The 144,179-nt window shown below is 35.9% G+C and overlaps 3 protein-coding genes across 9 annotated transcripts; 2 read left to right on the plus strand and 1 right to left on the minus strand.

The window, feature by feature from the left end:
- Positions 1-11,811: 11,811 nt before the first annotated feature.
- GNPDA2 (glucosamine-6-phosphate deaminase 2) lies at positions 11,812-42,358 on the plus strand. Of its 3 annotated transcripts, none has more exons than XM_007075918.3 (7): positions 11,812-11,935; positions 15,018-15,179; positions 21,636-21,737; positions 23,459-23,641; positions 29,690-29,874; positions 35,762-35,936; positions 41,398-42,358. In XM_007075918.3, the coding sequence occupies exons 2-7, from the start codon at positions 15,056-15,058 to the stop codon at positions 41,457-41,459; spliced, it is 831 nt and encodes a 276-aa protein (XP_007075980.1). In that variant the 5' UTR covers positions 11,812-11,935; positions 15,018-15,055; the 3' UTR covers positions 41,460-42,358. The 3 variants fall into 3 exon arrangements, with proteins under 3 accessions (XP_007075980.1, XP_042840538.1, XP_042840537.1); XM_042984604.1 differs by lacking the exon at positions 11,812-11,935 and adding an exon at positions 12,181-12,261; XM_042984603.1 differs by lacking the exon at positions 11,812-11,935 and adding an exon at positions 13,363-13,417.
- A 2,768-nt stretch (positions 42,359-45,126) lies between these two features.
- GUF1 (GTP binding elongation factor GUF1) lies at positions 45,127-66,956 on the minus strand. Of its 3 annotated transcripts, none has more exons than XM_007075920.3 (17): positions 66,636-66,956; positions 65,074-65,185; positions 64,590-64,738; positions 64,252-64,332; positions 63,305-63,382; positions 62,177-62,260; positions 60,251-60,315; positions 59,045-59,248; positions 57,081-57,220; positions 55,456-55,579; positions 54,971-55,103; positions 54,012-54,155; positions 52,980-53,113; positions 49,646-49,747; positions 48,080-48,199; positions 46,450-46,486; positions 45,127-45,470 (listed from the first exon to the last, which is right to left on the minus strand). In XM_007075920.3, exons 1-17 carry the CDS (start codon positions 66,798-66,800, stop codon positions 45,333-45,335), a joined length of 2,010 nt encoding a protein of 669 aa, XP_007075982.2. In that variant the 5' UTR covers positions 66,801-66,956; the 3' UTR covers positions 45,127-45,332. The 3 variants fall into 3 exon arrangements, with proteins under 3 accessions (XP_007075982.2, XP_015390251.2, XP_042840539.1); XM_015534765.2 differs by having other exon boundaries at positions 66,494-66,714; XM_042984605.1 differs by lacking the exon at positions 63,305-63,382.
- Positions 66,957-67,108: 152 nt separating this feature from the next.
- Positions 67,109-113,357, plus strand: YIPF7 (Yip1 domain family member 7). Of its 3 annotated transcripts, XM_042984606.1 has the most exons (8): positions 78,296-78,371; positions 79,523-79,663; positions 82,542-82,645; positions 88,580-88,696; positions 97,452-97,612; positions 105,162-105,307; positions 109,648-109,829; positions 112,960-113,357. In XM_042984606.1, the coding sequence occupies exons 3-8, from the start codon at positions 82,551-82,553 to the stop codon at positions 113,120-113,122; spliced, it is 864 nt and encodes a 287-aa protein (XP_042840540.1). In that variant the 5' UTR covers positions 78,296-78,371; positions 79,523-79,663; positions 82,542-82,550; the 3' UTR covers positions 113,123-113,357. The 3 variants fall into 3 exon arrangements, with proteins under 3 accessions (XP_042840541.1, XP_042840540.1, XP_007075983.1); XM_042984607.1 differs by lacking the exons at positions 78,296-78,371; positions 79,523-79,663; positions 82,542-82,645 and adding an exon at positions 67,109-67,401; XM_007075921.3 differs by lacking the exons at positions 78,296-78,371; positions 79,523-79,663; positions 82,542-82,645 and adding an exon at positions 87,022-87,095.
- Positions 113,358-144,179: the final 30,822 nt, after the last annotated feature.

The raw sequence follows: 144,179 nt of genomic DNA on the forward strand, positions 1-144,179 counted from the left end.
ATTTATTTATTAACGTTAATTTTCTTACACTAATTTCCTTCAGTTCACTACTCCCAAAAATGGAGAAAAATGAAATTTAAGGAATATGCTAACCAAATAAAAGCACAATTCCTGTGGCAGTGATCTGAGACAGAGTCCCAGCTCATGTGGAAGAGTTGCTATTCACAAAACAAGATCCTAAAATTTTATATCACTCTATTTTACGTTTTTCTTTTTCTGTTCTCTGGTAAATCTTTAAAATATTATACATGAAAGTAGATACTAAGTTTTATATTATAGTAAATTTCAGTTTAATGGACTTTTTTATAGTCTCTATTTTCTGTTATGGCTATGCTTTAGAAGGTCAGCCAGAATGAGCTGCTATCTATAAAGAACAGCTGGAAAAAAACAAAACCCACACTATAAGAAAATGCTATCAGTACAGCCTATTGGATATCAGGTTCAATCATGCCCTCTTGCGTATAAGTGGAGCATAGCAGCTCCCATTTTAAATTGAAAAATGATGAAAACTAACACCCACTACGTTGCAGGTTCTATGCTGGGTCCTATGCTGAGGATACACCTGTGGATAAGACCTACAAAGTCCTTATTTTCAAGGAGATTATTTAGGACTTATTTTAATTATTACAGAAGTGTAAATTCTATATGAAAATCTGTGTATGAAGGTTAAACATTTCATTATATGGTACAAATAGTTGTACCAGTTACAAAAGAAATATTGTCAATAATTTCTTAAGCCTACAATGTTAAATTATTGATTCAGTTTGGCCCTAAACTTTTCTCCTTAACTTCTAGTGATAAAAATTTCATAACACACTGACTTAGCATTATATCTATTATTTACAAAGATATAATCTTCAATAAAGTACGTTGTGATGTTTAATTCTAAAGCTGTTATTTAATCTCAGCGTTAGTTGTCATTGAGAAGTCTCTCAGGCTATAATTTCACAGTTTATAATCCCAGGAAGACTTTCTTTATTATATTACCAACAAGAGACAATGCTTTAGTCTGTTATTAAAACTAAAATTCCCTAAATCTCATTATATGTTCTTACCATCTGCATTTTTATGAATCTTATCTAAAAAAATAAGAAAAATCTCAGTGCTGATATAAATTCCTCAAATCTTATTACCTGGTTTTTGTGGCTTTAAAAAACAAAAGTCCTTGCTTTTATTAAAAGAATGGCCAATCAATTGTGATGGCTACATATTGATGACATATTATGTAGCCCAGAATTAACCCTCCTGTAATGAATACAAATATAAGATACAAACCATGGCAGGCATATTTGGGAGAATTTGACTTTAATGAAACATTTAAATCAATACTCATCCATTCTAGCTTTTGATTACACAAAGACTATTTTTTCACCCTTAGCAGTTAAATCAGGAGATTGTGCTGTCATTCCTAAGTGGGAAGACCCACCGGGCATTTCTCATTTAATCAATTGCTCAATTCCTCTTACTCTTACTGTAAGAGTGTTGTCTTATTCTACTGCAATGTTTTGGGGGAGTATCTAGTTAAGGCTAGTCCTATGAGTGGTGACTTTAATGCTTCTTCGTGTATCAAAGCCCAAATGACCCCACATAAACTTACATTCTAATTTAAAACAATGAGCCTGCTATGGAAACATAGCTTTAAATCAAGTTCCCCAGTCTCTCTTTACAACTAAATGACTGACTAAAACTCCCATTTACATTAAAATATCTAAATGCCCCCACTGCCCTCTCAGACCTTGTAAATTTTCTTTAAGAAATGAATGATATGAACATTTTCCATTTTCTCTTAGGAATGCTTTTGCCCATCTTACTGTTTATATTTAAATATCTGGCTAAAATAATGAATGAAATCTTGTCAACTTTTAATGCTCCTGCAATGCCTGCTTTCTCTTTGGAGGTCTAAGTCTTGAACCAAGGAACTTAATTTGTGGAACATTTACTCCTGTGTGATGCAAAAGGGAAGACAACATCTCTGCTTGGAAGTCATGAAACCCACTTCAGCAGGTATTTCCAACAACTGTACAAGTTTTGTCATCATGTTTGAGTGTGGAGGGATCCATACATGATCACATTCTTTCTCCAATGCATTGCAACAGATGTATATCAGTTACCAATTGCTATAACAATGATGTGAAATAAGCCACCACCATGCCCAATCATATTAGAAAAGGTGCAGATATAAGGGAAGATAGAGAATTGAAGCCATTTCTGCAATCAGTATGCCACAAGATATCCAGTAATAATGACCATAAAATTATCTCCTTTATGAATCAAATCAGACCTTACTTTTGCTTTAATTATAAACTCTAAAATTAAAACACACATGCATGCACACATAAACTTTCTGGGTGTCCCCACCAACACTCATGAGCTCAATCATGCTAATTCCTATCTCTCCAGTTGCTACTTACAGCAAAAGATCATTCAAGATTTAGACTCACTTTCCATGTAAGAGCTTACAAATGTTTTCATGTAATAGGACACATTAAAAAAGATCATACACATACAGCACACTGAAGTAAACTAGAGGAGTTTTGAGGACATTTATGTCAAACTACTGGAAAATTGTATTAACTTCTTTATATTACATAATTCAGAAAAGAAAAATGACATATATATAGCATTAAAAAAGATACTAAATTTTAATTTTGTATAAAACTTTCAAATAAAATCTTTTTTATTTTTATTGAGGAATTTGAACTTGATTCCATGAACATAACATGTTTTTTATTGATTTTTATGTTTAGCTATAAATAATCCCTGATAATGACTTTTTAATGAAGGCGTCTCTGAAAGTTTAATAGTCACTTCTATAGGAAACAAATAGGTCGTAACACTGACAGAAGAAAATATATTACTTTTCCACTAGCCACAGCAACTCACTTCTCAGCATTAGACAGAATTGGAGTAATAAAATTTCATTAAATGGTATTTCAAGGATCCAACCATTCTTTAGAACTAGCTGAGATGGATTCAGAGAGATCTGATTCACCTTTCTCATTTACACAAAAAAAAATGGACAAAATATATGAAATAACAGCTCTCAAAACACTGCACATTAGGCAATGAAGGACAGTAATCCTGGAGTAATGGGAAACAAAAAGTGAGCCCTGAGATTGTCCCAGCTTAATGCCTGGAGAAAATCCCCACAATGTAACACAAGGAAACAGAACTCAGGCGGAGACTCATGGTCTCTTTGTGTTCAGGAGAGAGAGTTGGGAGTCCAAGAAAGCCATTGTAGCCACCGTTGGTAAGGCAGAGTACCAAAGAACAGCAAAATTCACAGAGAACTCAAAAGATCTCTGGAATGTTCCCAGAATATTTAGTTCAGTACCAATCAGTACAAACTTGTGAGGAAACTACCTGAGGCTGAGAACCACCTGAAAGGATTAGAGGGAACCAGGTCTGAAGCACACATAGGAACAGACATAGTTCCTGTTTCCACAACTAGAATAGAAATATCATAATTCATGAGGTAAGGTTATAATACTAATAAGGTTCTTGCTTTACAAGTAGGGGAAATTAACTTTAGTAAAACCCCTGCTCTATCCCTACCTTAGAAAGCTTAAAAGCAAGACCCAAAGGGAGCAAACTATTTCTAAGTAGCTTAGCCATGTCCCAGAACAAATCTCAAAGATAGTTTTAGACAATAGTAATAACCAGCACACAAGAAGGTAAAATTCATGATGTGAAAGTCAAATAAAAATTACCAAGAATGCAAATAAACAGGAAAATAGGAACCATAATAAGGAGAAAAATCAATCAATTGAAAGAGAACCAGATATAACACAAGTGATAAACTTAGATAAGGAAATTAAAGCAGTTATTAGACTTATATTCCACATGTTCAAGAAACTAAAGATTGAAGATGTTAAGTAGAAACATGGACAATATAAAAAAACCCTCAAACCAAATGTTTAGATATAAAATCTACAATGTCCAAATTGGAAAATACCCTGCATTTTGTTAGTTCACAATACATGTCATAACAGACTTAAGAAGTTGAAAACATACCAAGTATCTTCTCCAACCATAATGGACTAAAACTAGAAATCATAACAGAAGGAAAATTCACAAATATTTGGACATTAAACAATACCTTCCTGAATAATAAAGAGACCAAAGAAGAAATAAAAAGAGAAGTCAAAAAATATCTTGAGACAAATGAAAATGAAAACACAACATACCAAAATACATGGGATGCAACACAAGGAGTTCTAAGAAGGATGTATATAGTCAAAAATGCCTATATTAGAAAAGAAAAAAGTTCTCAAATTTACAACCTAACTTTACACCCCAAAAGAACTGGAAAAAGAAGAATTAATCGAGCACAAAGTTAGCAGAAGGAATGAAATAATAAGTTCAGGTATTTACCTGAACATAATAAAGGCCATATACGATAAACCACATGCTCACATCATATTCAATGGTAAAAAACTGAAAGCTTTTTTTCTAAGATCAGAAACAACACAAGGATGCCTACTCTCACTACTTCTAAACATAATACTGGAAGTCCTAGCAAGAGCAATTAGGCAAGAAAAAGAAATAAAAGGCTTCCAAATTTTAAAGGAAAAAGGAAATTATCTCTGTTTGCAGATGACCTCATTTTATATGCAGAAAACTCTAAAGATACCACAAACTGTCAAAACTAATAAATGAATTCAGTAAAGTTATAGGATATAACACCAATATATAAAAATTAGTTGCAGATCTTTACATTAATAAAGAACTATCCAAAAAGGGAAATTAACAATCCCATCCTCAATATTATCAAAAAGAATAAAATAATTAGGAATAAATTTAACCAAGTAGGTGAAAGACATACATTTTAAACTACAATAGACTGATGAAAGAAGACAAAAACAAATGGAAAGACATCTCATGTTAATGGACTGGAAGACTTAGTATTGTTAAAATGTCCAGACAACCTGGGGTACCTGGGTGGCTCAGTTGGTTAAGTGGCTGAATTTGGCTCAGGTCATGATCTCATGGTTCCTGAGTTCCAGCCCCACTTTGGAGATGACCATGTGGAGCCTGCTTGGGATTCTCCTTCTCTTCTTTCTCTGCCCCACCACCATTTACGCTTTCTCTCTTTCTCAAAATAAACTTTAAAAAAAATCCATACAACCCAAAGCAATGTATAGATTCAATGCTATACTCATCAAAATCCCAATGGCATTTTTTATAGAAATAGAAAAAAAAACAATCCTGGGGTGCCTGGGTGGCTCAGTCAGTTGAGTGTTGGACCACACTCAAGTCATGATCTTACAGTTTGTGAGTTCCAGCCCCACTCGGAGCTGAGAGCTCAGAGTTTGGAGCCTGCATCAGTTTCTGTGTTTCCCTCTTTCTTTTCTCCGCCCCCTCTCAAAAATAAATAAACATTAAAAAAATAAAAATAAAGCAAAACAAACAAAAACAATCCTAAAATTCATATTAGACCACAATGTCTCCAAATAGCCAGAGCAATAAGAAAAAGAACAATCCTGGAGGCATCACACCTCCCAATTTCAAATTGTAATACAAAATTATAGTAATTAAAATAGTTTGGAACTGGTATAAGATGGTTATATAGGCAAATGAAACAGAATAGAGAGCCAGGAAAAAAGACTATGCATACATCACACAGTCAACTGATCTTTAATAAAGGAACCAAGAATCAACAATGGGGAAAGAATAGTCTTTTCAACAAATGATGCTGGGAAAGCTGGATATCCACATGCAAAATCGAAATTTGACACAAAAATCAACTCCAAATGGATTCAAGACTTAAATTTAAAATTTAAAATTGTAAAACTCCTGTAAGAAAACACATAGGAAAAGCTTCTTGACGTTGGTTTGGCGATGATTTCTTGGGTATACCAAAAACACAGGCAAAAAAAACAAAACAAAACAAGCAGGACTCTATCAACCCCAGAATTTCTAGACAGAAAAGGAAATAATCAACAGAATAAAAAGACAGTCTAAAGAATGGGGGGAAATATCTGCAAACCAATTATCTGATAAGAGGCTAATATGCAAAATATATAAGGAACTCCAACAACTCTATAATAAGATAACAGATAACTCACTTAAATAATGAGCAATAGATTTTCATAGACATTTCTCCAAAGAAGACACAGAAACGGGCAATGTGAAAATGTGCTCAATATCACTAATCATGAGGAAAATGCATATCAAAACCATAATGTGATATCATGTTATACCAGTTAGGATGGCTTTATCCACAAACAAACAATATAACAAATGTTAGTAAGAGTGTAGAGAAATTGGAACTTTTGGACACTGTTGGTGTGAAGTAAAATAGTCCAGCCACTATGGAAATGGTATGCAGATTCTTCAAAAACTTGAAATATAACTACCATCTGATCCAACGATCTCACTTCTGGATATATATCCAAAAGAACAGAGATCAGAATCTCAAAGAGATAGCTGCAGTCCCAAGTTCATTGCAGCACTATTCAGAATACCTCAAATAAAAAACTAACCTAAAGGTTCATCAACTGATGAATGGATTAAAAATGTGATATATACACACAATGGAATAGCACTGAGTCTTGCAATGAAGGAAATTCTGCCTATGCAATGACATGAATGAACCTGAGGCACATAATGCTAAAAAAGTTAAGCCAGTAACAGAAGGGCAAATACTGCCTGGCTCTACTTTATATGAGGTGTCTAAAATAGCCAAACTCATAGAAGCTGCCTACCAAAGGCTGGGGACAGGAGGAAATGGCAATTTTTTTTTGTTTAATGTTGAGATTTCAGTTATACAAGATAAATAGGTTCTAGAGATGCACTGTGTAATATAATGTCTATAATATTAAAAAAATTATTAAGAGGGTAGAATTCACATTAACTGTTCTAACCACACAAAAAACTAGGGAGCAGGGAAGAAAATTTTTAAAGGTGATGGAATGTTTATTTCCTTGATGGTGATGATGGTTTCATGGGTGTATGCATATACCCAGACGTATCAAATTGTATACATTAGATATGTGCAGTTTTTGTATATCACTCATACCTCAATCAATGTAGTTCTTTTTTAAAGAAACAAAACATAAATACATGGATAGGTTAAAAGTAAAAGAATGGAAAATACTTACCATTTGAACACTAATGAAAAGAAAGTTAGAATGGTGATATTAATGTCAAAGAGATAGGAGAGCAAAGACTACCACTGTGGATAAAGAAGATCCTTTCATAATGATAAAGTGGTCTATTCACACATTTTAGGTAGTTTCACTATAAGCATTTTCACCACATAACTAATTGGCCATAAGGCAATTTTGCTGTAAAAGATAAAATCATAAAAAAATAAAAAGTCATTCATTAAAAAAGACATAATGAAACACAAAAAGTAACAAAATTAAAAAGACTTGTGAAATATGAAATATTTGAATATACCTAAATGTGTGTAGATTCATGTCAATGTTGTGCAAATAAGCACCGATTTTATTTTGGTGCATTGTAACTAAGCACTTTTCTTTAAAGTCTTTCATTCATAGTACTATACATTTTTTTTTTTTTGCTTGTTAATTTGTCTTCTTTTTCAGCATCACATCTTTTTTCTTTTTTTAGCTCAAATTTCTTCCTTCATTAAGAGAGGTATCAGTTTCCAGATACTAGGATGCATATTTGTAACTTGAGTGTTGTATTGTGCTGTGAAAGTCTTCAATGCTATTGTTTGCTCTTGGCATATTGTCATATGTCCATTAATGGGTGTTCCAAAGGTCTATGGAAAATGTAAGTTCACAGGGTGCCTGGGTGATGTGGTCAGTTCAGCATCTAACTCTTGATTTTGCCTCAGGTCATTATCTCACGATTTGTGAATTCGAGCCCCATTTCAGGCTCTCTCTCTCTCTCAAAAATAAATAAACAGTAAAAAAAAAAAAAAAAGTGAGATCGACACTCTGTACTACTATACAGATCATTATAAGGGTTCAGATTTTTATCATACAAAAATGGGAGTAGTGTGCTAATAGAGAAATGAAATGAAACCAAACTTCAACCAGTTGATGAAACCAAACTGTCAACCAGTTCTTTTTTTTTTTTTTAATCTTTTATGGAAAAATTTCCTTATGGCCAATTCACTGCAATTATTAGTTATGCAGTGAAAATGTGTGGGCATGCCTATGGAAAAGATGCTTACTGTGGAAATACTGGACATGCCTTGAAAAAAGCCACTGAAAGTCCTGTCTGTATCTTGTCAAACTCAGAATTCTCCTCTAGGGCTACAGCTAGTCCTGGGGGGGAAAGAGCATTTGTCAAAAACTTCACAGCCAAGTGTTTAGTAGCTTCTGGTTGAAAGACCATGACCAAGAAAAATCATGCCCAAGCCAGGTTTGTCTCAGCAATGCAAGGTATATTTAACATTCAAAAATCAATCACTATGATTCATCAACAGACTAAAATGGAAAACCACACCATTGTTTCAATAGATACAAGGAGTATTTGGTAAAAACCTAATGTCCATTCTTGATTTAAAAAAAATAATAAAAACCATCAGCCTTAGTGAAATGCCTGATACTAGAGCTGGGGCAGGTAAAATACAAAATGAGCCTAATCTTTCTATGTCTGGATCTTTGTTTCTACAATACAATCCTTGCCCATTCTACCTCTTCCTAAAACCCAATCTGTTAGTCTCTTACCACATTCATAAAGTTTACATGGCTCCCCACTGACTACAGTATAAAGTCTAAGTCCTATGCATAGTCTACGAGGTACTTCATTTCATCTCCATCTCTCTCTCGAGATTCAATTTCTGCTAGTTAATGAAGTCGTTCAGAATTCCCTATGCATCCTTTTTCCTTTTCTGTATGCATACCTTGTGCAAGCTATTTCCTGGGCTTAAAAAGTCCTCCTCTGTATTCTCTTTCTGAAAAAATCCAGCTTACTCTGATCTACTCCTGACCCAACTTCAACCTATATTTTACAGGCATATAGGACAATTTTTGTTTTACATACAAATTTGATCATGATATACCCTACTAAAACATCCTGTAGCATACAGAAATCTCATAAGCTGTAAATCCCAATATGCCAGTCTGACTTTTAATATATCTATGTAACCTACGTCTTTAATAAAACTTTTACTTAAAGCTTTCCCTCAAGCTCCATTCTCATGACAACAGGAAACTTAATTATTTTCAGGTTCACTAAATTGTCTTAGTATTTACTTAGTCATTTCAAATATAAATGTTGTCCTTTCTGAGTATCCCTCTTCCCTACCTTTGATACAGGATGGCATCTAAGGTAGAGAGACCACTGGTGTTTACATTCATGGAGGCATCTGTAACTGGTGTCATTTTCTCTTCTCTGCTATCCACTAAAATGATAGTCATCTCTACCTGTGTATTTTTAGTCTCTTAGTATATATCCCAATTGATACCTGCTGACACATTTTTTGTCCGTTGGTCTCCATTGGCATGATCCATGTTAACTAAAATACCACTTCAGGCTCTATGTCAGCTAACCTCAGATATACATCAGTTACTCAGGATTACAGGTATGACTGTTGCCTGATGCTTTTCTCAGTGCCCTGTAGTAGACCAGTGTTGTCATCAGGCACATTTTCCTGTCACTTACATAGCCACCTCTACTATAATGCTCCTATACTACTGTAAATCTGTCACTTTCCTTGGGTGACAGCCTATTAAAATTTTTCTTCTAAACTCTTCATCCAAAGCCGTGGTTCAGGGGACCTTTCTGTTAATCCTGCCATCCCTTGGGGGCTTTATTTGGAGAAGACACAGATCCTTTCTATGCCCAGGTCATCCCCAAACATAAAGGAATACCTTAATTATAGTCTCATGACCGAGAATACTTGGCCTTTTTAGGATTTACTGGGTGATTTCTATATTCCCACAAGACTTAGTTTACAGCAAGGACTGTGGTCTGTTTTACTCATGTTGGTGTCTGGCACATAATAGGGGGTTGGCAAGTATTTATTGAATGAACAAACAAATAATTCAAATGTCCCTGCCCTTGTCATAAGTAACTTTTCCATTTAGTATTAGGTACTTTTCTTTTAATGGAAGTAACTTCTTGCTTTGATCTTGGTACAAAGAGAATGGCATATGGGTTGCAAGAGGTAAGAAACACCAACTTGAGAGAAAAGGAAGACAGGATATGATATAGGACAAATAAAGCACATTATTCATAGTACTTAGAGACAGAACTTATTTTTCTAGTGTCAGAAACACATAAAGAAGTAAAACCATTGGGAAAGAATACATTACACAAATATCTTTCTATGTTCCAATAATATTCCCTGAAAAGCTCTTTTTTTATTAATTGAAGGTCTTTTTGACCACAATAGATGTACAATAGATTTTGTTAGATGACAAGTAGAGTACTGGGAAGGTGTTAAAATTTGCTTCTGTAAAACAAACTCAAGGCTCTAGTACTAAGAAATCTTGTCTTCTGATCAGTTCAGGAAAATCAGTTTCCTGATACCATTGAGAATGCAACACCCACTCTCACCTAAAGAATTTAAGCAAGAGGGCATCATTTGACTCTGAGAAACAGGCTGGATTAACAACCCATGTGCAGAACTTCAGATAAGTAGTTTAGAGACAATTCATTTATCCTAATTTTGTCATGTCCAAGGAAACAGTACCTTGAGTCTACCTGTCACCCCATGATTGTAGTCAGATTGTATTATTCCTAACAGAACCCTAAACAGTGTTTCCAACGGGACATTAATAAGGCCACCCAAACTTCTTTTGAGTCATTGCTGTCTTAACAACAACTTCCCTATCCGTGCTTCCATCATTCCCCATCCTGAACAAAGATCTATGATACCTAGTTCATAGCTGATTCCACTTCCTCTACCCCTCTTAGAATGATTCAGCACAAGTCCATATCCTATTACAGTCTTGTAGGAGCCCAGGACAAGCCGCCTGGAAATGTACCACAATGGTATATTAATTATTTTTAATTGAAGCTACTTGGGGAAAAATCTAGTGCAAGGATACTGAGACCCTCGTGTATCACCCCCAAAGCAGGAAACCACTCTGCCATACTCCTCCCTGTACTAAATAAAAAGACACCTTTATCCCCAAAGATAGGGACTTCAAAGTAGAGAAAGCTGCAGAAATAATCCTTGTTACATTTTGACCAATCTACTACCTCAGCCCCTTAGTAAGCTCCCAAACACCTGTTTTCCTTATTCTGTAAATTCCTGACAATTTTATTGTGTTTGTCTAAAATGTATAAAAACTGCCTGACTTGGTCATTTCTTTGGGTCCCAATTTCTGTGCATGGGTAATACAACTTTTATTTTTCCTCCTGTTATTCTTTGTCACAAAAATTGAATTCTTAAGCCAGCTAGCTGAAAGACTGTGAAGGGTAGAGGAAGAATTCTGCCCTACAGTGTCCTACAGCTTATTCCCATTGAGCCACTCCAAGGCTTCCCAAGGTATACGCTTCGCTTTTCTGCAACATGTAACAAACATAACTTTGATGAGCTTATTGATAAAAGGCTCTTAGCTGTGCGTGCACAGTAAACATTCAATAGCTTAGAGATGAATTCATATTGCCATTATAAGCGACAATTTAAGTAATGCTTATGTATGAGCACTGCAGCCCTACATACTAAGTTTCATAAACCCAAAGAATCTACCTCAATTCAACCTCTGAGAGTTGATAAAAAGAATAGCGTCAAGGTGATGGCCCAGGAACCGGAGAGTCCCAAGTAGGATGGGGCTCCTGCCTCACGGAATTCGTCAGGACCTTAGCACAGCTCATCCCTAGAGAACTAGAGGCACGCGCATGCGCAGCACCCTCAAGCTGCGCTGCCGTTCCTTCAGCGCCTTGGGTTACATCCGGGTCTTTGGGCTTCGCGCTACTCTAGCCGGCTGGGGTCGCTCAGGGTTGCTGGGTGTTGGTTGTTTCCGCTGTTCCAACGTCGGAAGTGCGGGTGGGTGGCAGACAGGTGAGTCGGGGCGGGGGGGGGGGGGGCAAGAAGGGGAGTCGGGGCGGGGGAGGGGGGACCGGATGGGTCGTTGCTCCCCCGAGTGGGATTTGTGCCGAGACAGGGACGCGCGGCCCGGCTGATTGGGGTCCCGGGAGCGTTGAGGCGGGGCGGAGGGTGGGCCGAGGCTGTTGGTGCTCTCCGAAATTGGGCCTCCGGGAGGGGCTTCCTATCTTTGTTTCTCTGGCGGCTTTCTCCCGACACTTGTTAAAAATCAGTAACAGCCATCCTCATTTGTATTCCTTATAGTTGGCGGACAGATAGGGCCCAGCAGCCATGCAGTTGAGGTGGGTTTGCAGCCCTGGCCTTCCGGGCAGGGACCTCAGCCTTCTCTGCTGCTTCTCCCCCATCAGGGATGCGGCTTCCGCGTCCTGCACTTCAGCGACCTTTTCAGGTCAGGTTGTAGGAAACAAGCACAGAGCAGGGATTTTGTTAATCTAGATGCAAGTGTAGATTCTAGACTAACTGTGCAGCCTAAGTCGTGTGGAAGTTCCCATCCAGCTCTGAAGTTCTGAGATTTGTATTCAGCTGCCCAGTCTCCAAGTTAATGCACATTCAGAATGAATCAGCACCAGAGGAAAATGAGGGAATGAAGGGGGGTGCCTTGTCATTTTTTGCGTGTTATCTGGATTTGATGTCGGAGAATTGCCCAGAGCCACAGCAGTTTGGATTGATGAGGATTGTCAAAAACTGGCAGAAACACATTTTTTAATCTGCATTAATGTGGCAAAAACATTCTGATTTCCTCTGCTTGGGAGGTTTTATTTGAGACTTTTGTAATGAACTCGGAGCTGTCTGAGGAGTTTAAAACAAACAAAACTTGCCTGTACCCGATCTAAGAGACTTAAGAACTTCTTTTAATGAGGTCGATTCCTGTGGTGTTATTTTTGAAATTTAGCCTGATTTTAATAATCAACCTGTGAGATTTCTAAAAGTGCAGATTCCCTTGATCTCATTTCACATCTGTTGAAACACTGTGTCCAGGGAGAGGAGCCTGGGAAATCTAGATCTTTAAGGAGCATCCTAAGTGATTCTTACATAGCACATCTGGAGCATGGATCTTTCCATCAGAAAGACCCTCTACCATTAATAGCTTTATAACTTACGCAATAAATTTCTGAGTTGCAGTTTTCTGTATCTGAGAAAAGAGGATGATAATTTCTATCTCAGAGACTATTCAGTGATCCAAGCCCTTTAATAATAGGGCCCATATCTTAATCATTTTTGTGACTGCAGAACTTGGTGGTTGGCGTTTAATAGGCCCTCACAAGTATGTTGAACTGAGAAAAAGAGATCGTATTCCCAGAACACAGAAAACACTTGGAAAGCTCTAATGCCCTCCTTCCGTACCTTACAGTTTTTTTTTTTTCCTTTTTATGAATGAGTATGCTGAATATTCTTATTAGAAGTAAGTGTATCTCTTGATGGTCATACTTGTTAGAAGTAAGTATACCTCTTTATGACCAGAAAATATTTCTGATTCTTGGTGTAACTTTGAAATTGTTTCTAGCATTAGATCATTAATGAATTTAAATACAGGCGGAGTCCATTTGTTGAAGTGAATTTATGACTTACTGTGTACATTATTGTCTGTAAATGCTATTTGTCTCTTGTTACTATGCCAGAATTCTATACCATAGTGATAATTTCTTGTTACTATTCCAGAATTCTGAATCATTTTGTTCTTAAGAATTTCATTCAGATTTCATATATTCACTGTATATGAGTTGTATATTCATATGAATTGTATTTTCATATGAATTGTATATTGTATATTCACCTACTATTCCCATTAATTTCAGGAATTTGATTTATTATCGTATGGAAAGTGTATGGGAACTCAGGATTGCTGAAGCCATTTGTAAAAGGATTGGTGTGGGTGACAGATCCATTTAAATATGAAACTAAGAATTAAATTCTGGAAACTATGGTTATAGAACACAGTGTAAATATTACAAATCTTGTCAATGTAAAAATAATACATTTTACAGAAATCAGGGGTTGTGAGGAAGTGTAAGAGTACAATTATCATCTCTCATGGTAGTAGGTCAGTCTACATTGTCTGAAGTGGAATCATAGTTTTTAAATGACTCTGATCTTTAATATTTGTGCAGTATTTTGTCTTAACCTTAGAGTACTCTCTAAGGAACTAAAATTGCTTTTTTGTTTTTAAGGAACTAAAATTGCTTTTTATGAAGAATTTCTTTTTTCTTCAGAGATCAGCAGTTTTAGTTCACTTTTTCTTTTGTTTAAATTCAGAAAGAATGAAATGTTATGCTTTTTATTAAAAATGGCATGTCTATTATGATCTCATTATTAAAAATTATTTCTATACATTCTATTTATATGTGTGCATTAAATAGACATCTGGAATGTTATATACGTAATAATACGTAATAATAATAGTTTTTTATTTCTGAGTTAGGATTTGGGTTGATTTTTTTCTTCCTCTTGTACCTTTCTATATTGAAAGAAATTTTTAAGAAGTGCAGGCATAATTTTTATAAAAACATTTAACACAGAGAGGTTTGGTTATTATGGTATTTACAGAGAAAGTTCTGGATTTTAGTAAGTAACCTAAAGGTTGCTGAGTAATCATTATTAACATTAACTTGCCTTTAAAAAACGAGAACTGCTTTGTTTGCCTTTAGGTTTGTTTCATGTTGCTTTATATAATATCTGTCAGGACAGTGTACTATGCTATCTTACAAAGACTTAAATTTGCCTTGATATGAATTCTTTGTCATTTAGTAACTATGTGACCTCAGTTAAATTGTGTGAGCCCTTCTTCTCATCTAAAACTGGGTGTTGTAAATATTTACTTTAGAAGATTGTTGTATGCATTTAAATTACCTAGCCCACTGCCCAGAACCAATGTCTGTTCAAAAGAGAGCAGCTATTATTGGTATTTTAAAAGTACATATTGTATTTATGTATATATGCATGTTTTTCTTAAGTAATGTTCTTAAAGTCATTAGTATATTACATTTCTGTTTGAATATCTGCAAATTACTTAAAGTGTTCTACAATGGAATTTTCTCAGGTTAGAACTACTTGTCCTGGAAACTGTTCATCACCATAATGAGGCTCGTAATTCTTGATAACTATGACTTGGCTAGTGAATGGGCAGCCAAATACATCTGTAATCGCATCATTCAGTTCAAACCTGGACAGGACAGATATTTTACACTGGGTTTACCAACAGGTAATACACCATTTTTTCCATTTTAGATACTGAAGGTCATGGAATTGAAGGGTTTCCTTTAGTAAAATATGTTTCCCCTTTATTTCTAGCCATATCACTGATTGAACATGTTAGTGTATACAGCCAGAAATGTGTATATCTATCTAGTATCTATGTTTCATTATTGTTTCTTGTATGAAAATTGTATATCACTTACCACTCTAAAATGCAAAAGGAAATTTCTTGTATTAAAATTATACATCACTTGCATCTCCAAAATGCAAAAGGAAATATCCTAACTTAAGTGATGGTCATAGTATTTTTTGTACCTTTTTCTAGTAGTCTTTTGTTTTTAGGGATTTTTTTTTAATTCTCAAGTTAGTTAACATACGTACATACATGTAGTCTTGGCTTCAGGTAGTGATTGATCTCTTGAATATGACACCCAGTACTCATCCTGAAGAGTGTCCTCCTTAATGCCCGTTACCCATCAAACCTCAGTTTGTTCTCTGTTTTCAGGGGTCTCTTATGGTTTGCTTCCCTCTCTGTTTTTATCTTGTTTTCCCTTCCGTTCCCCTATGTTCATCTCTGAAGTTTCTCAAATTTCACATATGAGTGAAAACATATTAGTGTTTCTCTGACCGACTTATTTCATTTAGCATAATACCCTCCTGACCCATTCACATTGTTGCATATGGCAAGATTTCATTTGTTTTCATCGCCAAGTAGTATTCCATTCATCAGTTGATGGATATTTGTCCATCAGTGTATCCATTCATCACTTGATGGATATTTGGGCTCTTTCCATAATTTGGCTGTAGTTGATAGCACCGCTATAAACATGGAGGAGTATATGCCCCTTCCAGTCAGCATTTTTGTATCCTCTGGATAAATTCCTAGTAGTGCAATTGCTGGGTCTTAGGGTAGTTCTAGTTTTAATTTTTTAAGGAACCTCTACACTATTTTCCACCGTGGTTGCACCAGTGTGCGTTCCCACCAACAACAGTGCGAGAGGGTTCCCCTTTCTGCACTTCCTTGCCAACATCTGTTGTTTCCTGCGTTGTTAATTTTAGACATTCTGACAGGTATGAAATTATTTCTCACTGTGGTTTTGATTTGTATTTCCCTGATGGTAAGTAATGTTGAGCATCTTTTCATGTGTCTGTTTGCCATCTGGATGTTTTTAGCAAAGTGTCAACTCATGTCTTCTGCCCATTTCTTGACTGGATTATTTGTTTTTTTGGGTGTTGAGTTTGGTAAGTTCTTTATAGATTTTGGATACTAATCCTTTATGCAATATGTCATTTGCAAATGTCTTCTCCCTCTCTGTCAGTTGCCTTTTGGTTTTGCTGATTGTTTCCTTTGTTGTGCAGAAGCTTTTTGTCTTAATGAGGTCCCAGTAGTTCATTTTTGCTTGTATTCCCCTTGGTCTGGAGACATGTCTAGTAAGAAGTTGCTGTGGCCGATGTTGAATGAGATTTTTGCCTGTTTTCTCCTCTAGGAGTTTGATGGTTTCCTGTCTCACAGGTCTATCATCCATTTTGATTTATTTTTGTGTATGGTGTAAGAAAGTGGTCCAGCTTCATTCTTCTGCATGTCGCTGTCCAGTTCTCCCAGCACCTTTTGCTAAAGAGACTGTTTTTTTCCATTGGATACTCTTTCCTGCTTTGTCAAAAATTAGTTGGCCGTATATTTGTGGGTCAATTTCTGGTCTCTATTCTATTCCATTTATCTGTGTCTGTATTTGTGCCAGCACCATACTGTCTTAATGATTACAGCTTTGTAATACAGGTTAAAGTCTGGGATTGTGATGCTTCCTGCTTTGGTTTTCTTTTTCAAAATTACTTTGGCTATTCAGGGTCTTTTGTAGTTCCATACAAATTTTAGGATTGTTTGTTGTAGCTCTGTGAAGAATGCTGTTTTTACTTTGATAGGGATTGCATTGAATGTGTAGATTGCTTTGGGTAGTTTTGACATTTTAACAATATTCTTGTGATCCAAGAGCATGGAATGTTTTTCAATTTCTTTGTGTCCTTTTCAGTTTCTTTTATAAGCTTTCTATAGTTTTCAATGTACAGATCTTTTACCACTTTGGTTAGGTTTATTCCTAGGTATTGTATGGTTTTTGAGGGATATTGCTTTTCCTATTCATATAATTAGTAGAATTAGTCTTTTCAATAATCATTAAGAGGTACCAAAAGTATGTACTATTGTCTCTTCATTTCATCTTCTCTGCCTCATATACTCTTACTATCTTATTAGCCCTTTACTATTTCTGTGTGTATTTTCTTTTTATTATAGAAGTATTAAGAGTGAAAAGTTGAAGACTGATATGTTTTCATGATAATAAACATTAAGTATTAATTTCATGTTTTATTGTATTTAGTTCACTATTAAGGTTTTTCTTAAAAATTAACCAAGTAGTGTTATTGATCTCATGATCTCACTTAATTTGATATTGTTGACTTCCACAGCAAAGGGTATTGGACCTGGAATCAGAGCTGCTACTTTCTTGGTGACTGCAAGGCATATATTCCTCACCCCTGATCTTTGGTTTCCTTACCTTTAAGAAAGATGAGGCTATTAATAGCTGATAATGCTGTTTGAGGCACAGATAAGGTGGTGCTCGTTCCACTCCTTTGTGTACTTTAATACTGTGTGAATTTAAGGTTCCCATAAGTGTGTCTTATTTAAAACAGTATTTTTTTCCTTCTGCTCCTTCCCCCATATGTGCTAACTACATAAAAGCTATAATCATAATTTTTTCCATTTGTGTAATTTTCATGAAAGGTATTGTTTAGCTCATTCATTTGTTATTTTGCTTTTTGTCTTTGGTCCAGGCAAAGGAGGGTTTGTAAAAATTGTACACACCAGCCTGGCCCCCTCAGCACCCACGTTTTTGATACATGACCCCAGTGGTTGAATATGGCCTCTTATCTGTTTGCTTACTGCAAACCAGGGCTACACTCAGGCTAGTTGCTTTGATTATTCTGTTTTAAATACGATGTATAACTAAACAGTAATTTTAGCTTGGGGGCAGGAAATCTTCAAAGTCATAAATGCAAGCAGTCCTAAACATGCTTTTGTGTGTTTAGATCTACAACTTTTGCTTTAGTTTTAGATAGTCTAACTGCCTAGTAGTGCACTTGCCAAGGAGTATTTTGGAAAACCTTTGTGGATGTTTTTCACTTTCCTCCTTCATTGACCATTGTCAATGTTAATCATGCTCTCTTCTCCTCCTTGCTTTTGAAGTTTGAATATACATTTCTTTTTTTCTTTTCTTTTTTTTTTTTTTTTGAAAGAGAGGGTATGAGTGGGGTAGGGGCAGAGAGAGACTGGAGAGAGAGAATCCAAAGCAGGCTCTGCATTGTTAGAATAGACACTGATGCAGGGCTCAAACTCACAAACCGTGAGATCCTGACCCGAGCTGAAGTCAGACGCTTGACCAGCTGAGCCACCTGGGTGCCCCTGAGTATACATTTCTGTAATTGCAGACAGCAAGCTGTATTGTAATTCTCCCTCCACAAAGCACAGTTTCTGGGGAATATCTACTTGGTATTTATTGATGTGATCTTAACAAGCTTCACATGTAAGGGCCTGCATGCTTCCTGCCTCTCAAACTTATTCCCTGATTCTCTTACTCTGAATCATGATAGGATAATTAGACTGCTTATAGTTCAAAGAATAGACCTGAACTTGCTGGCTTTACTTTCACTCATGTTGCTAGTATATTAAGTAATGAAAACTATGTGAGCCTTGGAACCAGACAGAATCTCTTGAACCTGTGGCTTCACTGCCATGTGATATTTGGCAAATTCCTTAATCTTTTTGACCCAATTCTTCAGTCCTCAAAATGGGAAAGATCATGCCAATTTCCCAAGGTTGTGTGATTTACATGAGCTGATGTGTAAAAATACCAGTATAGCTAAGGGGTGTTTGGGTGGCTTAGTCAGTTAAACGTTCAACTTAGGTTCAAGTCATGATCTCATGGTTAGTGAGTTTGAGCCCCGCATCAGGCTCTGTGCTGACAGCTCAGAACCTGGAGCTTGCTTCAGATTCTGTATCTTTCTCTCTCTCTGCCCTTCTCCCACTTATGCTCTGTGCCCCTCTCTCAAAAAAATGAATAAACACTAAAAGAAACTTTAAAAAAAATACTAGTATAGCTATCATAAGGTAAGCATACAAATGTTATCTCTGAACCTCCTCCCTCTTTTTTCTGTTCTCAATTACAACTCAACCCTATCTTTGACTATTTGAATTCTACCCCTTCTTCAAGACTGATGAAATGTCATCTTGTTTGATCCTTCCTCTGACAAACAAAACTGTAATCTTTTCTTCTTCGATTTACAACAGTTCTGCAAACTTCTTATAGGTTATTTACAACATTTTTATTTGTTATGGTTATTTGTATTTGCCTAATCTTATCTTGTGAGTTTTTTTTAGGATAGAAACAGTTTTAATCTTTGTTTTATCTGAATCATAGTAAACACTTGATAATAATTATGTTAGTAAATTTTGCAAAGTGGACACTAAAATGAAGTTTCTTTAACCAGTTCACTATGTACCATATATTTCATTATTTTTTTCTTCAGCCACTTTGATTAAAAACTAGAAAGTGAACGTGTTATTTTTTGTCATCACCATTGTGACTTTTTTTTTTTAGTTTTTTTTAACATTTATTTATTATTGAGAGACAGAGACAGAGAGTGAGCAGGGGAGGAGCAGAGAGAGAGGGAGACACAGAATCTGAAGCAGGTTCCAGGCTCTGAGCTCTCAGCACAGAGCCCAACACAGTACTCGAACTCACAAACCACGACGAGATCATGACCTGAGCCGAAGTTGGAGGCTTAGCTGACTGAGCCACCCAGGCGCTCCTCTTTTTTTTTTTTTTTATTAAAAATTTTTTTAATGTTTGTTTATTTTTGAGAGAGAGGAAGAGTTGAGTGAGAGAGGGACAGAGAGAGAGAGGGAGACACAGAATCCGAAGCAGGCTCCAGGCTCTGAGCTGTCAGCACAGAGCCCCACGTGGGGCTTAAATGGAAAACCGTGAGATCATGACCTAAACAGAAGTCGGACACTCAACTGACTGAGCCATCCAGGTGCCCCAACTTCTTACTTTTTTTATTCATATATTCTTAAGTTAAGGAAGGAATCCTATAATTATTCTCCTGACACTGAAACAAACACAGATATGTTTATGCTTCTAGAAAGGAAGAAAAAAAAGCAATTTATCCATCCGTTAGATAAGTTTTATATTAGAGGGCCATAGTTCTTAGAGATGGAATTATAAAATTTGACCATTAAATTATTATTTAGAGTTGAAAACAGTATGTTTTCTTTAGTTTTAAGAAATTCTTTTCGACTTCTGTTCTCTGAACCTATATGATGTATTATTTGCAGCCACTTGTATTATTCTTTCATCTCAAGTGAAAGGCAGTCTTTTTACTACTCTAGAATTCGCTTTGTATTTTTTTTTTGTTGAAGACTGATTACTTCTGTCATATTCTGTCTGCCACTTTAGCAGAAATTTTGTGTGCATGCTGGTTTTTGTTTTGTTTTGTTTTTTGTATAATTTGTTTTATGATGATGAATAGATTAGGAATTAATCAATACTCCAGCTAGGATTGGGAGGGCCAGGTCACTTGTTACGGATGAAGTCAATCTACCCTTCCAATTTGTAGTTAAAATGAAAAAATACAGCAATTTCAAAAACAGAGGCTGTCTTCAAGTGGCTTAATTTATTTTTCTTTATTGTCCATGTCATGTAGCACTATCAAACTGATTTCAATTTTATAAAACCTGTAAAAGAATCACATTTATAAAACAATAAAATCAAGACTCAGATGAAGTATCCAAAGCCAAGATCCCATTTCCCAGAAGTCATTTTACTTTATACATTTTAGCTAATACATGCTGAAGATAACACAAAATAAGACACAGAACCTCCAGTTAAAATCATAAAGGCTAAGGTTCCTCAATGAGTCCTTGCCAAGTTCTGAGTCTATTTTGAAAGTGGAGGCAATACTTAAATTTAGCTCTGGTTTCCCTTTTGATTTCATTAAATGGTCAACTTGACCTATTTATATATCATTCATGCTACAGATCCTTCTCTAAAAAAGCTTTTTCTCAAAAGGTGGGGTGTTTATTTTTCTTTTAATTCACATATGCTTCCTAGAAGTTTCTAATCTTGGAGTATCCATTATTTCCAAATATTCAACAACTCTAGAATCATTTTCCAAACTATGATTTCTTTTGACAGATTTCTAGTTTTCTTTAGCAAATTCTACTTTACTAAGCCTTAAGGTACTTTGCAAATGTGTGTATAATTCAAAAAATATTTGTTAATTGAATATGTATTTAAATGAATAATGGCTTCCCTAGTAAATTAGAAATCATTAACAGAATAAAGTTAATATAAATATTTAAAAAATATATTTTTCATGTTAAGTTAGAAAATGGAATCTTTATCTGTTTTAGGGAGTACACCATTAGGATGTTATAAAAAACTAATAGAATATCACAAGAATGGAGACCTTTCTTTTAAATATGTGAAGACCTTTAACATGGATGAATATGTAGGTAAGCTGTGTTGTTTGAATATATTATTTGAATATGTTAAAAAATATAGTTTCAGAATTAATACATTATTTGAATTTATGTTTTGAATGTAATATGACTATTTCTAGAAGATAACGTACTGCCTTTTGGTGAGGTTGGGGGTTTATATTAAAAACATCTATATTTTTGGGGGAGGCGCCTGGGTGGCCCATTCGGTTAAGCATCCAGCTTCGGCTCAGGTCATGATCTCACGGTTCGTGAGTATGAGCCTGTAGTCAGGCTCTGTGCTGACAGCTCAGAGCCTGGAACCTGCTTCTGATTCTGTGTCTCCCTCTCTCTCGGCCCCTCCCTTGCTTGTGCTCAGTCAGTCTCTCTCTCAAAAATAAATAAAAACGTTAAAAAAATCTGTATTTTTGTGATGCCAGCATGATATAGCAGAAGGAATATGGGACTAGAAATCAGAAGATCTGTATTCATCTTGGGCTCTGCCACTTATCAGCCATGCAGCTTTGAGCCAGTCCCTTCACAGTTCTTACTCTTTTTTTTTTCTTTTTCATATTTTATTATTTATTTATGAGAGAGAGTACAAGCAGGGGAGGTGCGGAGAGAGGGGGACAGAGGATCCAAAGCGGACTCCGTGCTGACAGCAGAGATCCCAGTGCAGGGGATCTCTGAAACTCATGAGAAACTCATGAACCATGAGATCATGACCTGAGCTGAAGGAACCTAAGCTGAGGAACCTTAGCCTTTATGATTTTAACTGGAGGTTCTGTGTCTTATTTTGTGTTATCTTCAGCATGTATTAGCTAAAATGTATAAAGTAAAATGACTTCTGGGAAATGGGATCTTGGCTTTGGATACTTCATCTGAGTCTTGATTTTATTGTTTTATAAATGTGATTCTTTTACAGGTTTTATAAAATTGAAATCAGTTTGATAGTGCTACATGACATGGACAATAAAGAAAAATAAGACCTCAGCTTAACCCACTGAGCCACCCAGGGTTGCCTCCCCCCGCCCCTTTGTTTTTTCCTTAAGGCAGAGTTAAAACTGGTTTTGTGGAGATGGATTGAGTACCATGTATGTAAAAATAATTAGTAAAATAAAGATTTTTCAGACATAAATGTATTTATATTTATGGCTGTGAAGATTTTATGATTCATTGTTAACTTGCTTAACAGGAAACACAAGAATACATTTTTAATGGTAGCCCAAGTGATAGTCAAAGAACTGTTAGGATTCAGTATACTTTGCATGCATGCAGGAAGAATAGATTAGAAACATAGACCAACATTTCAGAGGTATGGCAGATTAATTTCTGTGGAGCTTAACACAAATCAGTTCCATTGGTAAAATTTTCTGTGTTTGAGAAGTGAAGTACGGTGATTAAATGCATGTGAACTAGACTTCTGTGTTTGAATTCCAGCCTCTCTGTGAGCTGTGTGACCTTGGGAAAGTTTACTTAATTTTTCTGTGCTTTTGATGTTCATCTATAAAATAGGAATGATAACAGTATTTCCATAGATGTTGTACAAATTATTTGAACTGATACATACGTGTAAGGTGGTTAATACAATGTCTGGAATATAATGAGCATATATTCCACATAAAAATGCCTTTAAATTGAATATGGTTGTAGAAAAGTTATATATTTTAAATAGCATCTGTGGCTTAATCAGAAAAGCAAACTTTGGATTTATTCCTAGAAATACTTACATTTTTATATATTAACTTTTAATTTAGGACTTCCCAGAAATCATCCTGAAAGTTACCACTCTTATATGTGGAATAACTTTTTTAAGCATATTGATATAGATCCTAATAATGCTCATATCCTTGATGGGAATGCTGCAGATTTACAAGCAGAATGTGATGCTTTTGAAAAAAAAATAAAAGAAGCTGGAGGAATTGACCTTTTTGTTGGAGGTATGTAAAACATTTTGTCATTACTCTTACCTTTGTGTGATGCGGGCAACACCTGTAACTGTCTATAATATCCGTACTGATTTTTATTTTTTATTTTCATCAACAGTAATCTTAAGGTTCTAAGTTAGAATTGTTTAAATTATGTCTTGAGAAATAAGTCCCAATGCCTGCTAAACTTTTCTATTATCTGTGTAGAATTCACAATTAATCACATCTTACAAAATGCATGCTGTTTCTTTAACTAAATACTATTCTTACCTTTTTACAATTTCTTTACAATTCCAGCTCAGCTTTCTTACCAAATTACAGGGTTGAGTCTCTAAAAGTTTGCATGTGGAACAGATAGATTTTAGCATTTCTGTACTGATCACTTAAATGGCTTCATCTCACTTAAAAAGTCAGTTAAGAATGATACAAGACTTTATCATCACCCTTTAGTTAATATGAACTAAGCTGTATAATTATCTTTATAAACTCCAAATAAATAAATGTTTAATTGGCTAAACTCCACTTAAAATATGTATATATGTATGTATACATATATGTGTATATACATATATATACACACAAACATACATATATAATATATACACATGTGCACGCGTGCACATGTGTGTGCATGACGTACCATTGAAAATAGGAGGAATGTTTTTTCTTTAATGTTTATTTATTTTGAGAGAGAGAAAGTGTGCCCACTCGCGTGCATGCAAGTAGGGAAGGGAGAGGGGCAGAGAGAGGGTGAGCGAGAATTCCAAGTGGTGGAGCCTGATGTGGGCCTGGATCTCATGACTGCAAGATAATGACCTGAGCCAAGCCAATATCAAGTGTTGGACGCTCAGCCAACTGAGCCACCAAGGTGCTCCAGAAGTGTCTTTCTTTGTAATGACAACATGGTTTTCTGTAATTATTATGAAGCCTCTGGGACAGCTAATTAATTACCATAAGAATAACATCAACTAAACTGGAGCTAAAATTGATTTTTGCCAGAGTTTTTATTATGCAATTAAACATGCCAAAGCTCTAAGCTAACATTAAGTTCTCTGGATATATCTTATATTTAATTTACTAGAAGATTGCTTAAAAGTACATGAATTAGACCTTTAGTAGAGCTGTACATTGACGTTAATTTATGGGTGAGGTGGGCAAGTATGGTTGAGGTGGTTGATTGCCCTTGGGGAAAATTTGGGTATTACAGTCAGGCATAAATTTGCATTCTGTTTTGGCCACTTATTATCTGTATGACTTTGAGAAATTTATTGAAGTTCAGTATAATTAAGTCATTTGTAAAACAGGAATTAATATTAACCATTCCAAAACTTGTGAGAACTAACTATGTTATAACATGTAAAACATCTTGCATAGTGGTTGGTACATCAGTCTTCTCTTTCTGAACTGTAGATACTGAAATAATTGTTCTGTAGTTTATTGAATTTCCTGCTTTTTTACTGGGTTACTTCTAAGCGTATTGAGTGAGATTGAAATTTTCTCTTTGAGGAAATTTTTATCTCCACATAGCAGAGCCAGTGTCATTTACTTTCTGTTATAGATGGGATGGTTGTTCTCTGAGCAAGAATCCAAGCTAGGCTGTTTTTCTTTTCAAAATTGAAAGTTATCTATGTTTTAATAAAATTTGCTAATATTTCAGTATTCCTGGAAAGCATTTGCATTCCAGTTTTGTCCATATGGCTTAATTCTGAGATAATTACCATTTGTACTTGTCAGTATCAAGACTAAGGCAGTTTGTATTGGGGAATGTTGAAGGAATGCATTACCCATGCATTCTTCATATTTTCTAAACTACATACCAAAATCAAGTAGAATTACTATAATGTATACCTAATTACTGTAATATAATTATACATAATGTGTCTATATTTTAGTTATATCAAGACATATTTGCACTCATTTACCATCATACAAAAAGGCATGGTAGTTACTAGAGGTTCATTATTAAACATGGCTTAATGAAAAATATCTTGTTTGCTTTTTCATTTGAATATCTTTTTTCCTGTTAATTTATTTGCCTTACATAAGGATCCATGTGACAAATCCCTTGGGGATTCAATGCTAGGAAATAGAATTTACTGGGGTTGGGGGGAGAAAATAAGAACTAAACTCCATTTTCTTTTTCTGTCCGCTTCTCAGAAAGCATTTATAACTTAAAGTGATGTGTAAGGTTGAATGTCCCTTGTCAAAGATTTTTATTTTTTTAGGTTTATTTATTTATTTTGAGAGAGAGAGAGAGAGTGGGGGAGGGGCAGAGAGAGAGGGAGAGAGAATCCCATGCAGGCTCTGTGCTGTCAGCTCAGAGTCCAATGTGGGGTTCGATCCCACGACCCATGAGATCATGACCTGAGCTGAAACCAGGAGCAGATGCTTAACTGACTGAGCCACCCACGTGCTCGTATCAAAGATTTCCAGTAAGACTTTCTTCTTTCCCCATAGCTTTAAGTCATTTCTCATTTCTTTTTAGATTTTGGTATATTACCTTACTATAAGTCACCTTAGTTTTCCATTTGGAACAGATAGAGTATAAATTATAGTTATTTATGTTTATGACTGACTCTTACTTCTAGAAAGAACCTGTATTCTAACCAATTTTTGTTCTTAAGCTTCCTGTAGTCATTCTCCCCTGACATAGACACACACACACACACACACACACACACACACACACACACACACATATATATAAAAAGATGATTTCCTTCCTCTTACATTAACATCTTCACTGTAGTCATGTCATGGTCCATTCAAAGGACATAATTACTCTGTGTATACAGGGAGGAGGGTTAGCTTATTGCATTTTCTTTGAACTTTTTCCTATTGGGGGTACCCTATTATTGGATGTATACTCATGAAAGAATCTCATTTGATTCTTTGCTTTTGTTGATCTAGGTTTGTTATTGGATTTTCAAGATGAGGCTTGGTATCTGGGTCTTATCACTTACCCTTCTTTTGTTCCAGGGTTTGTTGGTTAATAAAAACACTAAGAACTGAGCCAAATGGGATCAAAATAACAGCCTTAATAAAGGTAAAGTTGGATTAGAGATTTCAGGTTGGGCTTGAGGCCAAAATGGGTTTTCCTATTCCTTACACCTGAATTTGAAATAGTAGGATAAGAAGAGCTTAAGACTATCAACACATCATTTCTTACTCCTGGTAAATAGAATAGGAATTCCCTTTCCTCAGTAGAAAGGAAAAAAGGAAAATGTATAATCTCTGAAGTTCTCATTCTTTCTGTGACGACAGATTTGTTAAGAGAAAGAGCAAAGTGTGTCGTGCAATCCCTTACCTACCCCCAGCAATAAAATATACAAATATGAAATTTTATAAATAAACTAAAGGTATTACTAACTTTAAAATTATTTTAAGGTACTGTTTTTAAAAAAATAAAAATAAGACAGTGGGGAAAACTTTAACCTTCTTCTTTGGTTACATGATTAGATTCTTTGGTTTGAAAGTAACTGTGACTTATTTTGGGACCAAAAGTGAATTCATTGGAATGATTCTAGGCTAACTCACAGAATTTGGAGACGGGTTGAAACAGCCAAGTCTTTGGAAGAACAAGAATGAAGGAGCCTGAGATCTTCAAAGTAGGAACTCATGGACCCTCTCCTGCAGTGCTATCATCAAATACCTCAGCTCTAGATACCTTTTTTCTTTTCTGCATCCTTGCTCAATCTTCAGAATTTCCTGAGCGAAATTCTGATTGTTTCAGCTGGGGACAAGTATTTATCACTAGACCACAATCATCCTCCCTCAGAGAGATATAGAGTAGATTAAGGTCCCCTCCATTGTGAGGGAAGCAGAGCAGTGTAGGAGGAGGAGGGAGAAAGTATACTGAGCATACCAAAGAATAGCAACCATCTGTTCATCTCTTCAGCCATTATTTATTGAGGGCCTCCTATGTGTCCTGTATTGTTCTAAGAGGTAAGGATACAGTAATTAAGTAAGTAAGTAAGGTTATAGAGAGAGTCCTTACTCCAGTGAAATTTACATTCTACCCCACAGAACTTTAGGGACATAGGAAAGGCATGTAATCTAGATCCTGAGGTTTTAGAGATATTTCATAAAGGTGCTAATGTATTAGGTTGACTTAAATACTGAGAATTTGCCATGGTTGTTACATTTCATGATTATTTTAAAGAAAGTTTTATAAAGCTTTATGAAACATTCTGAACACTTTTAAAATATATCAGGAAGCTCAATTTCTGATAGTTACTGTTGGTTAGTAAGGGGCTGTATTGACACTACTGATAATTTCAGCCGTACTGTACACTTTTGTATGACCCACATCACCACTGACAACACTGGTGTTGATCCTTGAGGACTTCCTATTTTTTCTGGAACTTTTATTTTCATGGTTCTATCCTTTCTTCTTTATACATAAATAGAAAAATGTAAATATTTGCACCGATGTACACTTAAGAGGAGAAACAGAACAATTTTACCAATCTAGAGAGAAATTCATATTTTTAATTTAAAAATTTTATTAACAAGCAGATATACACTAATGGAAAAAGTCCATACATATTAACCACATGTAGGTCACTACATGTAGGTCACTGACATGTAGGTCAGACTTTAGGTCACCACATTAAAAATTTCTAGAACGTAGTGCTTTGGTAGCTTATATCTGCTCCCTTAGATTTCATTTCTTCCATCAAAACCAGGTTATTTGTTGTCATTTTTGCTTTGTTGTAATCTGGGAGAAATTGGTTAGACTTGTAGGTTAAGAGTCAGTAAAATACACATATCTATCATTAAAGTTAATATGAAGAATATAAATGTAACAGATATTTTGACTCAGAACGTATGAGTTTATTTTTTCATTGAGGTTGTCAGAAATCTATTAGAGTACCCATGTGTAAAACTTGATTTATTCATGCTATAGAGATTCTTCATTTTACAAAAAGATTTACTTCCAGTTTCATTCAAATAAAGAATGTCATGTTCCCATCTATTATTTAGAGGCGATCCTAGAATATTAGAACTGTCAGTATGTCTGTTTAAAGCAGTGTTTTCAAGTTGTAGTTGTCACCCATTATTAAGTCATGAAATCAATATAGTCATTCACATTTAGCATTTCCCTTTTGTGTGTTTTGCTAATGAAATAGAATTAAATAGAATGGCTCCTAGCAGGGGTAAGTATTGTTTCATGCGTTCTTGTTTTTAATTACCTTGGTTTGTGTTTATGTGTTTACATGTGTACTACTAGATTGCAGTGTCATATATATTTCTAGTCAAAAAAGTCTGAAGCAAACTACTGCCCAGTATTATCCGTTCTAGACATTTTTGTAAGTGAGGAAACTGCTACAGGGAGGTCCAGTAGTTAATTGCCCCATCTAGACTAGAACCAAGCCAAGTTAAAGTATTAAACACCACTGTGTTAGGCATCAGAAGATTTAGATTTCAGTTTTGTCTCAGTATTTACTAAATTGTTATCTTGAATAAGTCATGTATTACCCTTGAATGCCAGAGTTTCTTTGTTTTTTTTTGAGAGAGTGCAAGCGGGAGAAGGGCAGAGATAGAGACAAAGCATCCTAAGCGGGCTCTGTGCTGACAGCAGCGAGCCTCTGATGTGGGGCCCGAACTCTCGAACAGTGAGATCATGACTTGAGTTGAAGTCAGACCCTCAAAACAACTGAGCCACCCAGGCACCCCCAGAATTTTCTTTTGAGCTCAAAAATAGGTTGGGGAGATGAGGCAAATAAATAGGCCTAGTAAGACTATCTTAAAGATTTTTAAATATGTGTTGTTGAGATGCAAAAATGCTTTATAAACTGTGAAGTGTTATGCTGATATAAGGTAATACTTAATTTTACTGCTATTACAATCATTCTTGCTCAGTGCTAAGCATGTGGAAAACATTGAAATACTTGTTGAATCAAATACAGGAACAAATATTTTCATGCAGCATTAGATATTCGGCTATCAAATAAAACAAGGTGAGCGTGTTTATGACTTTGCTCTTTAAAACAACTTGAACTTTGGGAAACCTTATTTACTTTATGTGTATATGTGTATGTATACTTCTTTTAAAAGGAATTGGTCCAGATGGCCATATCGCTTTCAATGAGCCAGGATCCAGTTTAGTGTCAAGGACAAGATTAAAGACTCTAGCGATGGACACCATTTTGGCAAATGCTAAATATTTTGATGGAGATTTATCGAAGGTGCCAACTATGGCTCTAACAGTTGGCGTGGGGACAGTGATGGATGCAAGAGAAGTAAGAATTAAATATTCTTTGATGTCTATAGATTTTGTAGGAAATAACAGCACCAAATAAGTGATATTTTGGTTACATCCTATTCACAATGTAAATTGTTATCTAGCTTTCAGTAGCTTCTGTAAGTCTCATTGCAGTGTTTAAAATTTAACTAAATTAAGTTTTTGTAGCTTATGTAAACTAAGAATTAGGTACCATCCCTTTTGGAGTACTGCTTCATGTGCCTATTCCTTGCGTTACAGTTTGAGTTTCTAAAATTATACTGATCAAATGGTCTGTTTCTAAGTGAAATAATCTGGTGAAAGGACTATGAGGCTAGTTACAGCCCTAGGCTGTAGATAATTTTGGAGGCTTGGGATAATTCAGTGTAAAGTACATCTTGACTGTAGGAGGATAGCCAGTTAGTTTCCAACAGAAAAAGAACCCGTCTAAGGCTGGATCTGTTCTAAATTTGGTATACTTAAAAAGACAAGAACTCTGCACAGACCTTCCCTCCTTTGTAATTTTTTTTTAAAAGAACCATCATGTTTTTTAAAGTGTATTTATTTTGAGAGAGAGAATCCTAAGCAGTCTCTGTACTGTCTACACAGAGCCTGACATGGGCTTGCACCCACAAACTGCAAGATCATGACCTGAGCCAAAATCAAGAGTCAGACACTTAACCAACTGAGCCACCAGGCGCCCCCTAATTTTTTAATTTTTAATTGGGCTTTCATTTCCTTCCCTGAGAATAACAGAAAAAATTATAGTCAGCTCATGATTCTAAGTGGCTACATTATATGGAAATTCCTTTCTTTTGTGGCAACAAGATGGGATAGGTTTTGAGTAAAGTGTACAGAAAAGTTATGATGAGTAAGTAAATGATCTTAATGTAAATATGTCTAGACTTTAACGTACACCTAGGAACTGTCATTCAAAATGTAGTTTTTCATGTGGAAGTTATCACTTCCACTATATGAAGAAAGGCCTTTTAAGGATTGAAATTTTATAAGTTGAAAAAAGATTTTAGAGCAATTGTATTTCTAAAATATGAAAGTTATACAAATAGATTTCTTCCATTTAATAAGATGAAAGTTATAACGTACTTACATTAATTCTTAGAATGACCAGAGGGTTGTTCAAGTATTGATTTTCTTTTGGTCAGTTTTTCCAACAAGATTTTATGATGCCACTCACTCACCTCACAATTTTCACTCCCAGCATGATTATAAATCATTATGGCAGAACTATTGTAGGACTCTATTATTTTCTCAGGAGCCTTAGTACTTTGATTTTTATAGCATTCTTTTGAAATAAATATCATGTCATGGTACTTAATGATTTTCTTACGTTTAATTTTAAGGAGCTTAATGTGTACAGATTTTCATTTGCCAGTGGTATTAGCTGTGATGTAAGCTGCTCCTCAATTTCAGTTTCATTAAGAACAAATACATTTAAGGAGTGCCTGACTGGCTTGGTCAGTAGAGCATGCGACTCTAGTCTCAGGGTTGTGAGTGCAAGCCCCACGTTGGGTGTAGAGATTACTTAAAAATAAAATATTTAAAAAAATACACTTAAGGGCGCCTGGGTGGCTCAATCGATTAAGCGTCCGACTTCGGCTCGGGTCACGATCTCGCAGTTTGTGAGTTCGAGCCCTGTGTCAGGCTCTGTGCTGACAGCTCAGAGCCTGGAGCCTGCTTCTAATTCTGTGTCTCCTTCTCTCTGCCCATCTCCTGCTTTGTGCTCTTTCTCTGTCTCTCAAAAATAAATAAATAAATGTAAAAAAAAATTAAAAAAAATTTAAAAATACACTTAGTAGAACTTTGAATCAATGTATGGGGCAGATGCTACTGTTAAATGCAAAGTACATTTGAATAGGAAAGTAAATTCCTTAGTGGTTAATTAGTTCATCACTAAGCAGCCTCATTTTGGCAACTCGGTTAATGAAGACCTCTGTACACACCCTGGAGGTGACACCCTGGAAGTTATTACAGGTTTCTTTAAGATTGGGAATTGTCAACTAGATAAGGAACCACACCCTTCACTACTTTATCACTCTTTCCTTGGCTTGAGGCCTTCACACTAATGGTGTATGTGAAATGCTCTACTTCTCTGGACTTTGCTTAGCTGAAATGGCACCTTGCAGTTTTCAACATTCAGAAACCCCTTTCTTAACCATAATCCTCATAATCAGAGTTACTTTTTTCTATTTTCTCTCAGACCATTGTTCTTTTCCTTTATTTGCACTTTTCACAATTTCTGATTGTTCTTGTATGTTTACTGGTTTAATATCTTTTTTCTTACTAACTTACAATCCTGTGAGTTTATAGGTCATATATATCTAGTACCTTACAGTGCCCGCAATATAATAAGTATTTAATAACTTTGGGAAATAGTTTTAATGCATTATGTTCATGATTCATGTTAGACAAGGTTAGTTCTATCCACAGCTTGGTTATTTACTTGAACCATCAGATCTGATTTTTATTGACTTTTGGCTCTTTGTCAAAAGCTAAATCTGCCTTCAAAGGATTCAAATTTGTTTTTACTGAGGTATATTTAAAGATATTGTCATATGTTCTAAAGGTAATTTCAAAAGAAAAGATAAATTTTTTTCACCGTTGTAACATTTATATTTGTTATATATTATTGTAATGCTTTAGATATTTATTCTTAAGATGACATAAGAAAAACTAATAAAACTTAAGAATCTGCTTTTGATTTTGTTGCTTTACTAGAAATCACTGACGTCACCAATGATTTCTTCATTGCTAAAACTGGCATCTTCTCTGCAGTTCTGGTCCAACTGAGTGTCTTTTCATCATCTATGACTGTTGACCATTCCTTCCATCATAAAACTCTAGCATTCTTCTTTCTTTCTGAGCATTCCTTCTCAGTCTGCTTCCCAGGCCGTTCTTCCTTCATCTGCGTCTTGAATATTGTTGTTCCCTAGGGTTTCATCTTGGAACTGTATATCCACTCTGCATGCTTTAGAGCAAGACTTTTTTTTTTTTTTTTTTAATAAGTCAACAGCAGTAACTCTTTGTAACATTCTTTCTGTAGTTTTATTACTATTCCAAAAAGATAAAGTACTCTCAGTACAGTAATAATAATACATATCTTTATCTTAACTTTCTGAAGGTTCAAGTTTCATATTTCCAACTTCTAGCTGACATCGAGATGTTTAAAGACTCCTTATATACTTACACTGTCCAAAATTTAAATTTATCTTTCTACCAAATTTGCCTTTCCCTTCTGAATATTCCCTCTCTTGGTGAATAACAGCACTCACCATGAAGATTATCTGAGCTTGAAACGTGGGTCATTCTCAGCATCTTCTCTACATCTAATGAGTCACCAAATTCCAACTATTTAATAAACTACTTAAAGGTAAATAAGGATCCTGCCCTCCCTCCATCACCACTGCCTATTAAGCCTATATCAGTTTTTTCAAGAATTATTGCAAACCCATTCTAAATCATGGCTATATCCATTCTTTATCACGTTCTGTGTGTTACACTCTGAATTATTTTTTTCAAAACCATAGTTCAGTTTATTACTTACCTATGTAATTAAGAGTCTCTGATGCCCTATTATTCTATCAAAAAATGAAGCCTAGCCTCTCTGCCATAAAAAGATTCTGTATTATCAGATCTCCACCAGTGTTCAAGCATTTCCTTTCATTTTCCTATACTCCAGCCTTATCAAATTTCTAGCTTTTTACTGACCACCCCATAACTGTCTGACATGCCCCCTGTGTGGAGCTTTCCTGCTTATCTTTAAAGACTTGGTTTCAGATAGGAGCTACTCTAAAGCTTTTTCATGTGAGAAATACTTTCCTTGAGAATACTGGAGTGCGTAGAGTAAAACTAATCACATACCACCATCAAATTACATTCCGAGAGCAATATTTTTTTCATTTCTTCTAGATATTTCTTAATTCTCAGTTAAAGGTTATGTATGTCTTAGGCTTGCACACACACTAATGAGTAATTCTTCATCCCACACCGGACGTTCAGCAGCTTCCTTTCATTTCACTCTTTTCATAATGTGTATTTACCCTTACTCATTGGTAAATGTTTGTCTTTGTTTTTTCACAGTATACATTCAACATAGAAATTTGTTGCCACTTCTCCCATTACTATTTTACATTATTTGCTTCAGTAATGACAGTTAGCTCATATTGTCTAATTGGCAGACCTTTTAACAGTTTCCTTATTTCTCAAGAGACAATCTAATGTAGTTAAGGATATAGACCCTGGAATAAGACTTGTTTATATCTTAGTCTTACAGGAATATTGGGCAAGTTACAGAATATCTGTGCTTCTATTTCATTTTCTGTAAAATGTGAATAAGAACAGTATCTCATGCTGTTGTTTTGAGGAGATAAATGAGGTAATTCAAGGAAAGTGCTAAGTTCAGTGTTTGAACTTTGTAACCACCAAATCATATTTTGACGGTGTCTTAAAATAAAACTTGAGAAAGTATGCTTTATGCTGTAATCACTAGATTTAAGAAAGCATGAAAGAAACTTGGTAGAGACTTCTCAGCTGTTAGTCTAAGGACTTCTGCCAGATTGCTTAATAATCACTTAGGGGACCCTGGTTCCTGGGTCCTAACTCCAAAGATTATAAATTGAAAGACAGGATGAAACAAAGAACCTGTATTTTTTTTTTTAATGCCTCTATAACACATATATTACTCTTAAGAAACAAAACAATACAAAACACTGGTTAATATCCAGCAGGGAAAACTAATTAACAAATCTGTTAATCTGTGTTATGCTTACCTTGTTATATCAAATACAGTTTTTGTTTAAAAAAACAAAAGCTTTTATGTGATGAATTTTCCACTAGCCTAGATCTTTATACTTAAGAACAAGAAATCTCAGTAAGAACATTTGTAGAAATTCATACATATCTCTCAGTTCATGGGCTCTAATAGTAATGAGTATGTATAGCTTCAAGATGAAAAGTATTAAATCTTGATAAAATAAGTAGAGTATCTGTTTCATTAATCTTTAATTTCTTCCTAGTTTAGAAGTGTGGTTTTAAAATAGGCAAAGCAGAATTTTTATGTTGTTACAATATTTTTGAATTAAAACCACCTTAATATTCATTTTTTAGTTAACCATTCCAGTGAGAAAAAGTCATGTTTAAAAGATTACATATATTGTTTAGATTAACTTACAAAATAGGATTGATTTAGTGCTAAAAATGGTAGGGATTCATTCTGATGCATAGCCACTTTCATTTGCACATGTTCTTTGAATTATAGGTTGTAGGAATTGGGGACCAAGAGCTTGGATTTTCTATAGTTCATAAGGGTATTCTCAGTCATGTGTGCCTGAAGGGCAGTTCTTGCATTTCAGTAGATCCCTAATCCTTTTTTTAAATCTAGTTTTTGTTTCAAGACAACTTTAGATAGCACATGTTCAATGAAATAGTCTTTAGGCTTCTTTCTCTTACTTTCAAAGTAATATCTACTGTATTGCTTGTCTGGACTAGAGCAATTGGTATATCATTCTTGGTTATATAAATTCTTTGCTGACTTGTAATTCTGCTTTTGCAAAACAGCCCTTTCCTTTCTTCTTCATTCTCCCAGGTCTCTTCTGCACGTCAGTATTTAATATATTAATAACTATGCATTATGGTATATTCAGCAATACTCTATAATAAGATACTATTTTACTTTCATAAACCAGAAGAGAGATACAGTTTATGCTTTCCTTTTATCTTGAACAGAAATAAAACTCTTGAACTGTGAAGAAATATGTAGCTATTTATTTTTGTTTTGCCTTCAGAAGAATATTGGTGCTAGCATCTTTGTTTCTTAAAAAAAAAAAAAAGCTTTTTCGTCATTTGAAACATGTTTTAAGAATTAATATGTAATGGTCATGATTTTCCAGGTAATGATCCTCATAACAGGTGCACACAAGGCATTTGCTCTCTACAAAGCAATAGAAGAAGGAGTAAATCACATGTGGACTGTTTCCGCTTTCCAGCAGCATCCCCGAACTATTTTTGTGTGTGATGAAGATGCTACTTTAGAATTAAGAGTTAAAACTGTGAAATACTTTAAAGGTGAGCATTGAAATTTCAGAAGCAGATTGTGAGAACGTTCCATTATAGATGACAGTTAAAACCTAATGAGACTGTGGAGTTACATCCTGCACTGTGCCTATTGAAAACTGGCTTTTTACCAACACACTAGCCAGTTTTTTTTTGTTTTTTTTTTTAAGGAAAATAGAAAAGTCTCACTGCAGATAATAGTTGCTTTCAGAATATTTTCCTATTTTTTTCATGAAGAGAATCTCTTCAATCTGTATTTTCAGTGAACAATATTTTTCTTGAATCCAAATTTAATAAAATATTTACTTTCATAATTGTATATGCAAAATTAAATAACCCAAAAGGAAATGTATATATGTTCTGATTTTTCCATTGTTTCCCTGTTCCATCTCCCTCGCCAAGCTATGTTTAAAATAGAACCTAATCAGCAGATAGGTTGGGTCACCCACTATCTCATCTAATCTTCACAAATTCAAATTATTCCCATGTAGTTATAATGGTTCTGTGTCAACAGTATGGAATAAACTCTGCAAGTAAGCAGGGTTTGACTGCCCAGACTTCTGCATGTAGATTTTCCTTTTGACTCTTCCTGCAGTCTAGTTCAGTAATTCTTAAACCTTGCTGTACCAGGTTTTATACATGAAACCACAAGTGCTTGATGTAATGGGTGATTTAACAGGTTTTCAAGGACTATACTGTTTAGAACCCGTTCTCTGCTTAAGAGTGAATTCCACATATACACATGAAAAGCTGTATAAATAGGTGCTCTTTATAAAGTACCTGTAGCTGATACGAAAATATAACTGGTCATATATATAGAGACACACACATGTCAGTAATTCACAAAGTATGTAGTTATGTGTAATACTGTTATTACATGAATGAATATGTATTTTTAATTTTCTTACGCTAGTAACTAGGTATTTATTTAACATGTATTAGGAAAAATATACTGAACCAATCAAACCTATATTTCATGAATATAATTGCTTTGACAGGGCTAAAGAAGTTACCATATTTTATTGCCTCTAAGACATCTTTTTTCATCTGTTTTGTCTGAAACTGGGATGTGTTTAAAATTCGTGTCACTGTCAGTTACTGGTAGCATTTTTTTCTTAATGGTGCATAAAATAATGTGTGTCTTGTAGTCTTCAGTGTCTCATTCATGAAATATAGTATGTAACTTATGTCAATTTAAAGGAAATTTTTAAATTAACTCTATAGTTCATGTAAATGTGTGAATGTGGCAGAAATCTTGAAGGTGATGCACAAATGATGGAAGTTGGATGAACAGTAAACAAACACAATTTTGATGTTTATATGGTTTCTATTTGTACTTAACTGTTGTGAGCATTTTCCTATTTTACTAAATAATCTTCAAAAGTAAATTTAATGACTATATAATAGTCAAGTAGATGTATCATAATTCACTTAAACATTTCCTTATTATTGCTAGTATTTATATTTTCATCAAAATTACTTTTTTTTGGCCAAGCCACACAGATATCAAATTAAACTGAAAAATTTCTGTTTAATAAGTTAGCAGGTAAAAGCAGAAATATCTGTCATGAGTTGTGAATATGACAGAGCTCTTGGATGGAGTTTTACCCATGTATGTAGTCTTTTGGATTTCATTACAAATACTAGACTCCTTGAAAAAATTAACAGGAGGAATCCCCATTATCCACATATTTTATTTAATGCCGGTTTTAAGGAGATTCTTTTTAACATTCTCATATTTTAATATACCAGCAATCCTCAAACCCCTGTGCTTATCAGACTTTCTCCATTTGTTTTTTATAGAAAAAGTTTACATTTTATGTGAAGCAAATATTTAATGAAATACTCAATAGCCTATAATAATTAAATGACCAGTCACTATTCTAAATGGATTATACTTGATTTACTTAATTTGCACAATTCTATGAAGTGGATACTCTTATATAATCCCATTTATAGATGAGTTCACAGGCTTAATAGAGATATTGTCACCCAAAGTCAGTTTGTATGTGGGTAGAGCGGGTTAAGTGATACCACACTTATCTGGAGTCTAGGCTTTTGTCCACTCTTACGCTGCCTCATAGAATAGGTATAAATTGGCTATCTAAACCATATTTCTGTTTGTTTGGGTTGTTTTCATACTATAACAACTGCTTCCAAAAGCAATTTTAGTTTTCATACTAAAATAATTGCTTCCGACCTATTTTAAAGGTAATTTAAAACAGACAGGAGGTAGGTGATTATATATATTTTGTTCTTTTAATTCATCTATCAGATTGTTAAGTTCTTCTGAAACATCTTGAAGTGTAGACTATGAGAGAATCACTGCACTGCTCTTTTGAAGACACTGTATTTTGTACCTCAGGGGAGCTGCGTATATTTCTGAAGAGGTTCAGGGTATCAGCCTCAGTCAGTGTGCCTCCAATATGGAGAAAAATGGAATTGAGATCTTGTTCAGGCTATATCAGACCTCATTTCATAGTACGGTATTTTAATACAGGGTAGAACTGAATATTCATAGATTTATGCATATTCAAATGTAGTTTTATATACATTCCATATCTTCATTGAGTTATTCTATCACTTCAAGATGTACTGGAGAATATGAATCTTGTGGTTACCGTCTATAATTCTTCGTATTGTGTTCACATCACTACTCTTTCTTCTGCCATCACTAAAAAGTGCCTAAAAGGGTTCTAATTATTTAGCTCTCTATGAAAATCTAGGTTAACTGCATCTAAAATAAAAATCATTAGTTAATGGAAGTTTATTTCAGTATACAGGTATACCTTTTAAAAGATAGCAGTAAATCACAGGAAAATATAGTTTAATATTGAATGTTTTCTGATTTGTTTTTGCTAATTTTATATAAAACTTATTTTATGTTAAGAGAATATATTTTCAAGACATCATCATCATAGTGAACATTTTTTTTGGCTTCATCCTTTGTAGGCCCTGCTCCAATAGATTGACAGAGGTTTAATGAGTTCAGATTGAGCCAAAACCATAAAACTGACATTTAGAATCTATGACATTTCACTTCTTCTGGCGACATGTCAGGAAGTCTATACGTTTTAGTATTCAATTTATTTTTGTCTGTTAGTGATTTAAATAGCAATGGTTTGTTTCTATCAAATTCTTGTATTGAAAGTTGTCAGTTTAACCTTAGGTCATAGTAAATTCTTTGTGTCCTCCAAAATGCAAGTAATAAAATTTTCAAAATAATTTCTAGTTTGGAAACAGCCTTAAGTTTAAAAGTTACAGCCAATATATAGTTAAATCTTATAGAGTTGAACTTTTGTTTATTTTGTTTTGTGTTTTAAGTCTCTAATGTATTATCTCCATGATCAAAGCTGTAAGTAAATGATAGATGAATTGTATCAAGTAGAATGAACCTTATTATAGCTACTTCTCCATAAGAGAATACATCTTCTGAACAAAGTGGCTAAAATTACCTTTGTCTTTATTGTTCCCTCTCCTCCTGGCTTTCTCTAGTCCCCATTTTACTGCTCTTTACATATTGGTTGCTGAATTAAACTTTTCAGTTAAATCCTATTTTAAATAGGAGATATCATCTGATAGTTTTTATTAGCAAATATTTCTTCTGCACTATACACATTACCTTTTAGTGTATATTTTTGGTAAACATAAAAGTATATTTACCAATTAGTGTCATCAGCCAAGGGGCTTAAGTGCCTTCAAATACATAGTCTCCCATAGTGTTAACAAAAAGAAATGTAACAAGTATCCCTATCTGCAAGTAGGTGACTCAGTATCATAAAAAGTTGGCTCATTAAGTGATTTGAGAAAATAAAATGTATTTCATTAAAATAAAAGCTCCATAGAGGTGGGGACTTAAGTTTTTTTCACTGCATGATTTCACTGTCTAGAAGTTTGCTTGGTATACTGGAGGCATTTGATAAATGGTGGATAGTCGGATAGGTAGATAGATGGGAGAACACAAGACTATGAAACCATCTAAGCAGTGAATTCTATAAATAACCCCATGAAGTCCAAAGGTTATTAAATAAGGAGAAAGAGTTAAATAGCATAGTTTAACTTCTAACTTGGTAGGATTCAAAGCCCCAGAAAATGGATAGTAGCATTTAGATTGGGAGGAAATGGCAAAAGCAACAGCACAAATGTAAGGAAGAGCTAACAAAGCAGCAGAAAAAGTTCCTGTTAATAGAACAGAGAACCATTAAAGTGTATTGATAAAACAGGGCTAGATTATACTTTTTTTTTTTTTTTTTAATCTCTACACCCAACGTATGGCTTGAACTAAACCCTGAAATCAATACTCACCTGCTCTTCCCAACTGAGCCAGCCAGGCAGATTATACTCCAAAAATTTTAAAGCAAAATGGAAGGTAGGGGTTAAGAGCAAAAAGAAAAACCAGGGTTCATGTCATGGCTCTTCACTTTCTGGGTCATGGGCCACTTTGAAAATCTGGTGAAGAGACTGTCCTCAGAAAAAAATGCACACATGCTCACACACATTCGTATATTAATGTGGGAGATTCAAAGACTCCTTGAACCGTCTCTAGCTCTGTTACATCCTAAGAGTTGGGGCTGTACTTGATTTCTGCCAGGTGGGCAGCTTCCAATTCTCAGCACTTGGGAGTCAGCGATGGCTCAGTACTGACTGCTCTATTTTTTCTTGTATTCTAAGTTTAACTCTTTTGTTAACGTTTAAATATGGATTGTCCAACTTTTTTTTTTAAATGTTTATTTATTTTTGAGACAGAGACAGAGTGCAAGTGGGGAAGGGGCAGAAAGAGAGGGAGACACAGAATCTGAAACAGGCTCCAGGCTCTGAGCTGTCAGCACAGAGCCCAACGCGGGGCTCAAACCCACGAACCGTGAGATCATGACCTGAGCCAAAGTCGGACGCTTAACCGACCGAGCCACCTAGGCGCCCCTGGATTGTCCAACTTTTTAATAGTACCTTGGATTTTTTTTCACTAACTTCCTTCAGTGTGGCTTATTACTGTAAACACACACGCCAAAATAATGGAAAATAATTTGCCAGATGAATGAATAGGGTAATACTATCCTAGTGTAACAACAGTTCTGTCCCTAGCTGGAGTCTGGTAGAGGAAATGCCAGAGGATCAAATTCAACACACTTACAGATACAATTAAAGTGTATTCATCAAGTCAGTATTCACATTTGTGATTTTTGTCATACTGAAGCTCTGAAGACAAGAACTGCTTCTACTTCCGGTTACTCCCAAAGAATCTGTACACCTCCTAGATCTACAGCTCCATAAATACTGTAAATTGCTGTTTGCTAGGTAGTTACAACTAACCATTATAGAACATTTCTATTTTCATTTTTCAATAAAACTTTATTCTGTATCAGACAGGAAATGATATACTTATTGTGTCTTATAAACTCTTCTAGTTTCTAAAGTAAATGAGATATAATTCAAAATTAAAAATAAAACTAGAACTGTGCTTTTTTTCTTTAAGGTTTAATGCATGTGCACAATAAACTTGTGGATCCACTATACAGTATGAAAGAAGGAAATTGAAGGAGATTGGAGCAAAATTCTGCTTGAATGAACAGAACACTTTTATAAGTAGATGAATTTTCAGCTATGCAATATGATAAAACATGGGGATTTTTTGAAGACTGTCATTTTTGAAGTCCAATACCTATATGTTAAACATTCCATATTTACAATGTGTCCATTTTATACTAAGGTTTAGGAGAAGTAGTTGGCTCTCACAAATAGCTGTTATTGTAAAGTACAGAAGCCACACAGCCACTCTATAAAACAGTGCAGAAATGAAATGTCTGTTTAAAAATTTCAAGTCATTTTAAATGTGAAGAATATACATCAAGTATCATTCATACGAATCTGGTGGCATTCTCAAGAATTTTATTTTTTAATCACATAAAGACACTCCACCTTTCAGGTATCAAAAAATCATTGCAAACCTTTAGTTTTGGAATGTAATCTTTGTATTTTCTGTGCATTACACACAAGCTTTTCTGCACGTGGTTGCCTTAGTCCCCTTCCTGCAGTGGCATCTGGACATGAAAAGTCCTGCTGTATATTATTGGAACAGAAAATCTGAAGAAATGACAGTGCCTAAAAGTACAGTTTACGTCCTCTTGGAAAGTATGTATAAGTGCATGATTTTTGTGCACCACCTTCTACAGCACTTTTTTTACAAATGTGCTCTTATTTTTATTTAATGACTTGGGTTCATGCTTTTAATAAGTATTTTGGCAATTATGAACTTTATACCTAGCAACACTCTTAAGGAAATTCTTTTGAAGACAATTTTCTGATTATTGTTAAACTTCATAAATGATTAGCTTTATTCCTTACTTATATGTCTAAAAAGATAACATGATAAAGTATATATAAAAGGAATTACTGTAAACTATTTTAGATTGCCATTAACAACCTGCATCATTAAACTGCAAATAAAACTATATTGTTTTCTATCTTTAATTCAAATAAAGCTTATAATAAACAAATGCCATCTAAATTTTATTTCCAGAAGTGAAACTGAATACACACATCTGAGAGATTCCAACATTAATAGTTGTATTGAGCCTGCATTTATTTTTGTTTGTTGCCATCATGCATTTGGGGAGATCTAAGTGAAAAGGCAATGATTCTACCTATAATTTCTTAGTCACTCCTTGGGGAATAAAAAATGCTCCCTTCTGCATATTTTGTTTGCACCTAGAAGAACATTACTTAACATACTTAATTAAGCATACCTTAATTGAAATGTGATTGAAATGTATTAACAATAAAAATTAAACAAAAATAAATATAACGTTTAAAATAAAATATGCTCCTTTAATTACAGGTAATGCAGTTTACAATAACCTTAAGTGTTACAAATGGTCTTTAAATGACTACTATGTCAGTATAATCTTCCAGTCACACACCTGGTAATAAAATTGTACCGTTTACTACAAACAATCTGAACTAAGAATGTCCTAGTATTATAGTGAAATAGCTAAAGATACCTGTTTTAGTACATGGTCAGTAGTTAACTTCTGTGCTTTAAATGGGATAGCTGAAACACAGTTTAGAAGATCTTTCCATCACTGCCCCTGATGTTAGGTGCTGGTTTTAGGTTCAGGTCCTCAAGCAAACTGATTTCTGGTGACTCTAGCTCCCTAGCTCAGAGGCCAAGCTGCTGCTAAGTAAAGAACTAAGAAGGCTAATAGATATTTCCACAAGGCAATAAACTATGGTAGCTAAGAACTGGTGGGGTTCGGATAAAGAAACCACTGTTTAAATCCTAGCTCTGTCAATGACACTGGCAATGTGGGAGTCTGAGCTTCTTGCCCTGTAAGATAGGATGGTAATAGTATCTGTATCTTGACTGTGTGTAGACTGAATGACGCGATGCCTATGGAGCTCAGTTCAGTGGCTGTCACATATTAAACTCAATAAATGGTGGCTATTCTAATACTCATTTACATTATTGTAGTATCTGCAAAAATCTTAGTATAGCAAGGTCCTATCAGGGATACACTTAGAAGGCACACAACTCTAAACCATGAAAATCATCTGTTTGGTAGAGTGACCAGGGGAGAGAACTTAAGCTTATATTAAGAAATTTGAAAAATATATTTTATTACTTTAAGTAAAATTGCTTCCTAAAAAGTCAGAGCTTAAAGGAAGAAAATTAAATGTGTCCAAATTCTATGCCTACTAATAAAACATAAATATTACATAGTACACACATTGTGTATACTTCATGTCAGGTACCAACTTCTTTCTCCTGAAAGTAATGGTAGAACAGAACACTCTGTATTAGAAATTATATGTAAATGCTCTTCTAGTTTCAAATATACTGCCATTTTCCAAAATACTGTTACAGAATTTCATACTTCATCTGTTCTAATACAGCTAGAAGAGATAGGAAAGATATCAAAGGTTATATAAGAATGAAATCACAGGTAATTAACTTCTATACACAATTTTAATAAATCCTATCTTCTGTAGAATTACTTCATAATGTAATAACCTTAGTATAACATGTATCAATAGTCTTATCCCCAAAAGACATTTATGTCATTCAGTACATTCAAGGTAGAGGACAAAATTAAATCGCTAAATTATTTCTCTTACTGTAATACCATCTGCCCTCTCATTTGTTCATTAACTTGGTAAACATGGTAGTTAAAAGGACATATTTTAAAGCATGACAACCATTTACTGCCTGTGTGACTTCAACTAAATTAACTAAAGCTCAAATTTTCAATTATGAAATCTAGCAATTAATAATATTAATACTGCTGCTAATACCAAATACCCATCATTTTGCACCAAATGCATTTTAATTATAAAATTAAGACAGCTCCTACCCTTAATTTTAATTTAGATGTGTATATAAATTGTCTAGTTCCAAATATTTATAAAAATTTTAACAAAAACTAAACAGCACATGTCCTGCTAGTATGCTATTTGACTTCAATAACTCCTATAAATCTAAATTTATCCAGCTAACAATAAATTGATAAGGTGATTTTGAGAATATCTTGGGGTTGAACTAGAGAGAATCTTAAGTATGGGGCCTTTCAGTGTAAGAAAAATACTCATGGGGCATCTGGGGGGCTGAGTCAGTTAAGCGTCCAACTCTTGATTTCAGCTCAGGTTATGATCTCAGTTTGGTTCGTGAGATGGGGCCCCATCTGAAGCTCTGCCCCAACAATAAGGATCCTGCTCAGGATTTTCTCCTTCCCTTTCTCTCTGTCCCTTCCCTGCTCATGTGTGCTTGCTCTCTCAAAATAAACTTAAAAAAAATATGCGTGAAAACAAAATAGTTAAGATTCACTAAGTACATACTATTGTGTCATACACTCTTCTGAATATTCTAAGCATACTATCTGATATGATCTTCCCAACAACCTATGGAGGTAAATAATAGTATAATCCTGATTTTACTAAAGAGTAAACAGAGATTAAGTAACAATCTACCTTGCCAGTGAGTGGTGGAACAGAAGTTTGAAACCAGACAATATGGCTTCAGAATCCAAGCTCTTATCCATCTACTACTTCCTTTTCAAAGAAAAGCTAATAGGTTATTTTTGTTTATTTTTGAGGGGGCGGGGGTGGGGAACGAGTGGGGAAGGGGAAGAGAGAGAAAGAGAATCCCAAGCAGGTTTTGAGTTGCTAGCACAGAGCCCGATGTGGGGCTCGAACTCACAAACCATGGGATCATGACCTGAACCGAAATCAAGAGTAGGATACTTAACCGACTGAGTTACCCAGGTGCCCCTGCTAATAGGTTATTTAAACCCAAAAACCCTGAAAGCAACAAGCAAGTTTTATAATTTTCACTCTGTTGTCAACATATACAGCTACTAAGAAAAAAGATACACAAATTTTAATTTATGAAAATTCATTATATTTTTTTTCCAGCAATTACTTATCAGATTGTGTCTTTAGAACTTTTATAAAGGCATCTCTTGGAACTTCAATGTTGCCAACTTTCCTCAGTTTTTTCTTTCCTTCTGCTTGTCTCTTCAAAAGTTTCATTTTTCGGGTAATATCACCACCATACTGAAAAATATTTTTAAAAATTTGAAGTCCAACAAATTACTCCATAGAAAATTAATCATACAATTACATACAGACATCAACACAATTACAATAACCTTACAATTATTACCCATGAGATACACATCTGCAGTTACCTTTCTAATCCTTTCATAGATCTCAATTTAACATCTTCTCAAAGAATGATAAAGGCTTTATTTATATTTTGGATGAGATGAAACTCACCAATGAAATCTAGTACTATGTTATGCATGTCAAAGAAGAATTATCAATCCTCTTACTGATTCAAGTCTTGAAATTTTGCATCATTTATCTATAGTCCAATAAACTCACATAGGCACAAATGTGCCAGTCCCTATGCTAAGGATTTAGAGAAGGCATTTACTGGTTAATTCTCATAACTGAGTTAAGAAAACATTTTAACAGAAAAGACACCTCAACAAAGCAATGTAAGAGAGGTGGATTTCAAACTGCCATACTCTTCCCACAGTCATTGTCTTCAAAATCTCTCCTTGGAAATTAGGTCAATAATGTTATCCTGATCTTAATTGTTACAAAATACTATCTTACACAGTACTTAATATAAGGACATTTTTATAAATAAGATGGAATAAGAATGTTATCAAAATGAGTATGTTAGTCAACCTGAGATTTACCTATTTAAAAAAAACTAGGGGACCCTGTGTGGCTTAGTCGGTTAAGCGTCCAACTTCGGCTGAGGTCATGATCTCATGGTTGGTGGGTTTGAGCCCCATGTTTAGCTCTGGGCTGAAAGCTCAGAGCCTGGAGCCTGCTTCAAATTTTGTCTCCTTCTCTCTCTGCCCCTCCCCTGCTCACACTCTTTCTCTCAAAAATAAATAAACATTAAAAAAAAAAACCAAAAACCTTAAAAACAATGGAAACCAATATATTTATACTGCTTTTGACTTTAAACCCATAAAATAGATCTATTATTCAAAGTAGAATACAGGTAGATACGTACACATTTTGCCAAAACATTTTTCCTATAGGCTTTCACACTGTAAAAGAGGAAATTTTATATAAGAATTACATAATTTCATTACACTCTTTAAAAGTACTTTATTTTCAAAAACAATCTCTCCTTTACTAACGATTTAAATGATCATGTTATACGTAAGTAAAATTAGCTCAAATGCTCTTGTATCTATTTGGGTGTATTTGACATAAAATAGAAAATGAATTCAGCATGAACATCAACATAAATTTTATTAAAAATAAAAAAAGGTCAAGGCTTGTGTGTATTCTTGATTAGGCCAAATTCAAGCCTTAATTATATGACCTTAATTATAAGAATTATACAAAGTAATTTCTGGCTCAACCTAAAACTACTACTAAGCACTACTACCAAAAAATTTAAAAATGGTTATCATCACATCACTAACTCTACCAAATGTGGGTTAAGAGTGACTAGGAATATAAAGAATATATTATTTTTATAAAACTCTTTTCTGGGAAAACTAAATAATTTTAATATATCCACTCAAGCAGTTATAAACTAATCTTTCTATAGTGCTTCTAAAAGGATAAGAATTAAGAAATTTCTACAGCATTTGGTGGAAGACAGGAAATTTGAAAAAAGCTCATTTATATATATTCGTAGGATATAAAAATCTATTTTTTTCCTTTAAGGTATTCTACTTCAACACACTTATGTTAGAATTATTTGATATTTTAAATTGCACTTTCCAGGATGTTCCCTGGTTATCAATTCCTGACCAATCTCCGGGTATTCATGAAACTCAAAACAATTAACTAAAGCTAAATTGCGTTAGGAAAGAAAAATTTGTTACAAATACAGGCATAAAATTTATCCAAAGACTATATAAAAACGGTGGTTGTCACTTCACCACTACTGACACATGCAAGTTTGGGTTTAAACTACAACTGAATAGCAATTTCCAGCTAAGGAAAGACTTCTAATTTCCCAGAAGTCAAGGAAAGAAATATGCTACCAGATAGTTCTTGCACTTACTGTTACTAGTAGAACAGCTTATTCCATGTCCCAATTATAGATCACATATCATAAAAAAGACCAGTTTCCTACATAAATTAGCCTATTTTCCATGTCTACTGAATCACATAATCAACCTACAATGCAAAGCTTAATACATTAGCATTCTTCTCTCATCTTTCTGATTTATAATTCTGCTAACTCTGAGGAAGTAATATTAAGTGCTTTAAGTAAAAATCATAATTTAATTTTGTCTTTTGGAAGAATATCTCCAACAATTCTTTTTTTTCAAAACTTCTTCAAAAGTTTCAGTTGCTAGTAGCTTATACACTATTCCTAACTCAGGAAATTCAGTAGTCATTCAGTAAAATGAATGGAAATAAAGCAATTCCTCAAACCAATGTCCATTATGTTAATAATTATACATAATATAGCTTAAAATGTTAAAATTAAGTAAATCATTATAACAGTCATCACTTAATTAAATGGAATTAAAAACCAGTTTAGTATTTCCCCGAGTAGGAATAAAGCTTAGGCCAATGAGAAGTTACATTTTTCAGTATTATTTCATTCTTAAGTCATATCATTTCTAACCATTTATCATTTCTAAAACAGGGAACAAAAATGAATTTCAACTCACGTTTCTCTTGCAATGATTTTACTTCCAACAGCAGCTTGAATTGCTATCTCAAACAGTTGCCTAGGAAGAGAATCCTTCAGACGTTCACATATGGCTTTGCCAACAGAGTGTGCTTTGTCTCTGAGAGAGAAAATGCAACTATTTACACATCCTAAATACAAACATTTAAAGTAGCTTTCTAGGGGTGCCTGGGTGGCTCAGTAGGTTAAGGGTCCAGTGTCAGCTCAAGTCATGATCTCGTGGTTCACGGGTTCAAGCCCTGAGCCCTGCATCGGGTTTTGCGCGGACAGTGTGGATCCTGCTTCAGATTCTTTGTCTCCCTCTCTCTCTCTGTCCCTCCCCTGCTTGTGCAAGCTCTCTGCCCCTCCCCAGCTCATGCTCGCTCTCTCAAAACTAAAAATAATAACAAAGTAGCTTTCTAGCCTATATGTATAATAAACATGAAGGTGATTTCTTTCTTTTTTTTTGGATTAATCCATTTCTTGTTTTAAGTAGACTCCATGCCCAGTGTGGAGACCAATACGGGGCTTGAACTCACAACCTGAGCTGATGTGATCAAGAGTTAAGAGACTGACCTTGGGGCACCTGGGTGTCTCAGTCGGTTGAGCTTCCAACTTTGGCTCAGGTCATGATCTTGCGCTTCACAAGTTTGAGCCCCACATTGGGCTCTGGCCTGACAGCTCAGAGCTTGGAGCCTGCTTCGAATTCTCTGTCTCCCTCTCTCTGTCCCTCCCCTGCTTGCACTCTCTCTCTCAAAAAAAAAAATAAATAAAAATAAAAAAGAGAGAGACTGAGCCACCCAGGTGCCCAATAAAGGTGATTTCTTCAGGAGGTTCAAATGGAACTCATCTGTCATAAACATCGCTTCTCTCTGAATGATAGGACTTCTCTGATTGCAAAAATAACATGACCTATTACAGAAAATCTGGAAAACATACATAAAAACCATTCCCCTCACCCATAGAAAACCAATGTTAAACATTTTAGAATCTCTGTGTTAAACATATATCCGTCCAGCTATTTTTCTGCATACATATTATATTTGTTATTTTACAGTTTGGAACATAATGTATATATGTTTGGCTTTTTATTTAGTAGGCATTTTTGTCACTTAACAGTACTCCGCAATATAGTTTTAGAATGGTTTAACATAACATGATTATTAAACAAGTGCTCTATTATTTTTATCAATCTATTTGTTCAATGCGTAAGGTATTTCATTTTTCATTATTAAAAATTTTTTATGAATATAAAAACTTGTTCTCAATTTTAAACCTATCATGAAGTTTAAAAATCATTTATTTTGTCCTATTTTGGTAAGGTAAGGAAAACATTTCTTTCCATGACACAATCCTTTTTTACTATAATTCTCTTCTTTCATATTTAATAGTTTGGAAAAAAGAAGCATGGAAAAAGAATGGAAGGAGAAACTAGTACAAGAAAATTTAATGAATTACTCTTAAGTTTTCAAAATGTCATTGTCAAATAAAAATGATCAATAATTTAAAAACATGTCAAAAGTGGTTACTTTCACATTCCACGAATGCTAATTTCTATTCAACTTACTTGTGAACAATAGTTACCAACTCCTCTACAATATTTCCGTTCAGCAGAATATCCATTTTTACAAGTTCTGCAGTCTGGTAGCCTGCATCTTCATAATCAAAACTATGAAGGAAAAATATCCAAGTGGTAGACAAATGTTATACTTCCCAACAGATTATTTCTCTTTGCAAAATATCTTTTTTCTTCCCCTATCCTCCACCCAACTTTCTATCAAAATATTAAACATACATTTCACATAAACAGATCTAAATGACCAGAGTGAGAAACAAACTCCCTCATCTTTTCACATTTATGAAATGAGAGGCAAAAGCAAGGGGAACATGCTTTATGGGGGAAAGGAAAATAAATTGGTAAGCCAGTCTAGGAAAATGGGACAATGAAGGCAAATGTCACATTCTTCCCAATGTTTCCTCCCAACAGCTGCTTGCTGGCTGTAGACAATAGAATATATTAATTCTCAGAATTTCACTAAGTTTGGGTTTCTGTTTAGTTTTCTGTTGCCAGTAAAATAAAAGTTATGGCTTTGATAAAGAGTCGTCATAAATAAGACTTTCGGACTTCATATATTGCTATTCAGTTTGAATCTGCTTTTTTAGGGATGAAATGAATTAATACATATAAAAGCATTTGAATAGTACCTAATACAAAAAAAACAAAAAAAACAAAAAAAACCAAGCTATTTAAATTTTTTTTTTTTTTTAACATTTATTTATTTTTGAGACAGAGACAGAGCATGAACAGGGGAGAAGCAGAGAGAGAGGGAGACACAGAATCTGAAGCAGGCTCCAGGCTCCGAGCTGTCAGCACAGAGCCCGACACGGGGCTCGAACCCACAGACCGTGAGATCATGACCTGAGCCGAAGTCGGATGCTTAACCGACCAAGCCACCCAGGCGCCCCCAAGCTATTTAGAACAGAGCCTAGCTTAGCACATAGAAGCACTTGGTTAGCATCAGCTGTTTACTATTAAACAATATGGTCAAAGGTTATCACGCCAATTAAAACAGAGTTAACTTACAAAACTGAGGTCTAATGAGAAAGAAAACTTTAATTATGTTTGCATGTCTTTTCAGTTATGGATAAGAACGTGGATAGTCTTAAACTGTCTTAACTGGAAAACGAACTCATGCCTAGAGTTGCAAATGTTTGGTTTCTAAAGCTTTTAGCAGGAAGGTGACAAGTTGATACTCATACTCTAAAACCAGGTTATTATCAAGTTTTGCTAAATCCTTTTTCTTCAACAAACATTATTAAGCATTTATTATATACCATCATAAGGACTATGCAGAACACAAACAGAGGTAAGAAGACCTAGACACAGTCCCTAGATATCACCCGTTTACAACTTTAAAAATGTTCTGTGCTCCAAAAATTTACAATTTCTTCACTCATTTTTTCAAAAGAAGCCATTATACAAATGTATTTCTAAGCCAGCCCAATGGAAACCTAACCTCTATTCAAAATATTCATTCAAGCGTACCACTGGAATGAAGGAAACACATTTAGAATTCCAAAAGGCTACTTGGGGTTTGAGGGCAAACAGGTCTATCAAAGTAAGTGTCAGAAGCAGCTTCAATATAGTCTTTATATAAGAAAGGAATTTCCTCTTCTGACCCAGCTGCAGAAGATTCTTGCCACTTGGTTTAAGAGAAATTGTTCCTAATCTCAATCCATGAGAAGCCGATAACCTAGGCTATGATGGATTTTTTTTTAAGTAAGGAATTGACTGCATATAAAAAAGATACATTTTGAACATAAGAATTACCTCAATTCTGGAAGCTGGCATTATTTTATTTTTACATAGTTCAAAATTAAACATGTTCTCTCATTTAATCTGAAATTTAAGTTTCTAAACTAAAAGATTTTAAGATCACTTAATTCACACAGTGGTATCCAAATGCAAACTACAATTGACAGGCTTTTGTTTAAAATGTTATTTATAACCACTTAGCTTAGTGATCTTTTAATTACGGTAATTGTTTAATAACATGCTGCCTCAATTCATTTTAGTTTAAATCCCATTGCCACTTATTTAAGTTCTTGTCTGAAAGAAGACAAAGAAGAAAAATATTGGGTGACAAAGCAGAAAAAATAATTTCTCAATACAAACGCACACAAAGAATACTCCTTTGTATCAAGGGTTATAATGACTTTTTCATTAAAAAGCTCCTTTCATAAAGCTAAATTTCCAGGTCACTGTAGCATGTTCTTTGAGTACTGTAAAACACATTTCTTTGAATGTGTTTTTTACAGAGGTGAATATTCATTTTCCCTTCTACTCCCCCAGCATATTCTATATTTTCTTTGTATTTCAATATATTTATATTCCAGTAATTTATATATTTATAATTAAGTTAAATATATTAATTTATTTTATATTTAAATAATTTATAATTTAAATAATTAAACTTAAATATATACAAATTAAATGTATATATATTTATAAAAATATATTTATATTCCAGTAATTTAAGATTTCAGGATACTCAGGGCATCTAGAGTTATTTACCCCAATATAAACCTATTCCCAAAATGCTATATGCATTGAGTTGTTACTTAGTATTAAATCTTCCTTCACTTCTAGAGGGCTGTTCCTCCATGTACTCCTGGGGATGAGACCATGGTTTTCATAATGTGGGTCACTTATTCCAGGGAAGAACAAGTTATTAAAGTGTTCACAGATACAAGGGCACACCGACCATTTTTTACAGACTAAATATGTACTTCTGTTTTCCAAATGTATAGAGGTGCTCTTAGGATTACATAACTACAAATACATATTAAATGTGCCACTGAGATCACAGTGGCTTTTTTTTTAATGTTTTATTTATTTTTGAGAGAGAGAAACTGAGTATGAGCAGGGGAGGGGCAGAGAGAGAATGAAACACAGAATCTGAAGCAGGCTCCAGGCTCCGAGCTGTCAGCAAAGAGCCCGACACGGAGCTCAAATTTACGAACCTCATGACCTGAGCCAAAGTTGGACGCTTAACTGAGCCACCCGGGCACTCCATCATAGTAGCTTCTTGAAATTACATATAATTCTAAGGGACTGGGGGAGTACACTCTTTTTATCAAGGGGATACTACAATATTTTTTTTTCCCTAAAAGCAGGGTAATAGCTTGATGAATCAAAGGAACTCATTCTTCCATAAGCAAATTATGAGTACTCCCTAACACTTACAAGGTTGCTCCAAGACTTTCTATCCTTAGACTGGTTTCTCAACTATCCTCAAGAGAGCAGAGATTATTAAATAAATAAGAGTATTAGAATACTCATGCTGGTCAATATTTCAAACAAATTGTCCAGGTATCTCAATTTCTCATTAAATTTTTACCTAGCATATCCAGAAGACAGGGACTTCAAAGAATCATAAAAATCCACCACAATTTCATTCAAAGGGAAAAGATATTTAAGCATAACTCTATTTTGATCAATAAATATCATATTCTTCTGAACTGCTCTTCGAGCCTAAAAAAGAAAAAAAATGTGTTTAATGATAACCTATTTAAATGGTTTAAAATGAATATAGAAAGAGGTTGATTACTAATTTAAAAATTTCCTTACAAATCCTAATAAAGAGTGGCAAAATGAAGGACTATTTCTTCAATGGTCTACTAGAATTCTGAAAACAATACTTATAATACAGAGGACTATTTTGTATATAACATATTTATTACTAAAGCTTTTAATCCTTTGTCTTTATCTAAGAATTTTGTCTTTTTAAAATTACATAGTATGCAAAAATAAACCAAATGTAATTATAGATAAAGTAAAAGTTCTAATTTCTTGGTTTACAAATAAAAAAACTTAGGCCCAAAGAAATTAAGTGACTGACCAAAGTTTTCTAGTTTGTGAATACAGAATTAAAGTGCAAGTCCACTAGTAATCATTTTAGAATTCTTTCCAATACAGGTCAGAGTATTTCAATAGGTTTGTTTTGAGGACTGTGATTTGTGGATTAAGTCATTTATTACAATGTGGCAAAAACTTGAGTCAGAAGTCTCAAATATTATAGTTATCCTTCAAACTATCCTCAATTTCAAGTATAAAAAGGCTAAATTATTCTTTTAGCTAGTCAGTATAAATAAGCATCAAGTTTGTTTCCTTTGCTAAACTATCAACTCAGTAAATTAAGACAGATGATCAAAATTGCAATTCTATTTTCTCTTACTTAAAATCAAACTGATTTTAAAAGTATAGATATCTATACACCTCTCTCTTTATATATACACATGTAGATAAGACCTTTGTGAAAATTTCTTATAAATTCAATGTGCTCTGCAGAAGGAAATCTTTCAAAACCTGAGCAGGAACCAGTTAGGGAGGACTAAATTTACTTTTATATTAAATTGTATTACATTTATACCTGGCAAAGCATCATTACTTTCCCAGTATATTCATCTGGTGTGATAATGGTACCCAAAACAACTGGCTCCAAATATTCTGTTACTTTTGATTTTTCAGGGAATTGTGCAGGATTGATGATTGTAATTTCCTTTTCTCTGTATTCCTAAAAATAAGAAAACCACCAATAGCTAAGCAAGATCTTAATAATTACATTTTAAAATTTTCAATTTTTACAGTATATGTTAGCATTTATTTCGTTATTGCACTTGTTGAATAAAAACAAAATAATTCCTCAAGGTTAGACTATTACCTTAACATGCTTTATATTTTAAAACTATCGAATTATAACCACTTAGTAACAATTTTTCATAAGTAATATATTGTGTTCATCGACATTTACTAAATACATCTCATGTACCACTTAGAAATAGTATGATGTAAAAGTACATTTTAATCTGCCCATTATAAGGCATTAGCTTCCTAAGTTAATTTTGTTGGAAGATATTTACAGATGCCAATGTTAAAATTTGTTTAGAATGAATATATTACCACTTAGATGGAATACAGTATTGTCTCTATCATTAACCTGAAATCTAAAATTTCCTACAGCCAGATAGCAATAAATGCTTCACTTTTCATAAGATAAACTACTTATGACCAAAATTATATTCTTCATTTTTGTGCTAGATTTTGAACAGTATTTAAATTACTAATTCTACTTTTTACTCTCAGTAACAGGCTAATATTGACAATATACAGATTTTTATCAGGTTAAGAAAAATACTGCATGGATTAGTTAAGCGGCTTCTTTATCATTAGTCATAAGGTAAGTCAATTTTTAATGTCTACTAATCAAGAAATAGCTCACATAATAGCTACTCAGCTAATGGTGTACTAAAAAGTTTCTCTTGCATTCCACATACACACACACACACACACGTATTTAGTTTTCCCATGTATGCTGGTTCACAACAGTACCTTTATCAATTTTGCTGATGAAAGAACAGCTTTATATGGAACAGTAGGGGTTGTCAAAATTACAGAAGCATTATATTCTTGTTCTAGTCGCTGGTTGAAAACTTCCATGTGCAAAAGTCCAAGAAATCCCAACCTGGGGGAGAAAAAGCCAAGCTCTAAATATCTGTCTCAGGGGTCTAGTTCCTTTGATGAACATAGTCTTACTTTGTGGAGGAAGGGTAGAATCAAAAGTCATTCAAGCAATTCACATCATAATTAAATGCTGTTATTAAATAGGACTCAAAATTTCCATTGGGATTCTATTTAAAATTGCTATAAAACTTACCCACAGGACATGAATACAGGGTGAAATAGGCAGATGGTTGTTTTAGTTAGCTTTACACTAACAAGAACTTATCCTCAGTAATCAAATGTACAGGAGCAATAAACCACTTAAACTTCATTTTTCAATAAAAATCTGACACTACGGTGTAATAGAATCTTACCTCCAGCCAGCACCTAAGGCAAGGCTACTATCTCGATGAACCGTCACACTGGAATCATTTATAGTCAGTTTTTCTATAGCACTCTTCAGATTATTATATTCAGATTGGTCTATAGGGTACATTCCTGAGGACACAATGATTTCTAATTATCACATGTGAAAATATGCCTAAAAGCTAAATATACAATGCTTCCAAGATCAAAATTAATCATTTACCTTTTAAATTACTTCCCTATATTTCACTGACCACAAGAACTGGCATGCTAAAAAAACTGAATATTAAGTTACATTGGCTTTAAATATCTTTAAGTTTCAAAGCCTTATGAATTTACAACTGGATTCACACTCCCAGTGATGTTTTTATGTGTTTGCACAAATATAATTAAAATAAAGAAGAACCATGAAAATTAAACCTATTGTAAGAAAAATATATTTCTAGAAACAAAAGTTAAAGACATTCCACAGCTACAAATGAAACTCCATTAGTAGATAAAAAAACAAGTAAAAATAAAAACTATACCAAATCCTTAATTCTTCAGGGCAGATAATCTATTAAAACCAAAGATATGATTGACTTTGCCTAAAAGTGGGCATAAACAAACTTCCTACTTCCCAGTGCAAGATCCTAAATGGAGAAAACCAAACGCTAGATACCCAGCATAGAGTAACTTAATGACGTTCAATCAGGTGTTTCTTTTTCAAACGTCTGTAACACCACACAGTAGTAAAAGGTTGTGAAGTTATACACAGGAGGGGTAACACTATCCCCACTATCCACTATCTACACTAGCACTGTACAATGTGTTTTTTTTAAGTTTATTTATTCTGAGGTGGGGAAGGGGCAGACAGAGAAGGAGACAGAATCCCAAGCAGGCTCTACACTCAGCATGAAGCCTGATAAGGGGCTTGATCTCATAAACAACGAAATCAGGACGTGAGTGGACATCAAGAGTCAGATGCTCAACCAACTGAGCCACCCAAGCACCCTCAGCACTGTACAGTATTAAAGAAAGTCCAACTAACAGGAAGGCACTCAGTAAATGTCCACTGACAATTAGTGATAAAAACATCCTAATTAGAAAAATATTCCAGGGGCTCATGGATGGTTCAGTTAGTTAAGCATCCCACTGTTGATTTTGGCTCAGGTCATGATCTCCCAGTTTGCGAGTCCAAGCCCCGTGTCAGACTCAGCACTGGCAGGCAAAGCCTCACTCTCCCTCACTCTCTGACCCTCCTCTACTCATGTTCTCTCTCTCTCCCACTGCCACCAGCAAAAAGTAAATAAATACACTTAAAAAAAAAAAAGAGAGAAATATTCCAAATGTAATGACTTACTCTCCAGGAAAACAAGAAGGAGATTCATATTACTATGCTCTTTAATACATCAGATAGCTTATTTCTTAAGCGCTTGTATTTTCTAAGTTCTAAAAGTTTAGGAAATGATTTCCTACATAAAGTTTCACTACACATATGAAATTAACTAATACACATGAATAGCACACAAAAAATCTAAAAGAAGCAGAGAATTCTAGTTTAGCTGTTACTTAAAATGAGTATTTCTAGTAATTTTTATTTCAGTTTACACAACAAATTGGCCCTCATCCTTTGAATTTGTGAGCTCCTCACCTGCAAATACCATTGGTTTCGCTGATTTAAACCCAGGCAAGGGCTCCACTTGTTGTTTATGTAAATACAATGTATCTCCTATTTGTGCTTCAGTGACATCTTTCATCCCAGCAATCAGATAGCCCACCTGTCCTGCATATCTAAATAAAATTATTATATGGAAATATTGACTGCTTTAGTGTTTCAAATGCAAACTCATAATTAGCTCTACCTTTCCAGGAAATTATTACACTTTCCAAACAAAACCTTGTCTAATTCAAAGTAAGTATTACATATCACAATTCTCAATGCTAAGGATTGCCAGCAAAAGAACATACCATGCTTTACAATCCATTATCAAGGACCTCTGCAACACAACAAGTCTATGGTCTTCTTCATGACTCTGCCCACCTTTGCAAATTAAACAACAGCTTCTAAAATATAATGTAAACACAGTAAAACTAAGTGCAAAAACACCAAATGTTTCCTATAGTGTAAAACACTATTTTATTAGTGAATTGTGTCACAAATGTACTTAAAAAAAAAAAAAATAGATTTTTAACCAAGCAGAAAAATGTGAACTCTTAAACAAATCTGACGTCAATTTGAGGTTCCTCTTATAGGAAAAGAGCAGATCCCAAAATTTCAGAGTTTTTACCTTAGTTCTAGTTCTTTTTTTTTTTTTTTTAAGCAAATTTCCTACATGATAACAAACTAATTTACATTTAGGATAAAGTACCAACATCTTTAGTGAAGATACAGTAATAGTCAATGTTATGATCTATATGATGTAACTGAGACCTCAATTTGAGTAAAATTAAAATAGATTTTATGACTAGGGGGGTTCTGGGTGGCTCAGTCAGCTGAGTGTCCGACTTTGGCTCAGGTCATTATCTCATGGCTCGGGGGTTCGAGTTCTGCGTCTGAGTCTGACAACTCAGAACCTGAAGCCTGCTCCCAATTCTGTCTCCCTCACTCTCTGCCCTTCCCCCGCTCATGTCCTGTCTCGCTCTCTCTCTCAAAAATAAATAAACATTAAAAAGAAACTTAAGGGGCGCCTGGGTGGCTCAGTAGGTTAAGCATCCAACTTCAGCTCAGGTCATGATCTCACAGCTCGTGAGTTCGAGCCCTGCGTCGGGCTCTGTGCTGACAGCTCGGAGCCTGGAGCCTGCTTTGGATTCCGTGTCTCCCTCTCTCTCTCTACCCCTCCTCCACTCATGCTCTGTCTCTCTCTATCTCAAAAATAAATAAACATTAAAAAAAAAAGAAACTTAAAAAGAATAAAGATAAAATAGATTTTATGACTCAATTAAAAAATGTAACGAGCAAAATAGTGCTAGTTTTAGACATACAAGATTAAACGATCAAGTGTGACTATATACCCACTTGATTTACTACCTTAATTTTTACAGATGAGGAAACAAAGACCTTAGAATGCTCCAAGTATGTACCAGGTGATTTATCCCATCAGTACCCAGAATACTGATGGAGTAGGCAGGCAAATATTTGTAAGTGAACTCAGAATTCAGTTTTTCGCTAATCCCCACATGCCATGGATCCCAATCAAAGTTTTACCATGAATTCCATACTAAAGAATTACCAAATTTTCTTCACTACTTTTATGTTGAAAAATCTAATTATAAAAAATTAAGTATCAAAACTAATACCCAGTATAATGTGGATATATATGGGTGACAGAACCATCTCTTTCACTGTCTCATCAAATATATCAATATAGGACCCAATGTGCACTAGGATCATAAAATTTGTCACAACTAGTCAAAAGGAATAAAAATACATCAAATTTATACTGTCCTTCACACAGGAAATTGCAAAAGCATTTAATATTTAATTGCATTTAATGGTAAGTTTTTTGTTTTTTGTTTTGTCTGAGTTATGAAATTGGGACTAAGGATATCAATCTAAGAAAGGCAGAGATAGAAACACATACAAATGTATTTTAATTACTATCGTAGATTACTTACAGTTTATGTGCTGGCTGCTCATTAGGATTCAGAACTCCTACTTCATTAACTTCATGTATCTTTTTAGTATGTGCAGATACAATTTTATCTCCTTTGGAAACCACTCCATCAAATAATGCTACATTGGCTATCACGCCCCTATACTGGTCAAAGGTGGAGTCAAATACCAAAGCTCTCAGGGGGTTTTTGCGATGTACTTTGGGACTATTAAAAATAAGGAAAAACACACACACATAACAAATTTAAAATCTTAATAAAATGTCTATTTTCAACTCAAATATTATGCTTAATTTACTCTTATACCTGAGAAAGGCTGATAACTGTCAAGATAAAAACATCTTCCCATAAATTACAATGCCTATTTTTAAATCAGTTTTAATTCAACCTTAAGTTTTAAATAAATGTCTGTTTTAAAATGATTTATGAGGGGATGCCTGGTGAGCTCAGTTGGTTAAGTGCCTGACCCTTGAGTTCAGCTCAGGTCATGATATCACAGTTAGTGGGGCTCATGGGATTGAGCCCTGAGTCAGGCTCACAGCATGAAACATGCTTGGGATTCTCTATCCTTCTTTTTCTGCCCTTCCCCAGCTGGCATGCACCCTCTCTCTCAAAATAAATAAATATTTCTAAAAAATAGGGGCACCTAGGTGGTTTAGTAGGTTAAGCGTCCAACTTTGGCGCAGGTCAAGATCTCACAGCTCAGGAGTTCGAGCCGCAGGTCGGGCTCTGTGCTGAAAGCTCAGAGCCTGGGGCCTGCTTTGGATTCTGTGTCTCCCTCTCTCTCTGTTCCTCCCGTTTGTGCTGTCTCAAAAATAAGTAAACATTAAAAAAATGGTAATAAAATTAAATAAACAATAAATAAATAAATAACTTATCCTCTCCAACCACAAGAATGGGCTAATCTAAAATAACACATCAGGGGGCACCTGGGTGGCTCAGTCGGTTAAGCGTCCGACTTCGGCTCAGGTCATGATCTCGGGGTCCGGAGATCGAGCCCTGCGTCGGCCTCTGTGCTGACCACTCAGAGCCTGGAGCCTGTTTCAGATTCTGTGTCTCCCTCTCTCTGCCCCTCCCCCGTTCATGCTCTGTCTCTCTCTGTCTCAAAAATAAATAAACGTTAAAAAAAAAAAAATTTAAAAGAACACATCAGACCGACAGTCTTTATACCATTAAAGACAAACTATAGAAAAATAGCAAAATACTTACGGAGGTATTCTTTCAACGACTGCCTGAAGAACTCTTTCAACATTTGTTCCAAGTTTAGCAGAAATCTAAATTTAAAAAAATAAGCATTTAAAGACTATTTTTCTACCTGGTGACTGAGTTTTATGATCAGAAAAAAGAAAGAATTCTAACAGTTATCAATTTAAAGAAAGTAGTAAAAGGAAGCACAAAACTTATACTATACGTCAAGTGTCCTTCCATTACAGTTGGGTGACTCTATAGTTCTTTAATTAAATTACAAAAGCATTCTATTATGGTATTGAAAGAACAGTGGTCTAAGAGTTTTAAAAAATCTGAGTAGTTATGACTGTATGGAATGCATGACTTTGACCAATACGTATTTCTTTGAGCTGCAAGTTCCTCATCTAATAAATGATTATTTATATTTTTCCTAAATCTCAAGATTGTCACGTGAAGAGAATAAACAATATATGTGGATGATAAGTATGGCATTCCACCTAAAACACCACAATTTGTTAAACAAATATCCATGACAACACCTGTCTTATTCAATTATTTACTATGCTTACTTCTTTCTTTACTTATTAAATGACTGTCTCCCCAAGGAGAATGTAAATACAATGAGACATTTTTCTCAGAGAGATGCTATGATGCAGAGTAACTTAGGGAGGCCTCTCTGATGAACTGAGACAGGGGTCTTGTCTATTCTGCTCACTGCTGTGCTCCTAGCTGACACCTACCAAATAAGTACCTGAATAAATTTTGTAAAGATGCATTAAAATCAGAATAATTACACTTTAATAAAACATAACCCAAGTTATGAAACCATAATTCCAGGACTGCTTTATGAGGTCCCTCTTTATAATAAAAAGCATTAAATTCTGTGTATGTGTATCTGTCTCTAAGGAAAAAAAAAAATACTGCTTTTCAGTTATTACAATGTTGTATGTAATCAACCACTGTGTTAAGGTTAAATAGATAAAAAACAGTTATCACCTGAAATATGCCTTTTCAAAAATCAAACAAGACTGAAAGTGGAAGCTAAACATTACATTGTTGCACTAACATAGTTACTACACAAGCACTAGCACAGCACAGTTTAGCACAGCACAGTTTGGTTGTGGCTATTCAACACTTAAATCATCATTTGAAAATGAAAATTCAAATTGAAACTAGTATCAACTTGGGGCACCTGGGTGGCTCAGTCAGTTAAGCATACAACTTCTGGTTTCAGTTCAGGTCATGATCTCGCTGTTGGGGAGACAGAGCCCCAAGTTGGGCTCCACAGAGCATGAAGCCTGCTTGAGATTCTCTGTCTCTCTCTGCCTCTCCCCGACTTGTAACACATACAAATGTCTTAAAATTGGTTTGAACCTGCTCGTCAAAGGAAGTATTTCCATAGGAACAAAATGGCTAACAAGAAATACTACTGCAATCAATTGCAGAAGGCCTACATTTTAGTCCTGGCACATTAGCTCTCTAGATCTTACTCTTAAGAATGGGATAAAATCTTTGAGCCTTAGTTCTTTCAACTGTATCTCAAGTGGGACGCCTGGGTGGCTCAGTCGGTTAAGCATCTGACTTTGGCTCAGGTGATGATCTCACAGCTTGTGAGTTAGAGCCCCACACTGGGCACTGTGCTGTCAGCTCAGAGCCTGAAGCCTGCTTCAGATTCTGTCTCCCTCTCTCTCTCTCTGTCCCTCCCCCCCAAAAAATAAACATTAAAAAAACATTCTTACAACTGTATCACAAGAAAATTCCTATCTGTCATAACCATGTAACAAGGATTTCTGGGAGGATCAAATGAAATATGAAGAACTTTGTAAAACTATGAAAACTTTATATAATGATGGACTCTCAAATACTATGAAATTTCACTAGGCCAATAGCTGAGATTTTTAAAAGTATAACTATGTCTTCACAAAAAAAAAGGGGGGGGTATCTTACCTTAATACATTCATCACTTGGAATATCAAACACTTTTTCAATTTGTTTTTCAACCCTTTCAGGATCAGCATTCTTCAGATCAATCTTTAAAAAAAAAAAATCATTATGCCTTACTTAATGCAGTAAAAATAAAATGTATTACATATTAATAGTATTTGGAAATAGTTAAAAGCATACTTATAAGCTAATTGATCCCTCTATTTTTCTTTTCAAAAAGGTTAAAATAACCTAGATACAGGCAATACAATTTTAACAAGTATAGCCATTGAAAAACCAAGGGCAGATAGCAGAGCGTGCAAAAAATTTAGGCAGCTGGCAACTCAAGGCAGGAGAAGTGTTCAGTAACAATTTGTCAACCAAACTGTAAACTGACTTTATAAGTTAGATATAACTTATGACAACAAACTGTCTTACCTGTAAGACAACTTTGCCTCTTTTAAATTTAACTCCAATATCAAAAAATTCAACTAACCGCAATGTAGATTTTTAAATTAAGATTCTTTATTAGTTTCAAAACATAAAAGTTAAAGTTTAACAACAGTGCTCAGTTTAGCACTTGTTATGTTTCATGTATTACATTATTTCCCCGAAGATTATAAGTGCCTTTTCTTTTCCTATCCATGCTTTATTTTTTTTATATTTATTTTTGACAGAGACAGCATGAGTCAAGGAGAGTCAAAAAGAGGGGTAAACACAGAATCCAAAGTAGGCTCTAGGCTCTGAGCTGTCAGCACAGAGCCCGGCAGAGGGCTCAAACTCACAAACCATGAGATCATGACCTGAGTGGAAGTGGGAAACTTAACTGACTGAGCCACCCAGGCACCCTTCCTATCTATGCTTTAGTGTAACAGACATATTTTGGCTGCCCTGCCTGTATTCCTTTCCTGCAGAAATAGCCCTCAATCCCTCCATGTAATTCAGGGAGACTGTCTTCTAAACTACATGTAAGGATACAGGAATTTGAGTTGCAATTCTATTGTGTGCAAATTCAAAGAAGTAAATCCTACCAATATATTTAATATAGAGTTCAAGATCCCTCATATAAAAATAGTATACCAAATAATCAAACACTAAATTTACTTTTAGAAGGTAAAATAGTAAACAGCATTGTTGTCTCATTGGAATTACCTTGTTTATAACTGGAATTACCGATAGCTGTGCTTCAAAGGCAAGAAAGAAGTTTGCTACAGTTTGGGCTTGAATACCCTAGAAATATCAAGACACAAGATACTGATATGACCACCTACCAACTATCATAAAACTTGTAATATAATACCATCCCACACATTTTCCCCAAAAGCAGAGGTATAAACTATGGTATCTATACTTCCATGCATCTGGATGATTCCTTGTGAAAATTCCTTTCATTTCAGGAAACGTTTATTGGAGGACACTGTTAGGACTAGGGACAAAAACGTGAAACATGAACCCTAAAAGCTTACCAAAGAACACATTCATGCAGTTCAGTTTATAAAACCTAGTACTATACATATAAGGTAGGCCTTGACCTTCCCTGAAAAGATCAAGAAAGGTCTAACACAACAAATACCTTCGGGTTTAGAATGAAAAGTTTATGAGAAGCTGAAATACATCAAAAGCTTACTTTAAATAGTATATCACAACTCTTACATCATCACTCAATATGTTTTTGTTTATCTTTATACCACAAAAGAACTTAGTAATGTTATTGGCATGTTTCTTTAAACCTAACATTTCCCAAATTATTACCTTAAAATTATCCAAAATGACTTCTAAAATAAATTCATTTTCAAGGTTTGCTAAAAATTAGTATTAAAACCCCAAATTAAGAACTACTATAAACTGAGTTTTTGGAAGGATAAATCTCTTAACAGTTCTGATCAGCATAAAATGTTTAAAATACGGACTAGTCCATTCCAGACTGCTTTAGTGCAATAAAACTTCAAATTAACAGGACCAAAGCATATGATTTTGGTTAACTAATACAATAAATCCTATTTTCAAGCATAAAAATTCTACTTCCAAAATATATTTTAAGGAAAATCTCTTGAACAACCAAGGAGCACGTCACACCACATAAGATTAAAAGTACCTACCTCATTTGCATCAACCACAAGTAAAACACCCTGGCATGCAGAGAGGGACCTGGATACTTCATAACTAAAATCCACATGGCCCTGAGGAACAAAAATTATTGATACTTCTGAAGTTAGCCATAATTATTTTTTATGCCAAACCTACGGACTCCTCTTGATAGAAAGTTAATAGGTTTCTTTTTTTAGTGGATGCTTGTGAAACAAGTTACTCAAACATAAGAACACTGAGGAAATAAGTGTTTATTTAATGTTCAGTTCAAAAATTGAACAAGGATTTGTTTGCACTCTTAATACAAGGCTGACTTTAGTAATAAAAACAAAGTTATTTCTCAACTTACCGGTGTATCAATGAGATTTAAAAGGTACTGCTTTCCTTCCCAATTATAGAAAAGAGATGCTGTCTGTGCTTTAACAGTGATTCCTCTTTCTCGCTCCACTTGCAATTTGTCAAGAACCTGCTTATTATTTTTTGTTTTATCAATTGTGCCTATAAATAGAAATAGTTATTGATACTTCTAAGAGCTTTTAAAAAGACACAATACTGGATACAAAATTAAACCAATTGGGGCACCTGGGTGGCTTAGTCAGTTAAATATCCAACTCTTCATTTCAGCTCAGGTCATGATCTCACAGTTTGTGAATCCCCACTTGGGATTCTCTCTCTCCCTCTCTCTGCCCCTCCCCTGCTCAAGCTCTTTCTTTCAAAACAAATAAATAAACACTAAAAGTTTTTTTTAATAAAAATTAAATTAAAATAAAACTTCAAAAAGCATGGTAAAAATAATGATTAATCACTCATGGCCATTTATAAAATGAAAATACCTGTTAGTTCCAGGAGCCTGTCAGCTAAAGTACTTTTGCCATGATCCACATGTGCAATGATACTGAAATTTCTAATATTTTCAACAGAGAATCTAGACATGTCAATTTTTTCCTAGAAAGAAGAGAGAAATGAAACATTTATGAGTATACATTTTGCATGATAGGAAACAAACATACTAATTCAAAAATGTTCCTTTTGCCTTCTTTGAACAATTTCATTTATAACATTTATATTATTCCTCTGACAATAAAGAGATATACAGCTAAACTCTTATTACAAACAATTGATTAAAATAGCACTCATCAAATACATGAGTTTCACTGTTAAGGTGATAACTTAGCTAATTAAGAGTCCCTTATAAATATTCCCACCACTGAGAAAATGATTTTCATGAATGAAGAACCCAAGACACCTAGAGCTCCTGAAAAAGCTTAGAGCAAGCACCTTGTCTAACAAAACCTCTTGAGGCCAAAAACAAAAACATACAAACAAAAGCTACAGAAATGTTTTAAGGAGAAAAAAAAGGAAATTCTTTGCCCCCATAATACATTTAACCAGCAATCATATCTAGTTAAAAACCTGTGCTCCTAATATTATCTTCAAAAGTTTTATATTTTTGTTGTTGTTGTTTGACAACTTATTTGGACAGAGAAAAAAGTTTTAACATCCGCAAAAAACTCTCAAAAAACAAACAATAAAAACTCTTATCACTTAAAATTTAAAAACATTTTAGAATGTGACTCCTGAGTTTTAGTTGCATACATCATCTTTAATGCTTTAGGAAGCCTCACTGCAACCTGCTAAAAGTGGGTATACGAGTAGAGTATGTCTGGTTTTTTGTACCCTAAATATTTTATTTTTCCAATCAAATCTGTATTTCATAACCAGCATTAAAAATAGGAAAATTACAGTGAAATCCACAATAGTCGTGACCTTTATAAATGTTCTAATACAAAGCAGACAATGAAGGTGCAACTTACATGTGAAAGAAATTCTAAGAAAAAACTAACCCTAATTTTTTTGCCCAGTGGATTCCTCCTCCCCCTCATCTTTCAACTGGCATTCAATTAAAAAGATATACAGGACCATACCACTTTTAAGAACTTGAAATTGCAACATAAATTCATTTTACATTCCCCAGGCATTTTAGAAAAGGGCAATTAATCATATTTAAGTCTTATTTTTTCCAATTACTCATAACTTGCATCCAGTTACTCTACTTCTCTGCCTACACTGTATCTCTTCATAGTTATCAAACAGTGCCTTCTCCACCACAAGAACAAAGGCTCAGAAAACAAGTTTGTTTGGGGTCACATAAAATAAACAATAGTTACCCACATTACAAACTAGGAAAGTCAGAACGTGACTTGTCCAAGGTCACATTGGGGAGTGGTGGAGGATTCAGAACCCAGAGCTCACCTTGAGCTCTCAGCTTTGCCGCCTTTAAAGAATCGCAACCTGCGTCCACAGGTAGTTTAGGAAGCCCTTCACGAGTCCAAATCCGCCAGGAGCGCCCTCCCAAGTTTTAAAACAGAGTTAATTAGAGCCGAACGGCGGTCACCTTGCGCTCAGCCGAGGTGTAGAGCCTGTCCCAAGCCCTGAACTCGGCAGGGGCCCCACGGGTCGGCGTGGGAAGAGGCTCCAGGCGCCCCCGCTGTGCGGTCCCTGCGGCCCACACTGCTAGCGCGCGGCCGTGCGACCAGCCCCGACCCACAAGAGTCCACATCCCTTCGCGCGACGGAGGCGTCAGGTCTGCACCTCGAGACAGTTCTGCGCCATCGCCGGTAGCGCGATTTCCTACAAGACGCCCCCGGCTAAGATCCGGCGAAAAAGACCTAAACCGTTTCACACCGGCGGAGAAGAAAAGCTGCCGAGGATAACTCCGCCCAACTACTGACTCCGGTGCGACACAGGGGACGCAGCGCCGCTGTTCGGCGCCTGCACGTCGCCCGACGTCGTGACGCCGGCGTGCCTCCGCGCGGGGCTGTAAGGGAGTCACGTGAGGGGAAGCGCTCTCCAGCAGTGTCAGTCTGGAGCTCGAGACAGCGTTGACATTTAGCTTCCTATCAAATGGCAAATAATATTGCAACTGTTTTTGAAAGTCTAAAAGTCGAAATAGAGTCCCCGTGTTGTTAGTGATATTGCTAATATTTTAGTTCACCTGTAAGGACACGGGTGGTAAAATTGATTGCAATAATGTATCCTGGGAAAGTTTGGGACAGGAGAGAAAGTGAAAAAAAGTTACACACTGAACTCCCAGAAGTCTCCATCATCTTCAAGTTACGATGTCAACAAATACTGACCTTGCAGACCTCTGGCTAAGTAAGGTGGGTGGTAATGATAAGAGATAATGAGACCAGTGTCTGTCCCCCACTATCACCTTTGAGCTTTTTTGGACTATCTAGTGTTCGATACAGAGGAATGGTAACAGCAGCTGTGTTGAGTTCACCATTGTATTGGTTCTAGTGTGTTCTTGGACTCCTATTAATTAACCAAAACAGTACTTGTTACAACACTAATTACTACTGTCACCTTTGTTAGAGAATAAACTTTACAGGTACCTTGAAGTACAATGAACATGATAATTCGTGGTACTTTACAGAAATCAGTGTTGCCCAAACAGCAGTAATTTGAATATTATTCTCATCGATTTCACCATATCTTTATACTCCTTTTATATACTTAATATTTTTCTTTAAATCAAATTACCTTTGATACTTAATTTATTTTAAAAGAAAAATTTGTATCCTTACTATAAATAGAAAAAGAATGACCTGTCATAAATTAAAACAGTAAAAATAAGTGTAATTAATTTTTAAAAAATGTGATTCAATGCTAACATCTTACCTGTGAAAGGCTCTGAATCTCTCTTGATTGAAAACATGGATTAGCAGGCATTACAGAAGAATTTAGAAACATAGCACTAAACAAAGATTTTTCTCCTTGACTCAATTAGCGGTATTGAAATAAAATTGGAAGAATTTTCTCTGTATGATTCAGTGTTCTGGATGCCATGTCTGTCTCACCTAAAGTCATCTTGGTACCTCCATTAGTCCCACATTCTGGGAACACTGCAATATCTTACGGGGTTGATGCTACATTCCCAAACCCACGGATGTGTATTCATTAGAAAAATACTCACTGAGCATTTGTTGTGTCAGGTACTGGACTTGATATGGGAACTCGAAGAAATTAAGCAAACTGTCTGAAATCACATAATAGGTAAAATGGAAAAATCTGTATTTGAAACCAGAGCTCATCCCTCTGCAATATCTTTGACAGCACAAGTTTATTTAGTTTTCAATCTGGGAGAAAGGGAAGGTTGAGTCAATAAAGTTTCAAAGTGGAGGTATATTATCCTCTGAGCCTGGAAGGATAAAAAGTTTTACTATAGTTTAACCAAGCAGAGGGATTGTGGACAGCATAATTGTACCCACTATGTTCCCAATACTACTCTACACAACTTTGTTTTTATCAACTTGTTTAAGCCTTACAGGGCCCTGGAATGCTGGTATTCTTGTGACTATTTTTTACAGACATCTGAGAAAAATGTGGCTTTTTAAGAAACTTCCCACAGTTACACAGTTAGTGATGAAGTGGGCTGTGACCCCAAACAGTCTAACTCCAGAATCTGCACCCTTAACCATTCCATTAAAGTCTGTTGAGCAAGGGAAAATAAGTAAAAACATATGAACTATCGAATTCATGGTCGGTAGAGGGAAATGGGCAAGACTTGGGACAGTGGCATTTTGAGGCAAGGACTTCTGAAGAACTCACATAATTAAAATCTGACATAAATCAAGAATCCTCTCCCCCATGAATAACTATATAATAGGGAGATTACATCCTTAGTATTACATCAGTTGGTTACATTGGATTGGTTACATCAATCCACAACTATTGTATTTATGTATATTGTATACACGTATTTTAAAACATGTTTAAAGGGCTTCTCAGTGTGCTAGGGCTGCAATAACAAAGTACCTCGGACTGGTTGGCTTAAACAATAGAAATGCATTTTCTCATAGTTCTGGAGTCTAGAAGTCAGAGATCAAGGTGTCAGCAGGGCTGGTTTCTCCTGAGGCCTCCTCTCTCCTTGGATAATAGGTGATTGTCTTCTCCCTGTTTCTGCATGGCCTTCCCTCTGTACCTCTTTGTGTCCTTATCTCCTCTTACAAGCACACCAGTCATTTTAGATTTGGACCAACCCTAAAAACCTCATTCTAAATTACATCTTTAAAGATCTTATCCTCAAATAGAGTCACATTCTGAGGTGTACTGGGGTTAGAACATCAACATATGAATTTGGAGGTGGGGGAGGGGCAATTTAGCCCATAATAAAGGGAATAATAAATAAAATCCTAATACGTAAATAATTCTAGCACCTCTAAATTTGCTTCAAAGTTACTGTGAAGCATTTTAACCCTAGCATACTGTTAATAATGTTTAGGATGACATCACAGCAGTCCTCACAAGCACATGCACAACTTTAAAAGCGTATTTAGGGGACCTTAACAAAGGACCTCCAATACTGTTAGGCAGCTAAAATGGTGCCACCGTGTGTCTCCAGTGAAAACTACAGCTTAGAATTCATTTTTTAAGTCAGTTTTTAAAATCTGTGATAATTTTTAGAGTTTCATGTATTTTCGAATTAGGGCTTTATAAATACTTTCATATTACAAAATCGAAGTTATTTGAGGAAAAAGGGAGAAAAGTGGCAGGAGTTATGTGTGGAAAAAACAATTTCAGTCAAGTTGGTGAAGAACTTTGAAAAAGGTCTTGCTAGTTAGCATTTCACCATTTTCCTGCCCAGAAGCTATTGTACTGTATGCAAGGAAATAACACATCAGGTTTTTGTTTTCAGAAACCTATTGTAACAATGGGGTGTAAGTAGACTGAAGAGGAAAGCAAATGAAGTGATGAGAGAGAAATGGAGACAGAGAGAGAGAGGGGAGGCTCCGATTTTTATAATCTAGGTGAGACACGCTAAAGGCCTGAATGAGTCACTGGCAGAGAACAGGGATGAAAGAGTAATTGGTGGGTATTTTGGAGACAGAATTAACAGTGTTAATTTGATGTAGAAAGAGGTAGGAGTCCAGGATGACTTCACATTTTCTAGCTTTGGTATACTGGAAAATGAATTGATGTTTACTAGAATGTGACACTTAGATATTCAGTATCTAACAGGTGCTTGGGAAAAAAGTTCAGGGCTAGAATTTTGCAAACCATACATAAAAAGATGATGACAACCACTGTGGGAGTTTTTGAAGTCAGAGGGTAGTAAATAAACTAGTTGAGAAAATAACTTGACACACTAGGATACTCTTTTGTTAAATGAGAGAAACAGTTCACAGTCATGGAATAGTATGTGAGGTGCACATTTACATTTTTTTTAGAAATTCCGGTAAGTATCCAAAAGCACAGTATTAATTCAGGGTTGCAAAAATGAAATAGATGTGGTTATGGTACTGAAAGGATTCACCATCAAGGGAAGAAAGTCATTATATGAAAGATAATTGTATTACAATATTGTAATTGCTATGATAGAAATGTGGATAGGTTGTTGCAGGAGAATGGAAGGGAGGCACCTTTCATAGTCAGGGAGCGGAGGTCTCAGAAGAGTCTTCATGTGAAAGTGAATTTATAGACACTTATAAGGACTTAGTATGTGCCACATATTCCTCTAAGAATTTTATAAATACTCTCTCAATTAATCTTCAATACAACTCTATAATCAGTATTATATCCCCTATATTAGAGATGGGGAAACTGAGGCTTTAGCAGGTTAAATAGTTTGTTTGAATCCACATACATAGTGTGTAACAAAGGGACATTCAAACACTACTCTGATAGATTTCAAAATCATCCCATCGGCCACAAAATTATGCCACCTAAGTTGGTGTTCCGATCTTAGCTAGGCTGATAATTCAAAGTGGAGCATGGCATTCCAGATCCTATGTGAGGAAAGGCATGATACATGTAGGAAACTTCTAGCACTTCTAGGTTGCAGGAGTTTAGAATTCAGAAAGAGATGAAGCTTGAAAAGAAATCAGAAGCCAGACCATGGAAGGAGGAGTGTGGCCTTCATGTTGTAGGTGGTTACAGCCGCTGCTGGTTTGGAAAGGTTTTAGGCAAGGGGAGTAACATGGCTAGATAGTGTTTCATGTAGGTCAATCTGACAGCTGCTTGAAGGCAGGTTAGAAGTTAGGTTTGAGAGATAAATGATGATGGCTTATTAGGGCAGTGGTAGGGTAGGGATGGAGAAGAAATAAATTTGACTAAAAGGTAAAATTGGCCTGCCTTGAAAAGAGAATTGAATATGAAAAAGGCAACTTTTAGAACACCAAAGTAAAAAAAAAAAAAAAAAAAAAAAAAAAGATTTTCCTATTTCACACTTGAAGTGTATCAACTGGCCTGTGGTCTTCATTCATCACAGATATCATCTATTGGTTTAGAAGATTAAGAATACAAGGGAAGAGGCACCATTTTGTTTTGTTTTGCCCCAGTGAGACTCTTGTGACTGCCTTTACAATTCAACTACTTCATGGTGTATTAGTCTTTATGATTTAAAAAAAAAAGGTGGGAATGGGGCGCCTGGGTGGCTCAGTCAGTTAAGCATCCAACTCTTGATTTCAGCTCAAGTCATGGTCTCACAGCTCATGGGTTTGAGCCCCACATACCACTCCATGTTGACAGTGCAGAGCTTGCTTGGGATTCTTTCTTGCTCTCTCTCTGCCCTCCCCCCCTTGCACTCTCTCTCCCAAAATAAATAAACTTATAAGAGAAAAAAAAACACCTTAAAAGCAAAGCTTCTGGTTCACAAATTCCTCCATGAAACTTATTGATTCAGGGATTTAGAAATAACTGAAATGACTTGTCTTTGGATTCCTATATTTTTTGTTTGGGTATACAAAAACCTGTTTGATGACCTAGCCTAATGTCTTGACCTGCTGGAATGATATAGTACTCATGCACCAAATTATGTCACACGTGAATAGCCTGGCTGCTGTGTCCTTCAGGCATGTAGCTTTCGTAACTACAAGGGAATGCTCAACAATGGCTGTACTCTTTGGAGTATCATATATTTGGGAGCACAGATCTTCACTAGTAAAACTATGAAAGGTGTCTTTTTCCAAAAGCTATATCAGTGAACATTTGTATTTTACTTAAAGAAAATACTGAATTAAACATTTTAATCGATTTTGTTATAAAAAGTTAAATTCCTAAATAAGTAATTTATTATGGATGTTAATGTGTAATTTTTATCCTCCTAAAATATGGGGAGGCATAAGGTTGGAAGTGCAAGTGTTATGCCCAGAATTCGTGATCTCCAAAGACCACCAGGGAGCCGAGTCCGATGCAAAAGCACAGAGCCTTTATTCGAGCTAGCTTGAGCTCAATCCCCTACCTGCACCAATGCAGCGGTGAGATGCCGGGGAGAGAGAGCGAGTTTCAAAAGCACAAAGGTTTTATTGGGGCCTAGGGGCTGTTGGGGAGGTAATGGCTGTGGCCTCAGCCAATTAGCTGGGGAAGGGTCTGAGTCCTGTTACGCAGGTCGCCAGGCGTGTTTTGATCAGGAAGTTTGAATGGGTGAGCAGGAGGTTACTCAAGGGGAGGAGGCGTGGTCAAGGTGAGGGACACAGAACAAGGTGGAGTCGCCGGCGTAGGCCCACGTTTCACAAGCACCATGCTCAACATGTGGCTTGAACTCACGACCTTGAAATTAAGACTCATGTGCTCTGTGCCCCAAGATTAGAAGTGTTTAAGAGAGTATCAGAACCCAAACTGTACAGCAATAGCTAAGTGAAGGTTATTGCAGTGTTTCTCCCAGAGAATGTGCTGTCATTCTGGTCAGAACCACGTGGCCCTCAAACCTCAGCAGGGTGTTCTCCCAAAGAAAAACTAGGTGCTGACAGTAAATGAAACAATGGTGGATATTGGTGTTAATAAATGTCTCTATAGGCATTAAAGGATTACTAAACAATCCTGGAGAGTGCATGTCTAAGAGCAAGAATGCCAAGGAAAAATAGATCTTTATTCCTTAAGGGAATTAATTTTTTGTGACTTCATTTGTCTTTTAGAAAATCACTTTAGCATCTGCTTCTTACCTACTTTATTTTTTGCTTCTCTGATTTTCTTTTGTAAATTATTATTTGTACAGTGCTGATTATTTTTCCTCTTCTAATTTCTCTGACTTTTATCATTAGTTTTAGATTCATTAAACACCTCATAAATATTAATTTATTTAAAAGTGAGTTACCATAGGGAATATCATTCAGTTTTGTGCTTATTTCTCTTTGGCAGTTGTGGAATTTTTTTTTTAATCTTTATTTGTTTATTTGAGAGAGAGAGGGAGGGAGAGGGAGGGGCAGAGAGAGAAGAGAGAGAGAATCTCAAGCAGGCTCCACACTATCAGCCCATGACCCAACTCAGTGCTCAATCCCATGAACTGTGAGATCATGACCTGAGCCGTAATAAAGAGTCAGATGCTTGAGTGACTGAGCTGAGCCACCGAGGTGCCCCTGTTGTGGAACATTTTTTTATTTCTTTCTTGCTCTGAAGGAAAGGAATCGTCACTTCTAGAGTAACGACTATGAGGAATAATTATTTTTTTTTTACTAGTTTTATTTATTTATTTATATTTGAATTTACATCCAAATTAGTTAGCATATAGTGCAACAATGATTTCAGGAGTGGATTCCTTAGTGCCCCTTACCCATTTAGCCCATCCCCCCCTCGAACAACCCCTCCCGTAACCCTCAGTTTGTTCTCCATATTTATGTCTCTTCTGTTTTTTCCCCCTCCCTGTTTTTATATTATTTTTGTTTCCCTTCCCTTATGTTCATCTGTTTTGTCTCTTAACGGCCTCATATGAGTGAAGTCATATGATTTTTGTCTTTCTCTGACTAATTTCACTTAGCATAATACCCTCCAGTTCCATCCACATAGTTGCAAATGGCAAGATTTCATTCTTTTTAATTGCCAAGTAATACTCCATTGTATATATATATACCACATTTTCTTTATGCATTCATCCAGCAATGGACATTTGAGCTCTTTCCATACTTTGGCTATTGTTGATAGTTCTGCTATAAACATGGGGGTGCATGTGTCCCTTCGAAATAGTACACATGTATCCTTTCGATAAATGCCTAGCAATGCAATTGCTGGGTCATAGGGTAGTTCTATTTTTAGTTTTTTGAGGAACCTCCATACTCTTTTCCAGAGTGGCTGCACCAGCTTGCATTCCCACTAACAATGCAAAAGAGATCCTCTTTTTCACATCCTCACCAACATCTGTTGTTGCCTGAGTTGTTAATGTGAGCCACTCTGACAGGTATAAGGTGGTAACTCACTGATGATGAGTGATGTTGAGCATTTTTTTATGTGTCGGTTGGCCATCTGGATGTCTTCTTTGGAGAAATGTCTATCCATGTCTTTTGCCCATTTCTTCACTGGATTCTTTGTTTTTTGGGTGTTGAGTTTGATAAGTTATTTATAGATTTAGGATACTAACCCTTTATCTGATATGTCATTTGCAAATATCTTCTCCCATTCTTTCGGTTGCCTTTTAGTTTTTCTGATTGTTTCCTTCACTGTGCAGAAGCTTTTTATTTTGATGAGGTCCCAGTAGTTCATTTTTGCTTTTGTTTCCCTTGCCTCTGGAGACGTGTTGAATAAGAAGTTGCTGCGGCCAAGATCGAAGAGGTTTTTGCCTGCTTTCTCCTCGAGGATGTTGATGGCTTCCTGTCTTACATTGAGGTCTTTCATCCATTTTGAGTTTATTTTTGTGTATGGTGTAAGAAAGTGGTCCAGGTTCATTCTTCTGCATGTTCCTGTCCAGTTTTCCCAGCACCACTTGCTGAAGAGGCTGTCTTTATTCCATTGGATATTCTTTGCTGCTTGGTCAAAGATTAGTTAGCCATATGTTTGTGGGTCCATTTCTGGGTTCTCTATTCTGTTCCATTGATCTGAGTGTCTGTTCTTGTGCTGGTACCATACTGTCTTGATGATTACAGCTTTGTAGTATACCTTGAAGTCTGGGGTTGTTGTGTCCTGCTTTGGTTTTCTTTTTCAAGATTGCTTTGGCTATTTGGGGTCTTTTCTGGTTCCATACAAATTTTAGGATTATTTGTTCTGGCTCTGTGAAGAATGCTGGTGTTATTTTGATAGGGATTGCATTGAATATGTAGATTGCTTTGGGTAGTATTGACATTTTAACAATATTTGTTCTTCCTATCCAGGAGCATGGAATCTCTTTCCATTTTTTTTGTGTCTTCTTCAATTTCTTTCATAAGCTTTCTATAGTTTTCAGTGGATAGATTTTTCACGTCTTTGGTTAGATTTATTCCTAGGTATTTTATGGTTTTTTGTGTGAGGAATAAATACTTTTAAAGTTGAACTAGGAATACGAAAAAACAAGTGTCCAAAAAAAAAAAAAAAAAAAAAGCCTAGAGGCTCTACTCGAAAGAATCTCTGTGGATTGCAGAGGATTTAAGTTTGCAATAAAATGTGTGAGCATAAATTGTTGGCACATTCAGGCTGTACATCCAACAACTTTGCATTAAAGATTATAGTCTCTTATCAGAAGCTTCTGGAGTGGCCACATCAAGAATGTAGCATCTTTTTAGATGCACTTATTTGCAATATTTTAGTAGTTATGGGAGGTTTTTTTATACATCATCATATAATCCAAAAACTTCATTTTATTGATAAAAAAATGGAGATCCAGGGAAGCTAAGTAAATTGCCTGAGGTCAAATGGGGGAAGAAGCCATCTTACATTATTGTATGTACACCTCTGTGTCTGAAGGAGATGATGACTAGGGAAATCTCTGACACAAAACTCTGTGGTGGTCTTAGTGAAGGAATTTGATACTGTCCTTCCCTCTAGAAAAAGGTGAGCTGTAGGTCCTCTGGTATCATGTAGGTTTTGTTGGATGAATCTCATATGTCCCATTTCCCTTCTTCATCATAACAGATGATTTAGGGAGAAATAGCATGAGTGTCTGACATCTAGAAGACACATTATAGTAGATACTGTTTTGCCTTGCCAGATGAATTATATGACTTTCTTAGAAAAGGAGAGTTTCATAAAATTGGCATGATTTATATGAAGATGAGTTTTGTTCATTTAATTAGTTGTTTTTTGTTTTTTTTAAGGACTTACATAAAAGCAGTTTTACTGAAAAGGATCTTTTATTATCTATTGTTACAGAGCGACACACATTCATTATCTCATAGTTTCTGGGTCAAGAAACCTCACATGGCTTATTTGGGTCCCCTGTTTTCACAGCCTATGACAAGGCTGCAATGAAGGTGTTTGAACTAGGAATCTCATCTGAACTAGTATCTCATCTGAAGTTGCAGCCAGAGAAGGGTCTGTCACCAGGCTCACTCAGTGACTGTTGGCAGCATTCAGATTGGGTTGACTGAGATCCTCACTTCTTACCTGTCTATTTACTGGAGCCCTCCCAGTTACATGCCTCCTGGGCCTCTCCCACAATGCAGCTCATATCATCAAAGTGTGCAAGCCATGCAGACAATAGATAGAGTCTCCCAACAAGACAGAAGTCACAATGATTTGTAACTTAATTGTGGCCATTACCCCCCATGACCATTGTCATGTTTTACTGATTAGAACCAAGCTACTTGTCCAGATTACACTCAAGGAAAGGTATACAAAACATGAACACCAGGATGCTGGTATCAATCAGAACCATATAAGATGCTTCCTACAACAACTGTAAAGCAACCTTTCCAATGAGATCTCTCAATATCACTATTATTCTGTGAGAACTATAGTATGATATCCACAGCCTAAAATCCACAGCTTTAACAGTTGCTTGGCAGGAGATTTCCATATAAAAACACTGTCCTGCAACCCTTGGAGATCACTGGTCTTTAATGTGTTCATAATTTTGTTTTTTCTAAATATCATATGGTTGGAATTATAGAGTATATAACCTTTCCAGATTAGCTTCTTTCACCTTGTAATATATATTTAAGTTTCCTACATATCTTTTCATGACTTGATAACTCCTTTCTCTTTGTGCTGCATATTTCATTGTATGGATGTATCACATCCATTTGCCTACTGAAGAACCTGTTGGTTGCTTCCAAGTTTTGACAGTTATGAAGTTGCTATAAACATCAACGTGTAGCTTTATTATAGACATACATTTTTCAATTCCTTTGTGGAAATGCCAAGGAGTGTGATATGTCTATTTCTTAATAGAAATGTTTGTCATTAGTATTTGCTAAGCAATTAATTTATCACTATGTGATGCTAATTACTGTGAGCTATTACTGTTTCTAACTTCATGTATATAGGAACATATATGTAAAACATATATAACACTGTAATATATGTATTTAACTAAAATGAACTCATGTAAGTTCTAAAGGCTATTACATGATTTGAGGAATATATGTAAAATGGTCAGTCCTGAAAATCAATTCTGCCAAATGAATTTGAGAGTATATTTCTTTTTTAAATGTTTATTTATCTATCTATCTATTTATTTATTTAGAGACAATGAGTGGGGGAGGGGCAGAAAGAGGAAGAGAATCTTAAGCAGCTCCACACTCAGCATGGAGCCTGACACGGGTCTTGATCCCATGACTCTGGGATCTTGACCTGAGCCAAAATCAAGAGTCAACTGCTCAACCAACTGAGCCACCCAGGTGCCATCTTCCTCACTAATTTACTATCCTAAGCCCAGACTTCTTTGTCTCATCAATTCTTCACAAATTTATTTATTTTTTTTTTTTGGCTTATGTCAATTTAATTATTAGGCCAACCAAAGCATCTGGAAGGAAGAAGGGAAGAATTTTCTGCCCCTATACCAATTCCACACACCAAATCATGTTCTACTTATTTATTGCTGTATTACAAACCACTCCAAAATGTAGTGGCTTAAAATAAGAACCATTCCTTTTGCTCATCTATCTGCAGTTTGGGCAGGACTTGGCAGGGATGAGTTCTTTCTGTTTCCTGATAACTGTGGCCTCAACTGGGATGACTGGAAAAGCTGGAGACTTAAAATGCCCAACATCTCTTTTTCTTTTGGTTACAGGACCTCTCCATGTGGTGTCCTCACACAGCCTCTCCAGCATGACAGCCTCAGGATAGCTGGTCTTATTATATGGCAAGTGGTCCAAGAACGAGTGTTGCAAGAGACCCGAGCAGAAGCTGAATAGCTTCTTCTTTATTACCCAACTCTGAGAATCTGAGAACACCACTTCTACCACATTTTATTGGTTAAGCAAGTCACTAAGGCCAGCCCATATCCAAGGTGAAGAGAAATAGATCCCACTTCTTAATAAGAGGAGTGTCAAAGAATTTGCAGTTATCCTTAATGGGCCTCAAACCACAAAGTGTTCAGTTGCAGAGGTGTATCATGATTTATTTAACTAGTCCCTTAGACATTCATGCCAGTAGGAGATTTTACTTTATGTGTGTCCCTGATTACATTCTTAGGATAAATTCCTTCCATTGGATTTGATAAGTCAGGTAACATACAAGTTTTATAATGTGTTTCAATGCCTAATTACCTGCTATGGATTTTTAAATACAATGTACACTAAAATAAACTCTAAAAGAGTTCTGATTGCCTTCATATTTACTAAAACTAGATGTTTTCACTTAATTTTGTCTATGTTAATTTGATGGGTCAAAGTTAATTCTAGTTTTAGTTTAAAATTATTAATACTTTAAATTTTTGCCTGTTATTGTTTATTTCTTTGCTATTATTTTCTCTTTCGTTTTAATCTCTTTGTCCTTTTCTTCTGAATTAGAAGGTAATATCTTAAGTGTATTCTCTACAGCCCTGATTAAAATTTCTGAACTATCATTTATACTCTATCATTTCCATTGAGGATTTAAATTATTCTGTTTTACTAAATGGCTTCTTTACATGCTTCCTAAATAACCCAACTCCTTTTTGGTATCAGCTTCCTCCTCTTATGTTTTGTTCTAATTTGTTGTCTTCTCATTTAATCTGTTCTCTGACTTTGACTTTGAAGACGTGTGATCTTGTGAGGAAAATTTAAGGTAAACACAAATCCAGTCCATTACTGTATTTAGTGGGCATTTATAAACCACAATATGTTGCTGTCCTACAAAAGGGAAGGGATGAAAACGGGCACTCCTGTCAACCCCTCTAAGCTGTGGGCTCCGACTCTTCCCTCAAGACCTCACTAACACTGCAGATGAGCCCTGGAAAAGAAGGAGGGTACAGTATAGATTTGTATACAAAATACTGGTAAAGCTTAATGTTTGTTTCTCATTGGATAAGAATAAATACAAATGGTAGTTCTTCTGTTGGATTTTTATAGTAGGCTGGATCCTCAGATTATTCAGCGAAAGTACTGTGTGACATGAAAAGCTCTATTCCCCCAATATAAATTGTCACTAAATACCTCTTATCTTTGACACTACCAATAGCCGCATAGAGGGGAGACGGTAGTTCCAAGATGCATCAACCTTGACAATCAACAGCTTCCACCCCAGTGCTACTGCTGCAACTCCTCTTCATGGTATTCCCCAACACCGAGCCTCCTTCTCACTAGAAGAAGCCTTCTCTAAGTATGTATCAGCATACAAGCAGGTGGCCGGATTTTGCCACTGGCACTCAAGCAGAATCCTGGGGTCCCTGGGGCGGCTCAGTCAGTTAAGCATCAGGCTCTTGATTTTTGGCTCACAGTTGATGAGATCTGGCACTGCATGAGGCTCTGCACTGATAGTGTGGATCCTGCTTGGAATTCTCTCCCCCTCTCCCTGCCATGTATTCTCTCCCCCCTCCCTCACTCTCTCAAAAATAAATAAATAGACATTGGGAAAAAAAAAAAAAGTAGAATCCTTACCATAATGGCACGGCTGCCTTTTCTTCTAATATGTATAAAGCCTACGACTCCAAGGATCTCAGGAATCTACCTCCTTCTTTTCATATGAATGACTGTTGTCCTGCGTGATGCGAAGAATGTGATAGAAGTCATTTTTCTCACTGCAGACTCATCAAGTTTATCATAGAAATTCTACCCAGATTCTGGCAGTAGGCTGATTCTAAGCATCACTTTTTGGGATTGTGGAGTATTTATCTTTTTCTAAACCCCCATGAGCATCTTGTTTAGAAATTGTGAGGCAACTTTCTAGCCTAGTGCCATTTTAAACCAAAGACCCAAAATATTTTTTAAAAAGAAACAAAATTGTATTAAAGATATCGTTTTGTCATTAAGTACACTAATTTTCCTAGCTCAAGTTTGTGAATGAAAATATAAATACTTCAAAGTACAGACTTGTTTGTAAAAGGACACCTGTATATTAAGGCAATGTTTGACTACATGTCCACTAAATTAAAAATTTAAGCTGTAGGTAATGAGTGATATCCTAGTGCCAAAAAGTGGAGCTACTGTTTTATGAAATAGAATTTCTATGTTAAGAATTACATTTAAATATATATATGTATATATACATATATATGTGTATATACATACACACATATACATATATTTATACATATATATAAAATATTTGGTCAATTTTTCAAACTGCTGCAACTCCTTTTACCCACTCAGTGTGATGGAATACCTTGAAAAAATCTAATGGTACAATTGCAAAGGTAGAATTATGACAGAGCATGGGATAGATTTTGCCTTTCATTGCTGAAAGAAATATAGATAAGATATGCTTGCATCATTACTGATTGGTATCTGAGAGAGTTTAATCAAAATAATAAGTGGTGTACTGGCAAGAAAGTCCATTCTTAGTCTGTCATTAAAATCTTTATTTCTTTCTAAAAAATAAGAGGTAAAAGTTGAAGTAATCTTTCATGTGTAATCACTATTTGTATACATAAGATACCCATCACCTTCTTTTAGTGAAATGGATTTTTTTCGTGTAGATTTATGTAATAGCAAAGAAGAATTCATTAATAAATATTTATGTGGTGAATTGCTATAAATATTGGACAGAGAGTGAATATAGTTACCTGTTATTCTCCAACTTTATTTCCACCTAGAAGCATAATCATAACAGATAATATTTACTGAGCATTTACTATTTGCTCCACATTGTGTTAATTATTCCTGTTACAAAAGCCTGTATAATTTAACTCATGTTTTATACACAAATTTATTTATACTCACACATATATACTAATGTGTGTTACATATGTGTATTCATTTTAATAACTTAGGTATATTATAAAACATGGAAAAATAAAATGAATTTGATAAGATAAAATAAATAGTCCCTAACAGGTAGGTATAAATTCTATTCATTTTTCTTTTTTGAGGGGGGGGGCAGATAAGGGGACAGGGGACAGAGGATTTGACTCGGGCTCCTTGCTGACAGCAGTGAGCCCAGTGTGGGGCTTGAGCTCACAAACTGTGAGATCATGACCTGAGCTGAGTCAAACGCTCAACTGACTGGGCCACCTAGGTGTCCCTAATTGTATTCTTATTTTTCAGATGAGAGCACTAAAGATCCATGTGGTTAGATACCTTGTGGAGGAATTTATGTAATTAGTAGGAAAGATTTCCTATAAAAATTAATTTTATTGGTCTGCTAAATGTATATAAATTGGATTTTGTTATTACATTTTAAAAAGATTTCATAATAATATGGTTACTAAGAATGTATAACTCAACTACTACTCACATCAACTTTCATAATTTCAGATGCAAATTATCTTTTTGCTAGTGTTTAATTATTACCAAACTAAAAACCTCATGTGTTCAGTAATAATTCTGCTCGATTCCATTTTTTCTCAGACAAAAGTGGAAGCTAACAAGAAATAGCCAAATTGGAACACAACAATAAATTATGACAACGTTAATGAGGGAAAACCTTGTAGTTCTATCTTCTTGCATAGAACACACTGAGCTCTTTAAAATTCATGCATTGGAACAGAATTTTATGCCCATTTTCATTTGACTATGTAATATTCAGGGCTGCAGTTTCAGACTTATAAAATAGAAGCAGCATGGTTTTTAATGGGAACATGATCAGAAACAGATCTTAGGTGGTATTAACAAAAGGAGCATGTAGAGAATACTGACCAAAATATAGTTTTTAAAAGAGTAATGGAAATAAACTAAAAAAACAAAAACAAAAACAGGAGTCTGCTGGGTGCCTCAGTCAATTAAGTGCCCGACTCTTGGTTTTGGCTCAGGTCATGATCTCATAGTTGGTGAGCCAGCTTGGGATTCTCTCTTTCTCTTTCTCTTGCTCTCTGCCCCTCCCCCACACTCCCTCGCTCCTGCACAGGTGCTCTCTCTCAAAATAAATAAACTAAAAAGAAAGTAATGGAACACAGATTGTATCATATTATTTCTACCTTAATAAGAATAGTAATTTATGGTTACAATGGAATCATTGTACACTAAATTGCAATACAGACTGCCAAAATTAAGTAATTACTTGATAAACACTGGTAACAAACAATCCATTTCTTTGTCTGCAGGGGTAGAAAATGATACGTTTTTCTCATCGTCATTCAGTGGCATCTCTGTTCTGCCAATATTTTTTGAAGGCTGCACATAAATATCATTTAGTGTTTCCAAAAAGGTACGTTTCTAACAACAGTACTTTGGACAGCCACAGACAGTCTTTTGGGAGAAACAGTTTGAGAAATGAAGGAAAACAGGGCTGGATGTGAGAATTGGTGGTCCAAGCTAGGTTCTGTCACATACTAGGTGTGTGAGTTTGCAAGAGTCATGTAGCTTTCTGAGCCTCTGTTTTTATACCAAAGGATCACAGTAAGGATGTCATAATCTTATGTGATTCTTAAACTGATACATACCATTAGAAATCCTGGGCTCTAAGTATGAAAATTTAAAAGTAGTGATTGTTATCCGTCCATCTAAGTATTTATCTTCTAATTTAACACATATATGTTTGCCTAATTGTCAGATACAGGGTGAATTGTTTCAGGTAAAACTGTTGATCATCTCACAATCTCTTTAACACCTGACAGATCACCAGAAACAGAATAAGAAATTATGGATGAAAATTCTCCTTATTCCCACTGTTAATTGCAGTCAGAAACAACCAAAGAGACCCCTCCACCCTCCCTACCCCCCCTCCCATTTTGGCAAGTCACTATGCCATTAAAGGTACAATTTCAATAGTCTTTATTATGTAAACTTATTACAATCTACCAATGTGCTATTTTAAAAGGGACATCTCACTTTTTGGGGTTTTTTTTTTTTTTTAATGTTTATTTATTTTTGGGAGAGAGAGCAGGAGCAGGGAAGGGGTAGAGAGAAAAGGAGTCACAGAATCCGAAGCAGCCTCCAGGATCTGAGCACAGATCTGTCTTCCAGATCTGTCCGCACAGAATCTGACATCAGGCTCAAACTCACAAACTGCGAGATCATGACCTGCGCCAAAGTCGGACATTCAACCGACTGAGCCATCCGGGTGCCCCATCACTTTTTCAAGTAACTACAAACAGAAGTCTAAGTGGGAGAACATGGTGGCCTAATCTACAGTGATAGTGGAGATGGAGAGAATTGGTTAGTGGAAGATACATTTTAGAGGTAGAATCTGTAGCATTCATTGAAGAATTAGATGATTTCAGAGTTAAGTGAGTAAATGGTTTGCAATTCCATTTCTTGGAATGGAGGAGAGAGTATTCAGTTGGGGAGTGTCGAGATTTTTAAAAACGAGTTTGGCTAAAATCGGTTATGGCTGTGAGATAACAAATGGTCTGGGGCTGTGAAGAAAGGTGAGCGCTGTGTATGACTTCAGGAACTGTCTATACAGAGATGGTGTATAGGGCCAACGAAATGGATAAGATCACCTTAGGAGAGAGTTTAGAGAGACAAGAGAGGAAAGGGAGGGAAGGATGGAGGGAGAGAGAATGGGAAAAGAGGAAAGGAAAGGAAAATAATTGCAAGCAGAACATAGTGCTCTTTGCATCAGGTAAGAACCTTTTTTCATATTATCCCATTTTTTTGATCACTCAGAACTCAGAAATAATTACTTAAGTAGTTGAATTAAAATAATTAACTGATGAAACTGTGACTATTTATAATATTGATTTAAATGTTCTCTCTGGGCGTCTGGATGGCTCAGTTGGTTAAGCATATGACTTTGGCTCAGGTCATGATCTCACAGTTCGTGAGTTCGAGCCCCATATTGGGTTCTCTGCTGTCAACACAGAGCTCATTTTGGATTCTCTGTCTCTGTCTCTCTCTCTCTCTCTCTCAAAAATAAATAAACATTAAAAAATAAATAAAAAATAAAATAAGCTTTCTCTCTCTGTATTAGAGATATGTATGTATATATACAAATACTCTATATATTAGGTGATTCATTAATGGAAAAAAATTTAAATGCATATTTTATGCACATACAATGTTACATTTATAAGAGTAGCTTCACAGTATTCTGGCATATGTATTAATGGTTCATTAATGCAGTTACCAGGAGAATGAAGTCATTTGGTTTATAAATGTTTCATGGCTTATAGTTCACTTGAGGCTTAGATTAATTTCATTTTTATATGCCATTTTTGGTCTATGTATTTCTGCAGTTCATTTAATCAAGCTGGTTTTTCATGAAGGAAAACTAACTTGAAAAGCACAAAATCACAAAATAAGTTTAAAATTTCAATGGACTAAAATTGAAAATGTTATCTTTGGTAAACTTGTCAGTGAATTTGTATGTCAGAAAAAAGAATACACTCTGAGTCCTTGCTGTTACAGGAGGGAACTTGCGTTCTCACACAAAGAACTTTGAAAGAAGGAATAGAAAGCAGGATGATCTAAATTTGGCTACTATATAACAATTTGGCCTTTTCCTATAACATTAATACATTAGTACAAGGAAGCTGTCAGAATTCTGATGTCAGAAATCATCTTCAACAATTGTCCCTCTCTTTCCCCTCCTTTTCAGCAGAAGTTGAACCCTAACAAATCTTTCCACATATCTTTTTAACCTGTTCAGTCCTAGCTCCATGGGACCTTATCCACTTAGAACACCTTATCATTTCCCCAGAATGAACTTACTTACATGCCTGCTTCACCCTTGACCCCTCCAATTCATCCTTCCCTCAGCTGCCAAGAATCTTCTATCAGTTTCTCCCGTGCCCACTGCTGTCCTAGTCCAAGCCACCTGTGCCTCATGCCTGTGTTACTGCCACAACATCCTCCTAAACAATTTCTGCAAAAACAGATCATATCATCCCATTGCCTAAAATCCTGCAGTGGCATTCCACTTCAAGTTTAATAGAATCTAGACTCCTTACCATGTCCTCTATGATCTGGCCTCTGCCTATGCCACTGACTTCCTTCCATCTCCTTCAACTTTTCTCTAATTCAAAATGACTACCACCTGGCTCACTTTCTAAACCACAAACTGCAAAATTCCTTGCCACCCCAGAGAATTTGCTTTAAATCCTCTTCACATAGTCTTTCAAATGGCTTCTTTCTTAACAACCAAGTCTCAATCCAAATGACCTTTTCAAGATGCCTTCACTGAATACCGAATCCCTCTCCCCTTTGCACTTTCCATCTTAATGGCATATGCTAACTTCTTGATAGAGTTCAGTTGATTCCTGAAATTATCTTGGATAATAATGTGGGCTCTGAGCTTAGCATAACAGGTTTCAAACATTGGCTCTTCCACCTGCTAGCTTCCACCCAGGAAAGGTATTTAATGTCTATTTCTTTTCCTCTAAAATGGGATAATAATACTTCATAAGCTCGTTGCAAGCCCTAAATGATTTAAACCTAAAGTTCATAGAACAATGCCTTGCTAGTCATTTTTATTTATTGCAGATACAGTAGAATCTATACTAAACTATATCTCTTTAAAATACAGAGTCTAGTCTGTCCACTTCTGTATGACATCTGGAACACAGTCTGGCATTAAAGAGTAGATCCTCAATAAATGTGTGAGCTACGGTTACCTAAGTAGAGACCTAGTAAAGGGCAGCTCTGATCAGAGAAATTCAAACTCCAAATGTTTTAAAATAGTGTGGGGAAAAATTATTTAATTTACCATTCTTGCCTTTGGCTCTAGTTGAAAATTTCTAACTGCCAAATATATTTACCCTTGAACACCAGATTTCAGTTACTGAGGTCTGGATACATGTGAAGTCTCAGTCCTAAAAAGAGAAATCAGCATGAAGCAGATCGTAAACGAACTTGACCTCCAGCCATGAAGTTGATATTAGAAACAAAACCACCAGGTCCAGATAGAATTGGGGAGTATTAGCCAGGTTACCTGGGTCAGAACTAGGGAGAAGGTTCCTGGATATGACCTGCAGATATAGAGGGAACCAACTCACGTAGCTTCTCGGGATGGAAATGGGTCTGATGCTTTCCGGTGGTCAGGATTGGCTCAGAAATGGTCAGGATTGGCTCAGAACATGCCCTGCAAATAAGCACTACTGGATCACATTAGTATATCCATGATGGGCTCTGCTGGAGAAATAAGAGAGAGGGAAGAAATCAGATTACAGGGAGCTTTCCTAAATGTTGCTTATATAAATTGGTTCAGATGTGGATAAAATTGACAACACCCCATTTTCCGATTGTTGCTAAGATTGCTAGTTAAGGTATGTAGCATGTATTGATTTTTACTGCTTATCATTAGGAAATTGTGACTAGGTTAAACGTGTTATATAGGCCATGAAGCAGGAGGATTATTACAGCCTCTTGTTTGCCTCAAATTAATGATCTTAAATCAGAGTTTGATGGCACATGTACACAGGAAAATTGAATCTACCTTTTCACTTTATCAAATTGTATGTCCCTATACCATTCACTGTGTTTGTAAACTTTAACATGTTCTATAAGATACTGGATACTGTGTTTGGCCTTGGCAGGCTTTTTTTTTTTTTTTTTTTTTTTTTTTTTTTGGCTCTACCACCTGCTCATAGTGTCAGCGTACAAATTTAGAAACATATAGAGAGCCAGAGGGTCATCATTTCACCAACTGATTTGTTACAAATTTCTCAAGTGAAACTACGTTGCCTGGAAGACCTCTTGACATAAACAATACAAAGGTATGTGTCTAATCCTTCTGAAAAACTTGGCATTTAAACAAAACACGAAGCGGAGTTACATAAGGACTCCAATACCAATAGTCATGTTACATAAAGTGTTGCATGTTAGGAAACCTTAGTGTATTCTCCTATGAAATTACTCTCTATGCTGCATAATAACTTGTTTTCATGGACTGAGAAAGTTATGCTATTAAATTTTAAGACCTTTAAATTATAAGTTGTTAAAAGATTTAATATTCTTCTAGTCTCGATTTTGGTTTACATAATTCATAGCTACTTTTATACACATTACTAATGAAAAATTTTGATATATGAAGTCAGATGTATGAATTGTTACATCTAATTTTAGAAAAGCTTTCTGTATTTCTACCAAACTGAAAACAATTTGATGTATTTGACAATTACTTCAATATTTGTGAGTAATGAAGCCCTTTAGAGCTAAGGCTGTTTATACAATTTCATTCAAAACTTATTAATAGCAGTATTCTATAAGTTATTATATTGTGTGGATTGCTCCTCATGATATTTAAATTCACTCCTTGAAATAAAATGTTTTTCAAAGAAAAATAAAGATTAAAATGTTGAGTTGAATAACCCTATCTGTCCACTGGAAAAGATTCTTCGTTCTGTAGTTTTTATCCAAAGAGCCACTATTACTTTGCTATTGCTTTCTTCCCCACCTTTTTCTCCTTTCAAGTCTTTCTTCCTCCCTCTGGTATTTCTAGCCATTCGGTCTAAATCAAGATCACACACTCTACTTTGCTCCCTAAGTGAGTGGAAACTATATAGAAAGTGTGTATAGAAAGACAGACTCCTCCCTTAGCAGAACTGAGCCTTTCTCCCTTTTGCTCAGCCAGAAGCCTAGGAGTAGCAGGAAAGGCAGAAGAAAAAGAAAAATGTTCCAAATACATTTAAGGAATTGGAAAGCAGAACTAGGAAACTGGTTTGTAGGATTTGGGTGTTTTGTTGTTTGTTTGTTTGTTTGTTTGTTTGGCAGCTGGGTTGGGAAGGCTATTAACACACTTCAAAACTCTAAGGAAAATGAAAACTCAAATAGAATTATCAGTCATTTGTTTTCTGGCTTTACAACATGGTTGCATGCATTTAAAGTGAGGAACTAACATTGTTTAAGAGAAAATCTAGATGTATACCAATTTTGAAACTTTTTCTTTTAAATTGCTAAGAATGAAGAATTTGATGAAAAATGCTAGTTCTTTCACATCAAAGTCAATTTGGTCGAAGTCACAGTCCTAGTGAGTGGAAAAAAAAATTCAGAAAAGTTAACTGAAGATACACATTTTTAAATGACTTTCTAAATACATTTCCACCCATTTCCCCAATACTTAATTTAACCCATCCAAAGAATACATTACTCTCTAATAGGAATCCAGCCATAATAACATCATCAGTTAATCCTTGCTAAATATCTCAAAAGAAATTTTACAGACTCAAAATTCCCAGTAAAAAACATTCTTATTTTTCAGGATGTCAAACTTGGGACAATTTGACTCTGATTTTTACCAATCTAATTATACTATTGATAATCAGGACCAGAGTTCTGAAGATTCTAATGCCTATGGAAATCTTTATGGATCTAGACAGTAAGTATGCTTTCACTTTAAGAAGTCATAATATTTTAACAAGGGAGGGCTTCCTTGGGGAAAGCCAAAGCTCTCTCCAGCATATCTTGGTAAAATACCCGAGAAGAAATGCCAGGAAAGGTCAGGGAAATTAATTCACTTCACTGCAGGCCCATTTATAGGTGGGTGGCTTGTCTCCTATTTTCAAAATATCACTTAACGGGGAGCCTGAATACAGGCCCTGGACAGAACAGAAAACAATTTTCATTTTACATGATATTTTCTGGGACACTGATCAAGAAGTAGATTTTATTTAATTAATAAACATGTATCAAGTGCCTGCTTGTGTGTTAGGAATTAAGAAGGATGCTACGGACCCAAAGATAAAAAAAAAAAGAAAAAAGTCCGTAATCTTTTCCCTCATAAAATTTAGGAATTTATGTTGGAGAGAGGGCAATTAAATATGCAATTATAATACAGTGTGAAAGCTCTTAAATGGAATTAAAATACACATATTTCAGAACGTGTTACTTATTTGAGTTGACGGTTTAACTTGAGTTGAAAATTAAAAAGACTAAGAATTTAGTATTTACCCTCACTAAGGTAAATAGGGCAAGAGCATTTAGGGTTAGAAGAATTTGTTTCAAGTTTTGGCTCTAGCCTTTGTTCTTTGTGATATTGGGAAACACTTTAACTTCCCTGAGTATCTTAAACTGAGAAATAAGGGCATTAATAATACCTATTTCATGGAATTATCATGAAGAGTTGTGATAATGTGTAGGAAATTGTGTTGTATGGTAGAACCATAAAATAAATATTAGTTTTTTCTGTGACTATAGCTTGTCACATCAATGGACACTTTATTGTCTAAAGTCATTTAATCTTAATTGTCTTTGTTTTTACAGTTGCTTCTTTGGATGTTCTTTTGTGAGTCTAGATTAGGGAATTGTGAGAGGCGTCAGACCTTTCAACTTTCAAGATATCTAAAAGTTATTGAACTCTTACTGTGTGTTAAGTACTGTTGTGAACTGTACATGAGTTAGCTTATTGGATCTCCAAACAATCATGAGATGAGTGCTTTTATTTTTCCCCACTTTACTTATTTTTCCCCTGTTTAACTTATGAGAAAACAAGGACCCAGAGAAATCCAGGAACTTTTCCAAGGTCACACAACTAGTAAGAAATAGGGTTTGGATTTTAGTCCAAGGTTATTGATTAGACCCATAACTAAGGTGGGCACACAATTTATTATAAAATAAAGACATTTTTAAGAGTAAAATGCATGCCATTAATAATAATTGTGGTACAATGGGATTAAAACTGGACCATCTTAGGTGAACTGGGATATGTGGTCACTGTTTCATTCCAGCAAGTTTAGGCCAAATATAACCTCATAAGAAATATTTTTAGTTTATTAATTCTTGAGTGTATTTTTCTAAAAGCAGATAAGTATCATGAAAGATCCAGATGAAGGAGGAAAAGATAGAATAAATACAACAGACAGTGGGTATGCCCAGAACAACTTAGAAATTGTTTCCACTGGATGATCAGTCCTGAAGACAGACAGATAGGTGCTGTTTTCTACCTACTCCTGCTGAACCACTTCTTTAAGGCAATAGGGAAAGGTATTGGTATAAAATGTTTTTAAAACTGTTAAAGTTTAGTATCTGGAGTTTGATCTCATTCACATCCCTATTCTATGTTATCCAGCTTCAGTCAGGTTGCCATAAGCATTCCTTAACATGAAAACCAATCTATACCACTCCCTCCCTCTTTCTCTCTCTGTGAATATTATCATTAGGCAAATTAGGATATTTAAAAACTATAAGAAAAAAAGGACAAAAGGATAAAGCTATAGAATTGGCTCTATCATTGCAGAATCTACAAAAAATAACTTGATTTTATTTAATTTATGATTTACACTTTGGAAGGCCAAGAAAAAGTATTTGGTGTCAGAAAAGTGTTAATCAGGCAAAGGGAGTAGCTTGACATTAAAGTATTACAGGATGGTAACTCAAAATACATAATCCATAGTGAGAGCCATCTGATAGGATTTTTCTGCTGTGTTCTCCTATTTTGGTGACAGAAACGAGTCACCTACTGTTTATTTTCTCCTTTCTCTTCTCCAGTTGGAATAAAACACCTGGGTTCTATGTATGTAGTCTCTACAGTCTACATTTTCAGACTAAACTAAAAAGCCCGATAAAAGTGAAACAAAGCTTTCTCCTTATGCAGGGACTCATGGACCACAGCTTTCTTCCCGCCAACACCACCCAATTTTCTTTCTTCATTTGATTACATATGTCAACATTGCCCAGAAATCAAGATGACAAAGAGATGGAAATTAACATAACCACATGAGAAAACTCAAGATTATATTGTATTAGGTTGATGGCCTGGCCTGCTTCAGTTGCTTAGCATTTAAATCCAAGTCTTGATTTGGCTGCAGTAACATTTAAATTCCAGTCCACACTGCAAGTCTCAGGAATTAGAAAAGGGCATATTAGGTATGGTAGTTTTATGAGGTACATAAAATATGGAGTCAAGTCAGCGACTTACTAGTGTACATCAAACTCCAGAGATTTGATCTTTTATTCATACAGTGAATTGTTCAATTAAAATACACCCCAAGTCACAGTAAAGATGCTGACCATCCTGGCAAAAGACACAGGAATCCAGGAGATAGCTATAATCAGTTAGTCTCCTTCTCTCTGTCTCTGTTCACCCCTGACCCCATTAATGGAAACTTGTTTTAAAAAGCTTACTCAGTGGCATACTCATCTGAAAGCTGGTTGACTATGCTTACTAAGACAAAAAAGATATTTGTATTTAAAACAAAGTTTCTTATTTGAGAATGAACAAGGAGTTTTCTCATCTTAAAAAACTATTCAGTCAGGGGCGCCTGGGTGGCTCAGTCAGTTAAATTTCCGACTTCGGCTCAGGTCATGATCTCAAGGTTCGTGAGTTCAAGCCCCACATCGGGCTCTGTGCTAACAGCTCAGAGTCTGGAGCCTGCTTCAGATTCTGTGTCTCCCCTTCTCTCTGCCCCTTCCACACTCATGCTCTCTCTCTCAAAAATAAGTAAACATTAAAAAATATATATTTTAAACTATTTAATCATTCAGATAGGCATTATTTCCAATCACCTCTCACCAGTTATCTAGGCCATATTTTCCCACTATATCTTTCTTTTTTTTTTTTTTTAAATAGAAAATCTATTCAAATTATTTAGAGCAAGAAAGAGCTACTTCTGTGGAAAAGGTGACAACTAGACAACTCCCTCTGAATGTTTTAGTAGGGCTTTAACAGATGGACTGAACCTCAGCTTTTCTGAATCCCCAGACCTGATCTTCCTCTAGTATCTCTAACATAGTTAGTGGTACTGCCAGTGGCACAAAGTCACTGTGCACCCAACAGCTCAGCCAGAATCCGGGAATGTGGTATAAGTCGACTCCCCTGCCCCCATTCCTTAAACCACACCACCATCCAACTGATCCTGTATATTTTGTACTGACCGAGATTATTTGTTTGTTTATTTATTTAGTTAGTTTATTTATCTATTTTGAGAGAGACAGAAACAGTGCAAGTTGGGGAGGGCCGGAGAGAGAATCCCAAGCTGGCTCCACACTGCCAGCGAGAGCCCAATGAGGGGCTCAAACCCACGAAGCCATGAGATCATGACCTGAACCGAAACCAAGAGTTGGACAGTTAACCGACTGAGCCACCCAGGTGCCCCTGTTCTTACCAAGGGTATTTAGAATGCCTCATTTTACTGGCTCAACTGGAGACTTACATAGATAAAATGATTCTGGGAGTACAGACCAATGTTTTTTTTGTTGTTGTTGTTTTGTTTTTTTGTTTTTGTTTTTTTTTAAACCAGCAGGGTATTTTCATTGTAGATCTGTCATATTGTTGTCTCAGGCTATTTCAGGTGATAGTATTACAAATGCTGAAACCTTCATTGTCTCAGGTCTTTGCAAGCATACTGTGTCATCTGGCTCTATGAAATATACCCATACCTGAATATTAGTTAAATGTGCAGTTAGACTTTCAATGAATTGTACTTACCTGTTGATACATTTTTTACCACCTGATTTATACTCTAACTCTCCATATGGCACTGGGAGTTAGCTCAACATCTACATGCCTTCTGGATCAGACTGACAAAGGAAAGCAGCTCAGATGACTGTTGTAATGAAGTCCATACCTACAGTTTTGGAAAAATGAAACTTAGTAAAATATGTAGCTAGTGACTGTGTAACAGGATGCAGAAAACATATTGCTGCAATCACAAGAAATTATTACTGAGTCTTTTTTTTAATGTATTTTTTTTTTTGAGAGAGAGAGAAACAGAATGTGAGCAGGGGAGGGGTAGAGAGAAAGGAAGACACAGAATCTGAAGCAGGCTCCAGGCTCTGAGCTGTCAGCACAGAGCCTGATGTGGGGCTTGATCCCATGAACCACAATACCATGTCCTGAGCCGAAGTTGGACGTTCAACCGGGTGAGCAACCAAGCACCCCTTACTGAATATTTTACCAATGATCTTCTATTTTTGCATTGCAAGGTGAATGTTAAGTCCTGTTTCCTCAGAGGTAAAATATTTTCCCCAGCTGGAGACCATGCCTTAACATGACATCATACCTCTGGAGACTAGTTGGAAGTTTATAAACCCAGGTATGGGTGGTGAAAAAGGAATTACTGAAGAGATGGTGAAGATACAGAGGATTTTTATATAGACCAGGTGTGTGGCCATTGCTTTATTGCTTAGAGACAGATGTCTTGGCATGCATGTAGTGGAGATTCTCCTGGTAGGAAAACACAAGACTGGTGGGGTGTTGGTGAAGTCAATTTGGGTGTTCCAAGGAAGCCAAAATGGTGAAAAGCTAAAGGTGATCAGCACAGAAACCCTCCTGGCCTCCTATTAATGTTGTTTTCTTTGAGAAAGACACAAGTATTTACAAATAGAGAAGGAGCTGTTCCAGGATGTGTGGAAGAAGTCTAGAATGCTTTAGTGTAAGCCTCAGGAAGAAAACAGCATACAAATACTTAGCTAATGCTTATTGATCATGTTTTGGGTGCCCAACATTATTCTAAGTGCTTTACTTATTTCAGCTAATTTAATTCACAATAACCTTATGAGTTCCATTATTATTATTATTCTATTATACAGCACTTTTTTTTATGGCTTGGATATATTGGTAGAAGAACATTGAGCCCTGTTCAGCTTTGATATTGACTAATTTTTTTTTTAAATTGGTTCTTAATTGGTTCATACTTTTTGAGGTATAATTGGCATACAATGTTATATTAGTTTGAGGTGTACAATGCAGTGATTAGATAATTCTATACATTAAACTATGCTCATCAGGATAAGTGCAGTTACCATCTGTTACCATGTGTTCTTACACTGTTAATGAGTATATCCCCCATGCTTTACTTGTCATTCCCGTGACTTATTTTATAACTGGAAGTTTGTAGATTTGAATCCCCATCACCTATTTTGCCCATCCCCCAACCTCCTCCCCTCTGGTAACCACTACTTTGTACCATGAGTTCTATTATTATGCTCATTTTACAGATGAGAAAACTGAGGCACAGATATGATGTAATTTGCCTAAGATAAAGATACTGGGACTTGAACACAGGATTTTACTCCAGAGGCATGTTTGCTAACCACTCTACTTGGTTTGGGATAAATTCTATCATTAGACTATTTCTGCAAGGGAAATGTAATCCCATGCAGTCAGGAAGCAAAAGAAGAGTCATGTGACTAGAATGTTACCAGTGGTTCTAAAGGGATTTTTTGCAGTCATCTGACAGTTGTTTTAACTTTTTATTTAAGTATTTATTTTTACAGGAAGAAGAGATGCCTGCTAACAAAGTTAATGTTTAAACTCTACCAGCCGGAGTCCAGTGTTTTCTTGGTCTAATTTAGTTGACATTTGTTTCATCTGGAATAATGTGCTGAGTTAGAAATCATCAAAATTTCAATATGCATCTTCTCATAGAACTAATTAAGATGCTGTGTAATCAAGGAGAAGAGGAATATTTTGTTGATACACCCTGCACAACTCCCATTGCTATATGGACTGTAGATAGGATAGACCCTTACTGTCTTAACTATTGGTTACACTAATTTAACTCATGCAATTGCCTTTAATAAGTTAATAATTCAGTGCTATGGGCTTAATAAAGCAATTAGGAAATTGTCCAGTCCATTCTCCTTGAATGACTTTCATGAAAGGATACTGTAGGCTTCAAAGATGTCACTGAAAATATAAGAGAATTTTGTTAGCATAGCCATCAGAGTTAGCACCATCTAATATAAAAGGATAATGCTAGAAAATGTGGGATTAAGTGTACATTCAATATATATGATTAAGAGTACACTTATGATGAGCACTGAGTAATGTATAGAGTTGTTGAGTCACTGTAGGATACACTATATGGTTACATGAAATTAATATAACACTATGTTAACTATGGAATTAAAATAAAATAATAAAAGAAAAAAGGATGTATGGTTAAATAAAATTAGCAATTTTAAGAAAAAGGGCATGAGAATTGGGTTATGTACAGAGTTTGTTGGGTAGAACTGTGAACTAATAATGCAACTATATTGGTATTGCTTAGATTTTATTGAGATGTAGGGTTAAATCTCAGAGTCAACATGTACAAAGTTATAAAAAGAGAGAATTTTAAATCAGTGATAGGAGGTGACCATGGTAATTTTTGTTAATAAAAGGTTTTGAGGTTTCCTTTGTAGGGCATATTTTGAAATTATACTTTCTTAAACAAGTGGTGGGAAAATTTTAGTATTATGCCAAGGACAACAGAGGCCAAGCTCCTGATGAAGAAATTTTCTGGATGAAGGAGCAGAGAAGGAGGGAAAAGGGATGGGATTTAGCTGGTAATGGGCTCTTTTTTTTTTTTGGCAAAATGTTTTTCTCTTTGCAGGGATTGGGTCAAGGTAGCCAGCCACCTGTGCCAAATTTCCCCCCATTCATGGAGATTGCTTTCCAGGGAGTGATTGTAAAAGTTACCTTTCCTCAAGCCTGGTTAACCACACCTGGGTATGGGTTTTAGTGAGGCCAGGACAGTTTGTCAGTGAAATCATCTTGGTTAGATGCTGGTCCATTAAGTCCACTCTATTTTCCCCTTTTATTCTACATTAAAAACTGTATAGATCAAGGGGGGCTTTCATCAACCAGCATGCCCTTCAGATTATTATAATTCATTTCTACCCGTACTTTAAAAAAAAGTTTCTTTATTTTGAGAGAGCACACATGTGAGCAGGAGAGGGGCAGAGAGAGAGGGAGAGAGAATCCCAAACAGGCTCCATGTGGACACAGCACGGATCTCACAAACCGTGAGATAATGACCTGAGCCAAAATCAGTCGCTGCTTAACCCACTGAGCCAGCCGGGCACCCCTTTGCCAGTAATTTTGATAGTGCATCTATTTTGGTGAGAAAAGAAAAAAAAAAAGATTAAGAATATGCCTCATGGCTAAGTGAACAGTAGTAACAGTAATCAACATATGCCGTTGGGGATTTGAGAAGTATTGCACGAGGTCCTGGCCCTAAGGAGCTTACAGCTGAGTTAACGAATGATTAAATGCATGTATCTTTATTTTGGCAGCTTTTTTTTTTTTTCCCCCAGAGAAGGTTATTTTCTCTGTCAGGCTTACTCGTATAAGGAAAGTTAAATATGTTATTCTTAGACTTCATATTAAGATTAATGTTGGAAGGAAAGTACCAAAATCCATTCTGTAAATATTTTAACACAAAGAGATCAGGGAGCTGCAAAGTTCAGAATCCTGGGCTGTATTTTTAGCTTAACCTAAGGGGCTCTGATGAAAGAAACTTAAACATGTTAATAAGGACAGCTCCTTATGTGTCTCCTCCTTCCTTCAGGTAAAAACAATTTTAAATGATCAAATAACCTCATATAACTCTTTTTCCCTTCCTTCTTTTCTCTAGCTCTAGTAAGTTATGTACTAAGAGCATTGTTTTCCAACTTTCTCATACAAATGGTGAAATAAAAAACAAAAGCATGGTCAAAGAAGTATTGAAACATGATGTTTCAACAAAACTAAATTGCACATTTGGAAAGAAGGACATTAACCCAGCCATAGAATCCTTTTAGTGAGTTATTCAAAGATAATTCAGTTGGCAGTAATTGTCTGGCAATGGCCAGAGCTAGAAAGTCAGTTTATACATTTGTTTTTTCATATGAATTGACTATACCATTACAATTGTGAATTTTACCCATTGCTTCCACAGATTTGTAGGAAATGTCATGTTTGGTGATTGCCCCTGAACAAAGTGAAAAAACAACATCGTATCAATGGGCAGAGATGCTGGGACAGTTTCATTTAGGAGTCCAACACCAGCAGTGCTGCTGTGTGACCATGGACAAGTCCTTCAGTCTCCATGAACCTCTATTTCTTTACCTGTAAAATGGGATTAAAGTTACAATTTCTACCTTACAGAGTATTAATTGTGTGGGAAAATGTGAGGGAAAGTGTCCAGCACTTGTACATAATCAATACATATTAGTTGGTATGGGGATCTTTCTTCTAGAACCTTCTCACGACCAGTTACTTCATTTGTTTTTATTAAAGTTAAATTTTAAGCAAGTTCTGTCTTTCATGGGTAAGTACTCATAAAAATTAGGAGAACTCATAGAAGAAAAATTGTAGCTTCCTTCAGTGATTTGTCATGATACCCTCTCTGTATATATATGTATATAAATCAATATTCTCCTTTCTCTAGACAGCAAGCCAGTGAGCAACTCCAGGCTGCCTTTTTCCCACAAGAGATGCTCATGTCATCAGGTTACGAGGGACAATTTTTTCAGCCAGCATCCAACCCGGATTATTATTCACAATCTTCTTACATTGACAGTTTTGATGAAGAGCCTCCTTTGCTAGAAGATAAGTTAAGGGAATGCTATTAATGTGTGTACAGCTAGAAGAATAATAGCAATAATCAGCACATAATGTGCACTGTCAGCATGCTGTATACCGTGTTTTATGTGTGATTATCCCATGTTTAAACAAGAGTCTGCCAAACAAAGGTGCTTAAACCGTTGGAAGTTTGTCTCGTGTGTGTGTGGAGGGGAGGTGAACTGGAAGTAGATCTGTACTATTGCCACACTATTACTGCTGTTATTAAATGTTTCTTCAGTGTGTTAGAGTGCAGACTCCCTTACCATGTGTAGACAATAGTGAACATGTCTTTTAGCAGAGTGGTTATAGCAATGACCCTTTTTAGCCCAGTTAACTTGTATCTTCTGCTATGATGCCTGGGAGCCAAGGGGGTAGTTTCTCAATATTCTTTTATTGTCATGGATACAACCCATTTTTCTTCTTTCCTGGGTCATATGAGTCCCCTCATCTCAGCTAGGTATGGCTAAGTGGGGAGGAATAGGATTCCAGTAAGTAACACTGTTGGTGGCAGGAAACCAGTGGACCCTTGCAGTTGAAGGTCTCAGGGATCTCAAGGGATGTTCCAACCATTGATTTTTTTTTTTTTTTTTTTTTTTTGGTTCAGCCACACTACATCTGCTGCTTTTGCTCTTGAAGAAAATCAACATATGCTAGAAGCATAGAGGCTAGAAAACTAAAACTCAAGTAGATTTAAATTTAACCACAGGGAAATACTAATAGGTTAACTATTATGCTCTAACCCCTTTATATGTAGTCAAGTGAAAAGGGATAGATTAAAATTCCCAATATTTTACATCAAAAGATAAGTGTTTGTCTTGTATAAACACAGCCAACCACTTGGCATTAAAGCATTCCCTCTTTGTCTTCAAAATTCATAAAGGGTGAAAGATTTAAACCACTTAGAAAAGCATAGAGGCGCATAGGTGGCTCAGTCAGTTGGGCATCCGACTTCCACTCAGGTCATGGTCTCGTGGTGCATGGGTTCAGGCCCTGCGTTGGGCTCTATGCTGACAGCTCAGAACCTGGAGCCTGCTTTAGATTATGTTTCTCCCTCTCTCTCTGCCCCTACCCCACTCGCCTCTGTCTCTCTCTCTCAAAGTTAAACATTAAAATAAGAAGTTTTAAAAGAAAAGCACAGAAAATTATGTAATAGTTTTGTTGGCTCTTTAGAAGCCAGTTAGATTTGGGAATCAGTTATGTTTAACCAATTCATTCTAGTTTGCCTCTGAAATAGTAATCAACACATGAAAGTTATAAGCTATCCTCATTACACATTTTCCTTGATTCCGCCAACATATCTACTTTAAAAAAAAACTATCAGTTGTGTTGTTATAAAAGTTATCTATATTCAACATAGAAATTTAAAAAATACAGAAACATATGAATAAAATTATGAGAACCACCTAAAATTTTGTCTCTATGACATAACTACCATTAATGATTTGATGTATTTTCTTCCAGCCTTTATTCTATTTTTCTGAGTGTGTGTGTGTGTATAAAATGCATTTATGTATGGGGTGCCTGGATGGCTCAGTCACTAAAGCGTCCAACTTCAGCTGAGGTCATGATCTCACGGCTTGTGAGTTCGAGCCCGGCATTGGGCTCTGTGCTGACAGCTCAGAACCTGGAGCCTGCTTCGGATTCTGTGTCTCCCTCTCTGTCTGCCCCTCATCGGTTTGCATTCTGTCTCTCTCTCAAAAATAAATAAACATTAAAAAAAGTACAAAACTTTATAGCCATTGTATGATCTAACTTCCATTTTTGAGTATTCATAAATACATATTCAAAAATATAGCATTTCACTTTAAGCATATATACTTAAATATATACATACATACGTAAAATATTTACATATATGCATTTTAATTTTTTTTAATGTTTCATTTATTCTTAGAGAGAGAGAGAGAGAGAGAGAAAGCACAAGTGGGGAAGGGCAGAGCGAGACACAGGGCTTCAAGTGGGGAAGGGTTCAGAGCCTGACACAGGGCTTGAACTCACAAACCGCAAGTTTATAACCTGAGCCAAAGTCGGACACTTAACTGGCTGAGCCACCCAGGTGCCCCATAAAGTTTTGTACTTTTTAAAGTTATCTTATATCAAAAGCATTTCTCTACATGCATTCTTTAAAGTCATTGAATATTACTTCAAAATATGATTTAGAATGGCTTAATAATATTTTGTCGTATAAAAGTACTATAATTTAAACTCACCTAAAGGTTGCTCATTATAGTAAGTAAGGCTTTGTTGAACACCATAGTGAACAACTTTGACCTCTACAGAGTTGTCCTTGGATTGGTTCCGTAACTGGGATTACTGGATCAAAAGGTACTTACATTGTCAAACTGATCTAGAAAAAGGATGACCTACTACACCATCATCATAGAACATGAGATGTCTTAGTTAATTTGATGGGCAAAAAGGAGTGCTTTGTAGTTCTTGGTTACTAGAAATGTTAGACATGTTTTTCCATGTTTATTGACTGTTCTTCCTGTTTTTCATGTTGTCAGATTTCTTATTGGAATCTTAAGATTTTTCCTTTCCTTGTTTATTTATAGGGATATTTGCATGTTTTTATTATTTTTATTTTTTTATTATTTAAAAACATTTTTTAACATTTACTTTTGAGACAGAGTGAGACCCAGCACGAGTGGGGGGAGGGGCAGAGAGAGGCGGGGTGCCAGGGGAGACACAGAATCCAAGGCAGGCTCCAGGCTCTGAGCTGTCAGCACAGAGCCCTAAGCGGGGCTCAAACTCACGGACTGCAAGATCATGACCTGAACCAAAGTTGGATGCTTAACTGACTGAGCCACCCAGGTGCCCCTAGGGATATTTGTATGTTAAGGATACTTAATGATTGCCTGGAATATGTGTTGCAAACATTTTTTTTTTTCCTAGATGGTGTTTGCCATCTAATTTGCTAATAGGAAATTAAAGCATATTGGAATTTTAATATTTATGTTTTCAAGTCCACAATATTTTTCTTGGTAAATTTTCTTTCTGATTGCTCTTTTGTTTATAATGTATTTCTCCAGCTCTGAGTACTGTTTATATCCTCTTGTATATTCTTAAATTTTTTAATGATCTTTTTTGTTTTGCACCTAAATTTTTGATTCAATAAAAATTATTTTATGTTTGTATGTGAAGTAGGATTCAGCCTTATTTTTTCTTTAATGATTAACCAATTTTTCCTGTAACATTCATTGAAAATAATCTTTTCTACTTGTCTAAATGTATCTATTGTGGTATTCTAAACTCTAATACATCCTTCCTTTATGTCTTCTCAAATTAAAATAGGAAATACCCTAGATTTCCCCTCCCACCTTATGCAGCTTAGAGAAAATTCTTAGATTTTTTTTTTCTTTTTGTGATTATCCCCACCGAATTGCTAGGGTATTAGAAGAGATTGCACCTAATATAATTCGGCATTTTGAATCTGTGAAATTTCTAGACTCTGATTCAATATGTTCCTCAGGCTGGGTGACTGAAAGCTTTCAGCTTCATCTGTCTCAAAGATATGTAAACACCGTAGGCAGGGTTTCTAGGATAAGGTGATAAATGGTGTTCGCTAGTTTTTATTGAGCATACACCAAAACAGCCTATCACATTATGAAGCTATAATAATTAACAACCCTTGCACAAAATATGTTATTTGAAAATGTGCTTGTTTATTCCTTAAATACTTTGTTATCTAAAAGACTCATTTGGTGGTTTTATGTAAGAATGATAACTTTTGCAATTTGATAATGTACAATCAATATGTTAACAAATGTATCTCGAAGAATAATAGTCAATTCAAGTCTGTCAAACCAGAAGAATTACTGTGATATTCGGTACTTATATATGTAGCACAGCCTGATGTTTATATTTGAAAGGCCAGTGCCACAATTTGCATAGAAAACAAAGATATTAATTCATTTTTATAGCATATATATCATATACTTTACTACCACTAGATGACAGCAAAACAATAAACTTTACATTCAAATTTCACAACAGCTTCATCTTTTATCTGTATAACAAGGTATTATATTAGGATATCTACAATTAATAAATACTTATAATCTCATTTGCATACATTGTAATAAATTTGGAAACAAAATGTTATGGGGAAACAAAATGTTATATTTTGGTAGAAAACACATAAACTCTTTTTTGGTATGACAGAATGTAGCAGGTCTTATGTTCATTCACTGGTTAATGACTCGATGTTGCAACATGTGCAGAAGTTAATTATGCCATAAAATAAATGTCTAAAATCAGTAATAATGTCTCATAGAGCATTTTTCATCGGAGTTTCCTCAGGAATAATTGTTATGCTTTTTGAGGAAAAAAAGGTATTTTGAATTAAAGGGCACTTTGTTGTAAATACTGAAAACATATTGCTAACATAAATGTCTTAATTGAAAATATAGTTTGAAAACAACATAAGGCTTAGATGAAATTAATTTAAACTATAATATTTCTCAAATTTTAAAATCTGCTAATTTAAAAAATCATAGTAGACATTCTAACCTCATTTTAAGCTCATCTTCTCCAAAGTGTATGTTCATTAAGAAATATATAAATAACAGTGTGATAATAAAAAGGATGCAACATGGAAGTTGAAATGCACGTGATTTACTCACCATTAACCAGTCAAATTCTTTTCAAACTAGGGATAGCAACTGTCAACCTGTCAAATGAGTGAAAAAATATCCTTACTATCCCAGTGTAGACCAATGTCTGGCCAACCTTTTGAAAATGTCTAGGTCCCTGTTAGAGCAAGACCCCTCTTATGTCATGGAAGTTATTAAAAGTCCATCTGGTATTCTGTGTATAGAATGTCAGATATGCAAGATGTTAGGTGTTATGTGCTGCTGTAAAAGAAGTTGAACTATGCCCTATATGTGATCAAAGACAGTTACTAAATCCTAGGAAGGGAAGTTGAATGCCATGTACAGATGATTTAGGGAGAGAATCCTTCATATGGGAGAATTGAGCTTAATTAAAAAAAAAATACAGCTATTATGAAATGGGATGCACATTGAGAAATATAGCTATATTATTAAAAATAAAGGTTTTTTTTTTTGCTTTTGTTTTTTGTTTGTTTGTTTTGTATGTGGTATGTGTGTGTGGGCAGGCATGTGCACTTGCCTTTATACCAGTCTCTTCCTATTTTTCCCACCCTCAGCCCCTAGCAACCACTTTTCTACTCTGTTTCTATGCATTTGACTTCTTTTCTCCTTGATTTTAGAATCCACATATAAGTGATTCTGTACAGTATTTGTCTTTGTCATAATGCCCTCAAGGCCCATCTATGTTGTTGCAAATGGCAGGGTTTCCTTCTTTCTCATAAATGAATATTCCGTTGTATGTATGTATCACGTATGATCATATGTATGATAGATCTATCCATTCATCCATTGACACACACTTAGATTGTGTCCATATCTTGGGTATTGTGAAAAATGTTGCATTGATCATGGGAGCGTAGATCTCTTTGAGATACTGTTACCATTGCCTTTGGATATATATCCAGAAGTGGGATTGCTGGATCAAATAGTAGTTCTTTTTTTTTTTTTTTTTTTTTTTTTTTTTTTTTTCTTTTTTCTTTTTTCTTTGTTTAAACTGGCCAGGTTCAGTGTTCAGGTCATAGCCTCTCTCTGCCATGCATTGCTGCCCTGGGGATGTATTCACTGGGCTCCTTGCTGTAGCCACTGTCTCCAGGAGCCTGTGCCCTCCAGTTGTAGGTAGACCTGTGGCCAGCCTGGCCTGGTGAGCAGCCACAGTGGGAGCAGTGGAAACGCCAGAGCCCTATTTTCTTTTCTTTTTTTTTTTTTTTTTATTTTTGAGGAACCTCCATACTGTTTTCCACAGTGGCTGCATGAATCTACATTCCCACCTACAATGCAGAAGGGTTCCCTTTTCCCCACATCCTCACAAACACTTGTTACTTCTAATCTTTCTGATAATAGCATTCTATTATCAAATAGATAATAGGTGTTAGGTGATACCTTTTTGTGGCTTTAATTTGAATTTCCCTGGTGGTTAGTGATATTGAGCACCTTGTCATGTACCTGTTGGCCATTTGCATGCATGTCCTCTTAGGAAAAATGTCTATTCAGATCCTCTGCCAAGTTTTTAATTAGATTGCTTGTTTTAGGGAAGAAAGCATGGGGTCTTGAGTCAGATTCTTCAGTGTTAAAACCTAGATTTCTGTTACTAGCTCTGTGGCTTTGGACAAATTACTTAATATTTCAAAACCTCAGCTACCTGATGCACAAAATAGGAATAAAATAATAGTACTAGCTTCATTACATGTCTGAGAGACCAATGCGTACATATCTTGTACAGCTCACAGCAAAATTCAGTGAAAGCATTCAATAAAAAAAAAAACAACAACACATTTAACTCTTTTTAGTTGAAATGCATGTTCTTTACTGTATTTTATTTCTAGTTTTTCTGGGTCTCTGCCTTACTCTTATTTAAATTTATAATGATACAAGCAGGGTAACCAGCTTGATTATTGGTTCTTAAATAGTAAAGTCATGTTCTCCTTTTTTAATGTTTTGTTTTTTTCTACTCAGGATACATCTTAAAGTTTATAGAGGTGATGAGAAAAGAAACTAATGTGGTGTAAATATTTATTTCTGTATTCAGTGAATGTCGAATGGCTGGGTGGATTTATTATTTTTGTTTGTTTGTTTGTTTTTTAAGTAAAAATGATGTAAGAGAATCAGGATCTAGCAGAAGGGTCTGTGACGTGGCAGTCAGAATTACTTGAAAACAAGGTATTGGGGAAAAATAGATATTTCTAAATGAGTTTGGACTTATGGACACTGAGCCCCACAGATTTTGGATATTTTATTCTACCACCACCACTCATAAAAGGGAAAGGTTAACTTGTCTCAAGAATTTAATCTGTGAGTACATAAACTCAACCACAATAGCACTGACCGTATTAAAATATGGGTGCAAGAAGGAGTCATTCCACTTTCTCCTCTGTGGAGTTTTAGGCAGTTAGTGTAGAATTACTCTTCTCATTAGGCGGGGTGGAAGTAAAATCCCAGATCTGGGCTAAATATCTTTAGTTTAGATAATGCTGCTAATTGAAAAATTATACCATGTTTGGTATAAGCATGATATGATTTCAGAAGTATTATCAAGGGAAAATAGGGAAAAAGGAAATATGTAAATAGGCAATAGAATAGGACCTTTGGTCTGTTAGCTACCATTTTATTTTTTTTTTACTGTAGAACATCTGTTTCGCAATTTTCAGACTTTAAGCTTATATTTAGTGCATAAGGCAGGGAAATTTTTTCTGTGATGTAATTATTTATCTAAAATATATCTTTTAACTCATTGGGAACAAAAAAATCTTTTTTTTGTTATTTTTGTTTTTGAATTACTATATATGACATAGAACTTTAGATTTTGAAAATACAACGATCAGATTAAAGTGCTAAGTAAATTAACCAGATATGTTAAATTTAATTAAATAATATTATTCATATTTATAAAATGTTATAGTACCTCTTTTTTTTTCTTTTTGCAGAACTTGGAATTAATTTTAATCACATATGGCAAAAAACTTTGACCGTGTTAAACCCACTGAAGCCAGCAGATGGCAGCATTATGAATGAAACGGACCTCACTGGGCCCATCCTGTTTTGTGTCACTCTGGGAGCCACCTTGCTTCTGGTAATAGACAGCAGCAAGCACCAGATTTTAATGTGTGCCCTTCCAAATGTTGTTTTTGAAGAAGTCTTTGTTAATACAGAAGAAAATGTGTTACTTTTTAAAGTGCAAATTGTTTAATTCATCACTACTTTTTTTTTTTTTTTTTTTTTTGGTGAGAGAGATGTAGTTAATTGAATCATAGTGACAAAGTAAAACTACCCTCAAATATTACAACAGATAACATATAAATGTAAGCAGAATTTCAAAACTCAAATCATTGAGCAAACTTTCAACAAAGCAAGAGATCCTTTATGACTTTCTTGTTACTAAGATTGCCAATCTGAAAACGTTGAAGGAACACATGGATTTGGGAAATACAGGCCCAAATTTTATTTCTTGTTTTCTGTGACATTTCTGTTGTGACACCACAGAGATCCCTTCTCTTTGCTCATAATTTTCTTCGCTGGGGTGTATCTCTAGATTTCAAATAGTCTGTGAGGTATGAGATGAGTCTCCTTGTTTCGGGTTAGGTTATTATGGATATATTAACTTGCAATGATAACCAATAATTTGTTTATTCAATCTGTATATTTCTTTATTATTTTGGTTTTCTGCTTTTTATGAAGGCATTTTTCTCCCCTGACTTTACCATTTGTCTTATGTATCGGCTTTCATTCTTTAAATCTGGGAGTGATGAAATTGAGTCACCAGAGAAGTAAAGAAAAACGTATTTCCACCTAAATTAAGTTTAGAAGCCATTCTAGCTGATAATTTAGAAAAATGTTTCATTTAAAAAAAAGGGAAGAAAAAGAGAAAATGAGAAAAGGCCTATGATTTTAAACAAAGAAGGTAATGACCATAAGTTAAAAAAAGGATGAAAAAGATAGTCATGCCAGTCTGAAAAATATAGTTTCATTAAGGAGCAAAGAGATAAACTTGGCAGGAGAAAGAATACAGGAAATTAAAGATTCTGGGGAAAGCCCTTAAAATAACGATTTAGTCCACTTCTCCCTCTTACAGCTATCCACTTTCCATAATTGGTTTTCCTCACTGTAGCCACAGTTCTCAAAAGTAGATGTAAAATATATTTGCAACTAAATAAATTTTTACTTTTTATTTATTAATTGACTTTATACCAATCAAAATACTGATAGAAATCTAGTTTCTAGATTTCTAGAATGACACATGACGATGTGGTCACATCATATTTATCCAATATGCTAGTATTTACTGATAGCATCTTATTTCTTCCTTTGAACTACAGCAGCTGAAAGTACTCAAGTACTCTGGAAATCAAACACTAGATCAGCTAGAGTTTTAATTAAGTCTCCAACTTCCCTTCCATCTTTGTCACAGTAATTTGATAATCTTAGCTACGCTAGGTAAGACTACATCAATTAATCAAACAGTCAGAAACAATCCATTTAATATATTAACCCATATTTTCTTTTTCAAGTGATTTATAATATAACAGCTGTTTGTTTTCCTGTAGAAAATATTACCGTTACCATCCCTCAAAGGAAAGCATTAATTCCATTAAGATCTTTTTGGGGTGCATAATATTAATTAGAATTATTTAAATATCCTCTTTTTTGTTTTGTTTTGTTTTAAGTACAGAGCAATATAGGCAAAGAACTCAACTGGAAGTGAGAAAATTGGATCTACCCCTAACTTAGCCTCTAGGTATGATCTTGAACCTTTTGTTCCCTATTTCTAGGCCTTCCTTTCTTCATTTTGAAGGTGAAAAAGGTTTATAAAATATTTCTTAAGGTTCCATTCAGTTCTAAAATTTCGGGAGAATATGTGAAAATGCATATTTCTGAAACTTTTAGGCAGACATTATCATTTTAATTTTACCATTAGATGTGTTTACTTCAGAACTGGTTCTGATACATGTAGAACCATAATGACCAACAACAACAAAAAATTACCCAAGTGTATATTAATGAAGTCAGATTTCACTCAGAATCCATTTGAGGCTAAGCTAACCCTGCCCTGGATATTTAGTGTTAAAATGTAAAGGAGAATTTTGTGGGCTGGTATATGCATTGTACTAGAGAAAGCAAAACTAAATCCAAAGCAATATTCCACTTGTTCATTCATGGTCACATACTTATCACTTTTATAATGTATGTGGACCTAAGGCATGACACAGTATCTTTTGTGGACTTTCTTCATGTAGAAGGAGGCAAACCAAAAAAGACAGCTTCAAATAGTTATTATAAACTTAGTTTTACTTATTCTTCCTCTCAAAACTATTTTCACCCCCCAAACAAGGAAGATGAGTGGCTCATCTATGGCTACATTTAATTTTTCTGGTAGGTCTAACAGTATGATCTAGAAAAGGAACATGCATGACCAATGTAAAAGCATAATCAGAAGAAAAGTATTCCAAATCAAGATATAGTAATGAGGGTGGAAAAGGAGGACCTGAAAAGTTTTGAGGTTAAAAATAAAGGGAACATTTATTTTCCATTTCAGTTACAAGCCCTTTTTAGAGTTTGAAACAAATCTAAAAAATGACAGTGGCCCCTGCCAAATGGAATTACAGCTTAAATTGGATAAACTAACAGGAAAAGAGATGAAGAGAGAAGTCAGCAATTGATATCCAAAGGGGCAATTTTACTATCGATTAGTTTTATCCACCTTCTATTCACCACCCCCCCCCACCATTTATAAAACTTCTTGGGGTCAGGAAGGTATACCTCTTGTTCTTTGGATGTGGGGAAGTTGCCTTTCACCATTACAACTTTCCCTACCTCAGAGCTATCTAATCCAATCAAAATATTAAGTAGAATCTTTCTCTAATACATGAAAGTGATTTGAAATTGTCACTATTTTCCAAGTGAAGCAAAATCACCCAATAGAGCAATGCATAACTGATGGGGTTCTTTAAACATGTCTGCTAGCATTATTAGCATTATTTCACAAAAGAGCCGAAAACACAAAAGGTCCTCAGTAAGAACTTATTACAGCTAATGCAAGAGAGAATTCTGCAAACATAGCCCCAGGGACATTTTGTGAAAGGACTTACTTGGTAGTGACCAATCTCCCCAACTGTGCTGAGGAAGAAGAACTCAAAATCGCTAGATAGTTTTGAACATTAATATGGTCATAACACTGTCCACTAATTAATTATGAAGTAAATACCTTTTTACTCTGTAAGACATAAAGACTTTATAGATAACAGCCATGGAGAAGAAAACATGACATCTAAAAAGCTCACTCTCTGAACTTACCAGATCCTTCATTGTTTTGCATAATTCCCACGAAAACCAGAGTCAGTCTATTTAATATTTATCTAGAATTTCTAACCAGCTTAATGTAAATATAAAAATTAAATGTGTTTCTTTCCTGGAGTTTTGGCATCCTCAGGTAGCCAACATTAAAATATCCCCTGTTGAATCAGTAGGAGACTGTGACTTTCCCTGGGTGAGTTTAATGGGAATATTTCTGCCCCCAGTCCATAGTGCCTTGTGGGAGATGGCTGTTTTTATGAGTCCTCAGAAAAATCAGTGTTGTATCCTGAACACTACTTTCTTTAACAGTACGTAATTTATGATTCATTGTCAGTTGGTTTAACAAACCAGCTTCTCATGAAGTATGGTCAGTTAAACTGGTAATAGGCCTTATGAAAACAAAGGATTCTGTGGTCAAATAAGTTTGGGATATGCTAGGTTAAATACGGTTAAGCAAGTCCCATTATTTTAAGACTTGTTAGAGCTCCTATAGATGTCCAGGATCTACTTTCAGAGCCAGACTTCCTAGGTTCAAAGCCAACTTGTACCACTTAACATCATTTTACTTTGGGCAAGTTACATTACTTTGGTGCATCTTAGTTTCCTCATGTGTAAAATGAGTGTAATATGGTACCTATCTCATAAAGTTGTTGTAAGAATTAAATAAGCTACTAGACATGATATGCTTAGAATAGGTCCTAACATAGTAAATCCTATAGATATTAGCTGACATTAATAATTTGCCTTGTAAAATCTTCAGGACTAAATTGGATTTTTTCATTAATTTATTCATTCATTTAATTATTCAACAAATAGGGGGAGAAAATATATTCTTACTTATGTCTGGTACTTCTAATAGGTGATCTATGATTTAAAAAAACAACTAGGAATTTTTCATCTTCTCTGTGGCATGCTTATGCCTCCCCAAGTATAGTCAGGGATGTTTGTTTTCAGGACCTGAATTCTTATGACAGCCACCGTTTTCTTCTGGAACTCCCAGTCTCCGATGACATGGAACAGTGTTGAACTGACTGATTCTAAAATGCTCTCTGCTTTGCTGATATTCCAATTTCCACCAGATGTTCCTTGTGTGTTCTAATGGTTTTCTTCCCATCCTTTCAGGCAGGAAAAGTTCAGTTTGGTTATGTGTATGGCATGAGTGCCATAGGTTGCCTAGGGATTCACACCTTACTGAACTTGATGAGCTCTTCAGGGGCGTCTTACGGCTGCGTGGCAAGTGTACTGGGTTACTGCCTGCTCCCCATGGTCATCCTGTCCAGCTGCGCTATCTTCTTTTCACTGCAGTAAGTGCCTGTGTGTGCTGACTGCCCCCACGTGCACAGTCATCTGTGAAGCTTGCCACACCAGTGGAACAGTTAACCTCTTTCGGATCTTTCTGGTAGTGCAATGGAGGAAACTATTAATGGCTACAGACAGACCCAGGAAAGTAGGTCAGTTTGGGCTCAGGCACTTCCTATTTGGATGATTTAAATAATAAATTCAACCAAGTTATCTTTGAAACTGGCACTTTGTAAGTTGTCACATTCTTCAATATGAACTATTGTCCGGGGTGCTCTAACAACTGCAGGAAATTCACTTGTTTGATTTTGGAAGAGTGAGTGCCTGGTGAACACTGACAAATTGCTTCAGTTCCCAAGCACTCTGCCTTCTAGGGAGGAAGCAACTGTTCTTTCTCAGCTGAGCTCCTTGCAGTGGAAAATTCCCAGGAACCCTGATGAGGATATTTATGCTAGAGAACTTTATAGCATATATGTTCAGCCAATAGATTTTTTCTTTTTTTACTTCCTGGGCAGATAGTATTTGCAATTCAAAACTATTAATGAGGATCCAGTAGGTATTTTTCTTTTGGGCACTTTCCCAGGGGATAGCACATCACTACCACTGGTTGGGGAGAGCAAGTAATTACATAGTCCTTTGTCCCCTACATGCCCTGAACCCAATAAATGTTTGCCATCAGTGCTCATTCTTCCATATCCAAAGGAGGCACAATTTGCATTTTTTTCTTGGATGATGCACATTTTAGGTTATTAACACTATATTGGATAGTATATTACATGAAGAATTTACCAATGCCAAAGGTAGGCATTTTAGGAGAGCATTTAATAATTTTGTTTAGGTATCTCATATAGTTTTTTTTTTCAGAACATTATTGAGAATGACTGAGTTGGAAATGTTTCTTTGTTTTAATATGGTTTTATTTTTAATTTTTGTCAATGTTTGTTTTTGAGAGAGAGAGAGAGAGAGATGGGGTGCAAGCAGGGGAGGGGCAAGAGAGAGGAAGACACAGAATCTGAAGGAGGCTCCAGGCTCTGAACTGTCAGCACAGAGCCCGAACTCAGGAACCGCATGATTATGACCTGAGCTGAAGTCAGATGCTCAACTGACTGAGTCAACCAGGCGCCTCAATATGGTCTCATTAAAAATATATATATTTTTAATGCTGATTTATTTTTGAGAGAGAGAGAGAGACAGAGAGAGACAGAGTGTGAGTGGGGGAGTGGCAGAGAGAGAGGGAGACACAGAATCCAAAGCAGGCTCCAGGCTCCACGCTATCAGTGCAGAGCCTGATGTGGAGCTTGAACCCATGAACCGTGCATGACCTGAGCCGAAGTTGGATGCTTAACCAACTGAGCCACCCAGCCTCTCCAATATGGTTTAATTTTTAAAGTGTCATTCTTGAGAATAGCTTAGAGCAAACAGTTTATCAGCAAGTATTCAACATTAAAGAAAGAAATGTAACAGAAAATGGACACCTTGAATGTGTAAATACAGTGTGAGTTACAGGTATACTTACTGAGTTTTATCCATGGAAAAATGCCACTTTTTGTATATCATGTTCTTTAGCAAGCTTTCCCATTTATTAAGTTGTTTGGTTTAGACAGTTGACAAGTTAATACAGAGTTTAGTCCTGCAACTTCTGTTCTGTTTAATGCTTTTACCAAAGAATGCTATGATGATATACCATTTAAAAAATTTAAGTTTAAAACATTATTTCCAGCAAAGTTGAGGTTTGGGGCATCTGACTCCAGATTATTAGGGGAAGAAAATAAAACTGAAATATTTGGATTTTGAGAATCATCAGAAGTCTGGACCTTTTTTCATTAGATTTTCATTCTGAATTATAAAGGACGATTTAGAAATCTTTTAAATTATATTAAAGGAGAGTAAACTCTCTGACCCCGAGGACTATTAAACTGAATTTTCCCTTTTGGGTATATTACTATATCACTCAAATCAATCATATATATAATTTTATACTTTTGTTCATAAACCTGTATATTAGATCAACCTATAAATTATTCCTAATAGATATTAATTAAACCAAGGGATATAATATTCATTCGAGAGCATTTTAAATGTTTTTGGTTTATTTATAATCTAAGGCATTATAAGCTACATTGTAGTTTTCACTTATTTTTCTCTGGTTCAGTTTTGAAACGTAAGTATTTTTGTCTTTCTTACAAATAGTAAACAAAATTCTCAACTTCAGAATACCAGGATCGAGTGAGACTGCAGTTCGATGGTGAAAGGAGCTATGTGCCAGTAGGAATTAGGAGATCTTGACCTAATGCCCATTTTACATGCAATTTTCCTCGTGTCACTTCACTCATCTAAAGCTGGGGACTAGAGATCTCCTGATCTTTCCTAGCTCTTATAGCTTATTTTTCTAAATAACGCATTCTGTTTTGCACATATGGAAAGAAATTCACTCTTTACTATCCACACCTCCTCTTTTATCCCCAAGGTGGCTAGACTTAGCCTTATTTGCCCATTTCTTCCTAAGGAGCCAATTGCCTCCACAGTTATTTTTGAAGATACCAACTTGAACAAATCCATTCCAATATTCTAAAAGACCCACAATACACCTACAAAAAGAATCTTCAGAGAAGAGGTGGGAGGCCACATACATATATGTGTTCTCTCCTTGAATTATGTCAGGCTTTGCTGTCTCAGATAGGAACCTGAGAAGTGGGCCCGGGAGCAGTGACCGGGCACCCTACTGGAGTGCAAATCCAGTTGTCTTTCTGCTCACACTGGGAATAAATTTGGGAAGAAAGTGTGGGAAAAGGAATCTGTAATTATAAAAGAATACCCTAAACATAATTTATATAAAAGGTTTTCAGGAACTCGGATTTGAATGTTGACAGATGAGAGTGACTGCAGGTGAATTTTTGTATTTCTATTAGTTTAAGCTTTACCAAAACACAAAATGTTTACCTCCGACGGGGAATTTGACTCACAGATTTTCAAGGTGGGCAAGGCCTTTGAGTTCATACAGTTCCTCACCCTCATTTTACAAATGGAGAAAGTAGTTATAAATATTGTACCAAGGACATTTCAGAAGCAGCTCTGATTCAATAATCTCTTTTTCCTCTTGACATAAGGTAATCATCTCTTTTGTCTTTGCTATAGGGGCACCTTTGGAACTGTGTTGGCACTGGTCATCATTGGCTGGTGTAGTCTCTCAGCTTCCAAAATCTTCATTTCAGCCTTGAACATGGAAGGACAGCAGCTTCTCATTGCCTACCCTTGTGCCTTACTTTATGGACTTTTTGCCCTCCTCACGGTTTTCTGAGTAGTATTTGAGATGATGTTTCAAGATTCTATTTGTTTCCTGTTCACATTATCCTGGAAATGTGTTAGCATTCATATTTGGTGATGTGATTTCTGCTTTATTACTATTGAGAGAATAATAAGCAAAGTGACAAAACAGCACTTAAGGATGGTGCTCTAATAACTTGTTTGGTTTGAATGATGTTTTTGCTTTTTGCGTTGATACATTAAAACATTTTAAAATACTTTAAAATAAAAGGGGATATTGTTGTTATGGATGGACCCTGCCTTTCTCAACGGATCTATTTTTAAGAAATTTTATGTACATAAAATCATTTAATGACTGCACAAAGCAAATCAATGGTGAGCCTTTTGAGAAACATTCACGACAATTCAAGCTATGTTCACATGGTGAAGGTCATACTGTCCAGTACCTTTGGAGAATTGCAGGGGAGGGTTATATAGGGTTTTATTTACCTGAGAACTCAAAGAACCTCCTGTTTTTCAATTCATTTACTGTAACAATTGTTTTTTGGTCCCATTTGAACAATCCACTAATTCACCACTTTTCAAGCCCTCACCTCCTTCTTTCTTGGTTTAGATGCCATGAAATTATATCATAATTTCTTTCTCTCATGTGTCCTCAGTAACCTTACCATTTGCTCTCTAAGTATATAAATGTGATGAGAGGAAATCCCACTTGTCTCACTTTAATTATATTTATATATCCTAAATGGCTCCACAGTTCTGCCTTTTGAATCCTACTACATTACCCTGCTGCATTTGTTTTTACACCTTCCGAGATGATTATATCACACCATTTCTTCACTGCTTACATCTCCAATACTCCTTCCTCGTTTCTCACTGTTGGTTGATGACCTTTCTTCACATTTTATTGAAAAATTAAAACATCCAGAAGAAAAGTGATGCATCTTCCTACCACCAGATCTAACAGCCTACATGCAGCTTTGCATATATATGTGTATATGTGTGTGTGTGTGTGTGTGTATGTACATACAGAGAGTGTGTACACACACACAAGCGTACTCTACATTCCCTCCTGACACAGTCTCCTCTCTTCACAGCCAGCCTTTCCACCTATGTAACTAACGTTTTCCTCTTGATCTGTTTAAATTCTGACTCCAATTCCAGTGTGTAGGGGTTTATCCCACTCCACCAAGCAATGTTCCAACACCAGCTGGAGCCTTCCAATTTGACTCAGTTCTGACACTATCCACCTGGTGAGAGTGTCACATCCCATGGGTTATAGGCTCAGTCCCACAAGTCTGCTCTCAGCCCCCATTTCAGATGCCAATTGAAATTCCAGGTTGTCACCTCTGTTTCTGACAAACTGGTTATAGATTAGAGGTTCCAATGATCTCCTCCTTGGGTTTGATTAATTTTGCTGAGCCAGCTCACAGAACCCAGAGAAACATTGTACTTACTGGATTTACCAGTTTATTATAAAAGGATATAACTGAGGAACAGCCAGGAGGAAGAGATGCAAGGAATGAGGAAAGGACACCGAGCCCCGGTGCTCTCTCAAGGGGTGTCCTTGTCTCAGTAACTCCACAGGTTCACCAACCCAGAAGCTCCCTGATCCTTTTGAGTTTTTATGGAGGGTTCATTACATAAGCATGATTGATTCAGTCACTGGCCATTGGTATTGAATTCATTCTCCAGTCCCTCTTTCCTCCCAGGAGCCTGGGTAATGGGAAGGACTGAAAGTTCAACTCTCTGTTCACAGGTTTGGTTCCCTTGGCATCCAGGCCCCAGTCTGGGGCCTCTCCAAAAGTCACCTTATTAACATAACAAAAGACATCTTTAGGAAATTTCAAGGGTTTTAGGAGTTTTGTAAGGAAACAGGGGTAAAGACCAAATGTATATTTCATATGAGAAATTACAGTTTCATACCTGTCATTCATATCAGAACATAAACATGTCTCATTATCTCTTATCTTTAAAGAAAAATCCTTTGAGGGGCGCCTGGGTGGCTCAGTCAGTTGGGTGTCCGACTTCGGCTCGGGTCATGATCTCACACTCCGTGGGTTTGAGCCCCGCTTAGGGCTCTGTGCTGACAGCTCAGAGCCTGGAGCCTGTGTCTCCCCCTCTCTCTGCCCCTCCCCTGCTCATGCTCTGTCTCTCTCTGTCTCAAAAATAAATAAGAACATTTAAAAATTAAACAATAAATAAATAAAAATCCTTTGATTCACTATCATTTTCCAGTTATGACCCATTTCTGTAATGAAAATCTTTGAAAGAAGTGTCTATTGTCTCTCCCAGCACCCATTCTCTTTCTTACAGTCCAGCCAAGATTCAGTACCCTATTCATCAAGGCCACCTTTTTCAAATCAGCAATAACCTCCATATCTTGCAAAATCCAGTGGTCAATTCTAATTCATTTTATTTGGACTCTCACAGGTATTTGGTTATCCTCCTCATCAATTTCCTTCTGCCCCTGTGCCAAAGCACTTCTTCACTAGACTTCTGGGGGCATCTGATGTTCTCCTCCCCCCCACCCTTTATGTCACTGGTGGCTCCTTCTCCATCTCTTTGGGCTTTCTTCCTCTTCTGAATCTCAAATCGCTTCTTTATATATACTGACTTACTAGATGAGCTCATTTAATTGCATAGCTTTAAAATCTAATGACTCCCAAACTTCCGTCTCCTATCTAGCAGTCTCCCCTAAGCTCTTGACAGGAACCACAAATCACCCAGTTGCTCAGTCTAAAAACTAGTAGTCTGTCTTCATCACCCTGACTTTTACTTCCAACATCCAATCCACCAGAACATCCTGTTGACTCTGTAATCAAAATGTATCACTGCATGCCCTATCTCAAGTCATGATCATCTGTTACCTAACTGAAGCGATCTTCTTATTGGTCTTTAGCTTCCATACTTTCTCCCCAATAGACTTTTCTACAAACAGCAGGCTTCGTGGTCCTTTAAAAAGGTAAATCAGTTGTTTATCCCAACTCCAAGGCCCCTTTATGGCTTTACTTCATATTTACAATAAAATCCAACAGTTTTCTCATAGCTCAGAAGTTTATTATTCAAAGAGAGGTCTTCAGAACAGCAGCATTAGCATCCTTTGAAATATTGTTAGAAATTCAGAATCCCAGCCCTTGCCCCAGACCAACTGAACCAGAGTCTGTGTTTTAACAAGATCCTAGATGATTTGTATGCACCACAAAGTTTGCAAAGCACTACTGGAGAGATGAAGGACTTCACTGCATGACCTGATCGTGTTTTGCCTTTCTGGCCTCATCTTCTTCCATTTTCTCCTTTGTTCCCTGGTATTATTGCCACTTCTTGGACCACCATGTTTATCCACCTCAAGATCTTTACTGTTCAGTCTACCTGCAATATTTCTCCCTCTAAATCTTCCATCTTAGTCAGGTCTCTGTTCATGTTTTACTTCCTTAGAGAGACCTTTCCCGGCAATTCTTTCTGAAACAGTACACTTCCCCACTTTGCTCAGTCTATTCTATTGCCTTACACCCCTACAGTTCTTACAATTACCTGAAATTATGTTATTATTTGCTTGTTTGCTTTCTATCTCTAAACACTTTGAGGCCAGAGACCTTGTCTCTATAAACAACAGTTCCTAACAAGAATAGCAGATTAATACATATATATTGAATGAGTGAATGAATGAATCAATCAATCAATGAATCAATGAATGAGACTGGAGTTTATCCTCATAGTAAAGAAGACAACCAAGTTTGTTCCAGCCGTAATAGAAATTACAGTGGCAATGGGAGTGGGGTGGGGAATAGGTAATAAACAAGTAAACAATAAATAAACAAGACAATTACAAAGCGTGAGAAAGATACTAAGGTACCTCTTTCTACAAAGAAGGCGGTACTTTAGTAAATGTTGAGCTTTTGTAGTTTATAACCAATTAATGGACCTGTTAGTGAAGTGTGGAATTCTCTTCAGTTCTTGCTCCTTCTATTTGAACTGAGATGGTCCTGAGGACTCTTTGTTTAAGAGACATGAAGTAAGCATGCTGTTTATTTAAATGATTTATTTATAAAATCGACCTATTGCTTAGCGGTGCATTTACATTACAGACTTCAAACTTATTTTTCAAAAGTGCTTTTACTAAAATAAGTTATAGGTAAAAATTGCTCTAAATTCAGGATGTAAGCCAACATTTTTCTAGGCATAGAAACAGTCATACACAGAAAAGGTTTGATGTTTTTACTATGACAAACTATAACCTCCTTATAAATAGCCACAAAACAAAATACTAAATATTTCATAACAGCAAGAAATAAGAATAAATTCTATTTAATAGTTCCTAATGGCAAAATTATGAAATACATGACAATTAATGTTAAAATAAAAATATATGATTTCCATGAAAATAATTACAAAATACAAGATTCACTTTTTAAGAAGACCAGAATCTGCAGATGGGTATGCTATAGCCCAGGACAAGATACTGAACTTTGTAAAAGAATGTCCCCAAAATAACTGTATAGACTTAATATAATTCCAGCTAAAATTCTTAGAATATTTTTATTGGAAGTTGGCAAAGTGATTTTAAGGTTAATCTGAAAAAAATAAGCAAATATATAGCCATGAAGAGTTGGAAATAATCCAAAAATGTATTACAATAAGCAGTGAGTTAAATCAATTATTTTTCATCTCTATGGTTGAATGCTAGGTAACTATATAAAAATAATTTTGAAGAATTGTAACATGAGAAAATATATGTATTAAATTCTTATACTTCTGATATTAACTGAGGACTTACTATGGACTGACTTAGATGCTTGACATTATAAACTTACTTACTCTTTACAGTAATTTTATGAAGTGCTCTTATCATCAGGTCCATTTTACAGATGAGGCTACTGAGTTACCGAAAGGCTAAATCACTTGCTCAGGGTTATTTAACCAGCAAGCAGGATTTGAATCAGGGAAGTCTGACTCCAGAGTGCATAACCACAACACCACAACATAATATTGCCGATTACTGAGCAAAAACCCTCACTGCATCTTCATGGTCACCAACATGTCTACTATTTATTCTACTCAGATTTATACTTTCCCTTCAACCTTGGTCAACTAGACAGAACCAAAAACCTTTACCTGATGGAGAATAATAGTACAGAAGAAGAATCCAGAATATTTGAAAGAAGTAAAATGTTAATTGCATGACCCCTGGGTCCACTTCTGAACTCTAGCAGGAATATGCTGTGCATATGCAGATCTAGTTAGCATTTAGATAGGAAAATCTCAGAAAACATAGACCTCTTCCTCCATTCCAAGGAGTGAGTGTATTATATGGATTTGTATGAAATAGCAATATTTTTATTTTCTAATAAATGGTGAAATTTATTTATTTTCAGTAGAGTATATGTTACAGAATAAATGGTAAAGGGAAAGGAAGCACACTCGAGATGCACAACTAGAAATATATGTTTTTAGTTTAATGGACTCTGACAAACCTTTTCACTTTCCCTTCTCGAATGCTTTCAAATTCTTTTATCTGACAATGTAACATTTTCCCACTTTTCTGTCTTTACTGGTTGGATAAAAGTTACAGACTATGTGCTAAGGGTAAATGGCACATTTGGAGTCAAGAAATGGCCTTCATTTTTACAGGAATGATTGGGGACATGTGCTGAAAATAAAAGTCCTGAATTACTTAGACCCAAATGCCCCAGTTCACAACAGTTTAACTAGGGCAGTGGCCTTTGCAACATTTGAGGGCAGATGTTTTCCTACTCTGCTCTGGTTCCCAGTGAAGAACGTCAACTGTGAGACCACAGTGACAATCTCCTGCTCCTCTCTTTCTTAGAGCACTGTATGTTTTGTTTTTGTTTTTTTAACATGATTTATTGTCAAATTGGCTAACAGAGCACTGTACGTTCCATACCATTTCTCAGCGACTCAGTCAAGGATTCGCAGCTTTTCAAATCAGTTTTCATTTCTAAATGGAAGTTTGGAATGATTTAAAAAAACAAAGTTTAAAAGCCAACCAGACTATGTCACAGAGAATCCAAGATGGTGGTAACCGACTACATATTTTCAGGGAAAAAAAACCTTTTTTTCATGAATATAGGATTCATGGGCTTTTACACTGCTAATTATCCATGCAAAGTGGTAAAAATACATACAAGGACATTGATGTCAAAGAAAGAAGAATGAAGGAAAGAGGAAAGAAATATAAAAGGAAAGTAGAAAGGGAGGGAGGGAGGGAGGAAGGGAGGTAATGGGAAGGAAGGAAAGAAGAGAGGGAGGGAGGAATCCTAGATTCTGGTCCTGGTTTCTGCAGGTAAACAGCTTGCTGACTTTTTCACACGGAAAATGGAGTGAATGATGCAGAGTTTGTAAGGTCCTTGTGAGGTCTAGATAAGATGTTGCACATAAATTACCTAACCTGGTGCCAGGAACATAGTAATTAGTAAGTGGATACTTGTGCCGGCTGTAATAGATCCTCCAGGATGAGCTTTTAAGATAACTATTTGCTTTTCCATTAAATCATGAATAAAATTATGAGTAAAGGAAGATGACCTTAACTGATATACATACTTAGTGGAAAACAATTGTTTTGAAATAGTAATGCAGTTGATGAGGGGATCATGTCAAGGCTAACTAAAGGTTTTTTTGAAGTGTTACTAGAAATATTAACACAATTTTATGAATTCGAAATAAAGGTCTTTGTTGAAGTTGAATTATTTGTCTACCAAGCAGCTAAACCTCTTTCTTATATTCAAAGTATCCCCCACCCACCGCCATCTGCCAAAGCAGGGAGTTCTAGCCTCTCTCTCTCACTCCTGGCAGCTAGTGGCAAGTGAGCCGGGATCAGCCAGTTAGATCGTGTTGTTTAGCACTTGGACTCCTGATAAACTGGTGCAAAAGCAGGGGGACAATTAAGGAGTGCTAAAGAACAGCAGGCAAAGGCAGAGCAGGCAGAGGGCCTTCTTGGTGACCTCGTGACCTCATGCAAGGTGGGCACAGCCTCGGTTTCTGCCCAAAACAAGGTGCAGCGAGCTCACTGCCTAAATAGGCCCTGCAATCTGTCTTGCTCTTTAAAGTATGGAATCTATGGAATTTATCCCTATTTAATAAAAAGTGGGGGCCACGTAGATAAGTGGCCATCATGAACTCCCCTCCAAGGGTCATCTGTGGAACAGACGAAAAGGAGAGAGAAGCCAGTACAAGTACAAGCAAGATTGTTCTTTTGTCAAAAGTGTGTTAGAGGAACTTTTACAGAATCTTTCCACATTTCTTGGATTCTCTCAGAATTTGATTATTTGTAGAGGTCCCAAAATGCTGTTTAGTGGTTTTATGTTTGATATTCTTCATTTTCCCAGAAGAACACTGGGAATCTCTACTACTGTGGAGAGTCCAAAAAATATATAGAATGTGCAATGATATTTTTATTCCTAGCATTATTTCTGTAAACACTGACAACAAAAGCATTTATTTTATATCTACTTGGATATGACCCTTGGTTTGTCCCTCTGCAAGGAACCACAGAGGCTGGTGTAATACTCTGCACACCTGTAACTTATATTTACCTTATTTATCTGCTCTGAGTCATGAGTGCTATTAAGAAACAATGCTTAATTAAAATGATAAATCAGAAAAAAAAAATAAAATAAAATAAAATGATAAATCAGAAATATAAATAATTCCTCCCTGGTCTGAATTAATGCTTACTTATCTTATTAGAAATACCACTTCCAGGAAGATTTCCCAAATTAAATTCCCTGCAGCATACACTATTCCATAAGTCTTTTCTCATGTATGAACTTTGATAAAATGGCTCCCTTCAATAGCCATTAGTATTTACTTAAACATTTTATTTTCATAAATTATTGTCTTAAAATAATGAAAAATTCTATGTGCTGATCTTTGCTCTCAACCACAGTTTAAACTAACCTTAAGGAGATTCTTTTTGAGCAGAATAAACTAATCCAGAATACTTTAACATTGTCACCAGAAACATCCTGGATCATGTGCACAGCTGCACAGAACTTCAGAGCCAGCAGTCCTGGGGTGGTGAACCATCTTCTCTCTTAAGTGACCTACATCCACCAACACCAGGTCTCCATTGCAACTCGCATCTCTAGGAGTGGGTCAGTAGAGGTGTTTGTTTATTTTCCAGATTCTTCCACTCTGGCTTTCTACTTTTTTTCCTTCCCTGGGTAGAAGAGGGAACAATATTATGTATGTATACAATAGATTGGCAGTATCTTGAAGAACTAATGTATGGTGGGCATCTATTTTATTTCAGTGTTTTATATCTGAAGTATATATTTATTTATCATCAGAAAAAGCAATGAGACTTTATGCTAATAAAAAAATATAAAGTAAGAGAATCCAAGCCATTTTTATATGTTTCCATGGCATCCTGTATCTACTCCTGTTGTAGGTCTTAAAGATGCATATGTATTTGTCTATATCTTCAGTGGAGTTAAATGTCTTGAAGATACTGATTGCATTGCTTTGTTAGGGTTGCTATCATGAAGTTGCACAGACAGGGTGTCTGAAGTCCAAGATCAAGGTGTTAGCAGGTTTGGTTTCTTCTGAGACCTCTCTGGTTGGTTTGCAGGTGGCTGCCTTCTCCTCATGTTCTCGCATATTCTTTCCTTGGTCTGTTTTCTATGTTTTAACATTCACTTCTTTAAAGGACACTAATCATACTGGATTAAGGCCCACCCATGTGACCTCATTTTACCTTAAAGGCCCTATCCACAACTACATTCATATTCTGAAGTTCTGCATTTTAACACTTCAGCATATAAATTGGGGAGAGGGGAGCAGAGTTCAGTCTACAACACTCTCCATGTCTAATCATTTTTATGTCCTTGTATCATTTTCTATGCCAGAAAGGTAGTGCTTGTTTCTATCATACCATCTTCTCATCCAAGTAATTTTCTAATCTTCTCCTCAACCTGCTAAGAACAACTATTTTTCTATACTCCCTATAACACACCCCTTCCCCATCATCACCTCCCCCTTTTATAGGATTTTTAAGGAAATATGGCCACTGCCAACAGTTCCTTCCCTCTCTGTACACATGTGTTACTTCCCTTCTTGAATTTGGGCTACTTGTGACTTACGGTGGAAATGACCATCATGGTTCTGAGCCCAAACTTTAGGAGGACTAGCTGCTTCTGCTTTCTGGCTCTTGAAACCTTGAGCCACTGTTCAAGAAGTTCAGGCTGCTCTGTTGGCATAAGACACTACACAGAAGAGCACTGAAGTCCCGAAAATGGTAGTGATGAAGATGTCTTGGACATATAGCTCTAACCTTGAGAATATGCTGATAAGAGCTCAAACTAAAAGCACTGTCTCTCCCTGACCACTGTCTTTTGAGGCCATAACTGACTTTGTGTATGTTTGATTCACTGAAGCCCCTGCCCCTATTTGACCACTTTGAAAATGGATGGATTACCATTACCTTGGAGAATTACTTCACACGAGCCCAGTACACAGAGGAGGCAATAAAGGCAATCTTGCCTTCTGTCCCTACCCAAGAAGTTAACTGACTCTGTCCAAAGGGAACTCCAAGCCTCTAAACAATTTAATAAAATTAATGTATTTTTAGGACAAACTCTTGCACTTTTAACATAAAACCAATTTCACATAATTTGAAATCTATTCACTGGAGCAACCATCCACAGAATGGTTCTCAAGTATCCTTGAACCTGAAATGCCTGTTAAGGTACAATTGGTTCTGTCAACATTCCCTGCACAATTTTAATGAGAAAAAAAATTAAAAGCACACTTCTCTGTATGGCCAGTCATTAATCACTGCAATGATAGCTGGGAAGTAAATTAACTGATAGTATAACCTCTTCCCCTTCAGAAGCTAAGTAATCATAAAGGTACCGCAGGAAAATTGGTTACATCTGAACAAATCTTTTAAGAAGTGATGGTAATTAAAAATGTTAAAATCAAACTTGTTTTTTGTTGTTGTTGTTTTGTGGGTTTTTTAGTTAAAAACAGAACTCTGAGGACTTCAAATATGGAGGCAGCACTGCAATTCTTGTCTTTTTCCCACTGTCACGTCCTGCGTGCTTCTCAGGCCATGACTTTACCCTCTTTCTTGTCACCCTATCTTCCAGGGGACCCTTTTATATCCACTGAGGACTTAGGATCCTTACTGTGTCCTGCTCTTTTCTCAAGGGACCTACATACCCATGTAGATGGTGTGTCCTGGGCTCCAGCCTCTGAGGTCCTGGATCACTGCCCTAGCCTTTATTTCTCTTCTGTCAAGTGTGTTACTATTACAGCCACACTTTGGACTTTGCTGTCACCAGAATTGTTCCATCTCAAAAGAAAAACTTCATTAGCGTCATCTGTTCTTCAATTCTTTCCTTTTGTATTTCAGTATGCTTTTCCCATCCTGAGATACTTCACTCTGGTTACTATTCAGGCCAGATATCAGTGTCTCACCCTCAGCTCCCTAAGTCCTCTGCACCTTCTGCCAACTTGCTTTGCTCAGCTGCATACAACCTTGGTTCCACACCAACTCTTGGTTTCCTAATTTCTTCCTTGGTCTTGTGGGAGCAGCCAGAAAACTGGAGAATCCCGCAACTACATTGATTAGTTTGGTTTCAAGTTTATAAACTAAAATATCAAATGGGTTCTCAAAGCTACTCAATTTTTATAAGTGCAAAACATCTTTATTACACAACTTATGAAAATAAACCAAAAGCAAACTGTGGAGAGAAAATCAACCTATAATATCGCACAGAAAAACTGCCATTAAGATTTTGGTGCCTTTCCTCCCAACCTTATTTCTATGTACATAAAAGACAAATGGTACATATTATTTTCACAAAATGCCCATAAAATGCATTTAGTCTATGGCACGGAACTTATTTCCAATGTCTAACGTTTAATGATATCATAATATCCTGCCTTTTAGACATGTTACAATTTATTTTTAGTTTTCCCTTACTGGTGGATAGTTAGACTGCTAGTGACCAGCAACTCAAAGTTTTTCTCTAGAATGAATTCCTAAAAAAAGAACCTAGGAGCTAAAGAAAATAGCAGTTTTGATGTTCTTAATGTACTTTCACAAATTGTCTTTGAGAACATTGAGAACAGTAGATACCAGTAACGGTGGAAGTAACAACTATTGTCCTACATTTGGGACACTGAGTCACATACATAAAAGTAGCACTGAGAGCATCTAAAAGGCTTTGTTAAATTAAGTGACCAAAATTTATGTGTATTTCTTTGATTATTAGTAAGATCCAACTTTTTACTTTATAAATTTCTTGGTATCAATGAATTACCTGTTCCCATTTTCTAGATAATCATTTGGACTATTCCTGGCCATCTCACCTTATCATTCCTTTTAGTCTCTCTCAATGGTCATTGCTGTTGTCCAATAGTCACCCACTCCAACTCCACACCTTCCCAATGTTGCTTTTAAATTATATTGAGTTCATTTGGCAAAAATATTCCTTCCCCTTTGCCCCCACACTCTGTTTCATGTACCGTGTAGATTTGTTTACTGACAACTCAGGACCATATTCCCCTTTGTGTGTGTTACTTTGCATCCCATGAGCTAGAAACCTTGGAATTACATTTACTGAAATTCCCCAAGAGTATTCCAGGTAAGATTCCAATAAGTCTTTCATGCAAGATGTAGCAGGCTGAAAAGAAGCAGAAAGCATCATTTATCCTAGGCAGTGGTAGGCAAACATGAGCTTTGGCAGAAGACAAATACAGATGCTCCCCAACTTAGGATGATTTGACTTACAACTTTTTGGCTTTAGGAAAGTGTGAAAGTGATACACATTCAGTAGAAACTGTACTTCAAGTTCTGAATTTTGATCTTCCCAGGCCAGCAATATGCCTGCAGTACAATACTCTCTGATGTTGGGCAGTTGCAGCAAGATGCAGCTCCCAGTCAGCCTGTGATCGTGAGGGTAAACAACCATATGCTTATAACCTTCTGTACCCATATAACTATTCTGGTTTTCACTTTCAGTACAATGTCCAATAAATCATGTGAGATATTCAACACTAATATAAAATAGGCTTTCTGTTTCACGATTTTACCCAACTGTAGGCTAATACAAGTGCTCTGAGTACATGTAAGGTAGGCTAGGCTAAGTTAAGATGGCAGATGGGTTAGGTATGTTCAATGCATTTTCTTTTTTTTTTTAATTTTTTTTTCAACGTTTTTTATTTATTTTTGGGACAGAGAGAGACAGAGCATGAACGGGGGAGGGGCAGAGAGAGAGGGAGACACAGAATCGGAAACAGGCTCCAGGCTCCGAGCCATTAGCCCAGAGCCTGACGCGGGGCTCGAACTCACGGACCGCGAGATCGTGACCTGGCTGAAGTCGGACGCTTAACCGACTGCGCCACCCAGGCGCCCCTGTTCAATGCATTTTCAACTTAGGATATTTTCATCTTATGAAGGGTTTATCTGGACAAAACTCCATCATAAGTTGAGGAAGATCTGCATGAGGTTTTCCCACCTTCGGGGTACTCTCTCATCAGTCATCCAATTTGATGCTATGGGCAGTGAAGATTATTACTGGCATTTTCCCACAATCCCCATATAAATCAAACTCTCGAATTCTAGAGGCTTTCCTGTTAGGTATCCAGCTCCAGACCAAAATCCTCTGTGATTATGCAGGCTGGACCCCAGGCAATTACAAGGCTTTGCCAAGCAGGCCTCTGAGGGGGAAGCTGCCCTCGTCATACCAGGCTTGCTGCATATCCAGGGCATTGAAGTTCATTGGAGAGAATGATAGTCAAGAAGTCAGGCTCCTCTGGACCAGCCAATGTTCATATACATATTGCAGACACTGTTATCAGGAGGTGTAGGGTGTCTCTGCACTTTCCAGACTTTCCCGCTGCTAGCTCTTCCCTGAGTCCTGCTTGCCAGCTAACGGGTCCATAAAAAAGGTAAAGCTTTTTGTTCAGGACTCCTCAGTAGTGCCACCCTTATCACATCCACCTGACCCCTGCCCAGTGCCAGTCCTGGAGGAAAAATAGAACGCTGGGAAGCCAGTGTCTCCTTTTGTTTCTGGCTTGCACTTGTGGTAACAAATGAATAAAGGCTTGGCTAATTTTTCAGTTTGACTCGTTGCCATAATTGATCATATCACACCTGATCACTGGACCCCCACATCTTTGCTCTCCTGGTCCTAACACCCTGTGTTAAATCCCTTCCAACATCAAACACCTGGGGTTTCTTCTTTTGTTCTGACAGAATCTTTACTGATACATGTAACCAGTTTTCTTCTTTCTCTCCTGCTTTCCAGGAAGAAATGTTACATTTCCTGCTCAGGGTTAATAGTTCCCTTTCTCAGTCATTTATTAACTTTATCATTTAATCATATTTATTATGCATCCGGTACTGTGTTATTATCCCTGGCACTGTGTTAGTTCCTAAGAATATAAGATGAAGACAGTCTACACCCTCAAGGAGTTCATTGTCTTAACTCTATGACACAAATGGACCGATGATTGAAATTCAGAAGTAATCACAGGGTACTATAGAGAAGTGTAGTCAATAGTTATGTAGTCAATAGTTATGTATTCACACAGGAGGTGATATCTTGGGTCAGAAAAAATCATATAATAAAAATTTGTTGAATAATGCTGAATAGAAATGGGGGTTTGTAAGAGGGTATGAGGCTGAGGAAAATAGGAAGGGGGAAAGACACCATGGCCAGAGGACAAGGGAGATCTTTATCTAAGAAAAAGAAAAGAGGAGCACTGTGTGTGTAGAAAACTACAAGTAGCCATGTGTTGTTTGATCATAAAATGTGAAGGAGGGAGGGGAGGAGATGACCTTGGAAATCAGGTGGTGGTCAGCAAATATAATGATTGTATTCACTTTAAGGAGGACTTTGTGCTTCATCTTGAAGGGAATCAGGAGTTATTGAAGAATTCTATGAAGAGAAGTTGTCAACTAAAAAATGAGTTCCTTGAGGAATTTTATGCACCCGTCACAATTAAAATCATTCTGTAACATGGTCTAAAACCTTTCAAATTCTTGGAGGCTTCTTGGCAGCTTCCTATGAAGAAGCAGAGACATATGTAAGCATGTAAGCCAAGACATGTATAGAGTAGATAGCCAAAGACCTTGCTTTCAGATTCATTGGTAACCAAATAAATAAACTAAAATTGCAATTCTATGCTATATTCACTCCTAAAATTAGCAAAGATAAAAATGAATGTTAATACTTATGAAGGTGTGGTAATGTAGAAGTTCAACTGTAGTAGTCTAAATTATTACAGATTTTTCTGGAACTCAGGTTAACAACATTTGCCAAAAGCCTAAAAATGACCGTATGTTTTGACTCAGTAATTCCACTCTTGTGGATAATAATTGCAGACAAGAATTATATTAACACTGGAAAACAAAATGGCAACAACTTATTATGCTGTGAAGAATAAGTGAGATAATGCTTGTAAAACACCTGTAACACTTCCAGAACATAGAGGAGTTCAGTAAATATTAGGAATCAGTCTTATTTTGCACCTTGATTTAACAGATGCTTAGGCAATAAATAGATGAGTGAGCAAATCACAGTATGTGTTGACTTCCCACTATGTGCCAGGCCCTATGCTTATTGCTGAACATACAGTTGTGAATATTGTGGCCCTGGTTCTTACATACACACATATACACATACATAAAGAAATGAACATGGTACAGTAAGAGAAAAATAGGAGATTAAATTTAGAGAGGCAAAGTCAGGACAGTACTTGCAGATCAAGTGAGCCTTAACCGAGGACCTTATTATGGTCTGAACAGTTCCCCCACCCCCCACCATTCATATGTTGAAGGTCTAAGCCCTAATGTGACCGTATTTGGAGATAGTGCCTTTAAGGAGGTAATTAAAGTTAAATGAGGTCATAGATGTGGGGCCCTAATCCCATAGGACTTCTGCCCTTATAAAAAGAGGAAGAGGCAACATTCTCTGTGTGTACATAGAGAAAAGGCCATGTGGTGACACATCAAGAAGAAGCCATCTTCAAGATGAGAGTGGTGTCACCAGAAACTAACTTTGCTATTAACCTCAGTCTTGGACTTACAGCCTCCAGAAATGTGAGTAAATTAATTTCTGTTGTTTAAATCTTTTGTTATGGCAGCCTGAGCAAACTAACACAAATCTGAAGGATGGGAGGAGATGGCCATGTGCAAGGTAAGGGGACAAGCATTTCCAGGAAGAGGGAACCATAGACACAAAACCCAGGAGGCTGAAAAGAGCGTGATGTGCTTGGACAACCAGAGGAAGAACAGTGTGACTGGGGTCCTATGGATCTGTTGTGAATACTGCTTTTTTTTTTAAGTTTATTTTTATTTATTTTGAGAGAGATAGAGAGCAAGCAGGGGTAGGGAAAGAGAGAGAGAGAAGACAGAGTCCCAAGCAGGCTCCGTACTGTCAGCACAAATCCCAATGTGGGGCTCAAACTCACTAACAGTGAGACCATGACTTGAGCCGAAGTCAATAGTCAAATGCTTAACCGACTGAGCTCAACCCAGACACGCCTCTCCATCATGAATATTTCTGAGATATCATTGTGAAATGAGGCTGACATGACATGATGACTAGTTATGGAAATCACAAATGGATTTGGGGTCTGGTAGACCTGAGTCCCCATTCTAAGGAGTAAAATGTGATTGATGTCGGAGAAGAGACTGAAGTTCCACATGCTGGCAGTGCCTGGGGCACTAGTTACCACTGGGTATGTTCAACCTTTGCATGTGACAAGATGTCAAAACCAAAACAGAGGGCAATGAAGACTACCAACAGGGATCAAACAGACATGCAAGATGCTAGCTAATGTCAGGCACATTTAAGAACCTAGGTCTCCTATATCCATTTCAAGTGTTTTAAAACAACCCCATTAAATGAAATATTTCTCACCCCAAATTGATATGTCATAATTGGACAATGTCACCAATCCTAGATTTCTAGAAAAGCAGTCTCCATGGTATCTGAATAATTTTAAGGAACATAGAAACTGCAAGCATTAACTGTTAATGCTCTCGGCAAATGTATTTGTATCTATAATCTTAATAGTACTGACCAGGCACTGTTTGAAGGTATAGGGTGTGCAGGTCCTGGATCTGCTGCATATGTTGTTTATTCACATTGCACTATAATCTCCAAAAAATCACTTGCATAATTGTAGTAATAATAATATAATGTATATTTATTGACTACTTATCATATACCTAATAGGTGGCTAAATGTTTTATAAAACATATTTTGTCCATAAGGTAGGCATTTTTAGGTCCAACACATGAAGAAAGTAAGGGAATATGTGGATAAATTACTCAAGGTTATCCAGCTAAAAAAATAAAGTTGCTGAAAATGAACTGGCCTGCTGATAAATGCTTAGCAATTGGGTCTCTGCTAAAACAGGGAATCATTGATCGGTAGCATTTGTGAATTTCTGTGGTGTTAATGCACTCACCATGGTTGAGTTCAAGCTACAAGGTGATACCACTGAGTTGGGAACAGACACACGGTAGCACATCATTATACAGCACGACCACCATATCCATCCATTCTCACAAGCCTGGGTAAGCCAATTCCAGGACACCTCTGTCCAATAGAGGTGTGACTTCTAAGAGTTTGTACACGTAAAAACCCTGCTCTGTTTTCTCTCTTTGACACTGGGCTTTAAAGGTAGTACAATAGGCACAACGGGACAGGTATTTGTAAGAGACTGGTTTATGATTGTTCTGCTTTTTTTCATGTTCCATCTCTTCAACTTTACAGCAAGAGGTATATAAGTTTCTTTCTGACCGGTTGGTAGTCAAAAATTGGATCCAACTGGAAAGACATTGGCTTCCTTTGTGAATTCCCAGGACTTCAGAGAGTAGATTGGGAAATGGACCAAAAAAGGCCAATAATCATATATTTAGAAATGTATGGGGTCTAGAACACTAATTTTTTAGAGAGTAGGTAGGTAAAACAGGTACTTGCTCACCCAACACTTATTGCCAAACTTCTCCCTGAATGCAGAGCCTGAATTTCACCTTTCCCCGTATACTTTGGTACATCTTTGTGGGTCAAGCCAATAATCAAGTCCCATAACTTTTGCCCATGATGGATTTTGGTTTGGGCACATCACACATTTATGGTCAATGAGATATGAAGGGATGTCTGTGAACCTCTGAAAAGACTTCCTAAGTCTTTAAATGCAAAGACAAAACATAGTCGCTTTTTCCACTTCCCTTTAAAGGCATAGGGGTATTTGATGCCAGGAGATACAGTTGTGTTACAATAGTGAGGCAGGCTGACTAGCTGATTATGACTGAGTGGGAAGATGGCAAAAACCTGATTATTGCTGCTAAAATAATAACCCTGGAGGGGCACCTGGGTGGCTTAGTCGGTTAAGCATCCAACCATGATTTCAGTTCAGGTCATGATCTCACAGTTTGTAAGTTGGAGCCCTTGTGTAGGGCTCTGCACTGACAGCCTGAAGCCCCCTTGGGATTTTCTCTCTCTCCTCTTTCTCTGCCCCTCCCCCACTCTCACTATCTCAAAATAAATAAATAAACATTTTAAAAAAGAAAAAAAATAATAACCCTGGAGTTTCCCTTCCTCAGGTCTTCCTGCTCTGTGAACTAATAAAAATCCTTATTTGTCATTTGAATGGATCTTCTGTTTCTTGTACCCTTAAATCTAGCCCTGTACTATCTTTCCATCCCATTTTTTTCAGTCTCTTTCCTCTGGATTATTTGTTAGATCCTATATTAAATTTTCATAATGGAGTACTTGGCTGAAATTTGACCAAAGATTTGTGAAACTTGGAACAAACTAAGAAAAGAAAAAGTTTACATGAAGTTTAATAGTTTATTTAATAAAAACTAATATAAAAAAACTAAAAAATAAAAGCCACAAATAATTTTCACCTCTCAAGAGCTGGAGGCATCAAAAATCTTTTAAAATAAATTATCCTTAATTTAAAGAAAGTAAATAAATGGTATGAGTATTTTATTTACATAATGTAAAGGCAGTAGCCACCTTTATTCTTGGGATAAACTAAAGAAACAAGTCATTTGTATGTAGCTCTTTTAAACTGAAAATTCTTTCTGTAACATAAATTGTTATTTTGGATGAATTAATACTGTGCCTACATAGATTTGTTTGTTTGCTTGTTTTGGCTTAATTTGGAAGTGGGAGGATTATCTCCTTATTTTTTTTCCCCTTGTGAGTGTTGGATGCACTTGCATTTAAAGTTTTGCATGCTCTTATGGAGATGTGTGTGTGTGTGTGTGTGTGTGTGTGTGTGTGTGATAACCAGATACTTATAAATATATAAGTTAAGATGTAGAGAAGTACTGGAGGACCATGTGAGCCTGAACTTCACCTCATTCTGAAGGAGGGTATATAAAAAATTTGTCTGACAAGACAACTTGCCTAGAATTTTCTCAAATGCCAATATCCAGAAGATCACACATACACACATAAAGGATGAGGATCTGTCTTAGATTAATGGCGAAAAATGAGACATGACTGTTAAATGCAATGTGGGATCACCAATCACATTTTTAAAATCCATGCAGACCACTCTTGAGACAATTGGCAACATTGAATACAGACTGTCAAATTTCCCAAATGCAGTAAGTACATTGTGATTTTGTCAGGAAATGCCTTTGTTCTTAGGAGGTATATCCCAAATGTTTAGAGATGAAGTGTTGTTTACTGCCTGCCATCAATTTTCAAATGGTTAAAGAAAAAAAATTATATAGAGATAAAAAAGAGTTGGCAAAATGTTAACAGGTATATCTAGATACAGGGTATATTGATCATCGTACTATTTTCTAGAAATTTTTTTGTAAGGTTTGAAGTTTTTAATTTAAAAAATTGGATAAAATATACATATAATAAAGGGACTTGAGTTTGTGGTCACTCAACCTGGATTAACTGCTGATATTTTTATACATGGTGAATAACAGAGGATATTTAACTGTGGGGAATAAGCTTAGGAATCCCCCAGGCTTACACCAGTGGGTTAACAAGGCATATAGAAGTACAAAGCCATAGGATGCTCACACCCGAGTTTGGGTAAACAAGATTAGGTGAATAAGGATAGAGAAGGGGGGCTTAGGCCCCAGAATAGAGTCAAGAGGGGCCAGCATCCCCAGAATAAAATAGGGAGGTACAAAGTCACCCAAAGTAGGGAGGGGCAAAGGCCCCAATATAGAATATAGGTATATGAAATAAACAAGATTAGATATTCAGGACGGAAGTGCCCTCCAATTTAGTAATATACCAGAAAGCTGCTTTCACAGGAAGAAAGGACCAAGTTAGGTAAACATGTAAATTGAGCTATGAACTGCTGCTCTGCGATGCAAGGTGAAGATGCCCAGAGCTGAGATGATTAACAAAAGAAAGGTGACTTGTTAACTCTGAGGTCATGTGTCCTACCTGTCTCATCTCCTAGGCTAGCTAAGATAAACAGAGGTGGTGCCTTATGTCTGCTGTAAACATCCTTCTGCCTGACCACCTGGCTCTAGGATTTTATTTTGTATTAACCCAAACCCCTAACCCCAAATATTTTCAAGACCCCCTTTCCCTCACATCCACAAGTTAATGTTCACAGATTCATTGTCTCTTTGTGCATGTCCATCACCATGTTTGTAAGCCTTCTGATCCAAGTAAAAACAGGGCAAGGAGCCTTATTTTGGGCCCTTTTCTTTTTCTGGATATTAGCCATCTCTCGCTTTTCATCTTGCATCCTGCTCTCTTGCTAGACAAGAGAGAACTTTAGACTTAGAGTCTACAACATTGAACCACCGTGGTTTGAAGTGATTATCTAGTTGTGAATACAGAGGAAGGACACATTATTTATGATTCTAGGGATGGTATTTTCTCTGAACAGAGCAAATAGCTCCTCTGTAAGTTTTCCTGGAAAGAAGTGTAAGACAGGAGAAGAAACGAGAACTTGGAAGACAGACCATCCAGTGGGAAGGATGAATATGGGAGGTAGGAGCTGACATTTTACAAAAGGTGCTACTATAAGCAGGTGTTCGTGGGGTGAGATTACACTGGCTCCTGCCACAAGGAATCACCCTTCAGCCAAGCCTGGAAGTGCTGTGTGAACTGTGAGCTTATGGGTCTGAGAATATTTGCCTCTAGTATTAGTATTACTTTCTTTAAAGGCTCATGCAAAGCCAGACTGAGTTCAGCTATGAAAATATATGGGTAGACCCTTCACACCTCACCCAAGCCAAGTGGTGATCGTAGTAGTGCCTGAGGAAGATCATGTGCCCTCAGGAAGGACGCTGGAGGCCATCAGGCTTAATGCTGGTGCTTGGTTTCTGTAAGAACTCACAAAGAATGGAGGAAGGGACCACCTTCACTAGAAACGCACCAGAGATGATGGGGAAGGAATCCTTGAAAGTTCAGGCTAAAGTCTACCATTCAGCCCCGTAGGGTTTTAGGGCCTTTGTGATTTGGCCATTAATGGCAATATGATTTTAATAGTAGTGTTAGTCTTGGTTCATATCTAATGTTTTATTTAAGCAAGTGTCCTATCTCCCCTACTAGAGTATAAGGTTCTTTAGGATAGCAATCACCATTTATTTTTCTTCTTATCTCTTACTGCTATTGTTTCTTATGTTATAGCAGCTATACATTGACAGATGATCTCCTTGACCAAACTTTAGATAGGATCCTCTGAACCATCTTCTCAACTAGGTCCTGGCCTTTGGGCTTCTCTGTTCCTCTTTGCATCACCAAGTTTTAGCAGAAATCCTGCTAAGTCAGTTTATCAAGAACTCACATCCTCCATACCTGATCACCTTGAATATCTAATCATATTCCTCACCCCCCTCAAGTCCTCAGGTAATATATGATCACCCTGGCCTGCCTTCAGCAAGAATCCCATCAGGTTGTTTAGCCAGAATCCCTCTTTAGCCCTGACTTTTCTCTTAGTAATTTTCCATCCACTGACTACCACCCTGATCCTTGACTATAAACGCCTATTTGTTCTTGTTGTGTTTGGAATTAAGCCCCTTTCTATAGTGAGGTGTCTTTTCCCCTATTGCAGTAGTTCCCGAATAAAATATATTACCACCCTAACTACTTCCAGGCTCTGTTTTTGCTTGTTCAGTAAGCACGGGTGATGAATGGAAGTGTTGAATCACTATATTGTACACCTGAAACTAATATTACTCTGTATGTTAACTAACTTGAATTTAAAGAAAAACTTTTAAAAAGTATTAAATAGGGGCGCCTGGATGGCTCAGTTGGTTAGGTGTCCGACTTCAGCTCAGGTCATGATCTCACAGTCTGTGAGTTCGAGCCCTGCATTGGGCTCTGTGCTGACAGCTCAGAGCCTGGAGCCTGCTTCAGATTCTGTGTCTCCCCCTCTCCCTGCCCCTCCCCTGCTCATGCTCTGTCTCTCTCTGTCTCAAAAATAAACAAAAACATTAAAAAAATTTAAAAAGTATTAAATAAATATGTGTTGAATCCACATTACATTTCATAATAATACCACTTCCATGATAATTGTAATGTTAAAGAAAGTTTGTTCCAAAACTTTTTGACAAAAAAATTCTTAAAATTTATAGAAAATTATTTTTAAAAATCAACATGTTAACCTCCACTTTGCATTTATTACTATCTATAAACACTATTTTAAATACCATAACATCCTAAGCCATCTTCTTTTCTCTGAAAACAAAGCCTGGGCCCCACTGCCATGCAAGTAATCATATTCTGATTTTTCAGCCTATACCAACATTTTCTGAATAACAGACTCTGGAAAGGTGGTTTTCTTTCATGCAGAGTCTCTACCTATATCCCTGAGTTTGCAAACTGAATGTTGATGGAGACTTCTAAAGCCTGAATGAGAGCTGAAATGTCTGCATTGATCAGGATGCCTTTTAGAGTGCATTTACTGTTTCCTGATGACCTTGTTGGCAAGGTATCTCTGTGTTTGAATTATGAATGGTACTTAGATGAGAAACCATGCCCTTTATTTATGAGTTGCATTTCAGCGGGGGTATAATAAATGTAGGATTTGGCTTGGTCACGCATGGTGTTTCATTGAGGATGATGCAGAGAGCAATCCACTTCCAAATTTGGGGTCAGTGTCAATACTGCCCCTATGCCAAAGGATTCTCATATCTTCTGCAGGCTGTAGATACCAGATGATGCTGTTAAGAAGTGCACTTGCACTAACCCACATATTCATCCAAGTTTTAGTTGTAGATGAAGCAGAGATAATAGTATGGCCTAATCCTGGCATATATTTGGACGTTATAACTATAAACCCTTAAACAGTTTCTTTCTGTTCAGTACTTTCTACTCTAAGATTGACTGAGAGGCCCTTAGCATACACATTTTACGAAATTGGTCAATTGACATTAAGCTCTTCAATATGCCCCAAAGTTGGAAGTACAGACTCTGCTCAAATTCCAGAGGGGAGACAATATTCAGTTGTATCTCATTCTATAATCTAGCTTTAGTTTTAATAGGATTTTGTTCTCTTTGCGAAAAGATTGTGTTTCTGTGGACTAATGGTGGAACTTGACAAAACCATGCTTATTTTCAGAAAAAGATAACCTGGATCAATCCCACCCTATAAACCTCAACAGTAAACCTCAACAACCAAGTGATTTTAATGCAGACAAAATTACACGGAGCATTTAACTTGAGAAACATACGTTATAAACTTCCTTATATAGTGATTCTAAAAGGAGCATTCACTTGACAGGCACTGAAATTCTGATTTCTTTTTGTGTGAGGACAGGGTTCCAGCTTGTGTGTGACTAATTTTCAGTTTCTTTCCTTTTGTTATGGGAACACTTTCTTCAAATAGATTCTTTCAAGTGGTGTCTGATTTAATTCATGGATAAGAGCTCAACTGCTTAGATACCAAGTAAACAAAGTATGTGTATGTTTGCATCTCTATCTGCCTATCTATCTATCTATCTATCTATCTATAAATCATCTATCTATCCTCTATCTCCCATCATTTCCAAGGTCAAATACTGAGTAATTAAAGTGTTATAAATCATGATGATATAATAGCAATTATACATATACAAATATATTTATAATAAACTTGTTTAAGAAAAATCTGTGCATGCTAGAAAATTTTTGAAATGTTAATCAAGCAGAATGCCACTAATATACTACATAGAACCAAACAAATTTTGATTATGTCATTAAAATCATACTTCAGAAATGAGAGTATCGATTTGAAATAATTGTACCATTAATGTAAGAGAAAAGGTAAATATGCAAATCTTATATCTCAATTTATAATTTGTGTGTTTCTGACTTCTGAGAAGATAAGACAAAGGAGAATATGGAGAGATTACAAAAAATACATAGTACTATGTATGTGTTTGAGTGCATAAAAGAAAAAAGACATAGTTCCTCCCTGTACAAGGCTGACAATCTATGCAATGGATTCTTGCTTATAAATATAGAATAGAATTATTTGGTTGGTTGTGTGAAATATAACACTATATGAATTACTTAGCTGGTTGTATGAAATATAACAGTATCTGATGACTTTGCCACTACCTATTCCTAAGTGAAAATGAGGGATTCTCTTCTGACTTTCCAGGCTAAATATATATTAGTTGATTCACTGAGATTGATGAATTAGATAGAATTCTGCAGATGTTCTTTAGTTGAAGGATCTTTTAGTTGAAGGAAACAGAGACTCACTCAAGTTGTCTCAATAATGAGAGATTTCTGGTAAGGAAACAGGGCAATTAGAGAGACTGAGCTGGAACAAGATTCCAAGAATGGAAACCATAGTTCAGCTGGCCATCATGCAAATGGAATTTGATCCAAAGCAGCACTAATAACTTCAGCAGCTGAAGTTCATGAATTGTCAGGAGCTTGATAATGATGCTTGTTCTTTGTATTGACTTGTGTATTCTTTCCATTACTCTGTGTTCTAACTGCTTCCTCAAAACTCTGGCTATGACCCTTGATAACCCTCACTCTAAATTCTGACTGGCCTCATCTAATCTTCATGGCTTCATTTTCTTCTTTTCAACAGCTATAATTCCCAGGATTAATTGCTTAATTTTCTTAGAATTTAACAGATAAAATTCTTGAAGTATAGAATTTTATATGACTTTTCTACTAGGATGCTTATTTTTCTTTTATTGATTTTAAAACATTTTAGTATATCAGAGTAAACCCAGGCTTTGATTTAAAAATAGCTTTCCTGGGGCGCCTGGGTGGCTCAGTCGGTTAAGCGTCTAACTTAGGCTCAGGTCATGATCTCGCGGTCCGTGAGTTCAAGCCCCGCGTCGGGCTCTGTGCTGACAGCTCAGAGCCTGGAGCCTGTTTCAGATTCTGTGTCTTCCTCTCTCTCTGACCCTCCCCCGTTCATGCTCTGTCTCTCTCTGTCTCAAAAATAAATAAACCTTTAAAAAAAAATTTAAAAAAAATAGCTTTCCTGGATGACTGGGTGGCTCAGTCAGTTAAGCTTCTGACTTCAGCTCAGGTCATGTCCTCATGGTTCTTGAGTTCTAGCCGTGCATCGGGCTCTCTGCTGTCAGCATAGATCCCACTTGGGATCCTCTATCCTCCTCTCTCTCTGTCCCTCCCCCACTCTCTCTCAAAAATAAACATTTAAAAAAATAAGTAATAAAAAATAAATAAAAAATAAATAAAAACTGTTTTCCCAAGACAAGTACCATGTGATTTCACAAATGAGCAAAAGGTAAAGAGAGAGCGAGAAAGAGAGAGAGAGAAACCAAGAAAGAGACTCTTAACTACAGAGAACAAACTGATAGTTACCAGAAGGCAGGTGGGGGTGGGGGGATGGGTGAAACAGGTTATGAGGATTAAAGATTACACTTATCACGAGGAGTACTAAGTAATGTATAGAATTATTGAATCACTATTTGGAACACCTGAAACTAATATAACACTGTATGCTACCTATACCAGACTTAAAATAAGAAACTTAATAAAAATATATATTTTTAATGAAAAATAGTTTCCCAATTTATTATCTGTTTTTTAATTTGGATCAATGTTTTCTGTCATACTTTAGTTTTAAATTTTTGTTAAATAAATCCATCTCTTCTTCCTAGATTTTGCTTTCTTATCAGACTCAGAAAGGTCTCCCTTTGTACAGCATAATGTGATTATTCTCCATCATCTCCAACATCTCCAACATCTCCAGTGTTTTTGAATTGTGGCCTGTAGACAACCTCACCAGAATCACCTGGTTTTACTTAAAATGTGCATTCCTGGTCTTCTACCCTAGGCTTATTAGATTTCTTTTCAAAGATTTATCCTTTTCTATATTAGTTGAAATATTTTTCTAGTACTTCATTAAAATTACAAATTACTTTTAAAAAATTATAAAAGGATGTTATTTGGAAAAGTTCTGCAAAACAGAAGTGTATTAAAAAATGTGAAAGTTATCTATTTATAAATAGTTATATATTTATATAAATATAAATATATTTATATAATTATATATATATCTATATATAAATATATTTATAAAATATATAAATTTTTATATATAAAAATATATAAATATATAATTTATATAATTATTTATATATCTATATATAAATATATTTATAAAATATATAAATTTTATATTTATATATATATATTTTTATATATATTTTATATATATATATTTTAATATATTTATATAAATATATAAAAGTTATATAAATAGCTATATATGAAAGTTATATATTTATAAAATATATTTTATATACATATAAAATCTATTTTATTTTAAAAATAAAAATAATATATATAATTTGCAAAATATTGCAAATTATTCATCATAACATGACTTGAAACTTAGTAGTAAAGTTATCCATATTTTATTTTCTGTCATGCCAAGTTCTTTGCAAATCGTTTAGGGTATAAATTACTTTTAAAAATTCTGGTCTTGTGCAGTTTGATGTTGTTGATAAAATTTTCAAAAGACATTGAATGTCCTCAGAAGTGGCAGTTTCATGTCAAGTGCAAAAAAATACATGTTAATCTTAGATGACAGTTTGTCTTTTATCATGGCTTTCCATATATTACTGAATTGAATTTAAAGATGAGCAAGCTGTCTTATGCTATTGTTTGACTAGGAATTTACAGTCATTAAGTACAGAGCAATGATTATTTTCTTCAAAATTTAATGTAGGCTTTTGTTTGCATATTTAGTACTTTTTTTTATAGTATTTAACTGGATTCTGTGATATTGATTTTCCAGTGATGTATAATCAACTAATGGAAATAATGTCTTCATTTTTATTTTTTATTTATTTATTTATTTTTATTTTTTTTATTTAAAAAAAAATTTTTTTTTAATGTTTATTTATTTTTGAGACAGAGAGAGACAGAGCATGAACGGGGGAGGGTCAGAGAGAGGGAGACACAGAATCTGAAACAGGCTCCAGGCTCTGAGCTATCAGCACAGAGCCCGACGCGGGGCTCGAACTCACGGACTGCGAGATCATGACCTGAGCCGAAGTCAGCTGCTTAACCGACTGAGCCACCCAGGCGCCCCTATTTCTTCATTTTTAAAAATGTAGTATCTTGGACCTAATCTCTATATACGTTAGAATACATGTTTTAATTCAGGGACTTCTGACTGTTCGCTGAGACTGTGGAATTTATATAAAAGAGAACCCATGGTTATTGTCCTACACCAAATATTTATCTACAGATTTTTCTGTTCTTACCATTGGGTTACATCCTGATAAATCTATTGTAAATTGAAAATATCAAGTTGAAAATGCATGTAATACACCTAATCTACTGAATGTCATAGCTCAGCCTAGCCTACCTTAAATGTGCTCAAAACACTTAATATTAGCCTGCAGTTGGGTACAATCATCTAACACAAAGTCTATTTTATAATAAAGTGTTGAATATCTCATGTAATTTATGGACTACTGTGCTGAAAATGAAAACCGGAGTGGTCGGGTGAGTACTCACCCTTGTGATCTCTGCTCACTGGGAGCTGTGGCTTCCTGCTCCTGCCCAGCATCACAGAGGATCCTCAGCCCTGCCCTTTGCTAGCCTCGGAAAAGATCCAAATTCAGGACTCCAAGTGTGGTTTCTACTGAATGAGTACACTTTTGCACCCTAGTAAAGTTAAAGAATTGTAAGACCATCTTAAGTTGGGGACTATCTGTACTTACAAATATGGTTGTGTGACCAAGGGTTCGTTGTTTAGATTTTCCACTTCAGTGTCTATACTTACTCCCTAGGTAGTAATCTCAGGCAGCCCCAGGGGTTTAGATTTAGTTTATGACTCCCAAATTTCCCAGGCAATTAAGGGCTGAGTAATAAATGCTACATTCTACTCTCCCCGCTCCCTGGGTAAAGGACCTCAGCGAGAGCCCTTCGTGAGAGTATTGCTGAAGAGGCAGAAACTTGCCATTGGAGCTGCAGGTGAAAAGTAAATGAAAAGCTTCTAGGGATTCGCCCCGCCCCACACCAGTCCTCTTGTGAGGAGAACTGACTGAGAATGAAACCAGCACAGGGAAAATCACTGCGGAGAGGTGGATAAAGATGGATTTTCGATTAATTCATTTGAGCACATAAGCCCAAACAAGCTTACTCCTGGTCTTTTCAGTAACCTTTTTATTCATACAACCCCCAATTTACCTTTATTTGCTTAAGCCTCTTTTAATTGGTTCTGAGTTCTTTGCAAATAATCAATGACACAAAAGATACTTAAATAATAGTAACAAATGGTAAAAACTCACACAATTTTAAAATTTCTAATATTTCAGATAGAAAAACATGCAAAGAAAAAAAATAAAAATGTAATTCTCTTTGAGAAATATAATTATGAGTGCTTTTAGTTAGTGGCTTTCTTAATCTTCAAATTTTCTACAAGAAGTATCTATTATAATTGGAAAAACTAAATCTACTTTTATAAAAACTAGTTTTTCCATTATTATGTATGGTGTTGTTTCCTCAATATTATTACTGACAAATATTATCTGTGCTTAAATATGGAATTGCTTCAGAATTTAATTGAACAGATTTATTTTTATTGGATTCATGATTTGAGTTCATTTTAAAAGAAGGATGTATACCGGGTGAATAGCTTTATCTCAATTCATAAAGATTTTTGTTTCCTATTTTATTTTATTTTTATTTTTTTAAATATGAAATTTATTGTCAAATTGGTTTCCATACAACACCCAGTGCTTATCCCAACAGGTGCCCTCCTCAATACCCATCACCCACCCTCCCCTTCCTCCCACCCCCACACCAACCCTCAGTTTATTCTCAGTTTTTAAGTGTCTCTTATGTTTTGGCTCCCTACCACTCTAACCTTTCTTTTTCTTTTTTTCCTTCCCCTCCCCCATGGTCTGCGGATAAGTTTCTCAGGATGCACATAAGAGTGAAAGCATATGGTCTCTGTCTTTCTCTGTATGACTTATTTCACTTAGCATAACACTCCCCAGTTCCGTCCACGTTGCTACAAAAGGCCATATTTCATTCTTTCTCATTGCCACGTAGTGTTCCATTGTATATATAAATTACAATTTCTTTATCCATTCATCAGTTGTAGGACATTTAGGCTCTTTCCATAATTTGGCTATTGTTGAGAGTGCTGTATAAACATTGGGGTACAAGTGCCCCTATGCATCGGCACTCCTGTATCCCTTGGGTCAATTCCTAGCAGTGTTACTACTGGGTCATAAGGTAGATCTATTTTTAATTTTTTGAGGAACCTCCACACTGTTTTCCAGAGTGGCTGCACCAATTTGCATTCCCACCAACAGTGCAAGAGGGTTCCCGTTTCTCCACATCCTCTCCAGCATCTATAGTCTCCTGACTCTGACTGGCATGAGGTGATATCTGAGTGTGGTTTTGATTTGTATTTCCCTGATGAGGAGTGACATTGAGCATATTTTCATGTGCCTGTTGGCCATCTGGATGTCTTCTTTAGAGAAGTGTCTATTCATGTTTTCTTCCCATTTCTTCACTGGGTTATTTGTTTTTCGGGTGTGGAGTTTGGTGAGCTCTTTATAGATTTTGGATTCTAGCCCTTTGTCCGATATGTCATTTGCAAATATCTTTTCCCATTCTGTTGGCTGCCTTTTAGTTTTGTTGATTGTTTCCTTTGCAGTGCAGAAGATTTTTATCTTCATGAGGTGCCAATAGTTCATTTTTGCTTTTAATTCCCTTGCTTTGGGGCATGTGTCAAGTAAGAAATTGCTGCGGCTGAGGTCAGAGAGGTCTTTTCCTGCTTTCTCCTCTAGGGTTTTGATGGTTTCCTGTCTCACATTCAGGTCCTTTATCCATTTTGAGTTTGTTTTTAGGAATGGTTTAAGAAAGTGGTCTACTTTCCTCCTTCTGCATGTTGCTGTCCAGTCCTCCCAGCACCATTTGTTCAAGAGACTGTCTTTTTTTCCATTGAATATTCTTTCTTGCTTTGTCAAAGATTAGTTGGCCATACTTTTGTGGGTCTAATTCTGGGGTTTCTATTCTATTCCATTGGTCTATGTGTCTGTTTTTGTGCCAATACCATGCTGTCTTGATGATTATAGCTATGTAGTAGAGGCCAAAGACTGGGATTGTGATGCCTCCCACTTTGGTCTTCAAAATTACTTTGGCCTTTTGTGGTTCCATACAAATTTTCGGGATCTTTTGTGGTTCCACACAAATTTTAGGATTGCTTGTTCTAGCTTCAAGAAGAATGCTGGTTCAATTTTGATTGGGATTGCATGGAATGTGTAGATAGCTTTGGGTACTATTGACACTTTAACAGTATTTATTCTTTCAATCCATGAGCACGGAATATTTTTCCATTTCTTCATATCTTCTTCAATTTCCTTTATAAGCTTTCTATAGTTTTCAGCATACAGATCTTTTACATCTTTGGTTAGGTTTATTCCTAGGTATTTTATGTTTCTTGGTGCAATTGTGAATAGGATCAGTTTCTTTATTTGTCTTTCTGTTGCTTCATTATTAGTGTATAAGAATGCAACTGATTTCTGTACATTGATTTTGTATCCTGAAACTTTGCTGACTTCATGTATCAGTTCTAGCAGGCTTTTGGTGGAGTCTATCGGATTTTCCATGTATAATATCATGTCATCTGAAAAAAGTGAAAGCTTGACTTCATCACTGCCAATTTTGATGCCTTTGATTTCCTTTTGTTGTCTGATTGCTGATGCTAACACTTCCAACACTATGTTAAACAAAAATGGTGAGGGTGGACATCCCTGTGGTGTTCCTGATCTCAGGGGAAAAGCTCTCAGTTTTTCCCCGATGAGGATGATATTAGCTGTGGGCTTTTCATAAATGGCTTTTATGATGTTTAAGTATGTTCCTTCTATCCCGACTTTCTTGAGGGTTTTTATTACGAAACGGTGCTGAATTTTGTCAAAGGCCTTTTCTGCATCGATTGACAGGATCATATGGTTCTTATCTTTTATTTTATTAATGTGATGTATCACATTGATTGAGTTGTGAATGTTGAAGCAGCCCAGCATCCCAAGAATGAATCCCACTTGATCGTGGTGAATAATTCTTTTTATATGCTGTTGAATTCGATTTGCTAGTATCTTACTGAGAATTTTTGCATCAGGGATATTGGCCTGTAGTTCTCTTTTTTTGCTGGGTCTTTGTCTGGTTTAGGAATCAAATTGATACTGGCTTCATAGAATGAGTCTGGAAGTTGTCCTTCCCTTTCAATTTTTTGGAATAGCTTGACAAAGATAGATATTATCTCTGCTTTAAATGTCTGGTAGAATTCCCCAGGGAAGCCATCTGGTCTTGGACTCTTATTTGTTGGGAAATATTTGATAACCGATTCAATTTCCTTGCTGGTTGTGGGTCTGTTCAAGCTTTCTATTTATTCCTGTTGGAGTTTTAGAAGTGTGTGGGTGTTTAGGAATTTGTCCATTTCTTCCAGGTTGTTCAGTTTGTTGGCATATAATTTTTCATAGTATTCCCTGATAACTGCTTGTATTTCTGAGGGATTGGTTGTAATAATTCCATTTTAATTCATGATTTTATCTATTTGGGTCATCTCCCTTTTCTTTTTGAGAAGCCTGGTTAGAAGTTTACCAATTTTGTTTATTTTTTCAAAAAACCAACTCCTGGTTTCATTGATCTGCTCCACAG

Source organism: Panthera tigris, chromosome B1 (assembly GCF_018350195.1).
Source record: "Panthera tigris isolate Pti1 chromosome B1, P.tigris_Pti1_mat1.1, whole genome shotgun sequence".
Taxonomy (NCBI): domain Eukaryota; kingdom Metazoa; phylum Chordata; class Mammalia; order Carnivora; family Felidae; genus Panthera; species Panthera tigris.

What these genes read in the sequence shown, in the direction of transcription:
- GNPDA2 (XM_007075918.3), top strand. Translation starts at nt 15,056, where the DNA reads ATGAGGCTCGTAATTCTTGATAACTATGACTTGGCTAGTGAATGGGCA. An exon ending in TAACATGGATGAATATGTAG is followed by an intron (nt 21,738 to 23,458) that starts GTAAGCTGTGTT and finishes CTTTTAATTTAG; the next exon opens with GACTTCCCAGAAATCATCCT. An exon ending in AACTGTGAAATACTTTAAAG is followed by an intron (nt 35,937 to 41,397) that starts GTGAGCATTGAA and finishes TTTTTCTTTAAG; the next exon opens with GTTTAATGCATGTGCACAAT.
- GUF1 (XM_007075920.3), bottom strand. Translation starts at nt 66,800, where the DNA reads ATGTGGACTCTTGTGGGTCGGGGCTGGTCGCACGGCCGCGCGCTAGCA. An exon ending in TTGTGGTTGATGCAAATGAG is followed by an intron (nt 63,383 to 64,251) that starts GTAGGTACTTTT and finishes TGATATTTCTAG; the next exon opens with GGTATTCAAGCCCAAACTGT. An exon ending in AAAATGTTTTGGCAAAATGT is followed by an intron (nt 45,471 to 46,449) that starts GTACGTATCTAC and finishes AATATTTTTCAG; the next exon opens with TATGGTGGTGATATTACCCG.
- YIPF7 (XM_042984606.1), top strand. Translation starts at nt 82,551, where the DNA reads ATGATACGTTTTTCTCATCGTCATTCAGTGGCATCTCTGTTCTGCCAA. An exon ending in CATTTAGTGTTTCCAAAAAG is followed by an intron (nt 82,646 to 88,579) that starts GTACGTTTCTAA and finishes CTTATTTTTCAG; the next exon opens with GATGTCAAACTTGGGACAAT. An exon ending in AGAGCCTCCTTTGCTAGAAG is followed by an intron (nt 97,613 to 105,161) that starts ATAAGTTAAGGG and finishes TTCTTTTTGCAG; the next exon opens with AACTTGGAATTAATTTTAAT.